The following is a 141,548-nucleotide window of genomic DNA, read 5'->3' as shown; positions in this document are numbered from 1 at the left end:
TCTGCCACGGGGAGGTTCGAAGGGAAGGGGCCACCACGACAAAGATGTTTTGCTTGTTTCCACCACGACGGGGATGTTCTAAAGCTGTGGGGCATGCGCCACGGGGACGTTCTGATGGGTTCCACAACCACGGGCAGGTTTGAAGGCGTGCGGCCACTAGCACGGGGACCTTCTGATGGGTTCCACCACAACAGAGAGGTTATAAGCCACGGGGCCAACACATGGGGACGTTCTGCTTGGTTCCACCACCACGGGGAGGTTCGAAGGAATGGGACCACCACCACGGTGACATTCTGATGGCTTCCACCACCGCAGGGTCATTCTAAGGCATGGGGACACCGCCACGGGGACGTTCTGATGGGTTCCACTGCCACACCAAGGTTCCAAGGCATGGGGCTACGATTGTGGAAATGTTCTGATGGGTTCCACCTCCACGGGGAGGTTCGAAAGCTGGGGTCCACCAGCATGGCGATGTTCTGATGGTTTCCACCACCACGGGGAAGTTCTCAGGGCGCAGGGGAACCGCGACGGTGATTTTTTGATGGGTTCCACCTCCACAGGGAGTTTCGAAAGCAGGGGTCCACCAGCATGGTGATGTTCTGATGGTTTCCACCACCACGGGGAAGTTCTCAGGGCGCAGGGGAACCGCGACGGTGATGTTCTGAGGGGTTCCACCACCACGGGGACGTTCTGATGCCTTCCACCGCCACACGCAGCTTCCTAGGCATGGGGCTATGATCGTGAAAATGTTCTGATGGGTTCCACCGCCACGGGGATGTTCGAAGGCGTGGGGCCACCACCATGGGGACGTTCTCATAGGTTCCACCTTCTCGGGCAGTTTCTAAGGCGCAGGGGAACCGTGACAGTGACCTTCTGATGGGTTCCACCAGCATAGGGAGGTTCTAAGGCAACGGGACACCACCACGGTGACGTTCTCATGGGTTCCACCGAAACAGGGAGAATCGAAGGCATGGGACCACCACCACGGTGACATTCTGATGGGTTCCACCACCGCAGGGTCATTCTAAGGCATGGGGACACCGCCACGGGGACGTTCTCATGGGTTCCACCGCCACACGGAGGTTCCAAGGCATGGGGCTACGATCGTGCAAATGTTCTGATGGGTTCCACTACCACGGGGAGGTTCGAAAGCAGGGGTCCACCAGCATGGCGATGTTCTGATGGTTTCCACCACCACAGGGAAGTTCTCAGGGCGCAGGGGAACCGCGACGGTGATGTTCTGATGCGTTCCAGCACCATAGGGAGGTTATAAGGCAACGGGCCACCACCACAGGGACGTTCTGATGGGTTCCACGTTCTTCGGCAGGTTCTAAGGTGCAGGGGATCCGCGACAGTGATGTTCTGATGGCTTCCACCACCATAGGGAGGTTCTAAGGCAACGGGCCACCACCACAGGGACGTTCTGATGGGTTCCACCAGCACGGGGAGATTTTAAAGGCGCAGGGGAACCGAGATGGTGATGTTCTGATGGTTTCCACCACCACGGGAAGGTTCTAAGGCACGGGGCCACCACGACGGGGACGTTCTGATGGGTTTCACTACCACCAGAAGGTTGTAAGAAGCAAGGGAACCACCACGGGGACGTTCTGATGGGTTCCACCACCACGGGGAAGTTCTAAGGCATGGGGCCGCCACCCTGGGGACGTTCTGATGGGTTCCACGTTCTTCGGCAGGTTCTAAGGTGCAGGGGATCCGCGACAGTGATGTTCTGATGGCTTCCACCACCATAGGGAGGTTCTAAGGCAACGGGCCACCACCACAGGGACGTTCTGATGGGTTCCACCACCACGGGGAGATTCTAAAGGCGCAGGGGACCCGAGACGGTGATGTTCTGATGGGTTCCACCACCACGGGGCGGTTCTAAGGCACGGGGCCATCACGACAGGGACGTTCTGATGGGTTTCACGTTCTTCGGCAGGTTCTAAGGTGCAGGGGATCCATGACAGTGATGTTCTGATGGGTTCCACCACCACAGGGAGGTTCTAAGGCAACGGGCCACCACCACGGGGACGTTCTGATGGGTTCCACCACCAAGGGGAGTTTCTAAGGTGTGGGGCCACCGCCACGGAGATGTTCTGATGTATTTCTCTGCCACGGGGAGGTTCGAAGGGAAGGGGCCACCACGACAAAGACGATTTGCTTGTTTCCACCACGACAGGGATGTTCTAAAGCCGTGGGGCATGCGCCATGGGGACGTTCTGATGGGTTCCAGAACCACGGGGAGGTTCGAAGGCGTGGGGCCACTAGCACGGGGACCTTCTGATGGGTTCCACCACCACAGGGTGGTTCGAAGGCGTGTGGCCACCACATGGGGACGTTCTGCTTGGTTCCACCACCACGGGGAGGTTCGAAGGAATGGGACCACCACCACGGTGACATTCTGATGGGTTCCAACACAACGGGGAGGTTGTAAGGCATGGGACCACCACGACGGTGACGTTCTGATGGGTTCCACCGCTACCGGGAAGTTCTAAGTCACGCGGCCACCACCATGGTCACGTTCTGATAGGTTCCACCGCCACGGGGAAGTTCTAAGGCGTGGGGCCGCCACCCTGGGGACGTTCTGATGGGTTCCACGTTCTTCGGCAGGTTCTAAGGTGCAGGGGATCCGCGACAGTGATGTTCTGATGGGTTCCAGCACCATAGGGAGGTTCTAAGGCAACGGGCCACCACCACAGGGACGTTCTGATGGGTTCCACCACCACGGGGAGATTCTAAAGGCGCAGGGGAACCGAGACGGTGATGTTCTGATGGGTTCCACCACCACGGGGCGGTTCTAAGGCACGGGGCCACCATGACGGGGACGTTCTGATGGGTTTCACGTTCTTCGGCAGGTTCTAAGGTGCAGGGGATGCACGACAGTTATGTTCTGATGGGTTCCAGCACCATAGGGAAGTTCTAAGGCAACGGGCCACCACCACAGGGACGTTCTGATGGGTTCCACCACCACGGGGAGATTCTAAAGGCGCAGGGGAAGCACCACGGTGATGTTCTGATGGGTTCCACCACCACGGGAAGGTTCTAAGTCACGTGGCCACCACCATGGTCACGTTCTGATGGGTTCCACCACCAAGGGGAGGTTCTAAGGCGTGGGGCCGCCACCCTGGGGACTTTCTGATGGGTTCCACGTTCTTTGGCAGGTTCTAAGGTGCAGGGGATCCGCGACAGTGATGTTCTGATGGGTTCCAGCACCATAGGGAGGTTCTAAGGCAACGGGCCACCACCACGGGGACGTTCTGATGGGTTCCACCACCAAGGAGAGGTTCTAAGGTGTGGGACCACCGCCACGGAGATGTTCTGATGTATTTCTCTGCCACGGGGAGGTTCGAAGGGAAGGGGTCACCACGACAAAGACGTTTTGCTTGTTTCCACCACGACAGGGATGTTCTAAAGCCGTGGGGCATGCGCCACGGGGACGTTCTGATGGGTTCCAGAACCACGGGGAGGTTCGAAGGCGTGGGGCCACTAGCACGGGGACCTTCTGATGGGTTCCACCACCACAGGGTGGTTCGAAGGCGTGGGGCCACCACATGGGGACGTTCTCATGGGTTCCACCGCAACAGGGAGGATCGAAGGCATGGGACCACCACCATGGTCACGTTCTGATGGGTTCCACCACCACGGGAAGGTTGTAAGGTATGGGACCACCACGATGGTGACGTTCTGATGGGTTCCACCGCCACCGGGAGGTTCTAAGTCACGCGGCCACCACCATGGTCACGTTCTGATGGGTTCCACCGCCACGGGGAGGTTCTAAGGCACGGGGCCACGACGACGGGGACGTTCTGATGGGTTTCACTACCACCAGGAGGTTGTAAGACACACGGGAACCACCACAGGGACGTTCTGATGGGTTCCACCACCAAGGAGAGGTTCTAAGGCGTGGGGCCACCGCCACGGAGACGTGCTGATGTATTTCTCTGCCACGGGGAGGTTCGAAGGGAAGGGGCCACCACGACAAAGATGTTTTGCTTGTTTCCACCACGACGGGGATGTTCTAAAGCTGTGGGGCATGCGCCACGGGGACGTTCTGATGGTTTCCACAACCACGGGCAGGTTTGAAGGCGTGCGGCCACTAGCACGGGGACCTTCTGATGGGTTCCACCACAACAGAGAGGTTATAAGCCACGGGGCCAACACATGGGGACGTTCTGCTTGGTTCCACCACCACGGGGAGGTTCGAAGGAATGGGACCACCACCACGGTGACATTCTGATGGCTTCCACCACCGCAGGGTCATTCTAAGGCATGGGGACACCGCCACGGGGACGTTCTGATGGGTTCCACTGCCACACCAAGGTTCCAAGGCATGGGGCTACGATTGTGGAAATGTTCTGATGGGTTCCACCTCCACGGGGAGGTTCGAAAGCTGGGGTCCACCAGCATGGCGATGTTCTGATGGTTTCCACCACCACGGGGAAGTTCTCAGGGCGCAGGGGAACCGCGACGGTGATTTTTTGATGGGTTCCACCTCCACAGGGAGTTTCGAAAGCAGGGGTCCACCAGCATGGTGATGTTCTGATGGTTTCCACCACCACGGGGAAGTTCTCAGGGCGCAGGGGAACCGCGACGGTGATGTTCTGAGGGGTTCCACCACCACGGGGACGTTCTGATGCCTTCCACCGCCACACGCAGCTTCCTAGGCATGGGGCTATGATCGTGAAAATGTTCTGATGGGTTCCACCGCCACGGGGATGTTCGAAGGCGTGGGGCCACCACCATGGGGACGTTCTCATAGGTTCCACCTTCTCGGGCAGTTTCTAAGGCGCAGGGGAACCGCGACAGTGACCTTCTGATGGGTTCCACCAGCATAGGGAGGTTCTAAGGCAACGGGACACCACCACGGTGACGTTCTCATGGGTTCCACCGCAACAGGGAGAATCGAAGGCATGGGACCACCACCACGGTGACATTCTGATGGGTTCCACCACCGCAGGGTCATTCTAAGGCATGGGGACACCGCCACGGGGACGTTCTCATGGGTTCCACCGCCACACGGAGGTTCCAAGGCATGGGGCTACAATCGTGCAAATGTTCTGATGGGTTCCACTACCACGGGGAGGTTCGAAAGCAGGGGTCCACCAGCATGGCGATGTTCTGATGGTTTCCACCACCACAGGGAAGTTCTCAGGGCGCAGGGGAACCGCGACGGTGATGTTCTGATGCGTTCCAGCACCATAGGGAGGTTATAAGGCAACGGGCCACCACCACTGGGACGTTCTGATGGGTTCCACGTTCTTCGGCAGGTTCTAAGGTGCAGGGGATCCGCGACAGTGATGTTCTGATGGCTTCCACCACCATAGGGAGGTTCTAAGGCAACGGGCCACCACCACAGGGACGTTCTGATGGGTTCCACCAGCACGGGGAGATTTTAAAGGCGCAGGGGAACCGAGATGGTGATGTTCTGATGGTTTCCACCACCACGGGAAGGTTGTAAGGCACGGGGCCACCACGACGGGGACGTTCTGATGGGTTTCACTACCACCAGAAGGTTGTAAGAAGCAAGGGAACCACCACGGGGACGTTCTGATGGGTTCCACCACCACGGGGAAGTTCTAAGGCATGGGGCCGCCACCCTGGGGACGTTCTGATGGGTTCCACGTTCTTCGGCAGGTTCTAAGGTGCAGGGGATCCGCGACAGTGATGTTCTGATGGCTTCCACCACCATAGGGAGGTTCTAAGGCAACGGGCCACCACCACAGGGACGTTCTGATGGGTTCCACCACCACGGGGAGATTCTAAAGGCGCAGGGGACCCGAGACGGTGATGTTCTGATGGGTTCCACCACCACGGGGCGGTTCTAAGGCACGGGGCCATCACGACAGGGACGTTCTGATGGGTTTCACGTTCTTCAGCAGGTTCTAAGGTGCAGGGGATCCATGACAGTGATGTTCTGATGGGTTCCACCACCACAGGGAGGTTCTAAGGCAACGGGCCACCACCACGGGGACGTTCTAATGGGTTCCACCACCAAGGGGAGGTTCTAAGGTGTGGGGCCACCGCCACGGAGATGTTCTGATGTATTTCTCTGCCACGGGGAGGTTCGAAGGGAAGGGGTCACCACGACAAAGACGATTTGCTTGTTTCCACCACGACAGGGATGTTCTAAAGCCGTGGGGCATGCGCCATGGGGACGTTCTGATGGGTTCCAGAACCACGGGGAGGTTCGAAGGCGTGGGGCCACTAGCACGGGGACCTTCTGATGGGTTCCACCACCGCAGGGTGGTTCGAAGGCGTGTGGCCACCACATGGGGACGTTCTGCTTGGTTCCACCACCACGGGGAGGTTCGAAGGAATGGGACCACCACCACGGTGACATTCTGATGGGTTCCAACACAACGGGGAGGTTGTAAGGCATGGGACCACCACGACGGTGACGTTCTGATGGGTTCCACCACTACCGGGAAGTTCTAAGTCACGCGGCCACCACCATGGTCACGTTCTGATAGGTTCCACCGCCACGGGGAAGTTCTAAGGCGTGGGGCCGCCACCCTGGGGACGTTCTGATGGGTTCCACGTTCTTCGGCAGGTTCTAAGGTGCAGGGGATCCGCGACAGTGATGTTCTGATTGGTTCCAGCACCATAGGGAGGTTCTAAGGCAACGGGCCACCACCACAGGGACGTTCTGATGGGTTCCACCACCACGGGGAGATTCTAAAGGCGCAGGGGAAGCACCACGGTGATGTTCTGATGGGTTCCACCACCACGGGAAGGTTCTAAGGCACGGGGCCACCACCATGGTCACGTTCTGATGGGTTCCACCACCAAGGGGAGGTTCTAAGGCGTGGGGCCGCCACCCTGGGGACTTTCTGATGGGTTCCACGTTCTTTGGCAGGTTCTAAGGTGCAGGGGATCCGCGACAGTGATGTTCTGATGGGTTCCAGCACCATAGGGAGGTTCTAAGGCAACGGGCCACCACCACGGGGACGTTCTGATGGGTTCCACCACCAAGGAGAGGTTCTAAGGTGTGGGACCACCGCCACGGAGATGTTCTGATGTATTTCTCTGCCACGGGGAGGTTCGAAGGGAAGGGGTCACCACGACAAAGACGTTTTGCTTGTTTCCACCACGACAGGGATGTTCTAAAGCCGTGGGGCATGCGCCACGGGGACGTTCTGATGGGTTCCAGAACCACGGGGAGGTTCGAAGGCGTGGGGCCACTAGCACGGGGACCTTCTGATGGGTTCCACCACCACAGGGTGGTTCGAAGGCGTGGGGCCACCACATGGGGACGTTCTCATGGGTTCCACCGCAACAGGGAGGATCGAAGTCATGGGACCACCACCATGGTCACGTTCTGATGGGTTCCACCACCACGGGAAGGTTGTAAGGTATGGGACCACCACGACGGTGACGTTCTGATGGGTTCCACCGCCACCGGGAGGTTCTAAGTCACGCGGCCACCACCATGGTCACGTTCTGATGGGTTCCACCGCCACGGGGAGGTTCTAAGGCACGGGGCCACGATGACGGGGACGTTCTGATGGGTTTCACTACCACCAGGAGGTTGTAAGACACACGGGAACCACCACAGGGACGTTCTGATGGGATCCACCACCAAGGAGAGGTTCTAAGGCGTGGGGCCACCGCCACGGAGACGTGCTGATGTATTTCTCTGCCACGGGGAGGTTCGAAGGGAAGGGGCCACCACGACAAAGATGTTTTGCTTGTTTCCACCACGACGGGGATGTTCTAAAGCTGTGGGGCATGCGCCACGGGGACGTTCTGATGGTTTCCACAACCACGGGCAGGTTTGAAGGCGTGCGGCCACTAGCACGGGGACCTTCTGATGGGTTCCACCACAACAGAGAGGTTATAAGCCACGGGGCCAACACATGGGGACGTTCTGCTTGGTTCCACCACCACGGGGAGGTTCGAAGGAATGGGACCACCACCACGGTGACATTCTGATGGCTTCCACCACCGCAGGGTCATTCTAAGGCATGGGGACACCGCCACGGGGACGTTCTGATGGGTTCCACTGCCACACCAAGGTTCCAAGGCATGGGGCTACGATTGTGGAAATGTTCTGATGGGTTCCACCTCCACGGGGAGGTTCGAAAGCTGGGGTCCACCAGCATGGCGATGTTCTGATGGTTTCCACCACCACGGGGAAGTTCTCAGGGCGCAGGGGAACCGCGACGGTGATGTTCTGATGGGTTCCACCACCACGGGGACGTTCTGATGGCTTCCACCGCCACACGCAGCTTCCTAGGCATGGGGCTATGATCGTGAAAATGTTCTGATGGGTTCCACCGCCACGGGGATGTTCGAAGGCGTGGGGCCACCACCATGGGGACGTTCTCATAGGTTCCACCTTCTCGGGCAGTTTCTAAGGCGCAGGGGAACCGCGACAGTGACCTTCTGATGGGTTCCACCAGCATAGGGAGGTTCTAAGGCAACGGGACACCACCACGGTGACGTTCTCATGGGTTCCACCGCAACAGGGAGAATCGAAGGCATGGGACCACCACCACGGTGACATTCTGATGGGTTCCACCACCGCAGGGTCATTCTAAGGCATGGGGACACCGCCACGGGGACGTTCTCATGGGTTCCACCGCCACACGGAGGTTCCAAGGCATGGGGCTACGATCGTGCAAATGTTCTGATGGGTTCCACTACCACGGGGAGGTTCGAAAGCAGGGGTCCACCAGCATGGCGATGTTCTGATGGTTTCCACCACCACAGGGAAGTTCTCAGGGCGCAGGGGAACCGCGACGGTGATGTTCTGATGCGTTCCAGCACCATAGGGAGGTTATAAGGCAACGGGCCACCACCACAGGGACGTTCTGATGGGTTCCACGTTCTTCGGCAGGTTCTAAGGTGCAGGGGATCCGCGACAGTGATGTTCTGATGGCTTCCACCACCATAGGGAGGTTCTAAGGCAACGGGCCACCACCACAGGGACGTTCTGATGGGTTCCACCAGCACGGGGAGATTTTAAAGGCGCAGGGGAACCGAGATGGTGATGTTCTGATGGTTTCCACCACCACGGGAAGGTTCTAAGGCACGGGGCCACCACGACGGGGACGTTCTGATGGGTTTCACTACCACCAGAAGGTTGTAAGAAGCAAGGGAACCACCACGGGGACGTTCTGATGGGTTCCACCACCACGGGGAAGTTCTAAGGCATGGGGCCGCCACCCTGGGGACGTTCTGATGGGTTCCACGTTCTTCGGCAGGTTCTAAGGTGCAGGGGATCCGCGACAGTGATGTTCTGATGGCTTCCAGCACCATAGGGAGGTTCTAAGGCAACGGGCCACCACCACAGGGACGTTCTGATGGGTTCCACCACCACGGGGAGATTCTAAAGGCGCAGGGGACCCGAGACGGTGATGTTCTGATGGGTTCCACCACCACGGGGCGGTTCTAAGGCACGGGGCCATCACGACAGGGACGTTCTGATGGGTTTCACGTTCTTCGGCAGGTTCTAAGGTGCAGGGGATCCATGACAGTGATGTTCTGATGGGTTCCACCACCACAGGGAGGTTCTAAGGCAACGGGCCACCACCACGGGGACGTTCTGATGGGTTCCACCACCAAGGGGAGTTTCTAAGGTGTGGGGCCACCGCCACGGAGATGTTCTGATGTATTTCTCTGCCACGGGGAGGTTCGAAGGGAAGGGGTCACCACGACAAAGACGATTTGCTTGTTTCCACCACGACAGGGATGTTCTAAAGCCGTGGGGCATGCGCCATGGGGACGTTCTGATGGGTTCCAGAACCACGGGGAGGTTCGAAGGCGTGGGGCCACTAGCACGGGGACCTTCTGATGGGTTCCACCACCACAGGGTGGTTCGAAGGCGTGTGGCCACCACATGGGGACGTTCTGCTTGGTTCCACCACCACGGGGAGGTTCGAAGGAATGGGACCACCACCACGGTGACATTCTGATGGGTTCCAACACAACGGGGAGGTTGTAAGGCATGGGACCACCACGACGGTGACGTTCTGATGGGTTCCACCGCTACCGGGAAGTTCTAAGTCACGCGGCCACCACCATGGTCACGTTCTGATAGGTTCCACCACCACGGGGAAGTTCTAAGGCGTGGGGCCGCCACCCTGGGGACGTTCTGATGGGTTCCACGTTCTTCGGCAGGTTCTAAGGTGCAGGGGATCCGCGACAGTGATGTTCTGATTGGTTCCAGCACCATAGGGAGGTTCTAAGGCAACGGGCCACCACCACAGGGACGTTCTGATGGGTTCCACCACCACGGGGAGATTCTAAAGGCGCAGGGGAACCGAGACGGTGATGTTCTGATGGGTTCCACCACCACGGGGCGGTTCTAAGGCACGGGGCCACCATGACGGGGACGTTCTGATGGGTTTCACGTTCTTCGGCAGGTTCTAAGGTGCAGGGGATGCACGACAGTTATGTTCTGATGGGTTCCAGCACCATAGGGAGGTTCTAAGGCAACGGGCCACCACCACAGGGACGTTCTGATGGGTTCCACCACCACGGGGAGATTCTAAAGGCGCAGGGGAAGCACCACGGTGATGTTCTGATGGGTTCCACCACCACGGGAAGGTTCTAAGTCACGTGGCCACCACCATGGTCACGTTCTGATGGGTTCCACCACCAAGGGGAGGTTCTAAGGCGTGGGGCCGCCACCCTGGGGACTTTCTGATGGGTTCCACGTTCTTTGGCAGGTTCTAAGGTGCAGGGGATCCGCGACAGTGATGTTCTGATGGGTTCCAGCACCATAGGGAGGTTCTAAGGCAACGGGCCACCACCACGGGGACGTTCTGATGGGTTCCACCACCAAGGAGAGGTTCTAAGGTGTGGGGCCACCGCCACGGAGATGTTCTGATGTATTTCTCTGCCACGGGGAGGTTCGAAGGGAAGGGGTCACCACGACAAAGACGTTTTGCTTGTTTCCACCACGACAGGGATGTTCTAAAGCCGTGGGGCATGCTCCACGGGGACGTTCTGATGGGTTCCAGAACCACGGGGAGGTTCGAAGGCGTGGGGCCACTAGCACGGGGACCTTCTGATGGGTTCCACCACCACAGGGTGGTTCGAAGGCGTGGGGCCACCACATGGGGACGTTCTCATGGGTTCCACCGCAACAGGGAGGATCGAAGTCATGGGACCACCACCATGGTCACGTTCTGATGGGTTCCACCACCACGGGAAGGTTGTAAGGTATGGGACCACCACGACGGTGACGTTCTGATGGGTTCCACCGCCACCGGGAGGTTCTAAGTCACGCGGCCACCACCATGGTCACGTTCTGATGGGTTCCACCGCCACGGGGAGGTTCTAAGGCACGGGGCCACGACGACGGGGACGTTCTGATGGGTTTCACTACCACCAGGAGGTTGTAAGACACACGGGAACCACCACAGGGACGTTCTGATGGGTTCCACCACCAAGGAGAGGTTCTAAGGCGTGGGGCCACCGCCACGGAGACGTGCTGATGTATTTCTCTGCCACGGGGAGGTTCGAAGGGAAGGGGCCACCACGACAAAGATGTTTTGCTTGTTTCCACCACGACGGGGATGTTCTAAAGCTGTGGGGCATGCGCCACGGGGACGTTCTGATGGTTTCCACAACCACGGGCAGGTTTGAAGGCGTGCGGCCACTAGCACGGGGACCTTCTGATGGGTTCCACCACAACAGAGAGGTTATAAGCCACGGGGCCAACACATGGGGACGTTCTGCTTGGTTCCACCACCACGGGGAGGTTCGAAGGAATGGGACCACCACCACGGTGACATTCTGATGGCTTCCACCACCGCAGGGTCATTCTAAGGCATGGGGACACCGCCACGGGGACGTTCTGATGGGTTCCACTGCCACACCAAGGTTCCAAGGCATGGGGCTACGATTGTGGAAATGTTCTGATGGGTTCCACCTCCACGGGGAGGTTCAAAAGCTGGGGTCCACCAGCATGGCGATGTTCTGATGGTTTCCACCACCACGGGGAAGTTCTCAGGGCGCAGGGGAACCGCGACGGTGATTTTTTGATGGGTTCCACCTCCACAGGGAGTTTCGAAAGCAGGGGTCCACCAGCATGGTGATGTTCTGATGGTTTCCACCACCACGGGGAAGTTCTCAGGGCGCAGGGGAACCGCGACGGTGATTTTTTGATGGGTTCCACCTCCACAGGGAGTTTCGAAAGCAGGGGTCCACCAGCATGGTGATGTTCTGATGGGTTCCACCACCACGGGGAAGTTCTCAGGGCGCAGGGGAACCGCGACGGTGATGTTCTGATGGGTTCCACCGCCACGGGGATGTTCGAAGGCGTGGGGCCACCACCCTGGGGACGTTCTCATAGGTTCCACCTTCTCGGGCAGTTTCTAAGGCGCAGGGGAACCGCGACAGTGACCTTCTGATGGGTTCCACCAGCATAGGGAGGTTCTAAGGCAACGGGACACCACCACGGTGACGTTCTCATGGGTTCCACCGCAACAGGGAGAATCGAAGGCATGGGACACCACCATGGTCACGTTCTGATGGGTTCCACCACCACAGGGAGGTTGTAAGGCATGGGACCACCACGACGGTGACGTTCTGATGGGTTCCACCACCACGGGGACGTTCGAAGGCGTGGGGCCACCACATGGGGACGTTCTGCTTGGTTCCACCGCAACAGGGAGGCTCGAAGGAATGGGACCACCACCACGGTGACATTCTGATATGTTCCACCACCGCAGGGTCATTCTAAGGCATGGGGACACCGCCACGGGGACGTTCTCATGGGTTCCACCGCCACACGGAGGTTCCAAGGCATGGGGCTACGATCGTGCAAATGTTCTGATGTGTTCCACTACCACGGGGAGGTTCGACAGCAGGGGTCCACCAGCATGGCGATGTTCTGATGGTTTCCACCACCACAGGGAAGTTCTCAGGGCGCAGGGGAACCGCGACGGTGATGTTCTGATGCGTTCCAGCACCATAGGGAGGTTATAAGGCAACGGGCCACCACCACAGGGACGTTCTGATGGGTTCCACCACCACGGGGAGATTTTAAAGGCGCAGGGGAACCGAGACGGTGATGTTTTGATGGTTTCCACCACCACGGGGAGGTTCTAAGGCACGGGGCCACCACGACGGGGACGTTCTGATGGGTTTCACTACCACCAGAAGGTTGTAAGAAGCAAGGGAACCACCACGGGGACGTTCTGATGGGTTCCACCACCACGGGGAAGTTCTAAGGCATGGGGCCGCCACCCTGGGGACGTTCTGATGGGTTCCACGTTCTTCGGCAGGTTCTAAGGTGCAGGGGATCCGCGACAGTGATGTTCTGATGGCTTCCAGCACCATAGGGAGGTTCTAAGGCAACGGGCCACCACCACAGGGACGTTCTGATGGGTTCCACCACCACGGGGAGATTCTAAAGGCGCAGGGGAACCGAGACGGTGATGTTCTGATGGGTTCCACCACCACGGGGCGGTTCTAAGGCATGGGGCCACGACGACGGGGACGTTCTGATGGGTTTCACTACCACCAGGAGGTTGTAAGACACACGGGAACCACCACAGGGACGTTCTGATGGGTTCCACCACCAAGGAGAGGTTCTAAGGCGTGGGGCCACCGCCACGGAGACGTGCTGATGTATTTCTCTGCCACGGGGAGGTTCGAAGGGAAGGGGCCACCACGACAAAGATGTTTTGCTTGTTTCCACCACGACGGGGATGTTCTAAAGCTGTGGGGCATGCGCCACGGGGACGTTCTGATGGTTTCCACAACCACGGGCAGGTTTGAAGGCGTGCGGCCACTAGCACGGGGACCTTCTGATGGGTTCCACCACAACAGAGAGGTTATAAGCCACGGGGCCAACACATGGGGACGTTCTGCTTGGTTCCACCACCACGGGGAGGTTCGAAGGAATGGGACCACCACCACGGTGACATTCTGATGGCTTCCACCACCGCAGGGTCATTCTAAGGCATGGGGACACCGCCACGGGGACGTTCTGATGGGTTCCACTGCCACACCAAGGTTCCAAGGCATAGGGCTACGATTGTGGAAATGTTCTGATGGGTTCCACCTCCACGGGGAGGTTCGAAGCTGGGGTCCACCAGCATGGCGATGTTCTGATGGTTTCCACCACCACGGGGAAGTTCTCAGGGCGCAGGGGAACCGCGACGGTGATTTTTTGATGGGTTCCACCTCCACAGGGAGTTTCGAAAGCAGGGGTCCACCAGCATGGTGATGTTCTGATGGGTTCCACCACCACGGGGAAGTTCTCAGGGCGCAGGGGAACCGCGACGGTGATGTTCTGATGGGTTCCACCGCCACGGGGATGTTCGAAGGCGTGGGGCCACCACCCTGGGGACGTTCTCATAGGTTCCACCTTCTCGGGCAGTTTCTAAGGCGCAGGGGAACCGCGACAGTGACCTTCTGATGGGTTCCACCAGCATAGGGAGGTTCTAAGGCAACGGGACACCACCACGGGGACGTTCTGATGGGTTCCACCACCACGGGGAAGTTCTAAGGCATGGGGCCGCCACCCTGGGGACGTTCTGATGGGTTCCACGTTCTTCGGCAGGTTCTTAGGTGCAGGGGATCCGCGACAGTGATGTTTTGATGGCTTCCAGCACCATAGCGAGGTTCTAAGGCAACGGGCCACCACCACAGGGACGTTCTGATGGGTTCCACCACCACGGGGAGATTCTAAAGGCGCAGGGGACCCGAGACGGTGATGTTCTGATGGGTTCCACCACCACGGGGCGGTTCTAAGGCACGGGGCCACCACGACAGGGACGTTCTGATGGGTTTCACGTTCTTCGGCAGGTTCTAAGGTGCAGGGGATCCATGACAGTGATGTTCTGATGGGTTCCACCACCACAGGGAGGTTCTAAGGCAACTGGCCACCACCACGGGGACGTTCTGATGGGTTCCACCACCAAGGGGAGGTTCTAAGGTGTGGGGCCACTGCCACGGAGATGTTCTGATGTATTTCTCTGCCACGGGGAGGTTCGAAGGGAAGGGGTCACCACGACAAAGACGATTTGCTTGTTTCCACCACGACAGGGATGTTCTAAAGCCGTGGGGCATGCGCCACGGGGACGTTCTGATGGGTTCCAGAACCACGGGGAGGTTCGAAGGCGTGGGGCCACTAGCACGGGGACCTTCTGATGGGTTCCACCACCACAGGGTGGTTCGAAGGCGTGGGGCCACCACATGGGGACGTTCTGCTTGGTTCCACCACCACGGGGAGGTTCGAAGGAATGGGACCACCACCACGGTGACATTCTGATGGGTTCCAACACCACGGGAAGGTTGTAAGGCATGGGACCACCACGACGGTGACGTTCTGATGGGTTCCACCGCTACCGGGAGGTTCTAAGTCACGCGGCCACCACCATGGTCACGTTCTGATGGGTTCCACCGCCACGGGGAAGTTCTAAGGCGTGGGGCCGCCACCCTGGGGACGTTCTGATGGGTTCCACGTTCTTCGGCAGGTTCTAAGGTGCAGGGGATCCGCGACAGTGATGTTCTGATGGGTTCCACCGCCACGGGGACGTTCTAAGGCACGGGAACCACCACAGGGACATTCTGATGGGTTCCAACACAACGGGGAGGTTGTAAGGCATGGGACCACCACGACGGTGATGTTCTGATGGGTTCCACCACCACGGGGAGTTTCCAAAGCAGGGGTCCACCAGCATGGCGATGTTCTGATGGTTTCCACCACCACGGGGAAGTTCTCAGGGCGCAGGGGAACCGCGACGGTGATGTTCTGATGGGTTCCACCGCCACACGCAGCTTCCTAGGCATGGGGCTCTGATCGTGAAAATGTTCTGATGGGTTCCACTGCCACGGGGATGTTCGAAGGTGTGGGGCCACCACCATGGGGACGTTCTCATAGGTTCCACCTTCGATCGAAGGCATGGGAGCACCACCACGGTGACGTTCTGATGGGTTCCACTGAAACCAGGAGGTTCTAAGTCACGCGGCCACCACCATGGTCACGTTCTGATGGGTTCCACCGCCACGGGGAAGTTCTAAGGCGTGGGGCCGCCACCCTGGGGACGTTCTGATGGGTTCCACGTTCTTCAGCAGGTTCTAAGGTGCAGGGGATCCGCGACAGTGATGTTCTGATGGGTTCCACCGCCACGGGGACGTTCTAAGGCACGGGAACCACCACAGGGACGTTCTGATGGGTTCCACCACCACGGGGAGATTCTAAAGGCTCAGGGGAACCACCACGGTGATGTTCTGATGGGTTCCAGCACCACGGGGAGGTTCTAAGGCACGGGGCCACCACGACAGGGACGTTCTGATGGGTTTCACTACCACCAGGAGGTTGTAAGACACACGGGAACCACCACGTGGATGTTCTGATGGGTTCCACCACCAAGGGGAGGTTCTAAGGCGTGGGGCCACCGCCACGGAGACGTGCTGATGTATTTCTCTGCCACGGGGAGGTTCGAATGGAAGGGGCCAGCACGACAAAGACGTTTTGCTTTTTTCCACCACGATGGGGATGTTCTAAAGACAGGGGGCATGCGCCACGGGGACGTTCTGATGGGTTCCAGCACCACGGGGAAGTTCTAAGGCATGGGGCCGCCACCCTGGGGACGTTCTGATGGGTTCCACGTTCTTCGGCAGGTTCTTAGGTGCAGGGGATCCGCGACAGTGATGTTCTGATGGCTTCCACCACCATAGTGAGGTTCTAACGCAACGGGCCGCCACCACAGGGACGTTCTGATGGGTTCCACCACCACGGGGAGATTCTAAAGGCGCAGGGGAACCGAGACGGTGATGTTCTGATGGTTTCCACCACCACGGGGCGGTTCTAAGGCACGGGGCCACCACGACAGGGACGTTCTGATGGGTTTCACGTTCTTCGGCAGGTTCTAAGGTGCAGGGGATCCATGACAGTGATGTTCTGATGGGTTCCACCACCACAGGGAGGTTCTAAGGCAACGGGCCACCACCACGGGGACGTTCTGATGGGTTCCACCACCAAGGGGAGGTTCTAAGGTGTGGGGCCACCGCCACGGAGATGTTCTGATGTATTTCTCTGCCACGGGGAGGTTCGAAGGGAAGGGGTCACCACGACAAAGACGATTTGCTTGTTTCCACCACGACAGGGATGTTCTAAAGCCGTGGGGCATGCGCCACGGGGACGTTCTGATGGGTTCCAGAACCACGGGGAGGTTCGAAGGCGTGGGGCCACTAGCACGGGGACCTTCTGATGGGTTCCACCACCACAGGGTGGTTCGAAGGCGTGGGGCCACCACATGGGGACGTTCTGCTTGGTTCCACCACCACGGGGAGGTTCGAAGGAATGGGACCACCACCACGGTGACATTCTGATGGGTTCCAACACCACGGGAAGGTTGTAAGGCATGGGACCACCACGACGGTGACGTTCTGATGGGTTCCACCGCTACCGGGAAGTTCTAAGTAAGTCACGCGGCCACCACCATGGTCACGTTCTGATAGGTTCCACCGCCACGGGGAAGTTCTAAGGCGTGGGGCCGCCACCCTGGGGACGTTCTGATGGGTTCCACGTTCTTCGGCAGGTTCTAAGGTGCAGGGGATCCGCGACAGTGATGTTCTGATGGCTTCCAGCACCATAGGGAGGTTCTAAGGCAACGGGCCACCACCACAGGGACGTTCTGATGGGTTCCACCACCACGGGGAGATTCTAAAGACGCAGGGGAACCGAGACGGTGATGTTCTGATGGGTTCCACCTCCACGGGGAGTTTCCAAAGCAGGGGTCCACCAGCATGGCGATGTTCTGATGGTTTCCAGCACCACGGGGAAGTTCTCAGGGCGCAGGGGAACCGCGACGGTGATGTTCTGATGGGTTCCACCACCACAGGGAGGTTCTAAAGGCACAGGGGAACCACCACGGTGATATTCTGATGGGTTCCACCACCACGGGGAGGTTCTATGGCACGGGGCCACCACGACGGGGACGTTCTGATGGGTTTCACTACCACCAGGAGGTTGTAAGACGCAGGGGAACCACCACGGGGACGTTCTGATGGGTTCCACCACCAAGGGGAGGTTCTAAGGTGTGGGGCCACCGCCACGGAGACGTGCTGATGTATTTCTCTGCCACGGGGAGGTTCGAAGGGAAGGGGCCACCACGACAAAGACGTTTTGCTTGTTTCCACCACGACGGGGATGTTCTAAAGCTGTGGGGCATGCGCCACGGGGACGTTCTGATGGGTTCCACAACCACAGGCAGGTTTGAAGGCGTGCGGCCACTAGCACGGGGACATTCTGATGGGTTCCACCACAACGGAGAGGTTATAAGCCACGGGGCCAACACATGGGTACGTTCTTCTTGGTTCCACCACCACGGGGAGGTTCGAAGGAATGGGACCACCACCACGGTGACATTCTGATGGCTTCCACCACCGCAGGGTCATTCAAAGGCATGGGGACACCGCCACGGGGACGTTCTGATGGGTTCCACCACCAAGGCGAGGTTCTAAGGCGTGGGGCCACGAGCACGGGGACCTTCTGATGGGTTCCACCCCAACGGAGAGGTTATAAGCCACGGGGCCAACACATGGGGACGTTCTGCTTGGTTCCACCACCACGGGGAGGTTCGAAGGAATGGGACCACCACCACGGTGACATTCTGATGGCTTCCACCACCGCAGGGTCATTCTAAGGCATGGGGACACCGCCACGGGGACGTTCTGATGGGTTCCACCGCCACACGGAGGTTCCAAGGCAACGGGCTACGATCGTGGAAATGTTCTGATGGGTTCCACCGCCACGGGGAGGTTCGAAAGCAGGGGTCCTCCAGCATGGCGATGTTCTGATGGTTTCCACCACCACAGGGAAGTTCTCAGGGCGCAGGGGAACCGCGACGGTGATATTCTGAGGGGTTCCACCACCACGGGGACGTTCTGATGGCTTCCACCGCCACATGCAGCTTCCTAGGCATGGGGCTACGATCGTGGAAATGTTCTGATGGGTTCCAGCACCACGGGGAGGTTCTAAGGCACGGGGCCACCACGACAGGGACGTTCTGATGGGTTTCACTACCACCAGGAGGTTGTAAGACACACGGGAACCACGACGTGGATGTTCTGATGGGTTCCACCACCAAGGAGAGGTTCTAAGGCGTGGGGCCACCGCCACGGAGACGTGCTGATGTATTTCTCTGCCACGGGGAGGTTCGAAGGGAAGGGGCCACCACGACAAAGACGTTTTGCTTGTTTCCGCCACGACGGGGATGTTCTAAAGACGTGGGGCATGCGCCACGGGGACGTTCTGATGGGTTCTACAACCACGGGGAGGTTTGAAGGCGTGCGGCCACTAGCACGGGGACGTTCTGATGGGTTCCACCACAACGGAGAGATTATAAGCCACGCGGCCACAACCATGGTCACGTTCTTATTGGTTCCACCACCATGGGGAGGTTCGAAGGAATGGGACCACCACCACGGTGACATTCTGATGGGTTCCACAACAGCAGGGTCATTCAAAAGCATGGGGACACCGCCACGAGGACGTTCTGATGGGTTCCACAACCAAGGCGAGGTTCTAAGGCGTGGGGCCACGAGCACAGGGACCTTCTGATGGGTTCCACCCCAACGGAGAGGTTATAAGCCACGGGGCCAACACATGGGGACGTTCTGCTTGGTTCCACCACCACGGGGAGGTTCGAAGGAATGGGACCACCACCACGGTGACATTCTGATGGGTTCCACCACCGCAGGGTCATTCTAAGGCATGGGGACACGGCCACGGGGACGTTCTGATGGGTTCCACCGCCACGGGGAGGTTCGAAAGCAGGGGTCCACCAGCATGGCGATGTTCTGATGGTTTCCACCACCACAGGGAAGTTCTCAGGGCGCAGGGGAACCGCGACGGTGATGTTCTGATGGGTTCCAGCACCACGGGGAGGTTCTAAGGCACGGGGCCACCACGACAGGGACGTTCTGATGGGTTCCACCACAACGGAGAGATTATAAGCCACGTGGCCACAACCATGGTCACGTTCTTATTGGTTCCACCACCATGGGGAGGTTCGAAGGAATGGGACCACCACCACTGTGACATTCTGATGGGTTCCACAACAGCAGGGTCATTCAAAAGCATGGGGACACCGCCACGAGGACATTCTGATGGGTTCCACCACCAAGGCGAGGTTCTAAGGCGTGGGGCCACGAGCACAGGGACCTTCTGATGGGTTCCACCACAACGGAGAGGTTATAAGCCACGGGGCCAACACATGGGGACGTTCTGCTTGGTTCCACCACCACGGGGAGGTTCGAAGGAATGGGACCACCACCACGGTGACATTCTGATGGCTTCCACCACCGCAGGGTCATTCTAAGGCATGGGGACACCGCCACGGGGACGTTCTGATGGGTTCCACCGCCACACGGAGGTTCCAAGGCAACGGGCTACGATCGTGGAAATGTTCTGATGGGTTCCACCGCCACGGGGAGGTTCGAAAGCAGGGGTCCACCAGCATGGCGATGTTCTGATGGTTTCCACCACCACAGGGAAGTTCTCAGGGCGCAGGGGAACCGCGACGGTGATGTTCTGAGGGGTTCCACCACCACGGGGACGTTCTGATGGCTTCCACCGCCACATGCAGCTTCCTAGGCATGGGGCTATGATCGTGAAAATGTTCTGATGGGTTCCACCACCACGGGGAGCTTCTAAGGCGTGGGGCCTCCGCCACAGGGACATTCTGATGGGTTTCACTACCACGCAGAGGTTCGAAGGCAACGGGTCACCACCATAGCGATGTTCTGATGGGTTCCACCACCACGGGGATATTGTAAGGACATGCGTCACCACCACGGGGACATTCTGATGGGTTCCACCGCTGCATGGAGGTTTCAAGCCATGGGGCTACAGTCGTGGAAAAGTTCTGATGGGTTCCGTCACCACAGGGATTTTCGAAGGCGTGGGGCCACTACACCGGGATGTTCTGATGGGTTCCACTACCCTAGGGAGGTTCTAAGGCAATGGGCCATCACCACGGGGACATTCTGATTGGTTCCACCACTATGGGGAGGGTCTAAGACATGGGGCCACCACCACAGGGACATTCTGCTTTATTCCACCACCATGGGGAGGTTCGAAGGCATAAATGATGAGTAACTCCCAATTTTCTGGGATCATCACAGGGGAGGGTAATCCTGGCTGTAATGCCCCCATATTTTGCATTACAGCATTCACCGCTCGTAAATCATGCAACAATCGCCATTTTCCAGATTTTTTCGGGATGGTAAAAACGGGTGTGTTCCAAGGGCTTGTGGAAGGCACAATGTGACCTGCTTCTAACTGTTCTTTAACTAAATTTTGTAAAATATGCAGCCTCTCCTGTTTCAGCGGCCACTGGTCTACCCACACTGGCGTTGTCGTAGTCCAGGTGAGTTTTAAGATGGGCTGCTCAACCATGGCCACTCCTAAAAATGCTGGGTTACAAGTTTGGCTCCCATTTGGGATAATATATCCCGACCTATAAGAGCTACAGGCAAGTGCATTACATATGGCCTTGTGGTAACAGTGGCACCGTCTTCAAAATTGAATGCTATCAGTAATTTGCTAATCATCGTGCATTGTGCCCCCCCAACTCCCACAACACTGGTAGCTGCAGGTACCAGTGGCCAATGACGAGGCCATTTTGTGAGAGGGACAATAGTTACATCTGCCCCCGTGTCAATTAACATTGACAGTACTACAGATTGTCCATTAGGATGTCTTAATGTTACCCTTTCTTCAGGTTTTCCCTTGGCAATATCTATTGCTAATAACACATTTGGTACTCCTGTGGATCCAAAACCTCCATGCCCACGTACAATTGAATGCGCTTTAGGGACACACGCATGAAATGGTATTAATTGAGCTATTTTAGACTGTGCTGGTATTGTAAGTGGTGGCGTTAAGGTACATACCATAATCTTTATGGTTCCGCAGAAATCCGCATCGATGAGTCCTGGTACTATAAATATACCTTTTCGTGATATTGAAGAACGGCCTATGAGCAGTGCACTCAACCCATGCCCTAGAGGTCCTTGTTGATCTGAATCAATTAATTTAACCTCAGACGTTGTTAAGGTTATGTCTACTGCTGTTGCCAGGTCCACTCCGGCGCTACCGGCTGTGGCGGCTGCGCAGCGGTCCAAGCACCCTGCACTTCTGTCTTCACGCTTGGGTGTGGCGCGCTCCGCGCCGTGTTTCCCGATTTTCGACACTCTTGGGTGTCGTGATTATCTTTTTTACAATTCGTACACCATTTTTCTTTCCAACCCTCAGTATTAATTGGACTCCTACATTCTTTTTTAAAATGGCCTAGTTTTCCACAATTAAAGCACTTCTTGTCCTTTTTTCCCCCTTGCTTTTTTGATACCAACGGCTTCACTGCTGCACCTACAGCTGCGGCCATAACCGTAGCCTTTTCTTGTTCTAACATTCGCTCAGCAGCCTCTCGCAACTGTCCTGTGCTGGATCCTCTTGGCAACACACTGAGTGCTCTTTTTGTTTTTTCATTAGCATTATCAAAAGCAAGCATATCTAAGAACTTTACTTTCATTCCCTCATCCATATCTGGATGAGCCATAATTGCAGCGTGCAAACGATCAATAAACTTGCCGTACGATTCAGTGGGTCCCTGCCTTACAGCAGTAAAAGCAGGTCTAATTTTCTCATCCTGCATCTTACTAAGAGCTTTATAAGCTAACTCCTGACTCAATTGCAATACCTTGGTAGCAAACTCTGCTTGCCAACCAGGTCGCGTAAAAGGCCCTGCGCCCATTAACATTTGAGCCTGGATTCCGAATAACGGATCGCCTTGTTGTCGAGGTATTGAAGCTGCCCTATCACAGGCAGTTTGCCAATGTTGGAAAAATTGTAGTTGTTGCGATGGTGGTAATAGCATCTGGACAATCATTCTAGAATCATAAGGAGTTAATAACTGTGCTGAAAAAATGTGCTGTAATATAGATTGAGTACATGGTGATTTTAAACCATATTGAGCAACAGCGCTTTTCGCTTCTTTCAGTATTTTCCAGTCCAGTGCTTCCCATACGCCTCTCCCGTTATTACCAACTACAACAGGAAAAGCCATGGGTAAAACCTGTCCCTCTATCATGGCATCTCGGATAACACCTTTCCATCGCATTGACGGATCCCCAACTCCTCCCACCAACATCCCTTGCCCGAATACCCCCCCACCCCCCGATGGTTGTTGCGGTGGCAAAGACGGAAAAGCACCAGTTTCCACCGGTGTCCTAGTTGGAGTAAAAACGTTGGGTGCTGACCGTCCTGGGTATAATGCGGACAGTGACGTTGGTGGGTTTTCTGGCGGGGCCGCCAATCGCGCTTCTAAAGTCTCTAGTCTTTTTATCAATTCCTGTAATTCAGCTTTCTCCTCTAGAACACCATCGTTTTCCTCCTCCTCTTCGCCACCTGGTGGCAAAGGAGGGTAAAGTGAGGTGGTCGCCACCGGTGAGGGAGGTCGATTTGGTGGATCAGCCTCATCGTAACTCGGAGGGCGGTCCGACTGTGGTACATCGGGCGATGGTGGAGTAGCCTCTGCAGCGTTTTCTTCTGGTGACTGCACTTCGGTGGTGGTGGGAGCTGCAGTTGCAGTCCCTGCTAGGATCCGGACCCCTCCTGCAACGCGGGCCGGGGTCGCTGCAGGGATTGTCGGACCCGAAAACAACATACTGGTTGCAGAGGTGGGCCCGCCCCCTGGAGTCAAAGCCGCGAATGCCGATGCAGCGACTTGCCGCTCTTCCCCCATGCTTTTTAAAGTTTCATGAATCAGTCTCCACACAGTGGGGAATTTGCTCGTCTCTTTGGATCCTTTACTTATTTCTTCCCACAGTTCTTCCCCTATTTTCTCCCGTGTCATAGCATCAGAGGCAACTCCAACCATGGGGATCAAATCCTTTCCTTTTGCCCAGAGCAATAACGCTTTCAGAGTAGGCGAGTCATAACTTATACCTCTCGTTGAGAGGATATGTTGGAGGAGCTTAACCACCGCTGACTCTTCTTTTGTCATGGTAGCCCCCATCTCCTCCCCGGCCGCTCACCTGATCAGGGTGAGATTCCACCTTTTGCGCTAGCGTTTCCCGAGTGCTGGGGCAGCACTCACCTTCGGCCGGCTTCCGCCCCCTCCGTTCTCGGTTTCGTCAGAAAATCCAACTCCAATCTGAGGGTCCCTGTTCGGGCGGCACCTGCTGACGCGGAAGTCACGGACACAGCACACGATCAATATGATCAAGCAAAATGTCCCTTTATTACATACACAGCTTAGTTAATATAGTTTCTTGCCTTCCTAATCATGCATAAACTTACCGCTAATTGGTTAACTATGTTTGGCAATATGTTGTTCATGCGCTGCTAGCAATATTCTGATTCGTTCATAACAATAGTTCACACGCACCGCCCGCTTCTCCCATATCTTGTTTTCAACATTGCAAGCCAATAGTTTCTTCCTCTTAATCTGCTTGTTTCATGTCTTCCAAACCACAGTCGACCTTCGCAGCATCCTTGAATTCCTCTTGCGTTAAATGCAGATTAAGTCCACATAGTCTGAGTCTGGGTTCCTCACTACATGTCCTTGGCTTTTCAGATATCCCACACCCTGCCACCTCCTCCCCATTCCTAGATGTGGTGGTTGCCGTTGTCTACTCAGTGGTGCCTCCAGCAGTGAACCCCCTCATCTACAGCCTGAGGAACCAGGCGCTCAAGGACGCACTGAAGAAGATGATTCAATCAGTAGTCTTGCAGCAGCAATAGCTACCCATGTCTCTTCACAAGAGATTTCCAATTCATATCAGGATCCTCCTGTGCTTTGGGCATTTTATCTGTGATAACCATGTTTGTCCAAGAAAGTCTGCAGCCACTCCACTTCTCCGGAGACAAGACACCAGTCTGTCTGACCTAGAGGCCTTTGTACATGCATCTGGCACAACTGTACAGGTGGCCTCCTGTGTCACATCTCTGCAATAAAAGGGAATTTCCTCAGTGCAGATGTCTGGAGGTTGGGCTCTTCTTCCAAACCTGAGGTCAGGAAGAGGCTGAAGAGATTACTCCCACGAGCTCATGCTGCTGTGCTTGGGTCCTCCATGGGCACAGTTCCCTGGGATAAGGCACTCTGGGTGCAGGGACGTCCCTATGGAAGAGCAAAGGAGCAACTCCGTGCTTCCAGGGGGGGATAAATGGCAGAGAGACCGATTTCTGCATGCACCAACTTGGGCAAGCTGCACTGTTAATGGGGCAGCAGGAGCAGCCTGAGGAGCCCCTGGGCCAGGAGTCTTGTGCTGGGGAGAGGGGCTGTCTTAGAGGGGCTTCTGTCAGTTGGCAATAAAGTTCTCTTGGAGACAATAGGAGACACTGGCCTCTGTCTCCTCAGGCTATGGCTGGACCTCAGCCCTGGGGCTAATGGGGAAGGCTGAGAACCCTCTCTGCCCCCCAGGACCTGCTGTGCCCTTCAGAGGGGGGTGGCTGTGGGGTGAGTTCCCAGAGCTCTGCAGCACCCTGTGGTGGACGCTACTGTGGGGTCAGCCCAGACTGGGCTGGGCTGGGGAGGGGGCAGGGGAGGTTCTGGAGAGCTGGGGAGGGGCTGGGCTGGGCTGGGAAGTGCCCGGGAGAGGAAAGCACCAGTGTAGAGCTAAGCTGGGTGGGGGCACCCAGCGGGGTGCTCTCAGTGCAGAGCCAGGCATCACGGTGAAGGAAGCAAGGCACTGAAGGTGCAGAAGAGGGGCTTGGTCTCTGCCATGGTCCCTGGACAGCCCAGAGAAGCTCTCTCATGGAAATCCTCCCACACACCGGCCATTTCCATTGCTGGCCATACACCTCAATCCTGAGAAGGGACCTTTGCTTCATGGTCACCTCTGTCCTCCTCCGGGGCTCTGTGGTTACCCAGCTCCACCACCTTTATTAAGAAAAAGGGAAGCAGTTTCCTACTGACACTTATTACACACAAGTCCCAGGGCTCTTGCCACAGCTGGTCTCTCAGCCAAGCCCTTTCTCAAACAGCTCCAGCTGGTTCAGGTGCTCGTGGCCTTGTCTCAGCAAATGTTGAAATCTCCATTGACTGAGATCCCACCACCTGGCCTGGGTCCTTGCTCCTGTGTTTGACTTGGAGAGATTTCTCAAAAATCCCCAGCTCTCTCAGCCTCTCCTTGTCCAGAGTGGGCTCCAGGCCCCAACCACACTTCTGGCCTCTGCAGGACTCCCTCCAGTCTCTCAGGTTCTTTCTGGTGCTGGAGAGCCCCATACTGGACACAGCATTCCTGATGTGGTCCTGTGGTGGGTTAGCTTTGGCCAGCATCCAGACACCCACCCAGCTACTCACTCACCCACCCTCCTCAAAATGATGGGGCGGGGGGACATGGGAAAATAAGATTAAAAAGGTCATGGGTCCAGATAAAGACAGAGAGATCACTTACCAATTTCCAATTTATTGTCAAAATAAATTTGGATAGTGAGAAACTATGATAAAAACATTGAAGACCATTCCCTACCCAACTTCTGTTTTCCCAGTGTCCTCGTTTTGGCTGGGATAGAGATAATTTTCTTCCTAGTAGCTGGTACAGTGCTGTGTTTTGGATTTACTATGAGAATAATGTTGATAACACACTGATGGTTTAGGTGTTGCTAAGTAGTGCTTACACCAGTCAAGGAGTTTTCAACTTCCCATGCTCTGCCAGGTGCACAAGAAGATGGGAGGGGGCACAGCCAGGACAGCTGACCCAGACTGGCCAAGGGGCTATTCCATACCATTTGACGTCATCGTCAGTACAGAAGCTGGGGGAAGTTGGCCAGGGGTGGGGGACCACTGCTCAGGGATGGGGTGGGGAGCAATTGCATCATGCAACACATGCTTTGTATATTATTATTATTATTATTATTATTATTATTACTACTACTACTACTACTACTACTACTATTTTATTTTATTTTATTTTATTTTATTTTATTTTATTTTATTTCAATTATTAAACTGTCTTTATCTCAACCCATGAGTTTTCTCCCTTTTACTCTTCTGATTCTCTCCCCCATCCCACTGCGGGGGGGAGTGAGCAAGTGGCTGTGTTGTGCTTAGTTGCTGGCTGGGGTTAAACCATGACACCCGGCTCAAATTACTGCTTAATTCCCAGTTCTTCCACTCACTCCAGCACTGAGAGGCACAAGCGGGATCGGAAATGGGGGTTACAGCCAGTACCTAGTGGTTCATCTCTGCTGCTCCTTCCTGATGACAGTTTCCCCCTTCTCAGCATGGGTCCTCTCCACAGGATTCCAAGGTATTTGTTGTCAAGGCTAGGTGTTGTTCCTTTCTTTCTCTCTTACTTTTCTCCTTTATACTTACAGAATAGTTGAGGTTGGAAGGGATCTCTGGAGATCATCTGGTCCAACCCCCCAGCTGAGGCAGGGTGAGCCAGAGCAGGTTGGTCAGCACCGTCTCTAGCTGGGTTTGGAATATCTCCATCAATGGAGACTCCACAGCCTGCTCTAGTGTTTGACCACCCTCACAATCTAAAAGTGCTTTCTTGATTTCAGACGGAAAATGTCCATCACCCCTTGTCTTGTCACTGGGAACTACTGAGAAGAGTTTGGCTCCTCGGTCTTCAGGCCCTCCCATCAGGTATTTATACACATTAACAAGATCCTTTTCTTCTCCAGACTGAACAGTCCCACATCTCTCAGCATTTCCTCCTATGAAAGATGCTGCAGTCCCTTAAAACAGCTTTGTCACCCTTTGCTGGACTTGCTTTCGTAGGTCAACAACTTTATTGTAGTGAGGAGCTCAGCACTGGACACAGCACTCCAGATGGGGCCTCCCCAGTGCTGACTGGAGGGGAAGGGTCACCTCCCTCCATCTGCCAGCAAGGCTTTTCCTAATGCAGCCCAGGAGGCTGTTGGCCTTTGCTGCAAGGGTGCAATGCAAGCTCATGCTCAGCTTGTTGTCCTCCAGGATCTCAAAGTCCTTCTCTGCAGAGCTGGTATCTAGCTGGTCCGCCACCAGCATGATGTCCACAGTGTGGCTGGGTCACAGGCTGCCCTCCCCCAGGGACTTTCTCAGCAGCACTTTGTCCTTCTTGCAACTCCCTCTCCTGCTTCTAACTGAGCCATCCAGTCTTCTGCTCACCTGGACCTGATACGCCCAAAAGAGGAAGGACTCGTCAGGGATGTGAAGAGCAGCGTCAGCCTTGGCTGTAGTGACAAAGAAATGGTTGTCTCCCAGATCCCCAGGGAAATGGGGAAGGAGGAGCAGAGAGCAGACCCTGCACATCAGGGAGTGAGAACTTGTTCTGTTGAGGGCACGGGCAGGTGGGATCCCATAGGATCCCATGTCAGGGTCCTGAGAGCATCCATAGGCCTTCATGGCCATGACCAGCCTCACCCGGGGCCTCTGCCTGCATCTCTGTCCATGGGCCCAGGAGACCACTGAAGCCAGGCCTGAGTTTCAGCCCTAGCTGGATCTATGCTGGAGGTGTACAGGTCTCCAGACACAGCCATAGACACAGCCCTGCCTGTCCATGGACCTTACTGATACAGAATTGCAGACTCACTTCCCAGCTTGATTCTCTATGAGATGTGCAATGGAATGGCACTGTAGCCCTCCAAGTGCCAGCCCCCAGCTGATTCACAGAGGCCTAAGGGCCTTTCTGCTGCCTTACCTCCTGTCGTTTGGTCAGGTTTTGGGAGGAGAGGAAGGCAAAGCAGGTGAGATTTCTGGGTGCCAATGACTGAAGCAGAGCCTTCACAAGTGAAATGATCTAGAGGCTATGCTAGTCCAAAACTGTTGTCTTCACCTCCTTTCTCAGAGGCCTTAAATATTCTGCAGGAAGCTGGAAATGCTGAGATCCCTCCATCTCCCTCTCCCTTAGCAATGAAGTTGATAGTACCCAAGTCAGAGGCTTTGTTTCAATTCTGTTTCCAGCCTAAAGCACCCCATGCTCTGGAGATATGCCAGGACACTTGCCTAAGGAAGCCACTCCTCTGGACAAGAAGGTGGATGTTCCCAGGAATCTCAGGAGGCATGGCGTACTGATGGGAGCTGTTTAGGGAGCTGGCCAAAGATCTCGTCTCTATTTCTGTAATGGTGGCCTAGATGCCAGCTTCATGTCTAAACTCTCCCTCTGGATGCTGACATTTACTGAGGAACCTGGTCTGACCTCAGAGCTGGCCCTGCTTGGAGCTGGGCATTGGACTACAGATCACCTGAGCGCCCTTCCAACCTAAATTGTCCTGTGAGCACATGATGTAGAGGCCCTCACCTCCACCTTAATCTTTTCTCCTAGGGCACATGGTCAGTGCCCAGACTCCTGGAAGAGTTGGTGGGAAAGAGCCTGCAGGGGGACTCTAGTCCAGCCTCCAGGCTGGCTGTGACTTTGTGGAGCAAAGACGACTTCCAAAGGTGGAGATCACAGAAATGCTCATCCTAGTCCATTTTATCTTTCCTATTTTCCTGCCAAGAGGCACTTTGTGGCTGTTGCCTCTTTCATTGGCCACTGCAAAAAGAGAGCTTGGATCTGTCACCTCTCCAGGGGGGTGTAAGCTCTTATTAGGTTGCCCCATGCCTCCACTTCAGCAGGCTAGAGAGGCCCAGCTCCCTCAGACTCTCCTCACACCTCCTGCTTTAGGCTCCTCACTCCATCTTGGCAGACCTCCTCTGGGCCCTCTCCAGTCTCTCCACTTTCCTTTTGAAATGCAAAGCCCACGGGCTCCTATGGCAGCCATCATGACTCGCAGGCCCTTCTCCTCAGGGCACTCCCTAGCTGGTATGGTCACTGCCCATGCTGCTGCATGCAGTTGTTCTCCAGCTTTTCCTTCCAAACCTTCAGGTTTCTGTCAGCCAAATCCTCAGATGTGTCGAGGTTGCTCTGGACTGAACCTCCAGCAGTCAAGCACTGAAAGTACATGTGCTGATGCCCATCCTGAGGCACGGTGCCTTTAACAAGACCATAACTTAAGCAGCTGCAGGACACTACTGATGATAAGAAAAGAGTACTAGTGTAATGGAGTTGCTAATCAAGGGAGAAAGCACTGTGATAACCATCTCAGAAACAGCAAAGGTGGGTACAAAGTGAGGAAAGGCAGCGCCAGTGGGGAAATGGTGAAAAGGGGTTGGCTTTTTGCAGGGGCGGGGCTAAGGCTGGTTCAAGAGTAGCACTTGAGAGGTGGGAAATTAATGAAAAGGAAATGAATGGTGAAGCAAAGGAAGTGACCAGGGCTGTTTGGGGATACCTGTCAAGTAGCCCTGCATCTGAGCCACACAGCCTGGAGCAGGACAAGAAAGCTGCAGCTGCTCTGACTGTACTGACATGCGACTTTCTTCCAGGGTCACAGGAAACCTGAGAGCTTTCCTTACCGTCACCACTGCCTTCCTGAAGTAGGATTTACCCTTGGTAAGTCCATGCTGACTGCTTTTGGGCACCCTCATCTCTTTTAGGTGCCCAGAGAAGTCACCCAAGAGGACTCTAATTGATGGCAGACTCCTCACCCCAGTGAGCTTGTACAGCCTGGGGTTCCCAGGGTCGCACCTTGGGCCCCTTTCAAAGATGGGTGCAACATTGCCTTGTCCTCACTCACAAGAGACCTCTGCCCATCCCAAGTCAAAAGGGAGATTCAAAAGAAATATCGATCTTCCCCTGCAACTTCATTACCACTATTTTGCCTGTGACACAGTCTATTCAGTTTCTCTAATCTTTCATATATTTGCACCTGTCCTGATACAATGGCCATTTCTGAAGTCATCTTTGCAGATGCCGACTGCCTCGGCAAAGGCCCTTGCCATTTTTCTCCAGTTTTCTCCTCCCCTTGTTCTTTGTTCATTCTGATACCTCTCACAGGTTGAGCTTCAGGGAGTAAAAGCTTACTTCTCTTTCAACACTCTAATTGTCTCCCTAGCCAGCTCTTTAATTGTCTTTATGTCTATCTTTTTGTATCCACCTACCTACCCTATGCTGCTGCTTTGAGCTTCAGGGAGTAAATTTGGCCTGTCTTTCAGTAGTCGATTTGTCTCTTTAGCCAACTTTTTAGTTATATCTCTCTTTTTGTATCTACTTATGTAAAACATTTCTCATAAGATTATCCCTGGTAGAAAGGCAACCTCATTAGAGGTAACTTGAATTGACCATACGGGTAGAGTGTGTTTTATTGTTTATGAAACATTATCATGCTTTACTTTTCTTTGCTTGCAAATAGGAAAAATGTGTGCAGCCAGTTCTCGAAGGAGAGCAGGTGGGAGATGCTGCAAAGGACCTGTAGCATCCAGCTGCAGACGTCAGGGCAGAAGTCTGATGCAAGGAACAGTGATGCAAGTCCCAGGGGGCCAATGTCAGAAATGGTGAGGTTTGGGAGGGAAGGAGCAAGGTTGTCCATACAGTGTCAGACCTCAAGGAACTGATTCTTCTACCTGTCCAGACCTTCTGAGGAGACACTCTGGATCATTATCACAGGGAGAATGCTGCTACAACCTCTTCTCTAAAAAATAAAATTAATAAAGTATTCCCTTTAAAATAAAAAATAATTATTATTAGGTGCACTTTGAAATCTTCCTCCTTAACTACACTATGAAACAGCTCCAATTAGTGATACAGAGAGAGGAGAGGTGGCCGGGCACTCAGGAAAGCCTTCTCCTTACCCAGCAGAGCACAGCACCTCCCAGTTAGCAAAAGCCCCGGGCAGTCGCTCGCAGCCCCTTTGCCCTGCAGAGGGAAGCGGCCACGTGTCAGGAGAGATGCCCCTCTGCTGTGCCAGAGCTCTGGCTGCAGAGGAGGCAACTCCTGCCCGGGACCACACAGCCTTGAGGGCAGAGGCTGTGCTGGGTGGGAGACGGGAGCAGGGGTCTTGTGCAGAGGCAGGTGTCTGCATTGGAGGGGATGGCAGGGAGCTTCCCAACTTCTCCCTCCCATGCCATTTGGGGTTGGAGGTTCCTAGAGCTCTCTGCCCATGTCGCTGCTGCCTGGAGCTATCCCTGCCGGGAACTGTTGCTCTGCCCTCCAGTTTTTCCCTGTCAGGGATCACAGACCCCATCACCCACTCCTGTCTGCTCAGCTCTGACCTCAAGAAACCTCCCAGTTCCAGGCACTCTCCAGAGGTACTCCCCGCTTGCAGGCAGGAAGGAGCAGGTCAGAGAAACCCTGCTGAGGACAGCAAAGGAGATGCTGGTGCTCTCTGGAGGTAGAGGAGTGGATGCAAGCAGTTGCCTTGCCTCCTACCAGACCTCCTGATCTCTCAGGGTGGCAGCTCAGGACTCTCAGGCTCCCCCTCCAAACGCAGCAGCGCCTTTTCCCCTTTTCCTGAAACAGCAGGAAACTGAAAGCACAGCCTCAGGAAAGCTCTTTAGCTGTAAGGGATCCCCTGCCTTGCTCTTCCTCTGCAAAAGTCCCCTCTGAAATGCCCTGGGCAGCTCTGGCTGCACACCCTGCCTTCACCCCTTCCCCCTGGTCTGACATGAGCCCCTGGGCTGGGAGGCCTCCTCACAGACCCTGCAGGCTGGAGCCTATGAACGCTTTCGGAGACCCTTCCCGCAACGGCAGCTGCATTGCCCTGCACCAAGAGACTTACCGTGGCAAGGGCTGCAAAGGTTTCTTCCCTTGCAGCTCTCCTCTCTCCTCCCACTCCAGCCTGCCTTTAATCGCGCTCTGCCCTACTCCTTTGCCCAGAGCCCTGCTGCGCTTGGCAGAGGAGTTGCTCCTTGGCAGAGCTGTCTCTCTGCACTGCTGCCTGCTTACCAGGAGCTCCCTCCACCCCAGGAGCCTGTCTCAGCCCCAGAGGAGGGGACCTGCCCAAGATGTCACTGTCTCTGCCCCCCACCCCACTCGGCGCTCCCTCCAGGTGTCCCTGGGGCTCTCCAGGAACCTGCTTGGGAAGAGACTGAAGGAATCACCGCTGTTGACTGTCTCACCTCTGCAGAGATGTTTCTTTGCAGCAGTGGCCTTGCTGCTCTCCGAGACACAGTTAGGTCTGAGAATTCCCCTTCCTTGGCCCATCATGAGACAGGACACCCGGACACTGCCAGGGAGGCATCTCCTTTAGCCATGCTGAGGGAAGGCAATCAGCTGAGTCAGTGGAGGCATCTCATGCTGGATTTGTAGTGCTGGGGCTGGAAGGGACCTCAGCTGCCTCCCATGCCTGCCACAAACCCCCAGGAGGTGGGAATCCTCTTGCTTCAGTCGTGGCATCTGTTAAAAATAGGCACCTGCACTCCTTTCCTACAGTCCCATGGTCATGCCCCTGTCACTCCCGAAACACAGATGGGTTCTGCCCCTTTATAGCTTGATGGCATGAGGGTACACTGTGTACTGGTGTCCATTAGAGCCTTATACTCCTGCTGGTCTCCTGTGCCAGGCCATCGAATCCACACAGTCCAGTAAACCCGGTTTTCCCTTTCTTCCATCTGGCTGGAGGCAGGGCCCCCTCTAATCCTGGTCATAGCATTCATAGAATCATAGAATCGTAGAATCATAGAATGGTTTGGTGCGAAGGGACCTTTAAAGGTCATCTAGTTAAACCCCCCTGCAATGGGCAGGGACTTCTACAACTAGATCAGGTTGCTCAGAGCCCCATCTAGCCTGTCCTTGAATGTTTCCAAGGATGGGTCATCTACCACTACTCTGGGAAAACCATTCAAGTGTTTCACTCCCCTCATTGTGAAAAATTTTTCCTTGTGTTCAATCTAAATCTACCCTCCTACAGCAGCCTTCTCTTCTCCAGGCTGAACACCCCCAGCTCTTTCAGCCTTTCCTCATAGCAGAGGTGTTCCATCCCTCGGATCATTTGTGTGGCCTCCTCTGGACCCGCTCCAACAGGTCCATGTCCTTCCTCTGTGAGGACTCCAGAGCTGGACGCAGTGCTCCAGGTGGGGTCTCACCAGAGCAGAGTAGAGGGGCAGAATCCCCTCCCTTGCCCTGCTGGCCACGCTTCTTTTGATGCAGCCCAGGATACGGTTGGCTTTCTGGGCTGCGAGAGCACATTGCCAGCTCATGTCGAGCTTTTCATCTACCAGTCCCCGCAAGTCTTTCTCCTCAGGGCTGCTCTCAATCCCTTCATCCCCCAGCCTGTACTGATACTGGGGATTGCCCTGAGCCAGGGGCAGGTGTAGAGAACTGCTAATGTAAAACAACAAGATGTCTCAAACAGCCTGGTGCTAAAACCACAATGCAGAGCAACGGTCGCTAGGACCCAGGACCGGACAGTACCCTGGAGTGAGGGTGAGGGAGGGAGCCCTGTGGAGACAGGGCGGCCTTGCCTCGGCCCCATTCCCCATGGTCTGTGAAGCGTCTTATTCCCCCCCACACCCCTACTGCCTGGAGGACAGCCCTGGTATCGCTCCTCTTGGTTTGACTGGGCGCTGATGTAATCTTCCAATTAGCAAAAACTACTAACCACTTGTGCCTTGGGAAAGGAATTTGGGAGGGAGATAAAAGATAACAAACTGTGGAAAACTAACGGCTCTAACCTTGAAGAAGAGCTAACAAGCCGACAAAAGTGAACCTCTTGGCACCAAAGACTGGACAGCGGCCAGAGAAGATACAACTGCAGAAAGTAGGCGAAAGGTAAATGTGGCGAGGGGAGATCACGACCACCGACTCAATTCAGGACCGAAAAGACTTGCCCCCCCCCACCTGAAAGGAGCATGCGTGCTAATTTACATAGCAAGCGAGGCTAATTTAAATACAGTAAACCAATAGTGTACGAAATGTTAATCACTAACCAATAAGTGTAAATTTAGGCGGGTTTATACTAATCATGTAGCCTGATAAATGTGCTGTAGTTTGTGTGTGTGGTGGTGCTCGTGTGTGTACCAGTACTCGTGTTTACGTTCGTGCTCATGCTCGTGCGTGCGTGATTTGTGGAATTATTATCACCGAGCATCCTGCGCAGAATCAACATCTCTATAAGAACCTTCACTTCTCCTCACTCTTTTTCTTCCCTCACCGAATACCCTTGTTGGCAGGACCAATGCTGGATCCAGGACTGGTGATTCTCTTTTCTCTCTCTTTCTCTCTCTCTCTCTCACTCTTTTTCACTTTTCCTAAGGTGGTTAAGTTGTTAAAGTTGTTAAATTGAAGTCAAGTACTGCATAGCCTACCTTGATTTTCTGTAAAACCGCACAGCTGGGGTGAATATAACTGTGAGGGTTGGCGGGTATCGAATATTTGTACTCAATATTTGTCTCTATAGAAGCTTTCTATTAAAGCTGGTGTTTGTGTATGGACCTTGAGTGTTGGCCCACCTTAATCCACACCGAGAGGATTTGCGAATCTTTGTCACTCCTCCCCCCTCCTCCCTAGGTGGGACGTGACAGCAGGACCTTGCACTTGGCCTTCTTCAACCTCATGAGGTTCACACAGGCCCCCTTCTCAAGCTTGTCCAGGTCCCTCTGGATGGCATCCTGTCCCTCGGGAGTGTCACTTGCACCACTCAGCTTGGTGGCATCTCAAAACTTTCACTTGATCGCACTATTCATGTCCTTGCTAAAGACATTAAACACTACTGGTCCCAGTATGGACCCCAGAGGGACACCACTCGTGCATTGGGTATCTATCTCCAGGGGTGGTCTCCACTCCAAGGTGGGCTTTGACTAGATGATCTCCAGCACCTACAACCTCTCTTCTTCCTCTTAGATTTGACCTTGAAACTACCACAGGATTTCTGATGTCTCCATTGGAGTGGTTGTCTTCTCAGTCAACACCCAAGGTTGAGCTTGAGACCTTCTAAAGATCTAATGGCCACCTGGCACTACCTGAGGAGGACAAGCCTTGAGCCCACCCAAGGTCTGGTGAAGACCTGGGCAGAGGCTTCCCTCCAAGGAAGGCTGGATGAGGTGAGGGGAGTCTCAGCCAAGGGCTGAAGGCGCTGGCGCACAGCAAGGTGAAGGTCAAGAAGCGGGGCTGCAGCTGGGGCCAGAGGACACATGGGGCATGGCATAGTGGAGGGAAGGGAGGGAGGGGTATGGCCAATGGACGCACTTAGGGGTGCCAAGGTTGCACTTAGGGGTCCAGGGGGGCCCTTAGGGGTCTGGGGGGCAGTTAGGGTTCTGTACAGGGATGAGACCCAGTCTATAAGGTTAAAGAGATCCAGTTTGTATGGGGACGGGGCCCAATCTCTACTGGGATGGGGCCAGGGGATCCAGTTTGTACTGGGATGGGGCCCAGGCTGTACTGGCAGGAGTTAAAGGGATCCAGGCTGGACTGTGACGGGACACAGCCTGTACTGGGAAGGGATCATGGGATCCATTTTGTACTAGGACGTGCCCAGTCTGTAATGGAAAAGGATAAAAGGATGCAGTTTGTACTGGGACAGGGCCCAGTCTGAGCTGGGCAATGTTAAAGGGATCCAGTTTGTTCTGGGATGAGGCCCAGTCTGTGCTGGGAAGGGGACCAAGGGATCCAGTTTATACTGGGACAGGGAAAGTCTGTGATGGGAGGCGTTAAATGGATCCAGCTTGTACTGGAAGGGGGCTCAGTCTCTACTGGCAGGGGTTAAAAGGAACCAGTTTGGACTCGGACAGGGCCCAGTCTGTACTGGCAGGTATTATATGTGTCCAGTTTGCACTGGGAGAGGCCCCATTCTCTACTGGGAGGTGTTTGAAGGATCCACTTTGTACTGGGAGGGGGCCCAGTCTGTACTGGGAGAGGTAAAGTGACCAGGTTTGTACTGGGACAGGGCCCAGTCTGTACTGGGAGGGGTTAAAGAGAACCAGTTTGGACTCAGACAGGGTCCATTCTGTACCATGAGGGGTTAACAGGATCCAGTTTATAATGTGACAGGGCCCAGTCTTTACTGGGAGTGGTTAAATGGACCCAGGTTCTGCTTGGAGGGGGGTCAGTCTGTACTGAGAGGGTTCCAGTGTGTACTGGGACTGGTCCCAGTCTGTACTGGAAGGAGTTCAGAAAAAGAAATCTATGTAATAGCTGAAAAAGTCTTAATTTCCAGCTTTTCATGATTTTTTAAGAAATTTTGCTGATCCCCGAGGGATGCTGCTAGTATCTGGCTCCTTGGAGGACTTTGTACCACTGACAGATTTGTTCCTGATCATCCAGCCAACTTCCCACCCACCGCATCATCCACTTCTTCAGTCCAGATGTCAACAATCCGCTCTAGGGAGACCACGGGAAACCACATGCAAGGACTTGCAAAAGTCCAGGTACACAGCATGCCCTTCTTTCCCCTCCCACATGGGTTCAGCAATCCTTTTCTTGTCCTTCAAGTGCAAGAGCATTTGCCCTGTCACCTTCCCAGGGGCTGAGGTGAAGCTGACCAACCTGTGACACTCCCGGTCCTCCTGGGCTGTTGCTGCCTCCATGGGTCATTGCTGGAAAGCAGGGCTGACCCTTCAGGAGCCCCTGGGGAGAGGGCATGGCTCTGCACAGCACACTCAGCCAGCACAAACCACAGCTGAAGCCTCCCAGCTGCATAACAGCCCCCCCCAGGAAAGAAAAGCACCCTTAGGTAGTTCACAAAGAATGAATGAAATGTGGCTCCGAGAAGATTCTCTGAATTTTTCTCTTTTCTCTCCTTTGGCAGTTTCCATGCCCAGAAGCAGCAGATGTCCAATCGCAACTCCATGAACGAGTTCCTTCTCCTGGCATTGGCAGACACGCGGGAGCTGCAGCTCTTGCACTTCTGGCTCTTCCTGGCCATCTACCTGGCTGCCTTCCTGGGCAATGGCCTCATCATCACCGCTGTAGCCTGTGACCACCGCCTCCACACCCCCATGTACTTCTTTCTCCTCAACTTCTCCCTCATGGACCTGGCCTCCATCTCCACCACTGTGCCCAAAGCCATGGCCAGTTCCCTCTGAGACACCAGGGCCATCTCCTACTTGGGATGTGCTGCACAGCTCTTTTTCTTTCTCTTCTTCATTGGAGGAGAATTCTGTCTTCTCACTGTTATGGCCTACGACCGTTACGTGGCCATCTGCAAACCCCTGCACTACGGGACCCTGCTGGGCAGCAGAGCTTGTGTCCACATGGCAGCAGCTGCCTGGGGCACTGGGTTTCTCTATGCTCTGCTGCACACGGCTGATACATTTTCCCTCCCCCTCTGCCGAGGCAATGTCCTGGACCAGTTCTTCTGTGAAATCCCCCAGATCCTCAAGCTCTCCTGCTCAGATGCCTACCTCAGGGAAGTTGGGCTTCTTGTGGTTAGTGCCTGGTTTGGATTTGGTTGTTTTGTTTTCCTTGTGGTGTCCTATGTGCAGATCTTCAGGGCCGTGCTGAGGATCCCCTCTGAGCAGGGACAGCACAAAGCCTTTTCCACGTGCCTCCCTCACCTGGCCGTGGTCTCCCTCTTTATCAGCACGGCAGTGTTTGCCTATCTGAAACCCCCCTCCATTTCCTCCCCAGTTCTAAATCTGGTGGTATCATTTCTGTACTCAGTGGTGCCTCCAGCAGTGAACCCCCTCATCTACAGCATGAGGAACGAGGAGCTCAAGGATGCCCTATCTAAACTGGCCCAATGGGCGCTATCTCACAGACAATAACCTGCCTCCCTTTCTATGCACATTTCCCACAGTTTATCTTAGTCCACCAGTCTGCCTTTTCCTCTTGTGATAATCCAAAGTATAGAGAATTTTGTGGGTTTGTACTACTTATCTTGAGGCTTGATGTTATTGTGTCTGGCCCTTGTACCATACTGTATCAGATGTGGCCTGTCAGATAGCAGCTCTTCAGTAAAATGGGATCTCCCAGGTCCAGTGCCTGAAGGCCGGGCTCTTCCTCCAAAGGTATTTCCAAGATAATATCCAAGGAATTTGTCTTTTAAGCTGTCTGTTCTCCTCGTGTTCTCAATGTTTTAGGAGTTAAAGGTCATGTTACTATTTCATTCCACTGAGCCAAATGCTCTGGATTTAAAAGCTCTCTTTTTGGTGTCCAATGGGAGAGGAGATGGCCCATGAGCTCCCATTCTCTCCTCAGGTTTCTTCATGTATGACAGGAGTGATGGCATATACCAGACTCTCTGGAAATGAGTTTGGAGGGGTGAGGAGAGGAGAGGATGGGGACTCACCATGTGCCCTGGGGCTGGAATGAATGGAGGCTCAGAAGGTGAAACACCCTCAATGGTGAAGTCCCGAAAAGTAAAGCACTAAATAAATGTATCCATGAACAAGGTCTCTGCAATGCCATGGGAGTCAGTGGAGACCCAGGAGGAACAGGGAGGGGAGCCTGGAGAGATGCAGGAGCTGCCTGAGGAGGCCCAGGGCCAGGACTGTCACATTGTCCTGGGCAGTGGGGCTGATGGAGGCAGAGAAGGGGGCAAATGCAATCAGGTATGGGCATCACCTACAACATGTATTCAGGAGATCCAGAGTGTTCCTGGCCCCTATTTACTCATGCCCTTGGGGCCAGCACCATCCCTGGAGCTGATGGTGAGCCTGAACTGAGCCTCTCTGCACTCTGAACAGTGCCTCTCTGCCCCCCAGGAGCTGCTGTGCCCTTCAGAGGGGCTGGGGCTGTGGGGTGAGTGCCCAGAGCTCTGCAGCACCCTGCGGTGGGCACTGCCATGGGGCCAGCCCAGGCTGGGCTGCTCTGCTGGGCTGGGCTGGGGAGAGGGCAGGGGAGGTGGGGAGAGCTGGAGAGGGGCTGGGCTGGGAAAATGCCTGGGAAAGGAAAGCAGCAGTGTAGAGCTAAGCTGTGCGAGTGTGCAGGGTGGGGGCACCCAGCACTGCTCACAGTGCAGTCAGGCATCGTGGTGAAGGAAGCAAGGCACCAAAGGTGCATAAGTAAGAAGCCCAGTCCTTGCCATGTCCCCTGGCCACCTCGGGAAAGCTGCCCTGGGAAAACTGTCCCAGATCAGTGCCACACACCGGCCATTTCCATCTCTGGCCATACACCCCAACCCTGAGAAGTGATCTTTGCTGCATGGTCACTTCCCTCCTCCTCCGGGGCTCTGTGATATATCCAACTCCACCACCGGGATTAAGAAAAAGGGAACCAGTTTCTTAGAGACACTTATTACACACCAAGTCCCAGAGCTCTTGCCACAGCTGGTCTCTCTCAGTCAAGCCAGTTCTCAGACAGCTCCAGCTAGATCAGGTGCCCATGACCTTGTCTCAACAAATGTTGAAAAATCCATTGATTGACATCCCACCAACTGGCCTGCATCCTTGCTCCAGTGTTTCACTCTGAGGGATTTCGCTAAAACCCAGCTCTCTCAGCCTCTCCTTCTCCATAATGTGCTCCAGGCCCCAACCAGTCTATCCTAGGCACAGGATCTGGCCTTTGTCCTCCTTCTATTTCATGAAGGTCCCCACAGGACAGTCCTCCTGCCTCTCAGGTTTCCCCTGAAAGGCATCCCTAAGGCACAGGAATGGTCCTCCCATGCTAGTAACATTGAAAAATGTGGTGAGAGTTGCCTCCTCCAGGTCATGGGTACAGGTGTTAAACTGTGCAGGGCTCAGGAGAGTCCCCTGTGCCACCTCACCAAACCCCAGTATGGCCCCTGGCCTCCAGGTAGAGTCTGGCCCCTTCACCACTGCTCTCTCAGCCTCATCATCCAAGCGGTGTTTTGCCCATCTGTTTGTCTGTCCATCCAGACTGTAATGGCCTAACTTGGGTACAAGAACATTGAGGGAGACCTTGCCAAAAGGCTTGCTGAAGTGGAGGTAAATGACATCACCTGATGTCCCCTCATGCACAAAGGAAGCTACTTCCTCATGAAGGCAACCAGGTTGGTGAGGCATGATTCACCCTTGGGAAGTGCATGACGATGCTCTTCTCTTTTGGGTGCCCAGGAATGTCACCCAAGAGCACCCATTCAATGGCCCAGTCCTCACCAAAGTGAGCTTGTACAGCCTGGGATTCCCTGGCTTGTACTTCTGGCCTCTTTCAAAGATGGGTGCACCATTTGCTTGTCCTCACTCACAAGAGACCTCTTACCAATCCCATGACCTTTCAGAAGGGATATTCAAAAGAAATATTGATCTTCACCTGTACCTTCTTCATCACTCCTCTGCCTGTTAGATGGTGTCTTTAGTTTCTCTAATCTCTCAAACAGTTTCACCTGTCCCCATACAATGACCATTTCTAACGCCATCTTTGCAGATGCAGACTCTCTAGGCAAAGGCCAGTTCCATTAGTCTCTAATTTTCTCCTCCCATTATTCTTTGTTCATTCGATAAGTCTCACCTACCCAGCTGCTGCTTTGAGCTTCACAGAGTTCAAAGCTTGCCTGTCTTTCAGTAGTCGAATTGTCTCTTTAGCCAACACTTGAGTTGTTTTCAAATCTATCTGTTTGTACCTATCTATCTAAAACATTTCTCATAAGATTATCCCTTGTAGAAAGGCAACCTCATTAGAGACAGCTTGTACTTAGCCTGTGGTTACAGAGTGTGTTTTATTGTTTGTGAAAACTGATCATGCTTTGCTTTGCTTTGCTTGCAAATAGGAAAAATCCTTATGTGGCCTGTGTGCAGCCAGTTGCGATGGATGCCCTCGACCTCTTAACCAAACGAGCAGTAGTTTGGTACAGGCTTCAGAAGAGGTAAAGGCGTGAGCCGTAGCCAGGCCATGAACTCCTCTAGTTTCTATCTGTTCTCTGAAAACCCACAAAGGAGCCGAGGGGTACATGATGTCTATGAGCTTGGAACACCAATCATGCGACTGACACGGGAATAGTGGGTGGCTATTCCAAGACTCAATTATCAAGGAACAAAGAAACTCGGGGGTACAAGGAGCCTCCTGCATACCTTTCCTATCGCATGTAATTTGACCGCAAGCCAACCACTTTATCCTATAAATACAACAGCCTCAGTGAGCCTTCTTTGAGCTCTCCCTGCTAGGCAGCGTGGGTGCCTGGCGGTGATCCCCCCTTGAGCTGGGACACCTCTCAAGGCTGCTCCTCAAGGCAGAGAGACCTTTTAACAACGACAGATCTTTGGTAGGAGACTGATATCGTGCAGAACGTTGTAGCATGGTAACTTTGATTTTGTCTTGGCAACTTTGATTGCATGCTGAATTGACAAATTTTGCCTATATAATCTCTTAGACATAAATCGTTGTCCAAGTCTGAGACTAAGATTGGACCTAGCCACAGCTAAGCTCCATCAGGAGTTTAGAAAGCAAGGAGGTCTACTCTGAACCTTGTGACTCAACGGGAGGGTCCTCCTTACCCTTTTGTATCCCTGGTCTCCCCGTGAATCATGTGAACTTGAGTGTAACTCAATTTTCCTTTGTATGTTTCTTCCATGCAGTAATTAATAGAGTAAACATCATCATCAAACTTATTGAACCTTGAGCAACCACTCTTAAACTTTGTTAAATTCCATCGAATTCATTGAACTCTGTCAAAATTATTATTCTACCTGAATAAAACTTATGCCATAGGAGCCAGTGGGGTTCCCATTTTGAAAGGAGGATGGAGAAACCGGAGAAGGTCCAGAGGAAGTCGGTCATGATGGGCTTTGGGGCCTAAAGCACATGAGCTGTGTGGAGAGGTGGAGGCACCTGGGCCTCTTTAGTCTGCTGAAGGAGAGGCACAGGGCAGTCTAAAAGCAGGTGACACCGACCTGGAGAGGTGGTGGAGCCAAACTCTTCTGCGGTGTCAGATGGTATGGCAGAGGCAACAGCCACCAAGTTCCTCCTGGGAGCTTCACACTGGGCCTTAGGAAACCCTGACAAGGCAGGTGGTGCTGCCCTGCAGCAGGACGTCCAGAGAGGATCTTTCATTTCCATGTTTGGAGGGTTTCAGGTTTCAGCTCCACAAAGCCACAGCCAGCTTGACCCTGGGGTTGGTGATACCCCACCCTTTGGTGGGAGGCCACCATTGCAGACATGGAGACAAGGCACCTGACCAGCTCCTTGCACCCAGGAATCGGTATGCCATGCCACCTGAGACTCCTGGGAACAGCTACGCTTTTGTCCACAGAAGCGTGATTCCTCTTCGTGTGTCCTGGCCAATCTCCTGACCCATGCGGTGCTTTAGGCTCTGAAGACAATCAAAACCAACTTGATGACTAGGTTAGTCTCATTTTACATGCTGACATGCAGGGCAGATGCAGGGAGCTCAGAGCTTCCAGGCTCCCTGCTGCACAGTTAGGACTTCAGAGACTGGAAAGGCAGGTAACGGTGTCGTGGCGGTGTGCTCCACATCAAGGTTTTGCCTTCCTTTGTGCCTTTTCACTAACCTGGGATCTGTCCCTTGGCCGCCTTTGGCTAAAAACAGAACAACTCCCCTATTCCACCTCCCTGTCCTGATGAAAACTGTGAGAAACAGATGGAGCAGAGATGATTTAAGGGCAATTCTGTCTAAGAGCTGTAAGCATTAAATAATAACAGAGAGTTAGCAGTGAGAGAAAAAGCACTGTTCTAAGAATTGCATGCCAGAGGCTAATCACGGAGAACTTGTAGCTATTTTGTCAAGTAAAGATGAAATGGAAGAGCTTCAGTTCATCATCGCGAATACGAAGGAGTTCCCTTACCGCACTGTCCTGTTACTGCCATTAGGGACAGTACCACTAATTCCAAAACATCCTTGAGAGCTTCTTTATTTTTCCTCGTCTCCAAAGCTCAGGCTGCTCAGACCTGGAAAGTACTACCTCAACTCTCTGCAAACCAAGTCTCTCCAGCCTTCTCTCCTCCACACTCTTTTACCCCAGGACACTTCTCCCCATCACGTCAGCACACTGCCTGGTCTTTATTTTTGATCTGGGTGAAGCCAGGGTACTGCCTCGGTAAGCCTTCCCTACAGAAGTCCTCTCTCCCTGCTGATCCCACTTGTGTCACCGGACGCTAGGTACAGCTCCATTTTCCTGCTGCAGAGCTCCATGGCATGGACAGTTTTCCTGTTTCTTTCATGAGAAAAGGTGACAAGCAGGAGAGACTCCGTGCCAGGGAGTCCCAGCCTTGGGTGTTGCTCACCTGGTTCTTACTGGCATCTCTGTTGGTGTACCTGGTACTTTTCTGTGGCTACTCTTTCTGCACAGAAGATCTTAAAAAGACAAAGATTTCATAGCAGATGGTCGTAAAAGCCCTGTTATAGACAACAAAGTTTGCCATGGGCTCTGGAGGGAGCCAGGAAGATAGTTAACAAGCACCAGGAAGATCCAGGAAGCTTAAGGCCACTTCTGAAGAGTGAGTGGCTGTAAGCAACGCTGACTGGCTGTGTGTAGGTCTCAGAGAGAGGGTCGAGGGGTGTCAGTGAGAAACAAGGAGGTGGCTGATGGCTTTATCCTTTATCCTTAAGCATATCTGAGCCCAGAAATGGAAAGCAACTGATGTGTGTGGATGGGGAAGAGGAGGAGGTTTGTCCTGGGAAGATGTCAGGAGGGAAGACCCCTCTTCTGCAAATCAGGGATGACAGACATTTCCATGTGATGTGCATCCCCTAGGAGAAGGGGAACGCCCGCTGCTGAGGATGGCTGTGCTCAGTCATGCACCGTGAGCTGACCATGCTCCCTTTACCTCCTTCACTTCCCACACTTGGATGGACCTCAGGAAACATCGATGAGCGTGGAGGATGCACAGACCTCCTGGGCTGAGGTCCTGCCACTGCAGGGGAAGAGGGAAGGGTTTGTGAGACACATGGTAGTGCAGGGAGAGAGCAGAGCATGTGAGGATTCAAGCAAGTCTGGGGCTAGGACATCTTGGGTGCTAGAGGAACGTGAACAGGGCTTTGAAAGAAGCCAGATGGGTTGTGGGGAACTCAGAGACATTGGCAAATCCTCAGAAAACCACACCTTTGTGTTTGAAGAACAGTGAGGACACAGAGTTATCAGTAAACCTTGGGATATCATGGGGGCAGAGTGAGCTGGGGAAGCAGGGGTGGTGGTTAAAATCTGCAGAGAAACGGGCACAGACAGAGGACAGTGTAGGACAGCCTGTGGTGGGGAAAGCCAAGGGCTTTGGTAGGGCTGGGACCCAGAACTGAGGTCCTTATTCTCTTGGCTACGGCTGCTGGCTCTTGGGCTGAGGCCTATGTGAGGACACCAGTTCCTTGCAGCCCCCATACTTTGTTGCCTCCTCACCCCTGAGAGAGCCTGGGAGGTGTCTTAGCACTGACCAGCACTCAGCATCACAAACCCTCACATCTCTCTGCCCCTAGCAAGAGCCCTGAGACACCCAGGAAGGAAAGGATCCCCATTCCTAGGGTCCTGGGGTCAGGGCTTGGCCATCCTCCTTAATGAAACACGTCAAGGGCTTTCACAGCCCCCTCCACTTGGCTTTCTGCATGTGCCACTCTCACTAGTTACCATGCTGTCATGCGCAGGTGTTGCAGGCTGTGAGGAGGGTCCAGTCTGAACATGACGTCATTCACAATTGAACTTGGAACCTAGCATGTTTCAGGCCTAAGAGGCAGTATCACACCACGAGGAGAGGCTGGCTCTGGGGATGCCATGCTTGGTGCTAACCCACATGCAGAGAGGGAATTCATGACTGCAAGAATCGCGGTAGCTATCATCAGAGACAACAGAATCACCGAACCATTCAGGTTGGAAGGGACCTTGGGAGGTCTTTAGACTAACCTCCTGCTCACATTGGGATGAGCAATGAATTCCCATTAACTTCCTAAGGGCTTTTGTCCAAGAGTGTCCTGAAAATGACTAAGATCTTTGGTGGGCTCCTGGAGACCCTCTGAGGAAGCTGAGGGTGCCTTTTGCTGCCAGGTAAGGACGGCTACAGGATTCCTTGACTCCAACAAGCTGCTACTAACCTCGAGCATCTTCTAACGAACACTGTCCACTGTCCTTGATCAAAAGGTGCAGTGTTGAGAGGCTGCTAAAGTTTTTCCAAACCTTGGACTGTTACCCCGTGCTGCTCTTCCCTGTAGGCACCAATGACACAGCCAAACCTGCACAGGATTGAGTGTGACTGCATGGCTCTGGGGATGATGGGCATGGTGGCACAGGCAGTGTTCTCCTCAGTCCTGCTGGTGAGGGGGAGAGGCTTGGGGACTGGACAGATCCTGTGGGTCAGCAATTGGTTGCACAGCTAGTACCAGCAACAGGGGTTTAGTTTCTATGACCAGGAGACCCTCTCTGAGGACCACTGACTGCTGTCAGTGGTGTCTACGCTGTTCCTGAGGCTGTTTGGCAGAGGTGAAGCTGATCTCCAGCAAGAACAAGGTGCTGCTGACAGGCACACTGTGAACATTGCTGCTCTGTTCCTTGCCTGTATCATCAAGGGGGTGAGTAAAGGGTGGCGGAGAGAAAAACCAGCAGCTTGAGAGTGTAGGCACACGAGTGCAGACCCCAGTGTGATGTGCTTCCTATTCCTGCACTGTCCTGCATCTACTGGCTAGAGCAGGGACAGACCTTGCTGCAGGGCAGTGGTGGCAATCGGTGGCTTGCACAAAGGCAGTGCTGTCTGGGCTGTGTGTCACACACAGGCTTTGAAGGGGGGCAGCTTTCCTGTGCAGGACCAGTGCTGTCCCTGCCAGCTGCACGCAGCTGTCTGTGAAAGCCTTGGCACCTCACATAACACTACAGGCCTTTCTTTGGCCATTCCATTGAGTAACTGTCCTGAAATCTGTTAGGCCATGTGGGGATGAAACGAGACAGCTCTCATGATAGTCAGGAGAGATCTGTGAAGTACAGCTGATGGAGATCAGAAAGCGAGAGACTTAGCTCTCCCTGTGGTCCATGAGTCCATTTGATCAGCTGAATCCCTGTGTAGGCTGCCCAGAAAATAACAACTAGAGAAAGATTCTCTTGTCCTAAACGTGTGCATCTGCTGTCATCTCAGTTGTCCAAAGGAAATCATCCTCCTGCTCAGAAATGATGCCCCAGATACCACCCTGTCTCTCAGAGCAGGTACATTAGAACATGTAGTTACCTCCATGTCTCTTGGACCAGCTCTGGCACCTCAAATGTCACCAGGTGTTTGCATCTGAACACCTCACTCCTGGGCTTCATCTCCAGTAATTAGCATGGGAGCTGCCTGCAGGCAGCGAGGGGAGAGGAGTGAGACAGAGAGAGGTGTTAAAGGCAGTCAGCAGTGGGAGGATGCTGAGAGCTCACTAAGGGAGAAATCCTCACAGCCCTTGACACGGTAAGTCTCTGGCTGCAGGAATCTCCTGAAGCTGGTACATCCCACAGTTGACAGGATCTGTCAGGATGACTCTCACAGTATCCCTGTTGGAGAGGAGAGGAACATGCTCCAGAGCAGGGCTTCCCTGCTGCACGGTCAGAGGGACAGGGCACGATCGCTGCCTTCTCCTGGGGATAACTGCAGGGGTGTGAAGCTGGGTGTGCCCAGGGCCGTCCTTCCGAGCAGGGTCTGTGTGCTGGGGCTGTGTGCTGGGGCAGGGACTCTGCCGCCTGCCAGGGTCAGCACTGAGCCTGCCCGGGGAGCTGCCCACGATGCTGCAGGGAGAAGCTGTGAGTGGAAGGCAACCTCTGGCAGGGCAGGACAGGATCCTTCTTCTGCAGAGAGGCTGCTGCGTGGGTCAAGGCTGCTCACAGCTCCAGATCACCGCTACGAAACTTCCAAGGGGATGTTTCAAGGGAAAGTTCAAGGCAGGGTTTACAATAAAGATAAGGAGATTTCCCGAGTCTGTGTTTTCAGTTTCGTACTGTGAGGGCAGGGGAGAGAAGAGGTGCAGTGGGGGAGGGAAAGAGAAAGAGAAAAGGACCTGTCAAGTTTGAGCAAGTCATTGAGACTCCTGAGCTGCAACTTGGAGTGGCCAGTAGGTCTGCTAATAGCCTCCTAAAGTGCCTTCGACTGCTCTTCTGCCTATGGACGGCACCAGCATCACCTCTGCTGGACCCATCAGGGTTGTTCTGAACTTTTGCCACTCCCAACAGGAACATGTGCCCAGCCAGTCCCTGCAAACAGAAGGGTTTCTGTAGGGCCAAGGTGAGTGCCCAGAGGTTCACATGGGGTTTGTTAGCAGGGAAAAGACATGGAACAGGGAAACACCTCCCAGGGAAAAAAAAAATCTCTAGGCAGCAGATAGATGATCAGGAAATGAGAGGAAACTAAAACCAGAAATGTTGTGGGAGGGAGAATGAGCAAGCCTCCTCTCCCACCCAGCAAACCCCATGCCCTCAGGGCCGCGGGGTCCAAGGCGTGAACCACCTCCTCTGCAGCCAGAGCTCCAGCAGAGCCGTGGTGCAGCTCTGCAGCCACGGGCCCTTCTCTCTCTGCAGAGCACAGGGGCTGAGAGCAGCTGCCCGGCAATGTTGGTGTCCGGGAGGCGGTGTGCACAGCTGGGTAAGGGTAACGCTGTCCTGAGTCAGTGCCTGAGTGCTTCTAACCTGGCGTCTCTCAGCCAGACCCTCACCTTATTTTAACTTGTTTCTCCACTGGTCTAGGTTATTCTTATTTTATTTTGTTCTTGCTGTCAGGCTCTCTGGGGATGGGAGTTTCAGCTGCAGAGTCACACACTGATCTTGTGTGTCATCCCATGCAGGTGTGTCCATGGGAACAGGTGTCCCAGGTTTCCTCTCACCTGTGGAGATCTCATCCATACAGTCTGTGGGGCTGGGGAATGAGCTGACTCTTACTGAGATGCCATCTTTAGGGCACTTGGCTGTCTATTTGAGTTGTTCTTCCAAGCCTTGAACTGCCCTCAAGGATGCAAAGCTGTCCCATAGCACCTCTCTTTTCTCTGAAAGCCCCACGGAGAACGCAGAGACTCTACGACCGAGGAAATGCTGTCGGGTTGGTGAAATGAGGCATGTGTGTCCTTGGCTAGAAGTGGGGTTCTGAGACCTTGAGAACGAGTGAGACATTTAGTGGTCTGCAGTGAATCCCTCTGCTCTCAGCAGTGTCTGGTGGTCTTCAGGGCACCATGGGAGTGTGATCACCCTCCGTCTCAGAAAGGTGCAAGCCCAGGGCAGCTGGGAACAAGGCGGAGGGACAGACCAGCTCCCTTCACTCTGCTCTAAGCCACAGGCAATCCTCCTGCCTCTCAGGACTCCCTCTGTTCTCCCTGAGGGCAGCAGAAATTCTGAGGTTTCTGACATCCAAGAACACTCCCCAGGGGAAACGGAGGGAAACTTTAAGAATAAACTCTGAAATTGCCCTCTGCCATTCTGCTTCCTCACCACAGGGAGTGCAGGTGCTGACAGGCCCTTCTGCGTTAGGAGCAGTTTCACCTGACAAAGTCCAACACCAGGACTGGGTCCTTCCCCCACCTTTCCCATGAACCCACTCCTGCAGAGTAGGCTGACTCCTTGGCAGGCAGCAGGCAGAGCCCGTATTTCTCATGGCACATTCAGCCAGCACCAAGCAGGGTTTCAGAAATGGAGCTGAAGGAAGTTCTCATAGAAAAGTAAAAAGGGGGTGGGTGTAGAAAGGGGAGCATCTAGGAGAAATGGCTTTTGTTTTGTTTAGAGAAGTCTCCCCTAACTTCTCACTGCATTTTCCTCCTTGGACAGTCACTCATGACCAGAGGCAGCAGATGTCCAACGCCAGCTTCATTACCGAGTTCCTCCTCCTGGCATTCGCAGACACGCGGGAGCTGCAGCTCTTGCACTTCTGGCTCTTCCTGGGCATCTACCTGGCTGCCCTCCTGGGCAACGGCCTCATCATCACCGCTGTAGCCTGCAACCACCACCTCCACACCCCCATGTACTTCTTCCTCTTCAACCTCTCCCTCCTCGACCTGGCCTCCATCTCCACCACTCTCCCCAAAGCCATGGCCAATTCCCTGTGGGACACCAGGGCCATCTCCTACTCGGGATGTGCTGCACAGGTCTTTTTCTTTCTCTTCTTCGTTGGAGGAGAGTATTCTCTTCTCACTGTCATGGCCTATGACCGCTATGTGGCCATTTGCAAACCCCTGCACTACGGGGCCCTGCTGGGCAGCAGAGCTTGTGTCCACATGGCAGCAGCTGCCTGGGGCAGTGGGTTTCTCTATGCTGTGCTGCACACTCCCCATATATTTTCCCTACCCCTCTGCCAAGGCAAAGTCCTGGACCAGTTCTTCTGTGAAATCCCCCAGATCCTCAAGCTCTCCTGCTCAGATGCCTACCTCAGGGAGGTTGGACTTCTTGTGGTTAGTGCCTCTTTTGGATTTGGGTGTTTTGTTTTCATTGTGGTGTCTTATGTGGAGATCTTCAGGGCCGTGCTGAGGATCCCCTCTGAGCAGGGACGCCACAAAGCCTTTTCCACGTGCCTCCCTCACCTGGCTGTGTTCTCCCTGTTTCTCAGCACCTCATTTTTTGCCTACCTGAAGCCCCCCTCCATCTCTTCCCCATCCCTGGATCTGGTGGTGGCAGTGCTGTACTCAGTGTTTCCTCCAGCAGTGAACCCCCTCATCTACAGCCTGAGGAACCAGGAGCTCAAAGACCCACTGAAGAAGCTGAAGAAACTATGTAGCTGCTGCTTCCAGCTTCACGGAGTTAAAAACTTTCCTATCTTCCAGTAGTATCTCTCAATAGCTCTTTAGCCCACTCTTCAATTGTGTTTATGTCTATTCTTTTTTATCTCTAGGTCTCAAAGAGCTCTTGTATGAATGGTCCTTGAGAAAGGCGGACTGCGTCAGATGCAGTTTGCACTTAGCATAAGGTTGACGAGAGTAGTTTATGGTTTCCTGAATTACATCATGTTTAAATTTGTTTGTTAGCAAGGAAGTTAAACATGCTGTGTCCGCGTGCAGCCAGTTCACTGAGGAACTCAATGAACTGAGAAAATGAACTGAGTTCATTGAGTCAGTGCCGCTCAGTTGGCGGCCGGTCACAAGTGGTGTTCCCCAGGGCTCAGTACTGGGGCCCGTTCTGTTTAATATCTTTATCAATGATTTGGAGGAGGGGATCCACTGCACCCTCAGTAAGTTTGGAGACGACACTTAGCTGGGCAGCAGTATTGATCTGCTGGAGGGTAGGAAGGCTCTGCAGAGAGATCTGGACAGGCTGGATTGATGGGCCAAGGCCAATTTTATGAGAGTCAAGAAGGCCAAGTGCTGGGTCCTGCACTTGGGTCAAGCCCACACACCACTACAGGCACGCAGGGAAGAGTGATTGGAAAGCTGCCTGGTGGAAAAGAACACGGGGGTGTTGGTGGACAGCCAGCTGAATGAGCTGGCAGTGTGCCCTGGTGGCCAAGAACAGCATCTTGCCTTGCATCAGGAATAGCGTGGCTTTGGCCTGACCTGCTTGGAAGAATCCCATGGGATACAGCCCTGCAGAGAAGAGGGGTGCAGAGAGCTGTTTGATGGTCAAGGGTCTCTTCTTTCAGCTCCAAAATGGTCCACCCTGGCAGGCAGGAGGTCCTGCAGAGGTGGCAGGAGGAAGGCCTGGATGAGAAAGGAGCTCCTGACTGGAACCAAGCATGAAGAGGAAACACAGAAAAGGTGGAAGCTGGATGACTCAATAGTTCTGTGGTTGTGTGCTGGAGAGAACTCTTTGCATGTGTGTGTTCTTGTCTGGGCATAGGGGGACGAGGGGATCCCAGGGCCAGGTTCTGGAGAGACAGAGTGTCTAAGACAGCTTCCTGGAGGGATCCGTACTGTCTGCGTTTCTATATAGGTATACATTTTACACTAACATCGTATAGCATACAAACAGCCCAACCCGTGTTTCCCTTTTTCCACTGACCACGGTTTTACTTGGCCGACAGACCTCCCAAGGTCCCTTCCAGGATGAGTGATCGTGCATTTCCTTCCACCATGGGTCTTCCCTTGATGATACAGCATTGGTGGGGCAGCAGGGCCGGGTCAGTGCAGGGACAGGGCTGGCTCTGACAGGGGCCATGAAGCAGCTGCTGGGACGTGACAGCAAGGACAGTTTACAAGGGAGAAATGTATTTCTATATTAACTTCAGTGTTTTTAGGAAGGCAAAGCTTTTTAAGCTTTTTTAAGCTCTGGCAAAGCTCAAGCTGTCGCTGGCAGAGGTCCCACAAAGTCAATCTGCACTTGTGCCCGTGGGCCTTCAATATGTTGTTGCTGGACTGGGGCTTTTACTCCAGTGTAATCTGCATTGGTCATGGCACGAGACAGACGGTTCCTACACTAAGAATTTTGCTGCTCCAACTGGCTAATAAGGAGTTTTAAATGTGTTTTCTGTAAGCAGCAATTCCAGATTTACTTTTCTTCAGAGCTCTTTTGGTTCCGAGCATCCAGAGAGCCAGACCAAAAGATGTATCGCTCGTCATTTCAGTTACCACCCTCACCCATGAACCTTCCACTTTTGCTGCAGGGCTTGTCCCTCAGTTTACAGAATGAAGTTGGCATGAGGCTGCTTCTTAGGAGAGCTTCCCAGACAAAATGCTCTTTGAGTCCAGCCAAGGGTGTGTTGGGGACAATACCTGAAGTCAGCCAACCCAATATTAAATGAACAAAGAGTTATTTGTTGAGGGAATTCTGTGTGCAGGAGTAAGGCCTGCCTTCCGTCCAAGAGTGCAGTTTTTTATACTATACGGGTAGGGCACCTTAAAAGGGGAATGCCACATTGCTGATTTGCTGCAATCCATCTGGGAGCTAAAAAACAGCCAATGACCCAGACCCTTGGCCCGGGATTTCCAAAGGCCAGCCAATGCAGTTTGGAATGGGTCCTGAGGACACCAGAAGGGGAAGGGTTAAGACAAATACTCAAAAACACAGACCTAGCACAGTAACGGCCAGTTTTCCTGGTGCATAAATATTGTCTGAGACATATATCCAACACTCTGGCCAACCCTGATCAATCTAGACCAACGTACAAGAAGAAAACGTTTTCTATCTGTCAAGCAAGTGGCAGTATGAAAATTCTCAATAAAGGCAAAGAGAATTTTGACTCCAGCACTGCTAGACTGTACGCAGGTGTGGTGGGCTGACCCCAGGCAGCAACTAAGAACCCACCCATTGCAAGCTCACACTCCACCAGCAGAATGGGAAAGAGAATCAGAAGAGCAAATGTGGGAGAACTTGTGGTTCAAGATAAAAAACCTATTTATTGGTCTATTAAGTGAAGCAAAGCTGCGCACGCAACCAAAGCAAAATAAGGAATTCATTCACTACTTCCCATCAGCACACAGATGTTTAGCTATTTCCAGGAAACCAGGGCCTCAGCTCACGTAACAGTTGCTTGGGAAGACAAATGACATAAGCACCCACATCCTCCCCTTCTTCATCCTTTTCCTCATTTTTTATTGCTGAACATGACATCATATGGTATGCAATATCCCCTTGGTCAGCTCAGGTCAGCTGTCCTGGCTGTGTCCCCTCCCAGCCTCTTGCTCATCCCCAGCCTACTGGCTGTGGGGACAGAGCAGGAAAAGGAAAAAACCTTGCTGATGTGTGAGCAATATTCAGCAACAGTCAAAATACTGGATTGTTATCAACACTCGTTTGGTTACAAGGCCAACGCACAGCACTGCACTGGCTGCTGTGAAGGAAATTAATGCCATCCCAGCCAGCCCCAGTACAATCTCCACCACTTATTCCTGCTATTTGCGTTATGCTCAGGACCTGTACTATCCAAGACATCCTTATTAACACCCGCTGCCCTCCTGTCCTTTGATATGCACACAGGCATCTGGAAGCCCCATGGTCACAAGTCTTGCTGCTCATGGTGTAGTTTAATAAGCCCCAAATCACTGGACGGCCAGTAGGGCTGGGCACCAGCAGCCCAGGAGCATCCCAGAGGGTGCTGAAGAGAATCTGTTGTCACAGACATTAATGAGCTGACTTGGGCTGGACTCTGTTACTCATAACAAAGGCAAAACTGGATGGGTATATCAGTGCTGAGGATAGCCACAGCTGCAATGACCGTGAGCTGGTGGAGAAGTAAGAGAAAGAGCAGAATCATTGCCCAGAATTGCCCAAAAGCAGATTCCAGCTGGTTCAGGAGCAGATTGATCTGACCTACGTAAACTGAGTGGCTCTTCAGAACAAAGTTTCTCTGCTAGCAGTGTTGGTGGGAAATGTGGTTTTATGAATGACTACACATAAATATGTTCCTAGAGTGAGAGAGCAACAACTGTGGTGTGCACGCTTGACGCTGTCAGTAAAATGAAAGAAGAAAATCATTGGAATTGATACCAAAACATCATTAGAGCTGGCAAAAAAATTTGAAGTTTAGAGAAAGATGACTTTTCTTCAGTTATTGCCTAGATTTATTTTTGAGCTAGGTTTCACCTCATGACAAAATCCACATTCGGGTCTTGAATAATTTGGCCACGTAGAGAGTCTGTTGCTGCCTGAGATTCCCTGGGGCAGCTTGGAAACATGACACAGGACCTCCAGGGTCCCTTCCGGAGCATTAGCTGGTAACCGCCAGAAAAGCACCTCTGGACATATCAGTTGAAATAGGTTCTTGCTCTCCACTGACTACAGAGGGAAGTCTAGACAACCTGATTAGTCATAGACATCTGCGCTGAATTGTTTAATACCGAGTGAGACCACTCTCATCTATTTCATCACCTAAAACAGTGTCACGCATCACACACCTTGTAGGGGATGAAAAGGAAACGTGGTTTGATGTCTGAGAACTCCTTTAGGAAGCCACTGTAACAGAAATGTAAGACGAGCGCAAATGTCGTCATGCAAACCCAAGGTGTTTCAATGCGACTGGTCACTCTGCTCCCCTGTAGCAGGTGAGAAAGCTGGGCACCTGAATGTGACTTGCTGTGTGCAAAGAGTGAGGAGGGATATGCACAGTCCTGGGCAGGGACTCTTTTGAGGGGGGCACTGGGCTTTCTGCAAGACAGAAAATGATCTCTTTGAATGCTGTAGGCCTGACTAGCATCAGAAAATGTGAAAAAAAAAAACCAAACCAAAAAACAAACAAACAAAAAACCAAAGCAAAACAAAAAACCACCCCACACAAAACCAAAAAATAAAACCAACAGAGAAAATAAGAAAATGATCTAGAATGAAGAAAATGCTAAGCCTCTCGGATTCTTTGTGTTCCTATCTTCCTGGATTTGGTTTGGTTTGTAGCAATCTACTCGTCTTTGGTGATTTCATGTGCTGGGGAGGATGCAGTTCCAGGGACACAGATGCCTGGTGCCAGTGTCGATGCCCTGGCATCCTCTGCCCAGGCTCCATCTGCAGCTCCCGAGGGGCTCTGGTCTCTGATAACTGCCAGTCCCAGGCAAGCACCTCAGATGCACTGGGGCCTCTAGAGGTGGCACTGGGTGCTTATGGTCAGACAGAGGAACTCAGCCTGAAAACCTAAGAAAATTTTTCAATATTAAAAAAAAAAGAGAGCACCTTTTAATCAGCTGAAATGGTTCAATACTTTCAATAAAATGTCAGTGTAATTTCTCTCATGCCAAAATGCGAATTTTCAGGATGTGTCTTAATCGTGTGAGAAGACACATAGCTTTCCCCCTGTACTTGCCTTGCTACTACTCTCTGTATTATATTCTGCATTGCATCTCACTAATCTTTCAGGTATTTCCACCTGGCCTGACTACACTGATCATGTCTGAAGTCACCTTTCCAGCAGACTAACTGGACTCATGCACTTTCCATTGGTCTCCAGATTCCCCTTCCTCTGCCTCTGTGACCATTCAGATACCTCTCACCATTCCAGTTGCTACTTTGAACTTTTCGTTCAGCAGTCTGCCTAGCTGTCTCTATGGCTAGCTCTTGAATTCTATTTATCATTTCCTGTCTGTCTAAAACATCTCTTGTCTGGTTACCCCTTGTGAAAAGCAAACCTCTTTGGAGGCAGCTTGGATGTACCACACAGTGAAGGTGTGATTTATTGTTTATCATGTCGTACTTTTGGTTGTTTGGGGTTTTTTTAACAATTAGGAAAAACCCTTCTGTGCCTGTTTGCAGCCAGTTCTCTTCTGGACAAGTCTGATGTAAGGAAAAGTGACCTAAGTCCCAGGCGGTGAAGGAGAGAAACGGTGGGGTTGGGGAGATGAGGAGCACAGAGGCCCATACAGTGTTGGACCTCAAGGGACTGCTTTTCGTCCTGGTCGAGACCTCCTTAGGAGACCCTGGATCAATATCAACTGGAGAATGCTGCTATCATGTCTTCAAAGTTGTCATTGAAATCTTTCTCTTTAACTCCACTCCTGAAACCCCTCTAATTAGCTGGAGAAGACTTGATGAAGATGATGGAAGAGACATGACTCCTTAGGCCTTTCTTCATTTTAATGAGCCCCATGGTGTATTTGGTGCTCTGAGTCCATGAACGTCCTCCACTGAGAGAAGACAGAAGTAATCTCTCAAGAAGTCAAAGTCAGAAGCAAAACCCAAGGTGTCTTGAAGCATTAATGTGCCCCACTGAGGGCCATTACTGACAAAGCCTCCTCATGGACTTGTCAGAGCAGATAACTGGAGGCTGTGATTGCAGGTAGGCAAAGGCACTGTGCAGGTGGCTCTGATGTGAGTCAAGCCTTGGCTGACTTTATGAAGCAGAAAGGCCAAGTGCTGACCTGCAGCCTGTGGGAAGGGAGATCCTGTCCCTCACAGAGCTCAGGGCTCTTCCTGGGGCAGGGTGATGTGGGATGTGCAATGCTTAGTGAAGGACAAGAGTATGGCAGTGGCCGGCCTTCCCAGGGGCTGCAAGGAGACAATAAGGCCCCAGTGCCATGAGAGCAACCTGTCTCCTCGTAGACATCGGTAGCACAGACAGCTGCCATGGCCAAGGGGACAAAGACCTCAAGCACATGCAGGCAGGATCCAAGCTTTTTGGGAAGGAAAGGAGAGGGAGCTGCCCTTTATCGGAGAGGTCAGCAGGAACGCATGGAGCTCTGCCTTGGGATGGGTAATGAGCTAGCTGGGAGCTTATGGGTCAGGATTAGCAGGCAGACCAGCATCGCTGATGTTGTAGAGGGTGCCCGGTACAGAGCACCTGAGCAGGAAGCACCAGAGGAGGCCTTCTTCAGGCAACAGGCAGAAACCCCACATTCACAGGCCCTGGTCCTCATGAGGACTTGAACCACCCTGATATTTGCCGGAAGGACAACAGGGCAGGACACATGCAATCCAGGCGGTTTCTGCAGACCATCAACGATAACTTCCCAAGAATGCAGAGAATGGGCTTGGAAAGCCAAAGCGCACCTGAAGTTGCATCTGTGGAGGGATTTGAAGAACAAGAGCAGCTTCTACAGTGACATCAGCAGCAAAAGGAAGGCTGGGAAAAAACACGGGCCTGCTGCTAAATGGGGCTGGGGCTGTAATGACAGAGGATGCAGAAAGGGCCAAGGCACCCAGTGCCTTCTTGGTGAGACCGGCCTTCAGGAATCTCAGGCCCCTGAGACCAGAGGGCAAGTCTGGTGGAGGAGGATCAGGTTAGGGAACCTTTAGACAAACCAGATATAAACAAGGCCATGGGAGCTGACAAGATGTGCTCGTGAGGGCTGAGGGACCTGGCCAATGTCATTGTGAAGCCACTCTTGGTCACCTCTGAAAGGTCCCATGGCTTTTGGGTGAGACTTCTGAGGACTGGAAGAAAGCGTATGTCAGTCCTGTCTTCAAGGAGGACGAGCAGGAGGAGCTGTGGAGCTGCTCAGCCAGGCTCCCATAACACCCTCCTAGACCAAGAATGGACTAGAGAAGGGGAAAGTGAGGGCAATGGCAAACTGGCTGACTTGCTGGGCTCACAGCTTTTGTGACCTGCAACACAAACTCCAGCGGGAGGCAAGTCACTAATGGTGTTCCCCTGGGTCCAATATTAGGGCCGATACTGTTTAATCTCTTACTGGTCTGGAGGATGAGAGCGAGGGCGCCCTCAGGGAGTTAACAGATGACAGGATACTGGGAGGAGTGGCTGATAAACCAGAGGGTTGCACTGGGATTCCGAGGGACCTCAACAGGCTGGAGAAGTGGTTCAGAGGAGACCCTCATGAAGTTCCACAAAGGGAAATGCAAGGTCCTTTACGGAAAAGGACCTGCAGGTCCCGGTGGACAGGTGCAACATCAGCCAGCAATGTGCCCTCATGGTGTAGAAGGCAATCAGCATCCCTGGCTGCGTTAGGAAGGGCAGCAGGCAGAGGCAGGTGATCCTTCCCCCTCTCCTCAGCACTGGTGAGGCAATACCTGGAGTGCTGGGTCCAGTTCTGGGCTCCTCAGTGCGATGACATTGAGAACTTGCAGAAACGAGGCTGGCTCTGGGCCATGAAGATGACTGAGGACCAGAGCATCTTTCACATGAAGAGAGGCTGAGAGAGCTGGGACCGTTCAGCCTAGAGAAGAGAAGGCTCGGGGGGAATCTCATTAAAGTGTAAAAAAACCTGATGGGAGGGAGTGAAGAAGAGGGATCCAGACTCTTCTCAGTGGTACCCAGTGACAGAAAAAAAGATTAAACCCCATGAAATTCCATCTGAACACAAGACAACACTTGTTAAATGTGAGGGAGGTCAAACACTGGATCAGGTTTCCCAGAGAGTCTCCATCCTTGGAAATACTCACAACCCAGCTGGACCCAATGGCTTTTGGCAACCTGCCCCAGCTGACCCTGCTTTGAGCAAGTGCGTTGGACTAGGTGACCTCCAGAGATCCTTTCCAACCCCAACTCTTTTGTGATTCTCTGGGTCTGTAATGCCTGGCAGGGTTTCTGAGAACTTTTCTGTAGGATCCCCACACCAACTGGACTCCTGGTGTCCCTTGGAGCACAGCCTCCTCCTGAGGGTGATCTCCCTCACCTTGTAACCCTGAGGACAGGGTGAAACAGTGATTATAAATGGCAGCAATACCTCAACATGCAGCAGTGTCCCCTCCTCCTGAGTCCATGTCCAGCCCCTTCTTCCTTCAGGATTTGAGTCAGAAGGGACATCTGAAGGTCTGCTCTGAGCAGGGAGAAGTTTATGGTTAGATCAGGGACATCAGTGCTTTCTCCAGACGAGTTTTGAAAACCTCTGTACCCCTGACCCACTGCTTGTCAGCTATCGTGGTGATATATGTGTATATAGGTGTTTAAAAAACTCTCTCTCTGTGTGTGTGTATGAGTATATATATGTTTTGTTTTTCTTCTTCTTCACTTAACCTGATAAGAAATTCCCCTTACTGCTGCTTATCTTTATGGTCTCTTGTCCCTTCCTTCCCTTCATGATCCCCAGCCAGATCACTGCACCTACTCAGACCAAGGAGAATCACAACCTCTTCTCCAAGCACAGCCTCGCTGGGACCCTCTGGAACCATGCAGGCAGGCTGGGGTGGCCAAATCCAAGCAGAGAAAAGCCCTGCAGAAGGACTGTGGTAGTGAATGGGAGCTGGTGCTGGGGCAGAGCCAGGGGCCATGGAGGACATCAGAGACGACCTCCAGCAGCTCCCCTTCAACCAAGGCAGGGAGTAATGCACCCAGTGGTGCTCCTGAGAGAGGATGGTGACGCAGGGAAGGAGGCACCAGGGGCTGCGGTGCAGGGAACCAACGCTTGCCTCCGTGTCTTGGGCCTCCTGGAAGTGGTGCCAGGGGCTGCACCCCCAAGGCACCCCCAAGCCTGTGAGCAGCTGTGAGTCCTCTCCTGACTGTGGGGAGCTGCTCTGGCTTCAGCGAGTCTGCTGGCAGAGCTGGAGCTGTTGGAGCTCAGCCTGCCCCTCCAGTACTATGACTGGGGTGACAGCCCTGCCTGTTTGAGGGTCATTTTGAGGGTCATTTGGAGTCCTGGCAGTGTGGGAGCTTCCTGGAGCATCATGGCTCTTGTTCTCATTCCCATCCCTGCACCAGCGCAGCTCTGCTGCCACACAGCCCAGCTGTGCAGGCATCAATGGGGCAGGCTGCATTCAGGGGTGGGAAAACGTCCCCCTGGGACGGTCTGCCCAATGGACCTCAGTGCCACATCCCTCGGCAGCCCTCCTGCTTTGGCAGCCCTCCCCAGCACCGGTCCCTGCCCAGACTTGGCTGTGTCCCGGGCAGGAGTTCGTAGACAGGGGACTGCCAGGGTCTGGGCATGTGGGAGTTGGGGAAGGGCTGGATGTTCTCCCAGCGTAGGTGGAGCTGGTCACATTTAAATGATCAGCCCACACCTGGACCATGGTGAATGGCCAGGGCTGGAAAACACAAAGGGTCAGGACTGGGGGTGACTTTGGGGCCAGCATATGGGCTGGGGGAGACTGTCTCTAGGGCATGTGCTGGGCACAGGGACTGAGGGACAACAGCAAACTCACGGGGTCATGCTTCCTTCATCGCTAGCCCTGACAAAGGTTCCCAGCCTCCCTTTCAATGCCACGCTTCAGGAGGAACCATGGCACTAAGGGGTGGGGAGTGAGGGATGCCGATTCTGCTTCATCCACTTCCCAGACCTCAGGGAGCACCAGGACAGAAAGGACTTGTGGCTCTGCACCGTGAGCCTGCTTTAGGGTAACCACAGTCTGGGCACTACTGCTGATGAGCGCAATGCCAGAATTTGTCTCCCCCAGGCAATTTCCAGCCCACATCAGCTGCCACCTGAATTTTCCCCACCCCTCCTCTGATGCAGCTGGAGGTTTCCTGGCCCCCTCCCCATGCTCCCTGCAGGGCCTTGACCTGGATGGGGATCACTACCACTAATCCGCCTCCCTGGGGGTCTCTGGATGTGGCAGGTGCTTGAAGGGACTGTGGTGCTTTCCCAAGGACAGTAGGTGTGTTCATTTGGGCCTGAGGGTGACAAGAATCACTCTCCGGTCTTCCTTTTTTGTACCTGCTTGGTGCCCACTGCCTCCCCTGGGACTGCAGAGTCCTCGTTTCCCTACAGATCCCTGCGTTTAGCACTTTCCCTTTGGGTGACTCCATTGTGGGGGACCTCTCACTTTGTGGGGATCATGTCACTGCCCACCCCAAGCACACGCTGTCCATGGGGATGCCCCAGGCTCCCCAGGCAACTCCAGACTCCCATCCTTAAGGACATCACCTGCCATATCTGGAAGCCCTGGGATGTGTCCCCCATGTGGGACAGCCCTGCATATGTGCCTCAGTGACCATTCACCATCTCCACTGTAACTAGAAACTTGAATGCAAACCTTGCTCTCTAACAGGTCACAACATGACATTGAGCTCTTTGCTCCTGAGTCCAGGGAGCAACAGGCCCTTTTGGGGTGCAGCTGCTCATGACCACGCTTGGCAACAGCTTTGGAAGACAAGTCGAGGCTTCGGGCACTGCACTGGGGAGAAGGCATTTATTAAAGAGCTGCTATGAGAGAGTCAGCACTGACCCAGTGTTAGACATACATAAATACATGCTACAGGCAAGACAGAGAAAGCTCAATGAAGCCATAATGATAGTGATAATAATAATGGTGATAATGATGATTATACTTATAAACATAGTGATGCTAATGACGATAGAACACCTCACAAAGTAAAGTCCTGGAATGGTTTACCGTGGGAGTTATTTGTGGATACAGATAGGAAGTTTATGCCTCCTGAAAGAAGCCCTTGAAATCACTTTCCTCAAGATGCCTTTGAGCTCCTCGTTCCTCATGCTGTAGATGAGGGGGTTCACTGCTGGAGACACCACCGAGTACAGAACTGCCATCGACAGATCCAGGGATCTGGAGGAGATGGAGGGGGGCTTCAAGTAGGCAAACATTACAGTGCTGACAAACAGGGAGACCACGGCCAGGTGAGGGAGGCACATGGAAAAGGCTTTGTGCCGACCCTGCTCAGAGGGGATCCTCAGCACGGCCCTGAAGATCTGCACATAGGACACCACAAGGAAAACAAAGCAACCAAAGATTAAAGAGGCACTAACAACAAGAAGGCCCATTTCCCTGAGGTAGGAGTCTGAGCAGGAGAGCTTGAGGATCTGAGGGATCTCACAAAAGAAAAGGTCCAGTACATTGCCTTGGCAGAGGGGTAGGGAAAATGTATTGAATGTGTTCAAGAGAGCATTGAGAAACCCAGTGCCCCAGGCAGCTGCTGCCATGTGGACACAAGCTCTGCTGCCCAGCAGGGTCCCATAGTGCAGGGGTTTGCAGATGGCCACGTAGCGGTCATAAGACATGACAGTTAGGAGACAATACTCTGCTGAGATAAAGAAGATTAAAAAAAAGAGCTGTGCAGCACATCCCAAGTAGGAGATTTCCCTGTTGTCCCACAGGGAATTGGCCATGACTTTGGGGAGAGTAGTGGAGACGGAGGCCAGGTCAAGGAGGGAGAGGTTGAGGAGGAAGAAGTACATGGGGGTGTGGAGGTGGTGGTCACAGGCAATGGCGGTGATGATGAGGCCGTTGCCCAGGAGGGCAGCCAGGTAGATTCCCAGGAAGAGGCAGAAGTGCAAGAGCTGCAATTCCCGTTTGTCTGCCAATGCCAGGAGGAGGAACTGGGTGATGGAGCTGCCATTGGACATTTGCTTCCTCTGGGCATTGGGCACTGTCCAAAAAGGAATAGACAGCAACAAGTTAGGAGAATCTTCTCTCGAAAATCCTCTGCCATTTCTCATTGCAATCCCCCCTCCCTGAGCTGAATGAGGAACGAGTCAGCTCAGTCCCCAGCCCTGTCAACTGAATGACATGGTGCCTCACAGTTGTAAATACAGCTTGGGCACCTAGTTCCCATGAGGAGACCTCCATTGAAGGATCCCCAGTCATAGTTAGGAGAGAAGCTGACCTGCACCACCACCCCAACCCCAGAGACGAAGAGCATCACTGACAGGGAGGGAATCAAGGAAGGATACTGCTACGCTCAAAAAAAAAAAAAAACAAAAACGAAGCAAGGAGAGGAAGGCAGAGAGGCATGCAGGGAAGCCTTCTCCATACGCAGCTGTGCTCTCCACCTCACAGACACAAGCACACATAAATATTAATTGTAGGACCCATGTGCTTCTTTTCTGGAGGTCCAGCTGTGCAGGAGGTAACTCATGACCTGGACCCTGGGGCCATGGGGACAGAGGCTCTTCTGGGTGGGAGAGGAGAGCAGGGAGTTGCTCCAGGGAAGGCGTCTGCAGTGCAGGGGATGGCAGAGAGCTGCCTGAATCCCCACCTTCCCATGGTGCTTCTGGGAGCAGATCCCTTTGCCTCCCTGCCCACGTCTCTGGTGCCTGGAGCTGCCTCTGCCAGGGGCTGGTTCTCTGTCCCCACATCTCCTCCCCGTCCCTGCTCAAACAGTCAGTCCCCCCCACTGTGTGCTCAGCTCTGCCCTGCAGACCCCTCCTGGCAGCAGGGCACTGCCCGCGGATATTTCTGTGTCTGCAGGCACTGACGAGCAGCTCAGACAAGTGCTAAGGAGAACTGGGGTCTCCCTGCCTTTTCCACAAGGCAGAAGGAAATTCCCATCTCCCACTGCCCACCCAGCCATCTTCTCCTTCGGGTAAATGCTGCCTCAATGGCCTTCTTCAAAAGGACCCTCTGCAAATATCCTGGGGATGATCTGCAGCTGTGAGCAGCCCTGGCCCATGCAGCACCCTCTCAACAGCAGAACCTGCCGAGGGTTGCTGCTTCCACCCACAGCTTCTCCCTAGATTGCCATGGGGAGCTCCCTGGGCAGGCTGAGAGCTGACCCTGGCAGGCGGCAGGGTCCCTGCCCCAGCACAGAACCACTGCTCTGGAGCACGCCCCTCTCCACTGCACCAACCATGGGATGTGCCAGCTCTAGGAGATCCCTCCAGAATACTCCAGTGCATTGCCCTGCAGCCAGAGCCTTACCGTGTCAAGGGCTGTGAAGATGTCTGCTCCAGTGAGCTCTATGCACCTTCCCACTCACGTCTGCCTTTAACCTCTCTCTGCCTTGCTCCTCTCCCCTCGGTGCCTGCAGGCAGTGCCCTCAGCCCTGCTGCGCTTTGCAGAGGAGCTGCTCCTGGGCAGAGCTGTCTCTCTGCAGGGCTGCCCGCTTGCCAGGAGCTCCCTCCATCCCAGGAGCCCAGCCCAGCTCAGCAGCAGAGGCCCAGCCCAAGGCAGCACTTTCTCTGCCCCTCTGGGCTCCCTCCAGGTGTCCCTGGGGCTCCAGGGGAACCTGCTGTGAAACAGAATGATGGAATCACTCATGTTCCCCCTCTCAGCTGGGGAGAGACACTTCTTTCCAGCTGTGTCATTTCTGTCAGAGTTAGGTCTAAGAATCGCCTTCTTTTGTTCCGGTATGAGACCAGTCACCCAGACAGGGACAGGGCAGCTGCTCAATTTAATGGCCAAATACCGGCCTGTAGTGCTATCTCAGATGCCAAAGCTGCCCAGCACAAGGGCATCTGACGAGGGCGTCTTAGGACCTATCGCACAGCAATCCCCATTCAGAGCTGGTCACTAACAGACACCTCTAATGGCATCTCAGAGAGGTTTGGGGCTTAGGCGCAAGTTACTGAATGCCACTGCTGCAGGGAGGCAGTGTCTGTCCCACGTCTAGCCATTACATGCATGGGGCAGTGCATGAGTACGAGGCACACCACAGCAGGGTCTCCACTCATGTGCCAACACTTTCAAAGGATTCTTCTTCCCCCCATCCTTTATTCACCTCCTTGATGATACAATCAAGGGACAGGTGAATGATTTTCACAGCGTGCCTGGATAACAGGATGTCCACAGTCAAGGATATTTTCAGCAGCAACCTGTCCTGCTTGGAGATCAGCTTCACCTCCACCACAGCCTCTCTGGGCTGCAGTGACATTGCAGACAGCAAAGCCCTCTCCTGCCAGGGCCGCCCAGTCCAAACCTGTTTGTCTCTTGCCTTGGGGAGCACAGGGTTTGCTCACCTTGTGGGCCCCTCATTTCAGCCTCACATTGCCATCTGCCATCCACGCCAGCATGTCTCCGCTCTGAAGCAAAGCCTTGGCTTGCACAGGATCTTGGGTGCAAGAGCTGTGACAAGTCTGAGGTTGGCCCTGGTGGCACCAAGCTGAGGGGCTGCAGCCCAAATGTGCACCAATGGCCTCAGCCTGGGGCACAGACAGGAGGGGATGGAGCCCTGTGTGCTGTCACAGAGCTGTGACATTGATGTAAATACCTGCTGAGGTGTGTGGGACAGGTCAGAAACCTTAAGGTTCTGTGATGCGTGGATACAGGCTGTTCAGAGGAGAGAGGTGGGGAACATCAGGAGGGGGATGCCCTCAGGGGGAGGGAGCTGCCTGGATGTATGGAGGTCCTCTATGGGATGGGCAGCAGATTGGGTGAGCTCTTGTGGGTGGGGGGTCACAGGAGAGACCAGTTAGGGAGACATTGTGGTAGGAGCTAAATACCTGGAATGAGGTGAGGAAGAGGACACAGTCTTATTTAAGCAATGGGAGGAAGTCCATTGACTCCACATCACCCCTGGGGACTCTAATCACCCTGATGCTCATGAGAAGGGGAAACCGCAGGGTGCAAACAGCCCCGCAGGTTTCTTCTGGTTCCTGGGGCCAGCTTCTTAGCCCAGCTGCCAGATGTGCCAACAGAGGTGATGCTCACCTGGATCTGGTACTTGCAAACAGGGAAAAGTGGATCAGGGATGTGAAATCCAGTGTCAGTCTGACCTGAGCTACGCTGTGGGCATACTGCTCGCCAGCCACAGCCATGGGCACAGCCATGCCTGGCCATGGACCTCGTTGGGTCTGACTCGCAGACTCACTTCCCAGCTTGAGCCGTTATGGATGCCCAATGGCACAACACCCTGTCCCTCCAAGTGCCAGGCTCCGGCCGATACACAAAGGCCCAGCACAGCCATGGCACTGCAGCGCTTGTAGAGCCAGGCCCTGGAGGTGCTCACCAGGCCAGGGCCAAAGGTGGGCGGCTGGAGGGGAGTCCCTTGAACGCTTTCAAACTCTCAAGGTTTGTACCAAAATTAACCTGAATTATACCTGTGAAATTCAGCCGTATACAGACTGAAAAAGTGGTAGTGACCTCCTCTCTCCTTCTTCTTCCTTTCTTCCCATCACTTGGCCGTATTTCAGAGGAGAGCAAATTGAAGATGGTGATGCTTCTGGGTGCCAATGAGTGAAAGCGGGGAAGTGAGGCAACACACGCAAAATGATGGAAAAGTTTTGCTAGTTCAAAGCTCTTCTCTTCAGATCCTATCTCTGAAGCCTGAAATCTGCAGCAGAGAACCTTCCTTTCAGCAATTAAGTGGAGATTCCCCCAGCTGTCTTGGCTGTGTCCCCTCCCAACTTCTTGCCCACTCCCAGCCTACTCACTGGCAGGGCAGCCTGGGAAACAGAAAAGGCCTTGACCCTGTGTCAGCACAGTTCAGCAATCGCTAAAACAGCGTTGTGTTATCACGGCTGTTTTCATCACAGATCCAAAACATACAACCATACGAGCTACTATGATTAAAATCAACTCTATCCCAACCAAAACCAGTAGAGGACCAAAAGGTGAGGTGTTCCCAATACTGGTCTTCAGGGAGCTGGTCAAATGTCTTGTCTCTGGTTCTCTAACCGTGGCTTAGATGCCTGGCTCCTCTTTAGAGCCTTTTCATGAATACCAACATTTCGGGAGCAACCTGGTCTGACCTCAGAGCTGGCCTTGCTTTGAGCTGCACAATGGACTAGAGATCGCTTGAGCTGCTTTCTTCTCTGAATCTTCCCATGAGCCTGATAGAGACACCCTCACCTTCAACTGAGTCCCTTCTTCTAGGACGTACTGCAAGCCACAGGCTGCTGGTGGAAGCGTGGGTGGGAAAGGGACTGCTGGGGGTCTCCAGCCTGGCCTCCTGCCCAAAGGGTAACTACCACCAACCCCGTGGTCAGGATGGTGGCACTTTTGGGAGCTGAGACCTGAAAACCTCCCAGGGTGGGGATCACAGAGACACTCTGGGTGTCCTGCTGCAGTGCAGCACCACACTCCTAGGGTTTTTGTTACTTTTCCTGTTGCCCTGTGTGAATCTCCCAAGAGGCAGTTTGGGGCTGTTGCCCATGCCATACCATTTCTGACAGCACAAGAGAGGGTTTTTCCATCATCTCTCCAGGCAGACGTAGGATGGTGCTGGGTGTTCCTCAGCATGCCCTTCAGCAGCAGGCTAAAGAGGCTCCGTTCCCTCACTGTCTCCACACAGCTCATGTAATTAGGCCCCTAACACCATCCTTGTTGCCCTTGTCTCGATCCTCTCCAGCTTCTGCCCATTCCTCCAGAACTGGGAGACCACTGGCTTGTATGGCATCCATGCTCATGCCCAGGCCCTTTCGCTCAGGGCCACTCCTCACCCAGTCAGGTTGCAGCCCACACTGCTGCAGGATTATTCCGTCCCTGGTGCAGGGCTTGTCTCTTCTCCTTGTGGATCTTTGGGAGGGTTTTGGGGTTTTTTTTGGCGAAATCCCCAAGTGTGCCTGGGTCCCTCTGGACTGGAGCCCTCTTGTGCCAGCATTTATGGTATGTTTGCAGATGGCCCATCCTCATTTGTGCTTCTACCAGGATATCAGCACGAGGCATTGCAGGACACTACAGGTAAAGAAAAAGCAGTACTTGTTTGCTGGAATTGCTGCCCAAGGTAGAAAGCCTCACAAAACCCACATCAGAAACAACAAAGGAGGGCACAAACCCAGAAGAGGCTAGCCAGTGCAGAAAGGGCTAACAGGGTAGGCGGTTCTTTACAGGGAGTATGAGGATGGTAAAAAAGATGACCTTGAGAGGAGGGCAAGAGGGAACCAGGACATGAAAGGTGAAGCAAAGGATGGGATCAGGGCTGTCTGGGGGTACCTGGGAGGCAGCCCTGTCCCGGATGGGAATGACTTCCACAGTCAGGGAGACCCTGAGTGCAGTCCTTAACATTGACAACATGAAGGAGAAGGAAAACCAGCATCGTTCAGGCTGGAAGGGAATTTGGGTGGTGTCCAGACCAACTTGCTGCTCCAAGCAGGGTCACACCAGGTTACCGAGGGGTTTGGTCCATTTGGGTGTTGAGAAGTTGCAGGGATGGAGCCAGAGCACAGCCTGGGAAACAACTTCCAGTGCTTGACTGTCTGCCTGTTGGAAAAGTTTCTCCCCAGAGCTAACCTGTCTCTCTCTTGTCTCAGCCCATTGCCTCTTGTCCTCCTGTCTTACACCCCAGTGATCAGCCTGACTGTCTTCTTGGAAACATCCCTGGATCACCATGGGCAGTGCCTCTCTTGCATTGTGTGGGGCCAAACCCTGAGAAAGTATTCTGCATGTGGCCTAACAAGTGCTGAGCAGAGGCGGAGAACCACTTCCCCTGCCTGTGCTCCTGCTCACACAGCCCAGGAGGCTCTTGGCCTTCCTTGCCGATAGCTCTTCTTTGGCCTAACGTAACCCAAGGACCACCAGAGCATTGAACACAGAGCTGCAACCCAGCCAGCAGCCCCTCGCCTATGCCACTGCAGGGGCCTAGTCCACTCCAGGACAGGCCTTTGGATCTGTCCTTGCTGGACCTCATGAGGTTCCCGTTGGTCCATCCCTCCCGCCTGTCTGTATCCTTTGGGATGGCAGCCCTGCCCTCCAGTGTCTCAGCTACTCCCCTCGCTTTGGTGCCATCTGCAAACTCTATGAGAAAGCATTCTTTCATCTCCTCCAGACCAGGAAAGCCATGTGAAAGAGGGCAGGTTGCAGGACAGACCCCTGCAGGACTCTGCAGTGAGAGGCCTTCAGGCAGAGTAGCACCCATTTACCGCATCCCTCTGAGCCCAAACAGGCAATCAGTTTGTGATCCATCTACTTACCCACCCAGACAGACCATGATATCATAACACAGATGAAAGCATATCGTGGGGCAGAGTGTTAAAAACCTTGCTTAAGTCCAGGTAAATGACATGCACTGCTCTCCCCTCACCCAGAAGTACAACCCTTTCATCTCAGAGAGCAGCGCAGATGGTCAGGCATGATCTACCTGAGTAAATCCAGTCACCTTCTCTTTCAGAAACCCAGAAATGGGATCCAAGAGGACACGCTCTGGGACACACGCCTCAACCAAAAGGAGGGTGAACAGCCTGGAGTTCCCCAGCTCATCCTTGGGGCCTTTTTGAAAGATGCATGCAATGTTTGCTTTTTGCAAGTCCTCGGGGAGTTCCCCTGATGACCTGCCCAAAGTGACACAGAGCAGTGTCACTGTGACTTTCTGCCTGCTCTCTCAGCACCCTTGGATGGAGTCCCTCCGCTCCCATGGACTGGTAAAGAGTTGAGTTTGCTCAGGTGACCCCCGACTTGATCCCCACCCACTGCTGCTTGTTCTCCATGGGTCCTGCCTCAAGGCAAAAAGGCCTGGGAGACCTTGCTGACGAAGACTGAGCCAAAGGCCACATATTGTATCTCAGACCTGTCTACACCTGCTCTTGCTAAATTCTGCAGTGGCCCCACAGAGTCGGGTTTTCCCTCTTTAGCTGTAACTTCAGCAGTAACAGCTCATCTTGGTGCCACTGAAGTCCCTTATGAGAGTCCACTGAACATCCGCATGGACCACTGCTGTGCTTGCAGGAGGTTGTCCTTAAAGACCAGCTGTGCTGAGCTCTGCTGCCTATCCGTCCTCCTGCTCATGAGATCCCTCCTGAAGGTCCCCAGGACAGGCCACAGTCTGCCCCTCTGAGGTCCCAAGAGCCCATATACGCGATGGCTTTTCTTCACAGCAGAGATGTGCTTGGAGTATATGCTAGATGGATCATATGGGAAATAATGATAGGAGATGCAGATGTAGATGCTGAGGTCGCTGACATGAGGTGCCTGCAGAGTGAGCAAAGCCTGCTCTCACCAGCGCCAGAGATAAGCAGAGCAGGGCTGTGCAGCTCTGAAAGGAGACCACAAGACATTACAGTCAGTGTAGATCTAGGACATACAGCTGAGGGAGAAGAGAAGGAGAGAGACTTAGCCTTGGCTGTGGCAGATGCCTCAGTTTGGTCAGAGGAATATCTCTGTGGGCTGCCCTGAACATACTGATCATGGACAGGATTCTTTGTACTAAATGTCAGCATCTGCTGCCATTTCAGTTGGCCAAAGGAATTCCCCAGCCGCCTCCAAGATGTTGCCCCCAGACACCACCCTGTCCCTCACAATTATTCCATTACAGCTTGCAGTCACCTGCACATGCCTTGGACCATCTGTGGCACCTCAAATGGCACCAGGTGTCTCCACCTGAGCAACCCACTCCTGGCCCCCATCTCCATTAACTAGCATGGCAGCTTAAACAAAGAGCTCCCACCTCTTTTGTCCATTCTGAGCTGAGCCAAGGGGAATCCCAGCTCATGTGGGTCTGTGGGGTGCATGGGACAAGCTGAATGCCCCTCCAGCTTCAGGGCTACTGCTGAGAGCCGAGATGCCTGCACTGACCCCGTGTCGTGGTTTAACCCCAGGCAGCAACTAAGCACCACACAGCCGCTCGCTCACTCCCCCCCAGCAGGATGGGGGAGAGAATTGGAAGAGCAAAAATGAGAAAACTCATGGGTTGAGATAAAGACAGTTTAATAAAGCAAGAGCTGTGCACGCAAGCAAAGCAAAGCAAGGAATTCATTCACTCCTTCCCATTGGCAGGCAGGTGTTCAGCCATCTCCAGGAAAGCAGGGCTCCATCACACGTAACGGTTACTTGGGAAGACAAACGCCATCACTCCATACATCCCCCCGTTTCTTCTTCTTCCCCCAGGTTTATAGGCTGAGCACGATGTCATATGGTGTGGAAGAGCCCTTTGGCCAGTTGGGGTCAGCTGTCCCGGCTGTGTCCCCTCCCAGATTCTCGTGCACCCCCAGCCTACTGACTGGTGGGGTGGTGGGAGAAGCAGAAAAGGCCTTGACTCTGTGTAAGCACTGCTCAGCAGTAACGAAAACATCCCTGTATTATCAACACTGCTGCCAGCACAAACCCAAAACGTTGCCCCATCCCAGCTACTATGAAGAAAATTAACTCTGCCCCAGCCAAAACCAGCACACTGAGCTGAATCCCTGCCCCACACAGGTGGAAATGATCCCCTGCCGTCACTGCCACCCTCTCCTGCCTGACAATGGGACAGGGATGTAAGTGTCCAGAGGGGAACATTGACACCTCCCATAGACCCGTGCACCCTGGTAGAGCAATTCCCACTGCAGGAATCGGTCTGCCCAGTGTTTGGAGAGGGACAGATGGTGATTACTTCAGTCTGCTTCAAATTGTGTTCCCCATGCAGGACCCTGCTGCCTTTCAGGAGCTGTCAGCCCTGGAGCCCCAGGGACACCTGGAGGGAGCCCAGAGGGGCAGAGAAAGTGCTGCCTTGGGCTGGGCCTCTGCTGCTGAGCTGGGCTGGGCTCCTGGGATGGAGGGAGCTCCTGGCAAGTGGGCAGCCCTGCAGAGAGACAGCTCTGCCCAGGAGCAGCTCCTCTGCAAAGCGCAGCAGGGCTGAGGGCACTGCCTGCAGGCACCGAGGGGAGAGGATTGAGACAGAGAGAGGTTAAAGAGAGCCAGGAGTGGGAAATTGCGTAGAGTGAAGGAGGAGAAATCTTCCCAGCCCTTAACACAGTAAGTCTTTGGCTGCAGGGCCCATCCTGGAGGGATCTCCTAGAACTGGCACATCAACATGGCAGGAATGGAGGAGAAGGATGTGCTCCAGAGCAGGGCTTCCTTGCTGCACCATCGGAGGGACAGGGCATGATGGCTGCCTTCTCCCAGGGACAACTGCAGGGTGTGAAGGTGGGTGTGCAGCCAGGGCTGCCCAGGGCCGTCCTTCAGAGCAGGGTCCCTGCACCCCAGGGGCTGAGTGCTGGGGCAGGGACTCTGCCACGTGCCAGGGTCTGCACGCAGCCTGCCCAGGGAGCTGCGCACAGTGATGTGGGGAGAAGCTGTGGGTGGAAGGAGCAGCCATTGGCAAGGTAGGTCAGGATCTTCCTGCTGTCAACAGGTTGCTGTGTGGCTGAGGGCTGCTCACAGCTCCAGATCACCCCCAGGACATTTGCAGAGGGTCCGTTTGAAGAAGAACATTGAGGCAACATTTACCTGAATGGGACGGAGTCTGTGCTTTGAGTTTTCTCCTCGTGGTTGACTGGGTGGGCTGTGGCAGATGGGAATTTCTGTCTCCCTTGTGGAAAAGGCACGGCGACTCCAGTTCTCCTTAGCACTTGTCTGAGCTGCTCCTTAGCTGCTGCAGACACAGAGATGCCAGGAGGGCTCTGCAGGTCAGAGCTGAGCACACAGCGAGGGGGGATGGGGTCTGTGAGTGATTACATGAAAGAGACCTGGGGACAGAGAACCAGCTCCTGGCAGGGACAGCTTCTGGCAGCAGAGACAGAGGCTTGGGCAGGGAGTGAGCAGGAGCTGCTCCCAGAAACGCCATGGGAGGGGGATTTGTGCACCTCCCTGCCATCCCCTGCAGTGCAGACACCTTCTCTGGAGCAACCCCCCTGGTCTTCTCTCCCACCCAGCAAAGCCTGTTCCCCCAAGGCCATGGGATCCAGGGCATGAGTCACATCCTTGGCAGCTGGACCTCCAGTCTGGGAGAAGTGCATGTGTCCTACAATTAACACAGAACAACACAGACAAATGCCCTACAGTGTCACTGTCAGTGAGGTGGAGAGCAAAGCTGGGTAAGGAGAAGGCTCCACAGCATGCCCATCTGCCTTTCTCTTCTTGCTTCATTTTTTTGGAGCATTGCAGTTTTCTTCCCTGTTTCCCCACATTTCTGTTGTGCTCTTCCTCTGTGGGGTTGAGGTGGGGCTGCAGGTCAGCTTCTGTTCTGACACCAGCTCTCAGGGTCCTGCCCTGGAGGTGTCTTCATGGGAACTAGGTGCCCAAGCTGTGAGGCACCATGTCATTCAGTTGGTAGCGTTGAAAAATTTCCTGAAACATGCCTCATTCAGCTCAGGGAGGGGGATTGCAATGAGAAATGGTGTGGGCTTTACCTCTGAGAAGTCTCCCCTGACTTGTCATTGTGCTTTCCTTTTTGGACAGGTCCCTGGGACCAAAGGGAAAAATGTCCACTGGAAGCTCCATCACCCAGTTCCTCCTCCTGGCATTGGCAGACACACGGGAGCTGCAGCTCTTGCACTTCTGGCTCTTCCTGGCCATCTACCTGGCTGCCCTCCTGGGCAACGGCCTCATCATCACTGCCATAGCCTGTGACCACCACCTCCACACCCCCATGTACTTCTTCCTCTTCAACCTCTCCCTCCTCGACCTGGCCTCCATCTCCACCACTCTCCCCACAGCCATGGCCAATTCCCTGTGGGACACCAGGGACATCTCCTACTCGGGATGTGCTGCTCAAGCCTTTGTGTTTGTCTTTTTCATTTCAGCAGAGTTTTATCTTCTAACCACCATGGCCTACGACCGCTATGTGGCCATCTGCAAACCTCTGCACTACAGGACCCTCCTGGGCAGCAGAGCTTGTGTCCACATGGCAGCAGCTGCCTGGGGCACTGGGTTTCTCTATGCTGTGCTGCACACTGCCAATACATTTTCCCTCCCCCTCTGCCAAGGCAATGTCCTGGAGCAGTTCTTCTGTGAAATCCCCCAGATCCTCAAGCTCTCCTGCTCAGATGCCTACCTCAGGGAAGTGGGACTTCTTCTGGTTAGTGCCTGTTTAGTCTTTGGTTGCTTTGTTTTCATTGTGGTGTCCTATGTGCAGATCTTCAGGGCCGTGCTGAGGATCCCCTCTGAGCAGGGACGGCACAAAGCCTTTTCCACGTGCCTCCCTCACCTGGCTGTGGTCTCCCTGTTTCTCAGCATGGCAGTGTTTGCCTACCTGAAGCCCCCCTCCTTCTCCTCTCCATCCCTGGATCTGGTGGTGGCAGTGCTGTACTCGGTGGTGCCTCCAGCAGTGAACCCCCTCATCTACAGCATGAGGAACCAGGAGCTCAAGGATGCAGTGTGGAAGCTGATGACTGGATGGTTTTATGCAGCAACAAACTGCCCATCTTATTCTGTATATCACTCACAGTGTAAAGCACTATAGTACCAGCCTGACTTTGGTAGTTTGATTGGTTTAGTTTTTAGCTTTTCTTAGCTGCAATAATGTTGTCCACAAAGCAATGCCATTACTCATACCATTCCTAAGTCAGTATCTACCTGTCCTGTGTGACCCAGAGACTGTGTAATGACGAGCTGTGCTCTCTGTGATTTAAAACAAAATAAATGACCCTGCAGTGACTTGTTTGTCCCAGGTCCTTTACTGAGACCTTCTCTGGAGCTGCAGGGGCAGTGCCTGTGTGCAGAGGTGGAGGGGAAGAGAGTCCTGGCACAGCAGCACTGCCAGGCAGCACCAGCACTTGGTCTTTCCGAGCTGCTCACTTTCCTCTTCCACTCGCTCCTTCTGAGCCCTTCTGTTGGTGTAAGGCCTGAGAGCACTGGCAGCTTGATATAGTCCTGGTGTGTGGCAGTTTGTGCCAGCAGGAGGGGACAAGCAGTGGGTGCTTCTGTGGCAGAGCTGACGTCCATAACAGCATTGCCATCATGAAAGGGCAGTTGCTGAAGGCTTAGGTCTCACCCACTGTGGACAGCTTCATTGCAAATGCTCCATCACGCTTCCTTGGCTTTCTGGCCTGTCCCTTTCATTGCATGCTGTCAAAGGAGGTGGCCTGCAGAGCATCTCCCCTGGGCAGTCAGAAGGGGTTCTGCAAGCATCAGTGACATTGCCCTCGAGAAGAAGGCGGCATTTTTCACCTTTCACAAGGCACAGAGCACATCTCGGGAACATGAATGCACTCGGTGGCACACACACGCAGCATCCAACTGGCGTTTTGCCCCTCTGTTTGTCTGTCCATCCAGGCTGCAATGGCCTAACTTGAGTAGAAGACTATTGAGGGAGACCACGCCAAGAGCCCTGCTGAAGCCGAGGTAAACGACAGCCACTCTTCTCCCCTCATGCACCAGCACAGTTACTTCACCACGAAGGCAATCAGGCTGGCGAGGCATGATTTACCCTTGGGGAGTCCATGCTGACTGCTGTTGGACATGTTCTTCTCTTTTAGCTGTCCAGAAATGTCAGCCATGAGGAGGCATTCAGTGGCTCCCTCCTCACCAAAGGGAGCTTGTACAGCCTGCGCTTCCCTGCCTTGCACTTTTGGCTGCCTTCCAAGATGGGTGCAACACTTGCTTGGCCTCACTCACATAAGACCTTCACCAGTCCCATGACCTTTCAAAAGGGATACTCAAAGAAATGCCAGTCTTCCCCTGTAACTCCATTACCACTATTCTGCCTGTTATACAGTGTATTTAGTTTCTCTAGTCTTTCATATACTTTCACCTATCCTGATAGAGTGGCCATTTCTAAAATCATCTTTGTGGATGCAGACTGCCTAGGCAAAGGCCCTTGCCATTTTTCTCCAGTTTTCTCCTCCCCTTAGTCTTTGTTCCTTCAGATACCTCTCACCTATGCAGCTGCTTTAAGCCCCAGGGAGTTCAAAGCTTGCCTGTCTTTCAGTAGTCTAATTGTCTCTTTAACCAACACTTTAGTTGTTTTCCTATCTATCTGTTTGCACCTATCTATCTCTAAGCATTTCTCATAAGGTTATCCCTTGTAGAAAGGCAACCTCCTTAGAGGCAGCTTGGACTGAGCATATGGTTACAGAGTGTGTTTTATTGTTTGTGGAACTTTATCCTGCTTTTCTTTTCTTTAATGGCAAATAGGAAAAAATCTTCTGTGCCTGTGTGCAGCCAGTTCTCGAAGGAGAGCAGGTGGGAGATGGTGCAATGGAGCTGTGACATCCAGCTGCAGACTCCAGGGCAGAAGTCTGATGCAAGGAACAGTGATGTAAGTCCCAGGGGGCCAATGTCAGAAATGGGGAGCTCTGGGAGGTGAGGAGCAAAGTTGTCCATACAGTGTTCAGACCTCAAGGGGCTGCTTTTCCTACCTGTCCAGACCTCCTGAGCAGACACTCTGGATCATTAACACCTGGAGAATGCTTCTATCACCTCTTCTTTAACCTCAGAATTAATACAAAATATCCTTTAAAATAAAAAATCATTTTTATTAGATGCACTTTGAAATCTTTCTCCTTAACTCCACTATGAAACCTCTCTAATTAGCTGTACAAGTCGTGAAGACCTGAAGAAAATCACAGGAAGAGACAGGGCTTGTTAGGGCTTTCTGTATTTTAATGAGCCCCAGGGTGTATTTGGGGCTGAGGCCTTGAACCTCAGATACGGAGAGGAGACTGAACAAACTGCTCAAGAAGTCCAAGTCAGAAGCAAACCCAAAGTACCCTGAAGCATTAATGAGTCCCATGAGGACCATTACTGACAAAGCCTCCCCAGGGACTCCTTAGAGCAGGTAATTGGAGGCCATGATTGCAGGCAGGCAAAGGCTCTGTGCAGGCAGCTGTAATGCTGAGCAAAGCCTTTGGTTTCTTTTGTGAAGCAGAAAGGCCAAGCCCTTATCCGCAGGCCCCGGGAAGGCAGATCCTGTCCCTCCCGCATGGCTCAGGGCTCTTCCTGGGGGCAGTGGGGTGTGAGGGTGAGCAATGCCAAGTGTAGGAAAACTGTACAACACCTCCCGGCCTCCCCAGGCAGGGCTTAGGAAGAAACAAAGGCCAGAGCCTCAAAACAACTTTTGCCTGGTAGGCCTCGGTGCCAGAGGCAGTTGCCAGAGCCAAGAGGACAAAGACCTCGGTCCTCTTGGGCCTTTCAGCCTTGCTAGAGCCCTTGGCCACATCTGCTGCAGGCTGTCCTACGCTGTCCCATGCCTGCACCTCTTTCCCTTCAGGCTCTTGACATCCATCTTGCCTTCCCGCCTAGCTCTCAGCCCGGCATTTCTATATCTTCACTGATGTCTCTGCACCCTTGCTGGATTTCCCTTGACACACAAAGCCATGGGCTGATCCAGACTCCCTCTGGGTCACCTCTTGCACCACAAGGCTACCCTTTCAGTGACATTTCTTCTTCCTCACATCCAGTCTGAACCTTCCAAGCTGCACTTTGTGGAGGCTTCCTTCTCTTCCCACTGCCAGGAAAAGCTCCATCACCTCTGAGGCCACCCTTCAAGCAGTTGCACGCTACTACTAGAGTGCCCTGAGCCTCCACTTCACCAGGCGAAAGAAGCCCAGGTCCCTCAGCCTCTGCACAGACACCCAGACCCCCATCCTGAGATGCTGGTGGGCAGAGGCTGTTGGGGGGGTGACCCGGAGGGCAGGGGCACCAGGAGGAGCGCGAGCCTGCTGCTGTACCTGCCATGGCAGTTGGGCGGTGTGGGGTTGGTTTGGGGCAAACAGCATTCTGAGGGGTCCGTCCCCATGGCGATCATTCCGCCAGCACCTGCTTCAGCCCGCCTTGCGATGCTTTGATTTTTCATACCACAACAACTTCCCACCTCCATGATTTTCCATCCTGCTGATGATTTCCTGCCCTCAGTGTGGGTTTCCCAGCCCCACCATGGTTCCCCGTCCCAGTGATGATTTCCCATCCCAATGATGGTTTGCTATCCCAATGGTCTCCCATCCCAAACATGATGTTTTGGGGGAGGTGAATTTCCTGTCCAAGGGGAAGGGATGGGGCCAGCCCCAGTGGCCCTGTGATGCCAACATGCCTGTGCTGCCCCATCCTGCCCTGGTGGCTGGGACTGGGGGGTGGGGGGTGGGGGCACTTCTGGGTTGTTTTTGTCCTCCCCTCTGTGCCCTGGGGGGCAGCTGCTGCTCCCAACTGTGGTGGAACCGGTGCCGGTACCGGTACTGTGTGGCCATGATGGGGAGCTGTCCTGAAAATTTGGCAAATGGGCTATGCTGACCGAGGAGAGAAGCTGGGACGCAGAGTCTAGCATTACAAGAGGAATTCTTGCATTCATGCGCATGAGATGTCCCATTCAAACTGGGGCACCACAAATGCGGTTTTACACACGCTTCTTATGCCTTTCAAGTGTTCAGGTCCAATGCAATTTAACCAGTCCCTGCTTAACACACACACAGGCTGCTGTTCTGCAAAGCAACTCTAATTCTGTGGCGTCGTCATCCATCTGCTTCTTTCTTGATCTTGACGTCCCTGGAGTGGGTCTGGCTGCAGATCCTGGTCTCTGATGGCAGATAAGGGGAGGGTTTCACAGAGGTGTCGGAGGGGCTGGGATGCTGGCGTGAGCTGGGTCGTCCAGGGGCATCCTTTCTTCTTCAGGGTGGGGGCTGTCCTTCTCCTCCTTGCAGTGAGCTGGGGCCCTTTGGTCATGCTGACTGAACCATGACTGTGCAGTATACAATGTCAACTAGATGTTTATCTGTCTGTCTTCAGGAACTTGGTCCAATTTCATACTCTCAAGACTAATTGCTGCAATAGTTAGGGCATGAGATTTTCCTAAGAGAGCCCCTGGGGTGTCCCTCTGTGGGGGTCCCCGGGAGGTACTTGTGGGGGTTGCTCGTAGATGGGTGGGAGCTGCAGGTACTGGGGGCGATGGTAGCAGCGTGGGGTGGGGATGCTGTTCCTGGGGATATTGGTTCCAGCCTGCGGTGGGGATGCCGGTGGTGGGGCTGTCAGCAGAAGGACGGGACAGAGATACCAGGGGTGTTGGTACCAGGCCGGGGAGGGGATGCCGGTTCCGGGGCAGTGGTTCCCGTTGGGAACCGCAAGGTGGTGCCGCCTTTCATAGGAGTGGCCACCTTTCACCAGGGAATGAATCGGAGGGACAAGGAGCACTAGCTGAGAGTCAGCCTGTGGCTGTATCTTGGGGGCAGATAAAATTCATTGGAAATGAACCTGTAAGAGACCAGGTGCTTTGCTCCACGAGTCTCACGGACACAGTCCTGTACCTGGGAAGAGTGGAAAAGAAACCCTCAGCAACCCAAATGTGCCAGCCAAAGCTGGGAACAGGCACGCTTACAGCCCTGGGCAGGATTTTCTTTATCCGGCTGGTGCAGCTCAGGGAGGAGGTGGGAGCTCTGCCGGCAGATGAGCAGCCCTTCGCCAGCAGGGCATGGGGAAGCCCAGGGGCTGATGGCTGCGGGAGGTGCCTGGGCTGTGGCAGCTCTGTGGCCTCCAGGGGACATGTCCCCGTGTGGGCGCCCATGTCACAAAGGGGCGGTGATGCGGCACCCACCTGGCGCTTGTGACCTCACCTGGCCAGGGCTTGGAATCCTGAAGAGCAGGCCAGTGAAAGCCAGTTGGGCTGAGCTGCCCTTCGGGATAACTCGGCTCCTTCCATTGCTACTTGCGTGCCCACTTTTTTCCAACCATTTATCGTTTCCTGCCCACTTCTCCTCAGCTTCCATCCTCGGTCAAAGGTAATTATGATTTGACTTTCAGGACACATCATAGGGTAGGTAGATAGAGGAGAAAAGTATAGGCTGCTCTGTGCCTTCTGAGCTCTAGGCTGAGCTATTACACCTTTCTAGGCTGGCCAGATATGGGCTATCGGTAGAGCTCCTGTTTGCTAATTCTTATATTTCTTTACCATAGCCTAGGATAGGTAAGTAGGGGGGTGGCAGTGTAGTCTGAGGCGTTGGGCTCAGCCTGGAATGACAAGAAGCCCACCCTGACTGATGGGGTAGGAAGGGAGACAGAAAAGGAGGACGGCAAAGGCAGCCGTTAAAGTAGTGGCCGAAAGCCGGTCACTCCTGCGTACAAGGTGGGAAAGTGTGGGCTGGAGACCAGAGGGCTCTGCTGCTAACGCTGGCCACAGGTAAGCAGCAGGTCCCCTTCAGAGAAGGTGACACGCAATGCAGTCTGTCAAAAGGGCCTTGGTAATTGCTGTCAATTGGAGTCCTGTGACAGGGACAGCAGGGCCGTCAGCCTGCAGCTCTGCAGCACTTACAAGTACCACTGAAACACTCCTGATGGCAGACGTTGATCTGTGGGTTTCATTTGGAATTTGGAATTTTGGAATTTTTTTCAATCGTTTTGTTGAACTACAATTATTTGTTTGCAATCAGCCAGGCTCACCCAGGTGTTTTCAATTAGACACGGGAAAACACATTTTGTCCCTCCTCTGCCACGATGGACAAGACTTTGGAAGAGGATGTTGCTCGTAGAAAGCTCTGACATCAGTAGGGTTACCTTCTGGGCTAGGGACTTGCTTGTTTTCATCAAGTTACAATCAGGAAAAGGGAAGACTTGACCTGATAATCCAGTTCAGGAGTCTAGAGGGAAAGGAAGGTAGCCCGAGGCACAGAAATCAGAGCGTGGGTTTCATGGTGTTTTGGCAAAGTAAGCAGGGCAACAGACTCTTTTCCAAAACTGTTTCTTGACCACTCATTGTCAATGGCAGTGTTAGGCTTCCCCCAGTGGTTCTGTGTCGGAGGGTAGAGCTGCGTGTCCTGGGGGCTCCTGTACAGAACTTGACTTTTAAAAGATGCTTTCGTGCAACCACATCGTCTCATCTCTTTTCAAATGTCGTCTCCCTGCAGCCATTGCCGAGGGAATGGCTCTGCCACAGAGGATCCTCTTTCCCCCGGAGAAGCTTTGCATGGCCTGGCAGCAAAGACAGGGAGCTGGAGCAGGCCTCCACAACCTGGGCAATACGTGCTACCTCAACTCCGTCCTGCAGTGCCTGACGTACACACCCCCTCTCGCCAACTACCTGCTCTCGCGTGAGCACAGCCGCTCGTGTCAGTACTTTTATGAACAGCTCCTTGCAAATCTGGTGGGCTCTTCCCAAGGATTCCCAGCACCTGGAATTTGACTGAGGACAAAAGCAGCCCTCCTCTGTCAATCCCCCGAGTTGGTGTGCTTTGAACACTCAAGCCTAGAAGCCCCTTGTCCTATCTCGCTGTGTTCATCTTCAGAAAGGCACCTCTTTCGAGGCCCCGCTCTCGGTCCCTATGCCTGCAAGTTAAACTCTCTTTGCTTCTTGCACAGAAACCTTTTGTCAGTTCAGCATCCCTCTGAAGAAAGTTTTCTGTGCACGACAATGTCCCAGGCTCGGTGGGCCATTGGCACCTTGGGAGAAGAGGGGTGGGGGCTGTCCTTGTAACTTCAAGGTCTCCATTAGGTTTCCCACCGCTCTGGATATCTTGCTAACCTGAGAAGCTTCCCTCCCTCCCTTCCTCTTCAGGTCGCCAGCAAGTCTTCTGCATGATGTGCGTAATGGAAGCGCATGTTAACAAGGTCCTGCATTCCTCAGCCAGTGCCATCCAGCCTTGGACTGTAGTCAATGTCCTCCCACGTGAGTCATTCCAGGTGCTTTTACAGGTTTCCTTCCCTTCTTGTCCTCGGGGGACAACTACTAACTTCTTCTTTCTTAGGAATAGGAGAACATTTCCAGCATGGCAGGCAGGGAGACGCCCACGAGTTCTTACGCTGCACTGTCGATGCCATGCAGAGAGCTTGTCTGAGTGGAAGCAGCAAGTAAGCACAAGCAAATTCCCATTTCAACATGCCCAAGCCCTTTGGACTCCTTGATGTACTCCCATCAAGGAAACCCTACAGCCAGGGTTTTCAGACAAAGCAAAACTCTTGGAGGAGATAACTCTCTGCCCTACTTCTGAGCTCCAGTTACCGTTTCTTTCCAGCCTGGATGTCTCTTCTCAAGCAACTACCGTCATCCACCAAATATTTGGGGGTGTGCTGAGATCCAGAGGTACTTTTCCATGACTATTGCTCTCCTTGGAACTGTCTGTGTCCTTCTCTCTGCCTGTGATAAACAGCTCATTGTGTGACTGGCGTAGCAGGTATGGAGGCCGTAAACCGGCACAGTCAGTCGACTTCCCCTGTCGCTGAGCATTTTGATTTGCCTTGCAGTCACGTGCTTGAGCTGCAAAGCTGTTTCCGATTCTTATGAGGCCTTCCCGGATATTCCTTTGGATATAAAAGTAAGAGGGTTTATTACTGTGATTCAAGACATCCCAAGGCCACTGTAGCTGGTGTAAAAACAAATACTGCAACCCCAAGAGAAGAGAGCTTGGTGGTGGGTGGGAAGTGGAATGGACTGTGTCCTTCTGGGGAGGCCATGGCAGTGGTCTCCCTCTAGGTGCTGGCTTTAAGCTGGACAAGCAGGCATTATCCTCCCTGCACCCTTGAGGGACTCCCATCCTTCTTCCCTTTGCCCTCCCTCAACACCCGTCTGGCTCCCAGGCTGATGGGTTCTGTTGTTTTCATTACGATGAGCCTGCACCCCATCGGTAGCTGAACTGAGTGGTGCCACAGAGAGGGCACTCTTGATAGCCCTGGGCATTCCTGGGAAATGAGGGAAATGGTCACCATAATACCCTCTTTCTGCCTCCTTCTGGACACTGCTTGTGGGTTCACAGTGGGTCTCCTCAGCCTCAGCTACCTGGGCCTTCTTGGCAGCTCTTAGCTAAGTGTTTGGGCAAGGGCGTTTCCCCGAGCTCAGTGCTCCCCTTTCTCCCTCCTCCAGGCAGCCTCATCTGTCACCGCAGCTCTGGAGGACTTTGTCAAACCCGAGCAGCTGGATGGTGAAAACTGCTTTAAATGCAGCAAGTAAGATGATTACTAACGACATATTAATGCTAGATCCTTCATGAAGGTGCTGCATGTCATCGTGCATAAGTCATCTTTTCATGGAGGTTTAATGCACAATAATGGGTCGCAGCTGTTGTTTAATCTGGTACTTATGGTTCTGAATAGCCTTAAAACAGCGTCAGGATGTGTGAGACAGGAAAGCTTGTCTTGCCTTCTGGCGGGGAAAAAGGCTGCCCTTCAGCATCTGGCCCTGTGCTTGGTTTCAAGGTGTGACAAGATGGTTGCCGCCTCCAGGAGGTTTACAATCCATCGCGTGCCCAACGTTCTCACCGTGTGTCTGAAAATGTGTGTTGAACCTTTCACCGGCAGAAAGATCAGCAAGGTGCGTACGCAATTGGAGTGCAACTTTCTCTTCCTGGAGCAGGAGATTTCCCAGAGCAGTATGCTCTTTCACAAGCCGTTCATGTTGGGTTTTCCGTGTTCCCTTCTGGGGAGACGAGAGTGCCCATGGGAAGACAAGCATGGACTCTGCTCCGACAGAGCTGCTTTGGCCAGGAACAGTTTCCTGCCACCCAAACCATTACATGTTGAAGGCTATTCCATGTACTATCTCAGGATCATTTCTGAGCCCTCTTGGTCTCTCCGTAGGTGGTGGAGTATCCCGAGTACTTGGATCTTCGGCCATACACATCCCAGACAGCAGGAGAACCGCTCCTCTACGCCTTATATGCTGTCCTGGTACATCGCGGTGTTACCTGTCATGCAGGACACTATTTCTGCTACACCAAGGTCAAGAGCAACTTCCTTCCTAGCAGGGGAACAATGTGTGCTGGGGAAGGCAAACTTCCACAGCAGGGTTACTGGCAGCCAAGGTTCTGGGGGAGAAGGTCTCCTTCCCGGCTGCGTTGGATTTCTTTTGGCGTCCTCTTGGTTCTGTAGTTTTCTGCCTGGGTTATCCCTGAGAAACCAGGCAGTTCATCTCCAGCTATCGATGCCTTTCTTTGCAGGCCAGCGATGGACTGTGGTACAAGATGAACGATGCGTCTGTGGATGGCTCTGACATCAACACAGTTCTCAGGCAGCAAGCCTATCTACTGTTCTATGTCAGGTAATAACCAGTATTCAAATGGGTTCCGAATACGTTTCCTTCTCCTGGCTTTGCTCTTTTTCTTCGCATCCTCCTGAGTGTTTCTCTTTTGGTCCTAGGAGACAGTTCCTACCTGCATCATTCAGTGCTGTCAAGTCTGAACTACCCCACCTCCGTCCTTACCTTTCCTTGCCGGGCTTTCGGCTCCTGCCCTGCTGTAAACTGCTCCTTGTCTGCTCTCTGAAGCTGGCTAATGTAGAGAAGAGTACTTAAAGGGGGCCTGCAGGAAAGATGGGGAGGGACTCTTTATCAGGGAGTGTAGTGATAGGACAAGGGGTAATGGTTTTAAACTGAACGAGGGAAGATGTAAATTAGGTATTAGGGAGAAGTTTTTTACGGTGAGGGTGGTGAGACACTGGAAGAGGTTGCCCAGAGAAGCTGTGGATTCCCCCTCCCTGGAAGCATTCAAGGCCAGCTTGGATGGGACATGGAGCAGCCTGATCGAGTGGAAGGTATCCCTGCCCATGGCAGGGGACTTGGAACTAGATGATCTTTAAGGTCCCTTCCAACCCAAACCGTTCTGTGATTCTGTGACTCTATGAAATGGAGGCTGCAAGGGGTTATAAAGATGAGGACTTGCTCTGACAGGTGTAGACCTGGTGGGAAGACCCCAGTCGAATTTCTCATTTGTAGTCTCGGTTACGTCTTCTCTCTGTCGTAGAAACTGCTCCAAGAAAATGACTGAACCCCAGGGGAGGCTGCAAGAACAGACCTAAATGGAGATCACTCTTTGTTTCCAGGTGCTCTGATTTGAAAACTGGAGAAAGGGCTTCTTCCTCACCAGCACCATCATATGCCCGTCCCTTCCTCAGTCAGCGGGGGGCCGACAGCAAACAGGCGTGCTCTGTGGGACCACAGGATCTGCCTTGTAGGACTAAGGTAACTGTGGGGAGGTGGGTCAGGGCAGCAGGGTGACAGTGGATTTCTTTCTGGGCTCTTGGCATTGCTCTCTTTTCCCTCCCACACTGCAGCTTTCTTCACAGCCCCAACGCTGCTCCCTCTTAAAGCATCCCACCAAGATCCATCCCATTTGTCTGCCTTTGGCCCTTTGGCCTTTGCAGCCCTGCAGGAGAGCCTTTGGGAGGCCCTTAGCTGTCCCCTCCCACAGCTTCTGGGCTTTCCTCACTCTTCAGGTCCTTTCAGGAGGAAAGGGCAGGACCTTTTCACAGCTCTCTTTGCAGGACGTGGCGCTGGGCATGGAGGACTCTGCAGAGGACAGCAGCTCCTCTGCAACAGCCAGCAAGAGCCAGCTCACCTCGGCAGCTGCACGGGAGGCATCTGCAGGCTGGCCGCGCTTCATCTGGCCAGGCAGGCTCAGCATCGCCTCCTACGTTGGCTCCTGCCTGCATCGCTTTTTCAGTGGCTGTGTAAGGCTGGTGTCCAGAAGGAAAGCTGCGTGCCCGCTCTGCTCTCAACCATGTGAACGTGTGCTGCACACCACGCAAGAAGACATCAGCAAAGAGGAGCATGGATTCAGCCCTTGTTCCCACTGCCAGAAGAGTGGTGCCAAGGAGAGGGCGCGGAGCAGATCCCCACAGTGGGGAAAAGATCTCCGCAGCTGGTGCGTGGACACCACGGACTATGACCACTCAGCAGGGAGGAGGAGGAGGAGAACTGGTCCTCCGAGGCGTGATCACGCTCCCAGGGATGATGCAGCTGCAGGGCCCTCCAACGGCAGCTCCCAGTCGGCTCCTGCACCCAGTGCTGCTCAGGAGCAAACCCTGCCAATGCAGAGAGAGCGGAGCAGATCCCCACAGCAGGGCTATGATCTCCGCAGCCGGTTTGTGGAGATCACGGACTACCACCGCCCAGCAAGGGGGAGGATGAGGTGGAGAACAAGTCCTTCACATCGTGACCGAGCCCCGAGGGATGACACAGGTCCAGGGCCCTCCAATGCCAGCTCCAAGTGGGCTCCCGCACCCAGGGCTGCTCAGGAGCAGCTGAGGCAGAGAGAGCGGAGCAGATCCCTGCAGCAGGGCTATGATCTCCGCAGCCGGTTTGTGGAGATCACGGACTACCACCACCCAGCAAGGGGGAGGATGAGGTGGAGAACAAGTCCTCCACGATGTGACCGAGCTCCAAGGGATGACACAGCTCCAGGGCCCTCCAATGTCAGCTCCAAGTGGGCTCCTGCACCCAGGGCTGCTCGGGAGCAAACCCTGCTGAGGCAGAGAGAGCGGAGCAGATCCCCGCAGCGGGGCTATGATGTCTGCAGCTGGTTTCTGGAAACCACAGACTATGACCCCTCAGCAGGGAAGAGCAGGAGGAGGCGGGTTTCAGCGCCCCAGAGACGCACGCCAGACAAAGGCTCGGGGCGCTGCGGTGGTGACAGGGACAGATTGTGACCATGGCTGAAGAAGGAGCACAGCATCTTTCTGCTGCTGTGCCACAGAGGAGCAGCAGAAGAAAAAAGAGGAAGAGAAAACGAGGAAGCACCAAAACTGCCCCCAGCAGGGACCAAGCTGCACAAAGGGCACCAGCAGCCCACCCTGTCCCCCCTCCCAGTGCTGCCTCTGGCCAGGAAGAGCTCAGAGAGACCTTCCAGAGACTCGGACAGCTCTGCCGGCGAGCCCGCCTGCCCACAGGTCCCGCGAGGAAGAGCTTTAAGCCCTGGTCAGCTCTTGGGATCGCCTTGCAAAAACAACACTCACTTCGTACCAACAGTCAGAAAAGCCAAAGCCAGAATTAAAAACACTCGTTGGCCTTGCATATGTAGTTCCTGGGGTGTTTTCTTCTCTGTAGGTTTTGGGGCAATTGGAGGAAATGCCCAGTGTGGGAGGTTTATGTCTTGGGATTTTGAAAGCTGTGTGCTTGCATGTGCCCATCTTGCAATCTCTTCTTGTCAAATATGGAGATCAAGTCACTCAAACAGAAATGGGCTGGCTGAGATGACAGCGAGTGGGACTGAAACGGGCTGAACGGCCGGGCCCTGAGGGTGCTGCTCAGTGGCACCAAGCCTAGTGCGAGGCCAGTAAGCAGGGCTGTCTCCCAGGGGTCAAGACTGGGTCTGATCCTGTTTAACATCATCCTTAATTAATGTTCTGGAGGATGGGGCAGAGTGCACCCTCAGCAAGCTGGCCGATGACACCAGACTGGCAGCAGTGGCGCTTAGGCCAGGGGGTCGTGCTGCCGTCCCGAGGGACCTGGGCAGGCTGCAGAGATGGGCTGACAGGGCCCTCATGCCCAGACCAGAAAGGGGACGTGCAAAGGGTGCTGTGCGGGTGACGAGCAGCGGCACAGGCTGCCCAGGGAGACTGTGGAGTCTCCATCCCTGGAGATGTTCCACAGCCCTCTGGACGTGGTCATGGGCAAGCGTCTGCAGGAGGCCCTGCTTGAGCAGGGGGGTTGGACCAGGTGACTTTGTCCTCCAGCTGACCTCCCGGCCAGCCTCAAGCAGCCGCTGATTCTGGGAAATGGACGCTTGGAAGAGGACCCAGCCACCAACGCTGTCACCCTCAGGCGGCCATCGACAGCTCCACCAGCAAGCTGCAGCCGTGGAGAGGAGCCCAGGGCGGAGCAGGCTCCTGGCAGGACCTGCGGCCCCGGGAGAGGAGCCCAGGCAGCAGCAGGTTCTCTGGGCGGAGCTGCGGCCCGTGGGGCCCAGGCAGGAGCAGGGGAATGGCGTGAGGAGGAAGGGGCGGCAGAGCCGAGGCGCTGTGGGCTGCCCGCAGCCCCATTCCCCGTCCCCCTGCAGCGCTGGGAGGGGAGAGGGGCCCGAGGAGCCGGGAAGGAGGAGTGAGGCTGAGCCTGGGAAGGGCGGGGCTGGGGGAAGCCGTCTGGGGTGGGGTTTGGTGCTGCTCTCCTGCTCCCTTTTCCCTTGGCCCCAAACCGCATCAGCCTGGCCCCGCTCAGGCCCCGCTCGCCCCTGAGGGGGCGCAGGCGGCTCTGGGAGGAGAGGCCCAGGCTGCTCCCGCCCACCCAGCCAGAGCCGCGCCATTGGCCACAGCTGAGCCAATCGGCAGAGCCGGTGTTGGCCTGTCAGTGCCAGGCGGCCTGGGGCGGGGCCGGAGGGGCCAGAGGCCCAGCGGCCTGAGGAGAATGGGGGCAGAGAGGGGCCGGGGGCAGGCGGGGGGCCCCGCTCAGCAGCCGAAACCAGTTCCCACCAGTGCAGCCCTGGCTGAGGACAGCCCTGGGGAGAGCAGCACAAACCCATTTCCCTTTTCCCAGCCTCCCTGGCTGCCGGCTGCAGCCGAGGCAGAGGCCGCGCAGGGGAGGGCTCCTCCTGCCAGCGCTGCTGATGGCGGCAGAGGAGAGAGCGGCCTGGTCCTGCTGAGCGCAGGGCCGCTCTCCCGCCTGGGCTGCCCCTCGGCCCGGCGCTGCATCTCAGCACCAAGGGTCTGTGTGGTTGTTGGTGGTGTTTTCCGGAAGGGTTGTTCCCCCATCCCATCCTCCCTTCCCCCTCCCTGCCCCGGCCAATATTCACCGGAACCGTGCTGGCAGAAGCTCCCGGTTCCTGTTAAGGTCATTTACAGGGAATAATTTAAAGGCAATTTGATGAGGCTGCAATTCAAACTGCTCCAGGCACACAGGAGCTTTAAATGGGCAGCTGCCTGCTGGTGACCTTTCATATGCCTTTCTTCCTAGGTTCATTCATTGCATTCCCACCAAACCCAAAGCCCCGGCTTACACATGGAAAGGGGCAAAACCCGCCGTGGGAGACAGCTGCTCTCCAGTCCTCATTGCTGTCTGGAGCCCTCCGTGACCAGGAATGGGCAGTAGGTGCCTGCAGTGTATCCCATCTCTGGATGTGCCAGGGCAAACACCAAGCTCACAGCTGGCCCAAGTGAGTAACAGCTCTCCAGCCGTTCGTGCAGACAAGACAAACAGCCTTTCTTTTTTGCCCCGTGTCAGTGCAGTACAAAACAATCAGCTCCTCGGACTGAGGAGCCTCGGGCTGAGGCAAAGGCGGCATTAAGTACCTCAGCCTTTTCCTCGTCCCTTGTCCCTGTTTCCCCCCGCCTCCAATAAAGGATGGAGATTCTCCCTAGCCCTCCTTCTGTTGCTAATGCATTTCCAGAAACAGTTTTTATTGTCTTTGAGGGCAGCAGCCAGATTCAGTTCCAGCTGGGCAGTCTCCTTCTCCCTCCCCTGCGGGAGCCCCTCCCTCCCGAGGTGAGAAGTGGGGGCGTGGCGTTCCTGGGGGAGGGGCGAAACTGCGGGGGCGTGGCTGCGGTGGGGAGGCCGGGCTGTGAGGTCACAGACCCCCGTTGTGCGTCACCTTGATGTGCTCTGCTGTGTCACGGGCACCGCTCTGGCAGTGCCAGCAGCAGCAGCAGCAGCAGCAGCAGCAGCAGCATGGTGCAGGCATGGGGGGCTGTGGCCCCCACCCGCCTCCTTCTTCTCCTCCTCCTGGTGGCCCTGCAAGCCCAGGATGCACGGGCTGCTCCGTGGCGAGCGCGGGGATTAGGTAGGCAGGCGGGCAAGGGACGGCACCCAGCCCTGGGCAGCGTGGAGCGGAGCCCACCGCACCTCCGGGTGACAGCAGGGCCAGGGCTGTAGTGGGGCAGGGCCGGGAGAGCAGCGGGGCTGGGCTGAGACGGGTGAGCTGTTGCCAGCTCCTCGGGCCAGCGGGAGGCAGACGCCCTGCAGTGAGGCACAGGGGCTGCGGCCGCTGCAGGGGGCTTTTGCAGGTGAACGGTGGTGCCAGGAGTGGTGCCTGGCCCTGCCGTACAGCTCTGGCCCTGCCGTGCAGGCCAGGGGAAGGCTGCCTGAGCAGGGTGTCGCAGGGCCAGCTCTCGTGATGGTGCCAGGGGCAACAGACCACAGGAGCACTTCTCTCCCAGGCTGCTCACAGCTGTGCCTGGGGCCGTGGCTCTGCCGCTCCCCAGCTGGGTCCCAGCTTTCAGCCTCGGGGACGTCTGTCCTCAGGAGGTGTGCGCTCAGGAAGACGGGAGCATTCCTGCTCTAGCCCTGCAGTGCTCTCCTTGGGCAAACACAGGTCCCCCACACACAGCCCCAGCCCACAGCCCAGGGGAACAGACAGGGCAGCACTTGTGCAGCCTCTCGCTGCCCAGCGGGCTCTTCTCCACGAGACGTGTGAACGATCATTTTATTCCTCCCGTGCTTTCATGTGGGCTTCTTTTGTGCACAGCAGAGATCTCCCAGTAAGAAATCCCCGAGGGGCCGTATGTTTGTCCAGCCGGTCCTTGAGGGGAGTTGCACACGGCCTGGAGACGGTATTTTGAGAGCTGCCAGGTGCCAGCCAACAGGTCACCCGGGCCCCTCTGCAGCTTTGGAAATCTCCCCCCCCACGTCTGGGTGCCACGTCATTCCCTGACTCCCCTCCAGTCACTGCAGGTCACTGGGAAAGAAGTAGCTCACAACATCTAATGGAAACGTGCTTGATTACAGCTGTGCCTGTAGGCGACGGCCACCAGACGTCTCAGCCTGATCTTGCCTGGGAGCCTCAGGGCGACCCCACAGGTATGGCACTTGAATGCATGAGCATTTAGGGTTTCATAGTCTGTTCCTATGAATTTTTACTTAATCATTTCTTGGCCAATGCTCAGACGTGCAGAAGAGCAGAGAGGGAATGGGTCGGGCTGAGTGATGTCCCCTGGGGCGCTCTGCCTTGGGAAGCTGTCTTTGCCAGCCTCTGCCAGCCTGCGCTGCTTCCAGTGCCTGCTGCAAAGCCAGCGGGCTTGTTGGGGTTGAGTTTAGAGCTGGTGGGAGCTCCAGGGAGTCCTTTCTCCCGACAGCTCCGTGCACGGGTTGTTTTGGATCAGCATGGTCCAGGCACCCAGGAACTGTCTGCACGATGCTCCGGAGTGGCAGGGAGAGCGGAGTGCCATGGAGCAATCCCGCGTTTGAACGGCATTCCCTGCCGTTCAGCCCTGAGGAAGTATACGGAACTATTTCACGGGAGCTGCTCTCTTCTGTTGGTTTCCAGACGTGGCGGGAGGCGATGGATATCCAGCTTCCCCGCTGGCTCCCAGGGCTGACGCGCAGGGAGATCGCATGGGTACGTCATGGCTTTTTACTGCCTTTGAGAGCTGCCAGCTCCAAGCCCAAATGCGTGCGGGTGTGAGAATATAGACCTGCGCTGTGTGTGCCGTGACATTCCGTGATCCCCATGTATGTTCTGCTGTTCAGTTATGATGGTGTATATCACAGTGTAGGATGGAAACGTGTCACGGGTGTTTGGTTGCAGATGTGGCTCCAGCTCCTCAGCTGGATCCTGCGCTGGAGCTCAGCTGGCATCCCAGGGGTGAGTAGTCAGTCTTGGCTGACTTCACAGGCTAAGCACTCCTTTTCAGTATTTTAGTAGTGAGAAATTTAACTGGATCCTTTCTGTTAAGGTCCTCAAAGAGCAAAGTATAAAGCCAGACTAGGGAAATCTTCCCAGCAGCCATCAGAAGTCCTAAAGGAAATCCTGGGACAACTGGAGAAAGCGGCACATGGTGGGTGGATAGCACTCTTAACCAGAAGGCTTAGGAAGCTGAGGTTTTAGACAGCTGTATGGACAAGCCATAGGCAGCCCAAGCAGAAAGGGCTCGAGGAGAGCCTCGCTGCACTGACACGCGATTGCACACCTCGCAGGTGCTGGTGAGCTGCAGAGATGGTGCAGAGTCTCTGCTGCCAGTTGTGGTTCCGGCTGAGTCCCAGGCACAGCTGCTGCCCCAGTTATCCCATCGCTGGCCAGAGCTGTTCTGGGCAGACGCTGGTATCCAGCTGGCAGGAACTGGTGGTGCTCACACCTTGCTGCCAGTGGCCGGAGGGGAGAGAGCCCTTGGGCGGCAGAGAGGATGCGCAGGCAGCTTGGGGTCACTGAGAGCGGCAGACTTTGCCGGGGCTGCAGGCATGCCCTGGCCAGGGTCGGAGCAGCCCCGACTTCACCGCCTGGTCCAGCCCCGTTGTTCTCCTTGATGTTTGAGGACTCTGTGAGACCTCGGGGTCAGGGACAGGTGAAAGCCGGACACCCAGCTTGAGGCCGGACACTGAACCTGAAGGCAGCTGAAATGAAAGGCTGTGCATTCAGTCTCGGGTGGTTTAGCTGTCTGTGTGTAGCTGTGTTTTAGATACCTTGGTTGTGGCTTTCCTCTTGTTTTTGGGGACTGTGGGCTCTTCACTGCCGCTTGTGAAAGTGCCCAGACCATGGTTGCAAGAGCTTGGGGTTCATTCCACTGTGTGGGGCTGTTACCCTTAGTGTGTGATGGAGTTGGCATGATGGGACGTGCTTCTCCGAAGGGCTCTTTCCCCAGCTGAGTTGGCTGCAGCGTCCTCCTGTCCTCTCCGAGGGAAGTAATTTACCGTCATCTTGCAGTTTGCCCAAAATGAACTGAGTGCAATGTGAACAGGAAGATGACCTGCAATCTCCCAGTCTCTCAGCAGGTCAGGTTTTGCCGTCTACTGGTAAACTGGAAAGTGTCCTGTGCTTAATTTTTTTCCGTGACTGACACATTGTTTGGACCAGTGATGAGGTGCACCCCCAAACGCCCAGGCTTTGTTTCTGAGTGTAATTAATGTATTTTGCCTCCTGAAGATACCGTGTTCCTGAGGAGGAACGGTTACTTCTACTTCAACTGACCCACTTTCTTTCTGAAGAGATGGACGGTGAGACCGTGGAGAAGGAGGCGCTTGAGGAAGGAGGCAGTCCCTCAGTGCCAGTCTCTGACGGAAAAACGGGGGCAATCCAACCAAGCGGCGTGCCAGGTAATTGCTGTCCCTCGGTCATCCAGTGTCACATCTCAAAATCCCTGGGTGTCTGCAGGCTCTTCCCCTGGTCCCCGCTACTGCACGTGGTGTCAGCAGCCGAACTATTAGTACAGAGCAAGTGTTCTGAAGGGAGCCAGGAGCGGCTCCCTGAGGATGGCTGTCGTCTCGGGGGTGTGGAGGTTCTTGCCAGCAGTGTGCCAGAGAGACACCGGTAACCCTCTGTGGATGTGGTGAAGTGCTCGCCTCCCACCGCCCCCCTTTCCCAGGAATTTCAGAACTCTGCCATTTTGGGAACGAGGCCATCTGAACCACGTGCAGTAGATGATGGGAAATGTGACTCTTGATCGAATGTGCCTCCCTCAGTACCTGCATCCCAGAGCTTGCCGTGCATCCCTAGAGGCCCTAGGCCCAACAGAGGGGGATCCCTGCTGTGAGCCGAGATGCAAAGGGATTCACTGGCAGATCAGGCACAGGCTCAGAGGGCACCTGCACCGTCCTTCTGCACCCCCTGTGCCTGCGCCATGCTGAGGCTTTACCTTCCTCTGCTTCTTGGCAGTGCTGCCCAGCCCCGGGGAAAGCCACCCCACCAGAATATATGAATTTTTTCAAAAGACTCCATGTTCTGGGCAGTCTTGAAGGGGGGCATAAGTGGGAGAGAAGTGCTGAAAACTGGAGGCATGCAAGCGGTGTGCCCATGGTGGAGAAAAGGCAAAGGGGGAGAGCAATGTGGAGGTGTCTCGTGAGAGGGCCTGACTCCGTCCCCTCGGGGTGTGGGTGCTGGGCTGGGGAGGGAGAGCTGCGGGTGGCACTCCCTGATGCAGGGATGCAGAAAGAGAGGCTCCAGAGTGCATTGGTTTGCAATGGCTTTGGGAGTTTCCTTTGTTTCTACTGCAATGCTGCAGCCCCAGGATGGTCACTCCTTCGGAGATGCTAACAAAGTGAGAGAGACCATTTCCTGGCAATGTCAGACCTCCTGGGAGATTGCCAGTCGTGCGCAGGACACGCTAACGTGCAGAATTGTTCCTCCAGGTGTGGATAGCAGGAGAAACTCAAATGCTGTGGATCCCAATGATTTCCAGAAATACTGCATAGAAGGCGCCGTGGCAGTCTTGGGCTCCGTGCTGTTTGGGATGGCACTGTGTGGTGTGATCTGTCTGTGGAGGAAGAGGAAACAGTGAGTTGTTGGCAGGTTTTTTTTGCCAAACTTCTGTATGAGATGGCTGCTGTTGGTCATGAAGCATTTCGAGTATTCTGGAGTGGTGAGTTACTTATAGGCTAGACTCGACTGAGGTTTCTGCTGTAAGATGCTTTAAGTGGCCTCTCCATTCATGGGCATTCTTTTCTGAAACCCCTTCTTACTGTGGCAAGTGTTGGTTACAAGTGACCCTGCCTCAACAAGAGCCGACCCAGCGAGAGACGTAGGCAGAGCAAGGTCAGAAAGTAAAAACAACAGGGGATGCTGTTGCCATAGAAAGTGAGAACTGCAATAGTGACATCTCCCTGCCAGTGAACCCCGCAGCAGAAATCACTCTGTTAGGTGATGCCATAAATCCCAGATGTTCACCGCAGCCAAGGTGTCCCAGCAACGCAGACCGTGGTGCCGAACCTTCCCAGCTCTGTGCCTTGCTTTGGAGAAAGAGTCAGTCTGTCCCACCTGCAGCCCAACACCGCCAGCGTGCGCATTCCCAGCACAGGCAGGGCTTTTGTCTGTGCAGGGTACGTATCCCTTTGGATAGGTCTTGTGAAGAGAGGATGGAGAGCACCTCAGCGAGCAGTGAGCCGAGGCTGTCCCCTTGCCTGGTCAGGGATGGGCATGGAGGCGAGCGCTGGTCCCTGCCAGGCACGCTGAGAAAGGCGACCAGGAGGCTCTGCTGGCCCTGCAGTGCCGTGCCTGGCTTTGGTCCCCTCGGCCTGCCGGGGTCAGGTCTCCTTCCCGGCACATGCAGAGCAGGCAGGTCAGGATGGTCAGGGCCGAGAGGAGACGAGCCATGGGCAGGCGAGCAGAGCCCCAGCCGAGGGGTGCGGGGCGCCCCGTTTTCTGCACAAAGCTCTCCGTGCCCACAGCTGCCACGTGCAGCCAGGTGCCAAAACCCCACAGGGCGCCCAGCGCTGCCCCGCACCCTGGCACCCACGTGGCACCGCAGCTGCAGCGGGGCCTCAGCAGCCTCCTCTCTTCACAGGCGCCTCTCTGCAGCTTCGTGAGCCCGGCCTGACACCAGCAGCCGCCCCACGCGCCCAGAGAGCTGTCCCGCATGCCCCAGAACCCCTGAGAGCTGGACCCGATGCCAGCAGCCACCGCCTGTGCGTGGAAATCCAGCCCACCTGCCACGGAGCACCAAGGATCCGACCCCCGCCTGCCCAAAGAGTGTGTGTCCTGAAAAAAGGGTGTTGTTAATAAAAGACAGGTTTGGACCCTTTAAATCAGGCTTTGGACTCTAGAAATGAGGCTTTGGACCTTCAAGGTCAGAATTGGTGTCTTAAAAATGATGCTCTGCGCCCTTTAAGTGAGTCCTTGAACCTTGAAAGTGAGGCTTGGAAATATTGCAAATGAGGGTGTGGACCCTGAAAATGAGGGTTTGGACCTTAAAAAGGAGGCTTTCAATCTTAGAATCAAAGCTTTGTACTCCAAAAATGAAGCTTTGGGCCCTAAAAATGAAGCTGTGAGCCCTAAAAGAGGGCTTTGGACTCTAAAAATGAGGGTTTGGACACTCAGCATGTGGCTTGGGCCCTCAAAACGACTGGCTGGATCCTCCAAATGCCACCTTGCAGCCTGAAAGTGAGGCTCTCGAAATCCAAAATGAAGCTTTGAAGTCTATAAAGGAGACTACGCAAACTACAATGGAGCCTTTGGACCACTAACACGAAGCTTTGAAGTCAAAAATGACGCTCTGGGAGCAAAACTAAGAGTTTAGAAAGTAAAAATGAGGCCTTGGACCCTCTAAATGTAGCTTTGGACCCTGAAAAGAGGCTTGCTGCCCTAAAAGTGATGGTGTAAACCGTAAAGAGGAAACTGTGGGCCCCCCAAAAAGGCTATGGATAATAAAAGACAGGTTTGGAACAAAAAAAATGAGGATTTTGGCCCTCAAAGGGACTCTTTGGGCAGTAAAAAGAATGGGCCAGATGCTACAAATGACACTCGGGACCCTGCAAACGAGGGGAACACGTTATGTTCCTCTCTGGCCCCAAGAGCTGAAGCTTTGATCCTGAATATAGGGCTTTGGGCACCCCAGTGAAGGCTTTGAGCTGTCAAAGGGGGCTTTGGAGCCTATAAATGAGAGTTTGGACCCTCCAAAGGAGGATTTGGGCCTTCAAAATGGGGCTTGGGAAAGGAAATGGAGGTTTTGAACCCTGAAATCAGGTTTGGTGCCCTAAAATGATGCTTTGGTACCAAAACCTATGGCTTTGCACCCTAAAAATGGGGTTTTGGAGGCTCAAAATGAGGCTTTGGACATGAAACAAAGGAGGCTTTGTAGCCTAAATGAGGAGTTTGGACCCTCAAATGAGGCTTTGGGCCCACCAAATGAGTATTTGGGCTGTCAAAATGAGGCTTTGGTCCGTCCAAATTGCAGACTGGATCCTACAAATGAGGCTATGGTTCCTGAAAGCGAGGCTTTGGTCCCTGAAAAGGAGGCTTTAGAAGCTAAAACTGAGGGTTTGAGCCCAAAAATGAGCCTTTGGACCCTCTAAATAAGGGTTTGGACTCTAAGAATGAGGCTTTGGACCTTCAAAATCAGAACTGGGGACTTGAAAATGACACTGTGGGCCCTTGAAATGAGTCCTTGAATCTTAAAAGCGAGGCTTGGAAATATTGCAAATGAGGGTGTGGACCCTGAAAATGAGGGCTTGGACCATCAAAAGGAGGCTTTCAGCCCTGGAATCAAAGCTTTGCACTCTAAAACTGAATCTTTGAGCCCTAAAACAGGCAGTCGGCCCTAAAAACGAGGGTTTGGAAACTCAAGATGCAACTTGGGCCCTCAAAACAGCTGGTGGCATCCTAAAACTGAGCCTTTGGAGCCTGAAATTGATGCTTTGGAAAATCAAAATTCGGCCTTGGAGTCTAAAAAGGAGATTTGCAAACTGAAAGGGAGCCTTTGACCTATGAAAATGAAGCTTTGGAGCCTAAAAAAGAGACTTTGGACCCTAAAATGAGCCTTTGATCCCTAAAAGTGAGGCTTTGGGCCATAGAAATGAGGCTTTGGATTCTAAGATGAGGGTTTGGACCTTAAAATGATCATTTGGACCATAAATGAGTATTTGGATCCTGAAAAGGAGGCTTTGGGCCCTGAAAAGGAGACTTTGGGCTCTGTAATCAGTTTTGGACCTTAAAACTGTCCCTGCTCATGAAGTTCAGGGCTGTTTATGGAGTTATTCATCTGAATGATTCGAGTCATGTGCCATAGGGAGAACTCCGTCTCTCTCTTCTCCTTCTGCTGTGTTGACGAGATCTCCACTGACATGGAGATATTGGCCGTTGCCTCATGTTCAGCCCCACGTTGCCTTACAGCATTCAGGGAATCTGCTCACTTTCATGTTCAAATCCAGGCCCACGGAGCTCCATGAGGTGCCAGGGCTACAGGAGGTGCCAGGAAACAACGTTCTTTATCCTTTGTGCAGTCCAACAGAAACAACGTTCTCATGAGAACTTGTTGCTGCGCTGTTAGGTGCAGGCAAAGCCAGGCAGGTGGCCTAATGGCCAGTGGAGAGTGGGAGCTGCCTGCAGGCTCCTCGGTGGCAATGAGCTGCTGAGGTTGTCCTGCGGCGCAGGGACCTGTGCAGCACAGCACAGGCGTGAAGACCACACTGTCCATGCAGCACAGCCCAGCCCAGCAGGAGCTGCTCAGGTTCCCCGTGAGAAGGCTGTCCTCCAGCCTGGTGCCCCAGCTGAGGTGCTGCGGCCCACACGTGCACTGCCAGGAAGAGCTGTAGGTCCATGGCTTGTCACACAACTGTCGCCTTTTTTGATTAAATGTACCCATAGCATAGCATAGCATAGCATAGCATAGCATAAACCAGAGCAGAGCAGAATAGTTTAGTTTGAGGGGACCTACAATGATCATCTAGTCTGATTGCCTGACCAAGTCATAGCAAGTTATTAAGGGCATTGTCCAAATGCCTCTTAAGCACTGACAGGCTTGGGGCATCGACCACCTCTCTAGGAAGCCTGTTGCAGGGTTTGACCACCCTCTTGGTAAAGACATGTTTCCTGATATCCAGTTTACACCTCCTCTGGTGCAGCTTTAAGCCATTCCCATTCATCCTATCACTGGATGCCAGGGAGAAGAGATCAGCACCTCCCTCTCCACGTCCCCTCCTCAGGCAGCTGGAGAGAGCCATGAGGTCGCCCCTCAGCCTCCTTCTCTCCAAACTAGACAAGCCCAAAGCCCTTAGCTGCTCCTCAGAGGACATGCCTTCCCGCCCTGTCACCAGCTTTGGTGCCCTCCTCTGGATGCATTCCAGGACCTGAACATCCTTCTCCAATGGCGGGGCCCAGCACCGCACACAGTATTCCAGGTGAGGCCGCACCAACGCTGAATACAGCGGGATAATCCCCTCTCCGGACCGGCTGGTTTTGCTGTGTTTGATGCACCCCAGAACACGGTTTGCCCTCCTGGCTGCCAGGGCACACTGCTGACTGCTGTTGAGCCTGCTGTCCACCAGCACCCCCAGATCCCTTTCTGCAGGGCTGCTCTCCAGCCACTCCTCTCCCAATTTATACTCGTGCCCGCTGTTACTCCATCCTGGGTGCAGAATCTGGCATTTTGACTTGTCGAATTTCATCCCATTAATCATAGCCCAATGCTCCAATCTCTCTAGATCCCTCTGCAAGGCCTCTTGTCCTTTGAAAGAGTCGACAGCACCTCCCAGTTTGGTATCATCAGCAAACTTGCTAATGGTGCATTCGACTCCTGCATGCGGATCATCGATAAGCATATTGAACAGAACTGGCGCTAAGATTGAGCCCTGAGGAAGACCACTGGGGACCGGTCGCCAGCCAGATGCAGCCCCATTCACTATGACCCTTTGAGCTCTGCCCTTCAGCCAGTTCTTCACCCAGCGCACCGTGAACCCACTCATCCCACAGTTGGACAACTTGTCCAGAAGGATGCTGTGAGGGACAGTACCAAAAGCCTTACTAAAATGCAGGAAAACTACACCCACCAACTTCCCTTCATCCACTGGGATGGTGACCTTATCCCAGAAGGATATCAAATGAGTTAAGCAGGACTTGTATTTAACATGGGTTCATGAAGGGGAAGGGAAAGTCCAGAGGTCCCTTCCAACCTCAACATTTCTGTGATTCTGTGAGTAGAAAGGAGAAAACTCCTGTGCATTTGTGGCAGGCATGGGAGGGAGCTGAGGTCCCTTCCAGCCCCAGCACTACAAATCCAGCATGAGATGCCTCCACTGACTCAGCTGATTGCCTTCCCTCAGCATGGCTAAAGGAGATGCCTCCCTGGCAGTGTCCAGGTGTCCTGGCTCATGATGGGCCAAGGAAGGGGGATTCTCAGACCTAACTGTGTCTCGGAGAGCAGCAAGGGCACTGCTGCAAAGAAACGTCTCTGCAGAGGTGAGACAGGCAACAGCGGTGATTCCTTCAGTCTCTTCCCAAGCAGGTTCCTGGAGAGCCCCAGGGACACCTGGAGGGAGCGCCCAGTGGGGTGGGGGCAGAGAAAGTGACGTCTTGGGCAGGTCCCCTCCTCCGGGGCTGAGACAGGCTCCTGGGGTGGAGGGAGCTCCTGGTAAGCAGGCAGCAGTGCAGAGAGACAGCTCTGCCGAGGAGCAACTCCTCTGCCAAGCGCAGCAGGGCTCTGGGCAAAGGAGTAGGGCAGAGCGCGATTAAAGGCAGGCTGGAGTGGGAGGAGAGAGGGGAGCTGCAAGGGAAGAAACCTTTGCAGCCCTTGCCACGGTAAGTCTCTTGGTGCAGGGCAATGCAGCTGCCGTTGCGGGAAGGGTCTCCGAAAGCGTTCATAGGCTCCAGCCTGCAGGGTCTGTGAGGAGGCCTCCCAGCCCAGGGGCTCATGTTAGACCAGGGGGAAGGGGTGAAGGCAGGGTGTGCAGCCAGAGCTGCCCAGGGCATTTCAGAGGGGGCTTTTGCAGAGGAAGAGCAAGGCAGGGGATCCCTGAAAGCTAAAGAGCTTTCCTGAGGCTGTGCTTTCAGTTTCCTGCTGTTTCAGGACAAAGGGAAAAGGCACTGCTGCGTTTGGAGAGGGAGCCTGAGAGACCTGAGCTGCCACCCTGAGAGATCAGGAGGTCTGGTAGGAGGCAAGGCAACTGCTTGCATCCACTCCTCTCCCTCCAGAGAGCACCAGCATCTCCTTTGCTGGCCTCAGCAGGGTTTCTCTGACCTGCTCCTTCCTGCCTGCAAGCGGGGAGTACCTCTGGAGAGTGCCTGGAACTGGGAGGGTTCTTCAGGTCAGAGCTGAGCAGACAGGAGTGGGTGATGGGGTCTGTGATCCCTGACAGGGAAAAACTGGAGGGCAGAGCAACAGTTCCCGGCAGGGATAGCTCCAGGCAGCAGAGACATGGGCAGAGAGCTCTAGGAACCTCCAACCCCAAATGGCATGGGAGGGAGAAGTTGGGAAGCTCCCTGTCATCCCCTCCAATGCAGACACCTGCCTCTGCGCAAGACCCCTGCTCTCGTCTCCCACCCAGCACAGCCTCTGCCCTCAAGGCTGTGTGGTCCCGGGCAGGAGTTGCCTCATCTGCAGCCAGAGCTCTGGCACAGCAGAGGGGCATCTCTCCTGACACGTGGCCGCTTCCCTCTTCAGGGCAAAGGGGCTGCGAGCGACTGCCCTGGGCTTTTGCTGACTGGGAGGTGCTGTGCTCTGCTGGGTAAGGAGAAGGCTTTCCTGAGTGCCCGGCCGCCTCTCCTCTCCTTGCTTCCCTTAGGAGGAGAGTCACAGAGTTCTGCTTTGGTCCTCCACCTGCTTGTGCTGCTCTTCTTCCTGCTCGTGGGGTCCCTGGCAGGAACGGTGGTGGTGTGGGGCAAGGGGTGGGGGTGTGGAGTGCCTGCTCTGGCCCTGACCTGGAGGGCGCTGCCCTGGAGGTGTTTGCATGGGACCAAGGTGCCCACGCCCTCTCTTCATTTGCCAGGCTCGAGACACTGCACTCAGTGCTTGGGCAATGAGACACTGCTTCCCTTAGCAGACAGCACCTTAAGACACCGGATTCTGCTGGACAGGGAGTCCTGCGGGGCTGTCAGCATCCCTCCAGAAGGGCACAGCTCTCCTGCAGGACCTTGGAGATGTCTGAGAGCACCCAATCTGCCCATGCCAATCAGCATCCTTGCCCTGTCCTCTTCCTCATGCTCTGCAGAGCTGTACTGGAAAGGAGAAGTGTTTTGAACTCTGCACCTGGCACAGCACCCCTCTGCTCCCAGGACAGGCCAGTGTCTTTTGCAGAGCAACCTCTGGGTGCAGTCCTCCTGCAGCTGAGAGCGGTGCAAGCCCAGAGCAGCTGGGCACCAGGCTGATGGACAGAGCAGCCCTCCTGCATGGGAGCACTGACGGAGGTTTGCACTGAGGCAATGGGGCAATGGAGGAATGTGACCCTTTCCAAGACCATTTCCCAAGTGGGATGGGGGTGTCTGAATACTAAAACACAGTGTAACGGGACCCATTTGCTGCACCTCGTCCCCCATCTTCCTCTGGGGAAGAAAGCATCCTGGGCTTTTTGCCCTCTGCTCTAGTGCAGCACAGGGAACTCCTCCCCAGAAGCCTCCCTCCAAACACCCTGGGCTGTTGCTGCCTCCAGGGGTCATTGCTGGAAAGCAGGGCTGACCCTTCAGGAGCCCCTGGGGAGAGGGCACGGCTCTGCACAGCACACTCAGCCAGCACAAACCACAGCTGAAGCCTCCGAGCTGCGTAACAGCCCCCCAGGAAAGAAAAGGACCCTTAGGTATTGCACAATGAATGAATGAAATTTTGCTCAGAGAAGCTTCTCTGAATTTTTCTCTTTTCTCTCCTTTGGCAGTTTCCATGCCCAGAAGCAGCAGATGTCCAATGGTAGCTCCACAAATGAGTTCCTCCTCCTGGCATTTGCAGACATGCGGGAGCTTCAGCTCTTGCACTTCTGGCTCTTCCTGGCCATCTACCTGGCTGCCCTCCTGGGCAACGGCCTCATCATCACCTCTGTAGCCTGTGACCACCGCCTCCACACCCCCATGTACTTCTTCCTCCTCAGCCTCTCCCTCCTTGACCAGGGCTTAATCTCCACCACTGTCCCGAAGTCCATGGCCAATTCCCTGTGGGACACCAGGGCCATCTCCTACTTGGGATGTGCTGCACAGGTCTTTTTTTTCTTTTTCTGTGTTACAGCAGAGTTTTGTCTTCTCACCATCATGGCCTATGACCGCTACGTGGCCATCTGCAAACCCCTGCACTATGGGACCCTGCTGGGCAGCAGAGCTTGTGTCCACATGGCAGCCGCTGCCTGGGGCACTGGGTTTCTCAACTCTCTCTTGCACACTGCCAATACATTTTCCCTACCCCTCTGCCGAGGCAATGTCCTGGAGCAATTCTTCTGTGAAATCCCACAGGTCCTCAAGCTCTCCTGCTCACATGCCTACCTCAGGGAAGTTGGGCTAATTGTGGTTAGTGCCTGTTTATTCTTTGGGTGTTTTGTTTTCCTTGTGGTGTCCTATGTGCAGATCTTCAGGGCCGTGCTGAGGATCCCCTCTGAGCAGGGACGCCACAAAGCCTTTTCCACGTGCCTCCCTCACCTGGCTGTGGTCTCCCTGTTTATCAGCACCTCGTTTTTTGCCTACCTGAAGCCCCCCTCCATTTCTTCCCCATGTCTGGACCTGATTGTTGCAGTGCTGTACTCAGTGGTGCCTCCAGTGTTGAACCCCGTCACCTACAGCATGAGGAACAAGGAGCTCAAGGATGCCCTATGGAAAGTGGGTCAACGGACACTTTTTCACCAACAATAACCTGCCTTCCCTTCTCATCACATTTCCCAGAGTTTAGCATCTTAGGCCCTGCGTCTGCTTTATTCTCTTGTTATAATCCTGCTCATAGATTATTTGCTGGGCTTCTACTACTTCTCTTGAGGTTTCATCCTGTTGTCTCTGACTCTTGCACAACACTGTGTCAGATGTGGCATGCCCAATAGCAGCTCTTCAATACAACAGAATCTCCCAGGTCCAGTTCCTGAAGGCTGGGCTCTTCCTCCCAAGCTGCTGCCAAGAAAATGACCAAGGAATTGGTGTTTTCAAGAGTCTGTTCTCCTTGTGTTCTCAATGTTTTCGGAGTTAAGCTCATGGTACTCTTCAGTTCCACTGAACAAAATGCTCTTGATTTAAGAGCTCTCTTGGTGTCCAGTGTCAGGGGAGATGGTCCATGAGCTCCCCATTCTCTCCTCAGGTTTCTTCATGTATGAGAGGAGTGATGGCATATACCAGACTCTCTGGAAATGAATTTGGAGGGGTGAGGAGAGGGGAGGATGGGGACTCACCACATGCCCTGGGGCTGGAATGAATGGAGGCTCAGAAGGTGAAACACCCTCAATGGTGATGTCCCCCAAAAGCAAAGCAGTAAATCAGCGTATCCACGAACAAGGACTCTGCAGTGCCATGGGAGTCAGTGGGGACCCAGCAGGAACAGGGAGGGGAGCCTGGAGAGATGCAGGAGTTGCCTGAGGCCAGGACTGTGATGTTGTCCTGGGCAGTGGGGCTGGTGGGAGCGGAGGAGGGGCAAATTCAGTCAGCATTAGGCATCACCTACAATATGAATTCAGCAGAGCCAGAGAGTGCCTTGCCTCGCCTCATGCCCTTGGGGCCAGCACCATCCCTGGGGCTCATGGGGAGCCTGAACCCCCTCCACTCTGCCCCCAGGAGCTGCTGTGCCCTTCAGAGGGGCTGGGGCTGTGGGGTGAGTGCCCAGAGCTCTGCAGCACCCTGCGGTGGGCACTGCCATGGGGCCAGCCCAGGCTGGGCTGCTCTTCTGGGCTGGGCTGGGGAGGGGGCAGGGGATGTGTGGAAAGGTGGGAAGGGGCTGGGCTGGGCTGGGAAGTTCTCGGGAGAGGAAAGCCCCAGTGCAGAGCTAAGCTGTGTGAGTGTGCAAGGTGGGGGCACGCAGCAGGGTGCTCTCAGTGCAGAGTCAGGCATCATGGTGAAGGAGGCAAGGCACCAAAGGTGCAGAAGAGAGAGGCCCAGTCTGTGTCATGTTCCCTGGAAACCCCAGAGAAGCTTTCCTGGGACAACTGTCCCAGATCCGTCCCCCACACTGGCTATTTCCATGTCTGGTCGTAAACCCCAGCCCTGACAAGGGACCTTTGCTACATGGTCAGCCCCATCCTCCTCCGGGGCTCTGTGATACCCAACCCCACCACCAGTATTAAGAAAAAGGGAACCAGTTTCCTACTGACTCTTATAGTCCCATAGCTCTTGCTATAGCTGGTCCCTCAGCCAAGCCACTTCTCAGACAGCTCCAGCTAGATCAGGTGCCCATGACCTTGTCTCAACAAATGTTGAAAATCTCCATTGATTGACATCCCACCAACTGGCCTGCATCCTTGCTCCAGGGTTTCACTCTGAGGGATTTCGCTAAAACCCAGCTCTCTCAGCCTCTCCTTGTCCATAATGTGCTCCAGGCCCCAACCAGTCTATCCCAGGCACAGGATCTGGCCTTTGTCCTCCTTCTATTTCATGAAGGTCCCCACAGGACAGTCCTCCCGCCTCTCAGGTTTCCCCTGAAAGGCATCCCTAAGGCACAGGAATGGTCCTCCCATGCTAGTAACATTGAAAAATGTGGTGAGAGTTGCCTCCTCCAGGTCATGGATACAGGTGTTAAACTGCACAGGGCTCAGGAGAGTCCCCTGTGCCACCTCACCAAACCCCAGTATGGCCCCTGGCCTCCAGGTAGAGTCTGGCCCCTTCACCACTGCTCTCTCAGCCTCGTCATCCAAGCGGCGTTTTGCCCATCTGTTTGTCTGTCCATCCAGACTGTAATGGCCTAACTTGGGTACAAGAACATTGAGGGAGACCTTGCCAAAAGGCTTGCTGAAGTGGAGGTAAATGACATCACCTGATGTCCCCTCATGCACAAAGGAAGCTACTTCCTCATGAAGGCAACCAGGTTGGTGAGGCATGATTTACCTTTGGGAAGTGCATGACGATGCTCTTCTCTTTTGGGTGCCCAGGAATGTCATCCAAGAGCACTCATTCAATGGTTTACTCCTCACCAAAGTGAGCTTGTCAGCCTGGGGTTCCCTGGGTTGCACTTTTGGCCTCTTTCAAAGATGGGTGCACCATTTGCTTGTCCTCACTCACAAGAGACCTCTACCAATCCCATGACCTTTCTGAAGGGATATTCAAAAGAAATATTGATCTTCACCTGTACCTTCTTCATCACTCCTCTGCCTGTTAGATGGTGTCTTTAGTTTCTCTAATCTCTCAAATGGTTTCACCTGTCCCCATACAATGACCATTTCTAACGCCATCTTTGCAGATGCAGACTCTCTAGGCAAAGGCCAGTTCCATTAGTCTCTAATTTTCTCCTCCCATTATTCTTTGTTCATTCGATAAGTCTCACCTACCCAGCTGCTGCTTTGAGCTTCACAGAGTTCAAAGCTTGCCTGTCTTTCAGTAGTCGAATTGTCTCTTTAGCCAACACTTGAGTTGTTTTCAAATCTATCTGTTTGTACCTATCTATCTAAAACATTTCTCATAAGATTATCCCTTGTAGAAAGGCAACCTCATTAGAGACAGCTTGTACTTAGCCTGTGGTTACAGAGTGTGTTTTATTGTTTGTGAAAACTGATCATGCTTTGCTTTGCTTTGCTTGCAAATAGGAAAAATCCTTATGTGGCCTGTGTGCAGCCAGTTGCGATGGATGCCCTCGACCTCTTAACCAAACGAGCAGTAGTTTGGTACAGGCTTCAGAAGAGGTAAAGGCGTGAGCCGTAGCCAGGCCATGAACTCCTCTAGTTTCTATCTGTTCTCTGAAAACCCACAAAGGAGCCGAGGGGTACATGATGTCTATGAGCTTGGAACACCAATCATGCGATTGACACGGGAATAGTGGGTGGCTATTCCAAGACTCAATTATCAAGGAACAAAGAAACTCGGGGGTACAAGGAGCCTCCTGCATACCTTTCCTATCGCATGTAATTTGACCGCAAGCCAACCACTTTATCCTATAAATACGACAGCCTCAGTGAGCCTTCTTTGAGCTCTCCCTGCTAGGCAGCGTGGGTGCCTGGCGGTGATCTCCCCTTGAGCTGGGACACCTCTCAAGGTTGCTCCTCGAGGCAGAGAGACCTTTTAACAACGACAGATCTTTGGTAGGAGACTGATATCGTGCAGAACGTTGTAGCATGGTAACTTTGATTTTGTCTTGGCAACTTTGATTGCATGCTGAATTGACAAATTTTGCCTATATAATCTCTTAGACATAAATCGTTGTCCAAGTCTGAGACTAAGATTGGACCTAGCCACACCTAAGCTCCATCAGGAGTTTAGAAAGCAAGGAGGTCTACTCTGAACCTTGTGACTCAACGGGAGGGTCCTCCTTACCCTTTTGTATCCCTGGTCTCCCCGTGAATCATGTGAACTTGAGTGTAACTCAATTTTCCTTTGTATGTTTCTTCCATGCAGTAATTAATAGAGTAAACATCATCATCTAACTTACTGAACCTTGAGCAACCACTCTTAAACTTTGTTAAATTCCATCGAATTCATTGAACTCTGTCAAAATTATTATTCTACCTGAATAAAACTTACGCCATAGGAGCCAGTGGGGTTCCCATTTTGAAAGGAGGATGGAGAAACCGGAGAAGGTCCAGAGGAAGTCGGTCATGATGGGCTTCAGGGCCTAAAGCACATGAGCTGTGTGGAGAGGTGGAGGCACCTGGGCCTCTTTAGTCTGCTGAAGGAGAGGCACAGGGCAGTCTAGAAGCAGGTGACACCGACCTGGCGAGGTGGTGGAGCCAAACTCTTCTGCGGTGTCAGATGGTATGGCAGAGGCAACAGCCACCAAGTTCCTCCCGGGAGCTTCACACTGGGCCTTAGGAAACCCTGACAAGGCAGGTGGTGCTGCCCTGCAGCAGGACATCCAGAGAGGATCTTTCATTTCCATGTTTGGAGGTTTTCAGCTTTCAGCTCCACAAAGCCACAGCCAGCTTGACCCTGGGGTTGGTGATACCCCACCCTTTGGTGGGAGGCCACCATTGCAGACATGGAGACAAGGCACCTGACCAGCTCCTTGCACCCAGGAATCGGTATGCCATGCCACCTGAGACTCCTGGGAACAGCTACGCTTTTGTCCACAGAAGCGTGATTCCTCTTCATGTGTCCTGGCCAATCTCCTGACCCATGCGGTGCTTTAGGCTCTGAAGACAATCAAAACCAACTTGATGACTAGGTTAGTCTCATTTTACGTGCTGACATGCAGGGCAGATGCAGGGAGCTCAGAGCTTCCAGGCTCCCTGCTGCACAGTTAGGACTTCAGAGACTGGAAAGGCAGGTAACGGTGTCATGGCGGTGTGCTCCACATCAAGGTTTTGCCTTCCTTTGTGCCTTTTCACTAACCTGGGATCTGTCCCTTGGCCGCCTTTGGCTAAAAAGAGAACAACTCCCCTATTCCACCTCCCTGTCCTGATGAAAACTGTGAGAAACAGATGGAGCAGAGATGATTTAAGGGCAATTCTGTCTAAGAGCTGTAAGCATTAAATAATAACAGAGAGTTAGCAGTGAGAGAAAAAGCACTGTTCTAAGAATTGCATGCCAGAGGCTAATCACGGAGAACTTGTAGCTATTTTGTCAAGTAAAGATGAAATGGAAGAGCTTCAGTTCATCATCGCGAATACGAAGGAGTTCCCTTACCGCACTGTCCTGTTACTGCCATTAGGGACAGTACCACTAATTCCAAAACATCCTTGAGAGCTTCTTTATTTTTCCTCGTCTCCAAAGCTCAGGCTGCTCAGACCTGGAAAGTACTACCTCAACTCTCTGCAAACCAAGTCTCTCCAGCCTTCTCTCCTCCACACTCTTTTACCCCAGGACACTTCTCCCCATCACGTCAGCACGCTGCCTGGTCTCTATTTTTGATCTGGGTGAAGCCAGGGTACTGCCTTGGTAAGCCTTCCCTACAGAAGTCCTCTCTCCCTGCTGATCCCACTTGTGTCACCGGACGCTAGGTACAGCTCCATTTTCCTTCTGCAGAGCTCCATGGCATGGACAGTTTTCCTGTTTCTTTCATGAGAAAAGGTGACAAGCAGGAGAGACTCCGTGCCAGGGAGTCCCAGCCTTGGGTGTTGCTCACCTCGTTCTTACTGGCATCTCTGTTGGTGTACCTGGTACTTTTCTGTGGTTACTCTTTCTGCACAGAAGATCTTAAAAAGACAAAGATTTCATAGCAGATGGTCGTAAAAGCCCTGTTATAGACAACAAAGTTTGCCATGGGCTCTGGCGGGAGCCAGGAAGATAGTTAACAAGCACCAGGAAGATCCAGGAAGCTTAAGGCCACTTCTGAAGAGTGAGTGGCTGTAAGCAACACTGACTGGCTGTGCGTAGGTCTCAGAGAGAGGGTCGAGGGGTGTCAGTGGGAAACAAGGAGGTGGCTGATGGCTTTAGCAAATCCTTCAGCATATCTGAGCCCAGAAATGGAAAGCAACTGATGTGTGTGGATGGGGAAGAGGAGGAGGTTTGTCCTGGGAAGATGTCAGGAGGGAAGACCCCTCTTCTGCAAATCAGGGATGACAGACATTTCCATGTGATGTGCATCCCCTAGGAGAAGGGGAACGCCCGCTGCTGAGGATGGCTGTGCTCAGTCATGCACCGTGAGTTGACCATGCTCCCTTTACCTCCTTCACTTCCCACACTTGGATGGACCTCAGGAAACATCGATGAGCGTGGAGGATGCACAGACCTCCTGGGCTGAGGTCCTGCCACTGCAGGGGAAGAGGGAAGGGTTTGTGAGACACATGGTAGTGCAGGGAGAGAGCAGAGCATGTGAGGATTCAAGCAAGTCTGGGGCTAGGACATCTTGGGTGCTAGAGGAACGTGAACAGGGCTTTGAAAGAAGCCAGATGGGTTGTGGGGAACTCAGAGACATTGGCAAATCCTCAGAAAACCACACCTTTGTGTTTGAAGAACAGTGAGGACACAGAGTTATCAGTAAGCCTTGGGATATCATGGGGGCAGAGTGAGCTGGGGAAGCAGGGGTGGTGGTTAAAATCTGCAGAGAAACGGGCACAGACAGAGGACAGTGTAGGACAGCCTGTGGTGGGGAAAGCCAAGGGCTTTGGTAGGGCTGGGACCCAGAACTGAGGTCCTTGTTCTCTTGGCTAGGGCTGCTGGCTCTTGGGCTGAGGCCCACGTGAGGACACCAGTTCCTTGCAGCCCCCATACTTTGTTGCCTCCTCACCCCTGAGAGAGCCTGGGAGGTGTCTTAGCACTGACCTGCACTCAGCATCACAAACCCTCACATCTCTCTGCCCCTAGCAAGAGCCCTGAGACACCCAGGAAGGAAAGGATCCCCATTCCTAGGGTCCTGGGGTCAGGGCTTGGCCATCCTCCTTAATGAAACACGTCAAGGGCTTTCACAGCCCCCTCCACTTGGCTTTCTGCATGTGCCACTCTCACTAGTTACCATGCTGTCATGCGCAGGTGTTGCAGGCTGTGAGGAGGGTCCAGTCTGAACATGACGTCATTCACAATTGAACTTGGAACCTAGCATGTTTCAGGCCTAAGAGGCAATATCGCACCACGAGGAGAGGCTGGCTCTGGGGATGCCATGCTTGGTGCTAACCCACATGCAGAGAGGGAATTCATGACTGCAAGAATCGCGGTAGCTATCATCAGAGACAACAGAATCACCGAACCATTCAGGTTGGAAGGGACCTTGGGAGGTCTTTAGACTAACCTCCTGCTCACATTGGGATGAGCAATGAATTCCCATTAACTTCCTAAGGGCTTTTGTCCAAGAGTGTCCTGAAAATGTCTAAGATCTTTGGTGGACTCCTAGAGACCCTCTGAGGAAGCTGAGGGTGCCTTTTGCTGCCAGGTAAGGACGGCTACAGGATTCCCTGACTCCAACAAGCTGCTACTAACCTCGAGCATCTTCTAACGAACACTGTCCACTGTCCTTGATCAAAAGGTGCAGTGTTGAGAGGCTGCTAAAGTTTTTCCAAACCTTGGACTGTTACCCCGTGCTGCTCTTCCCTGTAGGCACCAATGACACAGCCAAACCTGCAAAGGATTGAGTGTGACTGCATGGCTCTGGGGATGATGGGCATGGTGGCACAGGCAGTGTTCTCCTCAGTCCTGCTGGTGAGGGGGAGAGGCTTGGGGACTGGACAGATCCTGTGGGTCAGCAATTGGTTGCACAGCTAGTACCAGCAACAGGGGTTTAGTTTCTATGACCAGGAGACCCTCTCTGAGGACCACTGACTGCTGTCAGTGGTGTCTACGCTGTTCCTGAGGCTGTTTGGCAGAGGTGAAGCTGATCTCCAGCAAGAACAAGGTGCTGCTGACAGGCACACTGTGAACATTGCTGCTCTGTTCCTTGCCTGTATCATCAAGGGGGTGAGTAAAGGGTGGCGGAGAGAAAAACCAGCAGCTTGAGAGTGTAGGCACACGAGTGCAGACCCCAGTGTGATGTGCTTCCTATTCCTGCACTGTCCTGCATCTACTGGCTAGAGCAGGGACAGACCTTGCTGCAGGGCAGTGGTGGCAATCGGTGGCTTGCACAAAGGCAGTGCTGTCTGGGCTGTGTGTCACACACACGCTTTGAAGGGGGGCAGCTTTCCTGTGCAGGACCAGTGCTGTCCCTGCCAGCTGCACGCAGCTGTCTGTGAAAGCCTTGGCACCTCACATAACTCTACAGGCCTTTCTTTGGCCATTCCATTGAGTAACTGTCCTGAAATCTGTTAGGCCATGTGGGGATGAAACGAGACAGCTCTCATGATAGTCAGGAGAGATCTGTGAAGTACAGCTGATGGAGATCAGAAAGCGAGAGACTTAGCTCTCCCTGTGGTCCATGAGTCCATTTGATCAGCTGAATCCCTGTGTAGGCTGCCCAGAAAATAACAACTAGAGAAAGATTCTCTTGTCCTAAACGTGTGCATCTGCTGTCATCTCAGTTGTCCAAAGGAAATCATCCTCCTGCTCAGAAATGATGCCCCAGATACCACCCTGTCTCTCAGAGCAGATACATTAGAACATGTAGTTACCTCCATGTCTCTTGGACCAGCTCTGGCACCTCAAATGTCACCAGGTGTTTGCATCTGAACACCTCACTCCTGGGCTTCATCTCCAGTAATTAGCATGGGAGCTGCCTGCAGGCAGCGAGGGGAGAGGAGTGAGACAGAGAGAGGTGTTAAAGGCAGTCAGCAGTGGGAGGATGCTGAGAGCTCACTAAGGGAGAAATCCTCACAGCCCTTGACACGGTAAGTCTCTGGCTGCAGGAATCTCCTGAAGCTGGTACATCCCACAGTTGACAGGATCTGTCAGGATGACTCTCACAGTATCCCTGTTGGAGAGGAGAGGAACATGCTCCAGAGCAGGGCTTCCCTGCTGCACGGTCAGAGGGACAGGGCACGATCGCTGCCTTCTCCTGGGGACAACTGCAGGGGTGTGAAGCTGGGTGTGCAGCCAGGGGTGCCCAGGGCCGTCCTTCCAAGCAGGGTCCCTGAACACCCCAGGGGCTGTGTGCTGGGGCAGGGACTGTTCTGCCTGCCAGGGTCAGCACTCAGCCTGTCCGGGGAGCTGCCCATGATGCTGCAGGGAGAAGCTGTGAGTGGAAGGCAACCTCTGGCAGGGCAGGACAGGATCCTTCTTCTGCAGAGAGGCTGCTGCGTGGGTCAAGGCTGCTCACAGCTCCAGATCACCACTACGAAACTTCCAAGGGGATGTTTCAAGGGAAAGTTCAAGGCAGGGTTTACAATAAAGATAAGGAGATTTCCCGAGTCTGTGTTTTCAGTTTCGTACTGTGAGGGCAGGGGAGAGAAGAGGGGCAGTGGGGGAGGGAAAGAGAAAGAGAAAAGGACCTGTCAAGTTTGAACAAGTCATTGAGACTCCTGAGCTGCAACTTGGAGTGGCCAGTAGGTCTGCTAATAGCCTCCTAAAGTGCCTTCGACTGCTCTTCTGCCTATGGACAGCACCAGCATCACCTCTGCTGGACCCATCAGGGTTGCTCTGAACTTTTGCCACTCCCAACAGGAACATGTGCCCAGCCAGTCCCTGCAAACAGAAGGGTTTCTGTAGGGCCAAGGTGAGTGCCCAGAGGTTCACATGGGGTTTGTTAGCAGGGAAAAGACATGGAACAGGGAAACACCTCCCAGGGAAAAAAAAAATCTCTAGGCAGCAGACAGATGATCAGGAAATGAGAGGAAACTAAAACCAGAAATGTTGTGGGAGGGAGAATGAGCAAGCCTCCTCTCCCACCCAGCAAACCCCATGTCCTCAGGGCCGCGGGGTCCAAGGCGTGAACCACCTCCTCTGCAGCCAGAGCTCCAGCAGAGCCGTGGTGCAGCTCTCCAGCCACGGGCCCTTCTCCCTCTGCAGAGCACAGGGGCTGAGAGCAGCTGCCCGGCAATGTTGGTGTCCGGGAGGTGGTGTGTACAGCTGGGTAAGGGTAACGCTGTCCTGAGTCAGTGCCTGAGTGCTTCTAACCTGGCGTCTCTCAGCCAGACCCTCACCTTATTTTAACTTGTTTCTCCACTGGTCTAGGTTATTCTTATTTTATTTTGTTCTTGCTGTCAGGCTCTCTGGGGATGGGAGTTTCAGCTGCAGAGTCACACACTGATCTTGTGTGTCATCCCATGCAGGTGTGTCCATGGGAACAGGTGTCCCAGCTTTCCTCTCACCTATGGAGATCTCATCCATACAGTCTGTGGGGCTGGGGAATGAGCTGACTCTTACTGAGATGCCATCTTTAGGGCACCTGGCTGTCTATTTGAGTTGTTCTTCCAAGCCTTGAACTGCCCTCAAGGATGCAAAGCTGTCCCATAGCACCTCTCTTTTCTCTGAAAGCCCCATGGAGAACGCAGAGACTCTACGACCGAGGAAATGCTGTCGGGTTGGTGAAATGAGGCATGTGTGTCCTTGGCTAGAAGTGGGGTTCTGAGACCTTGAGAACGAGTGAGACATTTAGTGGTCTGCAGTGAATCCCTCTGCTCTCAGCAGTGTCTGGTGGTCTTCAGGGCACCATGGGAGTGTGATCACCCTCCATCTCTGAAAGGTGCAAGCCCAGGGCAGCTGGGAACAAGGCGGAGGGACAGACCAGCTCCCTTCATTCTGCTCTAAGCCACAGGCAATCCTCCTGCCTCTCAGGACTCCCTCTGTTCTCCCTGAGGACAGCAGAAATTCTGAGGTTTCTGACATCCAAGAACACTCCCCAGGGGAAACGGAGGGAAACTTTAAGAATAAACTCTGAAATTGCCCTCTGCCATTCTGCTTCCTCACCACAGGGAGTGCAGGTGCTGACCGGCCCTTCTGCGTTAGGAGCAGTTTCATCTGACAAAGTCCAACACCAGGACTGGGTCCTTCCCCCACCTTTCCCATGAACCCACTCCTGCAGAGTAGGGCTGACTCCTTGGCAGGCAGCAGGCAGAGCCCGTATTTCTCATGGCACATTCAGCCAGCACCAAGCAGAGTTTCAGAAATGGAGCTGAAGGAAGTTCTCATAGAAAAGTAAAAAGGGGGTGGGTGTAGAAAGGGGAGCATCTAGGAGAAATGGCTTTTGTTTTGTTTAGAGAAGTCTCCCCTAACTTCTCACTGCATTTTCCTCCTTGGACAGTCACTCATGACCAGAAGCAGCAGATGTCCAACATAAGCTTCATTACCGAGTTCCTCCTCTGGGTTTTCGCAGACACGCGGGAGCTGCAGCTCTTGCACTTCTGCCTCTTCCTGGCCATCTACCTGGCTGCCCTCCTGGGCAACGGCCTCATCATCACTGCCGTAGCCTGTGACCACCGCCTCCACACCCCCATGTACTTCTTCCTCCTCAACCTCTCCCTCACAGACCTGGCCTCCATCTCCACCACTCTCCCCAAAGCCATGGCCAATTCCCTGTGGGACACCAGGGCCATTTCCTACTTGGGATGTGCTGCACAGGTCTTTTTTTTCTTTTTCTGTGCTACAGCAGCGTTTTATCTCCTCACCATCATGGCCTATGACCGCTACGTGGCCATCTGCAAACCCCTGCACTATGGGACCCTGCTGGGCAGCAGAGCTTGTGTCCACATGGCAGCAGCTGCCTGGGGCACTGGGTTTCTCAACTCTCTCTTGCACACTGCCAATACATTTTCCCTACCCCTCTGCCAAGGCAATGCTGTGGACCAGTTCTTCTGTGAAATCCCCCAGATCCTCAAGCTCTCCTGCTCAGATGCCTACCTCAGGGAAGTGGGGCTTCTTGTGATTAGCATCTGTTTATTCTGTGTGTGTTTTGTTTTCCTTGTGGTGTCCTATGTGCAGATCTTCAGGGCCGTGCTGAGGATCCCCTCTGAGCAGGGATGGCACAAAGCCTTTTCCACGTGCCTCCCTCACCTGGCCGTGGTCTCCCTGTTTCTCAGCACGGCAGTGTTTGCCTACCTGAAGCCGCCCTCCTCTTCCTCTCAATCCCTTGATCTGGTGGTTGCTGCTCTGTACTCGGTGGTTCCTCCAGCAGTGAACCCCCTCATCTACAGCCTGAGGAACCAGGAGCTCAAAGACCCACTGAAGAAGCTGAAGAAACTATGTAGCTGCTGCTTCCAGCTTCAGGGAGTTAAAAACTTTCCTATCTTCCAGTAGTATGTCTCAATATCTCTTTAGCCCACTCTTCAATTGTGTTTATGTCTATTCTTTTTTATCTCTAGGTCTCAAAGAGCTCTTGTATGAATGGTCCTTGAGAAAGGCGGACTGCGTCAGATGCAGTTTGCACTTAGCATAAGGTTGAGGAGAGTAGTTTATGGTTTCCTGAATTACATCATGTTTAAATTTGTTTGTTAGCAAGGAAGTTAAACATGCTGTGTCCGCGTGCAGCCAGTTCACTGAGGAACTCAATGAACTGAGAAAAATGAACTGAGTTCATTGAGTCAGGGCTGCTCAGTTGGCGGCCAGTCACAAGTGGTGTTCCCCAGGGCTCAGTACTGGGGCCCGTTCTGTTTAATATCTTTATCAATGATTTGGAGGAGGGGATCCATTGCACCCTCAGTAAATTTGCAGATGATACCAAATTGGACAGGAGTGTTGATCTGCTGGAGGGTAGGAAGGCTCTACAGAGGGATCTGGACAGGCTGGATTGATGGGCCAAGGCCAATTGTATGAGGGTCAAGAAGGCCAAGTGCTGGGTCCTGCACTTGGGTCAAGCCCACACACCACTACAGGCACGCAGGGAAGAGTGATTGGAAAGCTGCCTGGTGGAAAAGAACATGGGGACGTTGGTGGACAGCCAGCTGAATGAGCTGGCAGTGTGCCCTGGTGGCCAAGAACAGCATCTTGCCTTGCATCAGGAATAGCGTGGCCAGCAGGACCAGGGAAGTGATCGTGCCCCTGTACTCGGCCCTGGTGAGGCTGCACCTCAAATACTGTGGTCAGTTTTGGGCCTCTCATTACAAGAATGACACTGAGGTGCTGAGAGTGTCCAAAGAAGGGCAACGAAGCTGGTGAAGGGTCTAGAGCACAAGTCTTATGAGGAGCTGCTGAGGGAGCTGGGGTTGTTTAGCATGCAGAAGAGGAGGCTGAGGGGAGACCTTCTCACTCTCTACAACTACCTGAAAGGAGGTTGTAGCGAGGTGGGGGTCGGTCTCTTTTCCCAAGTAACAAGTGATAGGACAAGAGGAAACAGCTTCAGGTTGTGCCAGGGGAGCTTTAGATTGCATATTAAGAAAAATTTCTTCACTGAATGCGTTATCAAGCATTGGAACAGATGCCCAGGGAAGTGGTTGAGTCGCCATCCTGGAGGTATTTAAAAGACGGGTAGATGTAGTGCTTAGGGACATGGTTTAGTGGTGGACTTGGCAGTGTTAGGTTTATGGTTGGACTTGATGATCTTAGAGGTCTTTTCCAACCTCAATGCTTCTATGCTTCTACGATTCTATGATCTTCCTGACAAGGGTGACTGAGGAGGCAGTGAGGTGAGGCACCCTGTAGGACTTCCTACTTACAAACAATGAAGAGCTGGTCAGGGATGAGAAGGCAGAGTGGAGGCTCCTGAGAGAGGGGAACAAGGCAAAGAGCAGGACTTGAGGAGAGCAGGCTTTGGCCTGACCTGCTTGGAAGACTCCCATGGGATACAGCCCTGCAGAGAAGAGGGGTGCAGAGAGCTGTTTGATGGTCAAGGGTCTCTTCTTTCAGCTCCAAAATGGTCCACCCTGGCAGGCAGGAGGTCCTGCAGAGGTGGCAGGAGGAAGGCCTGGATGAGAAAGGAGCTCCTGACTGGAACCAAGCATGAAGAGGAAACACAGAAAAGGTGGAAGCTGGATGACTCAATAGTTCTGTGGTTGTGTGCTGGAGAGAACTCTTTGCATGTGTGTGTTCTTGTCTGGGCATAGGGGGACGAGGGGATCCCAGGGCCAGGTTCTGGAGAGACAGAGTGTCTAAGACAGCTTCCTGGAGGGATCCGTACTGTCTGCGTTTCTATATAGGTATACATTTTACACTAACATCATATAGCATACAAACAGCCCAACCCGTGTTTCCCTTTTTCCACTGACCATGGTTTTGCTTGGCCGACAGACCTCCCAAGGTCCCTTCCAGGATGAGTGATCGTGCATTTCCTTCCACCATGGGTCTTCCCTTGACAATACAGCATGGGTGGGGCAGCAGGGCCGGGTCAGTGCAGGGACAGGGCTGGCTCTGACAGGGGCCATGAAGCAGCTGCTGGGAGGTGACAGCAAGGACAGTTTACAAGGGAGAAATGTATATCTATATTAACTTCAGTGTTTTTAGGAAGGCAAAGCTTTTTAAGCTTTTTTAAGCTCTGGCAAAGCTCAAGCTGTCACTGGCAGAGGTCTCACAAAGTCAGTCTGCACTTGTGCCCGTGGTCCTTCAATATGTTGTTGCTGGACTGGGGCTTTTACTCCAGTGTAATCTGCATTCGTCATGGCATGAGACAGTCAGTTCCTACACCAACAATCTACACCCTTCTTCGTGTTAGGCCACCACTCACTGTCCTTCACTCTGCTCAGAGTGTTTGCCTTAGCTCATGGATGAGCTTGATTAGATCTCCTTGAGTATTCTGAGGCACAATCCAAAGCTTATTGCCTTCTGCATCTACAGCACAATAAATATTACTTTGCCTTACTATGCGGATTGACCTGATGGGTCTTTTCACGTTACTCCCTTTAACGTCCCTCGTCAGAAGGTGACATTTTCCCAGATTGGGTCAAGATGATGGGCTCTGTCACAGCCACTTGAAGTGACTTGCTCTTGAGTTATTCAGCCTGAGTTCACCATAGATGACCCAGGAGCATTCAGGGATGCTCGTGTGCCTATTAATAATAGGGCCAGGTTTCTCAGGCTCCCAATGGCCACTTCAACTGTGGGTCATCCCCAAGAATCTGCTGGCAAGGGTACCAGGATCCATGGTGCCAGCCCACAGGAACCTGGGCCTTCCCAGTAGAACCTGTGCATCTTGTCCAAGACTTACTCTTGAGTTCCCAGACTGCAGTGATTGCGTTGCATTGATTGTGACTTATGTTAGTGACTATATGTTGCTCCGCTAGAAACAGAGCTGCTGTTCCAGCTTTCTCTAGCTCATTTTCTAAAACTTTTAGGTCTGTTCCTAAATCTTGTACTCATTCAAATTCTAACTCCAGCTATTTAATTTGTAACCAGAGTCTATGTCTGTGAACCCTAAGATCTTCCTCTCTTTTGATTAAGACGGTTCTCTTAATTTGGGAAATTCCTCTTCCTTCAATTTCTGAATGTCTTTTTGCACGTTCTTCACCTTCTCATCTGTTTCTCTCAGGAGATCCTGTCAATCACATCAGGTACACCGCCGGGTGCCAACAGCACAAGCTTCGTTTTTTACTGCCTTTTAAGTTTTCCTGTTTGCAGTGACTCAAGTGTGCTTCACAGGCTGCAGAGGTGGGATCTGCTACCTTAAAACAATGGAACCTCCAAGGGCATTCCCCTTGTTTAGTCACCCACTGATGGAGTTTTGTAACACCCTTCTGCTCCTTAACATATATTTTAGCTCAAGCTGCGTCATCTATTTGATTCTGTGCACTTCCCATGCTGCCTTCACACAAGCAAACACTAACAAGAATTTTGCTGCTCCAACTGGCTAATAAGGAGTTTTAAATGTGTTTTCTGTAAGCAGCAATTCCAGATCTACTTTTCTTCAGAGTTCTTTTGGTTCTGAGCATCCAGAGAGCCAGACCAAAAGATGTATCGCTCGTCATTTCAGTTACCACCCTCACCCATGAACCTTCCACTTTTGCTGCAGGGCTTTCCCTCAGTTTACAGAATGAAGTTGGCATGAGGCTGCTTCTTAGGATAGCTTCCCAGACAAAATGCTCTTTGAGTCCAGCCAAGGGTGTGTTGGGGACAATACCTGAAGTCAGCCAACCCAATATTAAATGAACAAAGAGTTATTTGTTGAGGGAATTCTGTGTGCAGGAGTAAGGCCTGCCTTCCGTCCAAGAGTGCAGGTTTTTATACTATACGGGTAGGGCACCTTAAAAGGGGAATGCCACATTGCTGATTTGCTGCAATCCATCTGGGAGCTAGAAAACAGCCAATGACCCAGACCCTTGGCCCGGGATTTCCAAAGGCCAGCCAATGCAGTTTGGAATGGGTCCTGAGGACACCAGAAGGGGAAGGGTTAGGACAAATACTCAAAAACACAGACCTAGCACAGTAATGGCCAGTTTTCCTGGTGCATAAATATTGTCTGAGACATATATCCAACACTCTGGCCAACCCTGATCAATCTAGACCAACGTACAAGAAGAAAACGTTTTCTATCTATCTGTCAAGCAAGTGGCAGTATGAAAGTTCTCAATAAAGGCAAAGAGAATTTTGACTCCAGCACTGCTAGACTGTACGCAGGTGTGGTGGGCTGACCCCAGGCAGCAACTAAGAACCCACCCATTGCAAGCTCACACTCCACCAGCAGAATGGGAAAGAGAAGCAGAAGAGCAAATGTGGGAGAACTTGTGGTTCAAGATAAAAAAACTATTTATTGGTCTATTAAGTGAAGCAAAGCTGCGCGCGCAACCAAAGCAAAATAAGGAATTCATTCACTACTTCCCATCAGCACACAGATGTTTAGCCATTTCCAGGAAACCAGGGCCTCAGCTCACGTAACAGTTACTTGGGAAGACAAATGACATAAGCACCCACATCCTCCCCTTCTTCATCCTTTTCCTCATTTTTTATTGCTGAACATGACATCATATGGTATGCAATATCCCCTTGGTCAGCTCAGGTCAGCTGTCCTGGCTGTGTCCCCTCCCAGCCTCTTGCTCATCCCCAGCCTACTGGCTGTGGGGACAGAGTAGGAAAAGGAAAGAAACCTTGCTGATGTGTGAGCAATATTCAGCAACAGTCAAAATACTGGATTGTTATCAACACTCGTTTGGTTACAAGGCCAACGCACAGCACTGCACTGGCTGCTGTGAAGGAAATTAATGCCATCCCAGCCAGCCCCAGTACAATCTCCACCACTTATTCCTGCTATTTGCGTTATGCTCAGGACCTGTACTATCCAAGACATCCTTATTAACACCCGCTGCCCTCCTGTCCTTTGATATGCACACAGGCATCTGGAAGCCCCATGGTCACAAGTCTTGCTTCTCATGGTGTAGTTTAATAAGCCCCAAATCACTGGACGGCCAGTAGGGCTGGGCACCAGCAGCCCAGGAGCATCCCAGAGGATGCTGAAGAGAATCTGTTGTCACAGACATCAATGAGCTGACTTGGGCTGGACTCTGTTACTCATAACAAAGGCAAAACTGGATGGGTATATCAGTGCTGAGGATAGCCACAGCTGCAATGACCGTGAGCTGGTGGAGAAGTAAGAGAAAGAGCAGAATCATTGCCCAGAATTGCCCAAAAGCAGATTCCAGCTGGTTCAGGAGCAGATTGATCTGACCTACGTAAACTGAGTGGCTCTACAGAACAAAGTTTCTCTGCTAGCAGTGTTGGTGGGAAATGTGGTTTTATGAATGACTACACATAAATATGTTCCTAGAGCGAGAGAGCAACAACTGTGGTGTGCACGCTTGACGCTGTCAGTAAAATGAAAGAAGAAAATCATTGGAATTGATACCAAAACATCATTAGAGCTGGCAAAAAAATTTGAAGTTTAGAGAAAGATGACTTTTCTTCAGTTATTGCCTAGATTTATTTTTGAGCTAGGTTTCAACTCATGACAAAATCCACATTTGGGTCTTGAATAATTTGGCCACGTAGAGAGTCTGTTGCTGCCTGGGATTCCCTGGGGTACCTTGGAACCATGACACGGGACCTCCAGGGTCCCTTCCGGAGCATTAGCTGGTAACCGCCAGAAAAGCACCTCTGGACATATCAGTTGAAATAGCTTCTTGCTCTCCACTGACTACAGAGGGAAGTCTAGACAACCTGATTAGTCATAGACATCTGCGCTGAATTGTTTAATACCGAGTGAGACCACTCTCATCTATTTCACCACCTAAAACAGTGTCACGCATCACACACCTTGTAGGGGATGAAAAGGAAACGTGGTTTGATGTCTGAGAACTCCTTTAGGAAGCCACTGTAACAGATATGTAAGACGAGCGCAAATGTAGTCATGCAAACCCAAGGTGTTTCAAAGCTACTGGTCACTCTGCTCCCCTGTAGCAGGTGAGAAAGCTGGGCACCTGAATGTGACTTGCTGTGTGCAAAGAGTGAGGAGGGATATGCACAGTCCTGGGCAGGGACTCTTTTGAGGGGGGCACTGGGCTTTCTGCAAGACAGAAAATGATCTCTGCCTGACTAGCATCAGAAAATGTAAAAAACAAAACAAAACAAAAAACAAACAAAAAAAACCCAAACCAAACCAACCAACCAAACAAACAAAAAACCAAACCAAAACAAAAAAACACCCCACACAAAACCAAAAAATAAAACCAACAGAGAAAATAAGAAAATGATCTAGAATGAAGAAAATGCTAAGCCTCTCGGATTCTTTGTGTTCTTATCCTCCTGGATTTGGTTTGGTTTGTAGTAATCTACTCGTCTTTGGTGACTTCATGTGCTGGGGAGGATGCAGTTCCAGGGACACAGATGCCTGGTGCCAGTGTCGATGCCCTGGCATCCTCTGCCCAGGCTCCATCTGCAGCTCCCAAGGGGCTCTGGTCTCTGATAACTGCCAGTCCCAGGCAAGCACCTCAGATGCACTGGGGCCTCTAGAGGTGGCATTGGGTGCTTATGGTCAGACAGAGGAACTCAGCCTGAAAACCTAAGAAAATTTTTCAATATTAAAAAAAAAAAAAAAAGAGCACCTTTTAATCAGCTGAAATGGTTCAATACTTTCAATAAAATGTCAGTGTAATTTCTCTCATGCCAAAATGTGAATTTTCAGGATGTGTCTTAATCGTGTGAGAAGACACATAGCTTTCACCCTGTACTTGCCTTGCTACTACTCTCTGTATTATATTCTGCATTTCATCTCACTAATCTTTCAGGTATTTCCACCTGGCCTGACTAAACCGATCATGTCTGAAGTCACCTTTCCAGCAGACTAACTGGACTCATGCACTTTCCATTGTTCTCCAGATTCCCCTTCCTCTGCCTCTGTGACCATTCAGATACCTCTCACCATTCCAGCTGCTACTTTGAACTTTTCTTTCAGTAGTCTGCCTAGCTGTCTCTATAGCTAGCTCTTGAATTCTATTTATCATTTCCTCTCTGTCTAAAACATCTCTTGTCTGGTTATCCCTTGTGAAAAGCAAACCTCTTTGGAGGCAGCTTGGATGTACCATACAGTGAAGGTGTGATTTATTGTTTATCATGTCGTACTTTTGGTTGTTTGGGTTTTTTTAACAATTAGGAAAAACCCTTCTGTGCCTGTTTGCAGCCAGTTCTCTTCTGGAGAAGTCTGCTGTAAGGAAAAGTGACCTAAGTCCCAGGCGGTGAAGGAGAGAAACGGTGGGGTTGGGGAGATGAGGAGCACAGAGGCCCATACAGTGTTGGACCTCAAGGGACTGCTTTTCGTCCTGGTCGAGACCTCCTTAGGAGACCCTGGATCAATATCAACTGGAGAATGCTGCTATCACGTCTTCAAAGTTGTCATTGAAATCTTTCTCTTTAACTCCACTCCTGAAACCCCTCTAATTAGCTGGAGAAGACTTGATGAAGATGATGGAAGAGACATGACTCCTTAGGCCTTTCTTCATTTTAATGAGCCCCATGGTGTATTTGGTGCTCTGAGTCCATGAACGTCCTCCACTGAGAGAAGACAGAAGTAATCTCTCAAGAAGTCAAAGTCAGAAGCAAAACCCAAGCTGTCCTGAAGCATTAATGGGCCCCACTGAGGGCCATTACTGACAAAGCCTCCTCATGGACTTGTCAGAGCAGATAGCTGGAGGCTGTGATTCCAGGTAGGCAAAGGCACTGTGCAGGTGGCTCTGATGTGAGTCAAGCCTTGGCTGACTTTATGAAGCAGAAAGGCCAAGTGCTGACCTGCAGCCTGTGGGAAGGGAGATCCTGTCCCTCACAGAGCTCAGGGCTCTTCCTGGGGCAGGGTGATGTGGGATGTGCAATGCTTAGTGAAGGACAAGAGTATGGCAGTGGCCGTCCTTCCCAGGGGCTGCAAGGAGACAATAAGGCCCCGGTGCCATGACAGCAACCTGTCTCCTCGTAGACATCGGTAGCACAGACAGCTGCCATGGCCAAGGGGACAAAGACCTCAAGCACATGCAGGCAGGATCCAAGCTTTTGGGGAAGGAAAGGAGAGGGAGCTGCCCTTATATCCAAGAGGTCAGCAGGAACGCATGGAGCTCTGCCTTGGGATGGGTAATGAGCTAGCTGGGAGCTTATGGGTCAGGATTAGCAGGCAGACCAGCATCACTGATGTTGTAGAGGGTGCCTGGTCCAGAGCACCTGAGCAGGAAGCACCAGAGGAGGCCTTCTTCAGGCAACAGGCAGAAACCCCACATTCACAGGCCCTGGTCCTCATGAGGACTTGAACCACCCTGATATTTGCTGGAAGGACAACAGGGCAGGACACATGCAATCCAGGCGGTTTCTGGAGACCATCAACGATAACTTCCCAAGAATGCAGAGAATGGGCTTGGAAAGCCAAAGCGCACCTGAAGTTGCATCTGTGGAGGGATTTGAAGAACAAGAGCAGCTTCTACAGTGACATCAGCAGCAAAAGGAAGGCTGGGAAAAAACACGGGCCTGCTGCTAAATGGGGCTGGGGCTGTAGTGACAGAGGATGCAGAAAGGGCCAAGGCACCCAGTGCCTTCTTGGTGAGACTGGCCTTCAGGAATCCCAGGCCCCTGAGACCAGAGGGCAAGTCTGGTGGAGGAGGATCAGGTTAGGGAACCTTTAGAGAAACCAGATATAAACAAGGCCATGGGACCTGACAAGATGTGCTCGTGAGGGCTTAGCAACGTGGCCAATGTCATTGTGAAGCCACTCTTGGTCACCTTTGAAGGGTCCCATGGCTTTTGGGTGAGACTTCTGAGGACTGGAAGAAAGCGTGTGTCAGTCCTGTCTTCAAGGAGGACGAGCAGGAGGAGCTGTGGAGCTGCTCAGCCAGGCTCCCATAACACCCTCCTAGACCAAGAATGGACTAGAGAAGGGGAAAGTGAGGGCAATGGCAAACTGGCTGACTTGCTGGGCTCACAGCTTTTGTGACCTGCAACACAAACTCCAGCGGGAGGCAAGTCACTAATGGTGTTCCCCTGGGTCCAATATTAGGGCCGATACTGTTTAATCTCTTACTGGTCTGGAGGATGAGAGCGAGGGCACCCTCAGGGAGTTAACAGATGACAGGATACTGGGAGGAGTGGCTGATAAACCAGAGGGTTGCACTGGGATTCCAAGGGACCTCAACAGGCTGGAGAAGTGGTTCAGAGGAGATCCTCATGAAGTTCCACAAAGGGAAATGCAAGGTCCTTTACAGAATAGGACCTGCAGGTCCTGGTGGACAACAAGTGCGACATCAGCCAGCAATGTGCCCTCATGGTATAGAAGGCAATCAGCATCCCTGGCTGCGTTAGGAAGGGCAGCAGGCAGAGGCAGGTGATCCTTCCCCCTCTCCTCAGCACTGGTGAGGCAATACCTGGAGTGCTGGGTCCAGTTCTGGGCTCCTCAGTGCAACGAAATTGAGAACTTGCAGACACGAGGCTGTCTCTGGGCCATGAAGATGACTGAGGACCAGAGCATCTTTCACATGAAGAGAGGCTGAGAGAGCTGGGACCGTTCAGCCTAGAGAAGAGAAGGCTCGGGGGGAATCTCATTAAAGTGTAAAAAAAAACCTGATGGGAGGGAGTGAAGAAGAGGGATCCAGACTCTTCTCAGTGGTACCCAGTGACAGAAAAAAAGATTAAACCCCATGAAATTCCATCTGAACACAAGACAACACTTGTTAAATGTGAGGGAGGTCAAACACTGGGTCAGGTTTCCCAGAGAGTCTCCATCCTTGGAAATATTCACAGCCCAGCTGGACCCAATGGCTTTTAGCAACCTGCCCTAGCTGCCCCTGCTTTGAGCAAGGGCGTTGGACTAGGTGATCTCCAGAGATCCTTTCCAACCCCAACTCTTTTGTGATTCTCTGGGTCTGTAATGCCTGGCAGGCTTTCTGAGAACTTTTCTGTAGGATCCCCACACCAACTGGACTCCTGGTGTCCCTTGGAGCAGAGCCTCCTCCTGAGGATGATCTCCCTCACCTTGTAACCCTGAGGACAGGGTGAAACAGTGATTATAAATGGCAGCAATGCCTCAACATACAGCAGTGTCCCCTCCTCTTGAGTCCATGTCCAGCCCCTTCTTCCTTGAGGATCTGAGTCAGAAGGGACATCCGAAGGTCTGCTCTGAGCAGGGAGAAGTTTATGGTTAGATCAGGCAGGTCAGTGCTTTCTCCAGCCGAGTTTTGAAAACCTCTGTGCCCCTGACCCACTGCTTATCAACTATCGTGGTGATATATGTGTACATAGATGTGTAAACAACTCTCTCTCTCTCTCTGTGTGCATGAGTATATATATGGGTTTTTTTTATTTCGCTTAACCTGATAAGAAATTCCCCTTACTGCTGCTTGTCTCTATGGTCTCCTGTCCCTTCCTTCCCTTCATGATCCCCAGCCAGATCATCACACCTACTCAGACCAAGGAGAATCACAACCTCCTCTCCAAGCACAGCCTCGCTGGGACCCTCTGGAACCATGCAGGCAGGCTGGGGTGGCCAGATCCAAGCAGAGACAAGCCCTACAAAAGGACTGTGGTAGTGAATGGGAGCTGGTGCTGGGGCAGAGCAAGGGGCCATGGAGGACATCAGAGACGACCTCCAGCAGCTCCCCTTCAACCAAGGCAGGGAGTAATGCACCCAGTGGTGCTCCTGAGAGAGGATGGTGACGCAGGGAAGGAGGCACCAGGGGCTGTGGTGCAGGGAACCGATGCTTGCCTCTGTGTCTTGGGCCTCCTGGAAGCGGTGCCAGGGGCTGCACCCCCAAGGCACCCCCAAGCCTGCGAGTAGCCCTGAGTCCTCTCCTGACTGTGGGGAGCTGCTCTGGCTTCAGAGAGTCTGCTGGCAGAGCTGGAGCTGTTGGAGCTCACCCTGCCCCTCCAGTACTATGACTGGGGTGACAGCCCTGCCTGTTTGAGGGTCATTTTGAGGGTCCTTTGGGGTCCTGGCAGTGTGGGAGCTTCCTGGAGCATCATGGCTCTTGTTCTCATTCCCATCCCTGCAGCAGCGCAGCTCTGCTGCCACACAGCCCAGCTGTGCAGGCATCAATGGGGCAGGCTGCATTTGGGGGAGGGAAAACATCCCCCTGGGACGGTCTGCCCAATGGACCTCAGTGCCACATCCCTCGGCAGCCCTCCTGCTTTGGCAGCCCTCCCCAGCACCAGTCCCTGCCCAGACTTGGCTGTGTCCCGGGCAGGGGTTTGTAGACAGGGGACTGCCAGGGTCTGGGCATGTGGGAGTTGGGGAAGGGCTGGATGTTCTCCCAGTGTAGGTGGAGCTGGTCACATTTAAATGATCAGCCCACACCTGGACCATGGTGAATGGCCAGGGCTGGAAAACACAAAGGGTCAGGATTGGGGGTGACTTTGGGGCCAGCATATGGGCTGGGGGAGACTGTCTCTAGGGCATGTGCTGGGCACAGGGACTGAGGGACAACAGCAAACTCACGGGGTCATGCTTCCTTCAGTGCAAGCCCTGACAAAGGTTCCCAGCCTCCCTTTCAATGCCACGCTTCAGGAGGAACCATGGCACTAAGGGGTGGGGAGTGAGGGATGCCGATTCTGCTTCATCCACTTCCCAGACCTCAGGGAGCACCAGGACAGAAAGGACTTGTGGCTCTGCACTGTGAGCCTGGTTTAGGGTAACCACAGTCTGGGCACTACTGCTGACGAGCGCAATGCCAGAATTTGTCTCCCCCAGGCAATTTCCAGCCCACATCAGCTGCCACCTGAATTTTCCCCACCCCTCCTCTGATGCAGCTGGATGTTTCCTGGCCCCCTCCCCATGCTCCCTGCAGGGCCTTGACCTGGATGGGGATCACAACCGCTAATCCGCCTCCCTGGGGGTCTCTGGATGTGGCAGGTGCTTGAAGGGACTGTGGTGCTTTCCCAAGGACAGTAGGTGTCTTCATTTGGGCCTGAGGGTGACAAGAATCACTCTCCAGTCTTCCTTTTTTGTACCTGCTTGGTGCCCACTGCCTCCCCTGGGACTGCAGAGTCCTCGTTTCCCTACAGATCCCTGCGTTTAGCACTTTCCCTTTGGGTGACTCCATTGTGGGGGACCTCTCACTTTGTGGGGATCATGTCACTGCCCACCCCAAGCACACGCTGTCCATGGGGATGCCCCAGGCTCCCCAGGCAACTCCAGACTCCCATCCTTAAGGACATCACCTGCCATATCTGGAAGCCCTGGGATATGTCCCCCATGTGGGACAGCCCTGCATATGTACCTCAGTGACCATTCACCATCTCCACTGTAACTAGAAACTTGAATGCAAACCTTGCTCTCTAACAGGTCACAACATGACATTGAGCTCTTTGCTCCTGAGTCCAGGGAGCAACAGGCCCTTTTGGGGTGCAGCTGCTCATGACCACGCTTGGCAACAGCTTTGGAAGACAAGTCGAGGCTTCGGGCACTGCACCGGGGAGAAGGCATTTATTAAAGAGCTGCTACGAGAGAGTCAGCACTGACCCAGTGTCAGACAGACATAAATACATGCTACAGGCAAGACAGAGAAAGCTCAATGAAGCCATAATGATAGTGATAATAATAATGATGATAATTATACTTATAAACATAGTGATGCTAATGATGATAGAACACCTCACAAAGTAAAGTCCTGGAATGGTTTACCGTGGGAGTTATTTGTGGATACAGATAGGAAGTTTATGCCTCCTGAAAGAAGCCCTTGAAATCACTTTCCTCAAGATGCCTTTGAGCTCCTGATTCCTCATGCTGTAGATGAGGGGGTTCACTGCTGGAGACACCACTGAGTACAGCACTGCCACCACCAGATCCAGGGATCTGGAGGAGATGGAGGGGGGCTTCAGGTGGGCAAACATTACAGTGCTGAGGAAAAGGGAAACCACAGCCAGGTGAGGGAGGCACGTGGAAAAGGCTTTGTGCCGTCCCTGCTCAGAAGGGATCCTCAGCACAGCCCTGAAGATCTCCACATAGGACACTACAATGAATACAAAACACCCAAATGCTAAAGACGCGCTAACCACAAGGACCCCAACCTCCCTGAGGTAGGCATGTGAGCAGGAGAGCTTGAGGATCTGGGGGATTTCACAGAAGAACTGGTGCAGGACATTGCCTTGGCAGAGGGGTAGTGAAAATGTATTGGCAGTGTGCAAGAGAGCATAGAGAAACGCACTGCCCCAGGCAGCTGCTGCCATGTGGACACAAGCTCTGCTGCCCAGGAGGGTCCCGTAGTGCAGGGGTTTGCAGATGGCCACGTAGCGGTCATAAGACATGACAGTTAGGAGACAATACTCTGCTGAGATAAAGAAGATTAAAAAAAAGAGCTGTGCAGCACATCCCAAGTAGGAGATTTCCCTGTTGTCCCACAGGGAATTGGCCATGACTTTGGGTAGAGTAGTGGAGATGGAGGCCAGGTCAAGGAGGGAGAGGTTGAGGAGGAAGAAGTACATGGGGGTGTGGAGGTGGTGGTCACAGGCAATGGCGGTGATGATGAGGCCGTTGCCCAGGAGGGCAGCCAGGTAGATGCCCATGAAGAGGCAGAAGTGCAAGAGCTGCAATTCCCGTTTGTCTGCCAATGCCAGGAGGAGGAACTGGGTGATGGAGCTGCCATTGGACATTTGCTTCCTCTGGGCATTGGGCACTGTCCAAAAAGGAATAGACAGTGACAAGTTAGGAGAATCTTCTCTCGAAAATCCTCTGCCATTTCTCATTGAAATCCCGCCTCCCTGAGCTGAATGAGGAACGAGTCAGCTCAGTCCCCAACCCTGTCAACTGAATGACATGGTGCCTCACAGTTGTAAATACAGCTTGGGCACCTAGTTCCCATGAGGAGACCTCCATTGAAGGACCCCTAGTCATAGTTAGGAGAGAAGCTGACCTGCACCACCACCCCAACCCCAGAGACCAAGAGCATCACTGACAGGGAGGGAATCAAGAAAGGATACTGCTACGCTCAAAAAAAAAAAAAAACAAAAATGAAGCAAGGAGAGGAAGGCAGAGAGGCATGCAGGGAAGCCTTCTCCATACGCAGCTGTGCTCTCCACCTCACAGACACAAGCACACATAAATATTAATTGTAGGACCCATGTGCTTCTTTTCCGGAGGTCCAGCTGTGCAGGAGGTAACTCATGCCCTCGACCCTGGGGCCATGGGGACAGAGGCTCTTCTGGGTGGGAGAGGAGAGCAGGGAGTTGCTCCAGGGAAGGCATCTGCAGTGCAGGGGATGGCAGAGAGGTGCCTGAATCCCCCGCTTCCCATGGCGCTTCTGGGAGCAGATCCCTTTGCCTCCCTGCCCACATCTCTGGTGCCTGGAGCTGCCTCTGCCAGGGGCTGGTTCTCTGTCCCCACATCTCCTCCTCGTCCCTGCTCAAACAGTCAGTCCCCCCCACTGTGTGCTCAGCTCTGCCCTGCAGACCCCTCCTGGCAGCAGGGCACTGCCCGCGGATATTTCTGTGTCTGCAGGGGCTGAGGAGCAGCTCAGACAAGTGCTAATGAGAACTGGGGTCTCCCTGCCTTTTCCACAAGGCAGAAGGAAATTCCCATCTTCCACTGCCCACCCAGCCATCTTCTCCTTCGGGTAAATGCTGCCTCAATGGCCTTCTTCAAAAGGACCCTCTGCAAATATCCTGGGGATGATCTGGAGCTGTGAGCAGCCCTGGCCCATGCAGCACCCTCTCAAAAGCAGAACCTGACGAGGGTTCCTGCTTCCACCCACAGCTTCTCCCTAGATTGCTGTGGGGAGCTCCCTGGGCAGGCTGAGAGCTGACCCTGGCAGGCGGCAGGGTCCCTGCCCCAGCACAGAACCACTGCTCTGGAGCACGCCCCTCTCCACTGCACCAACCATGGGATGTGCCAGCTCTAGGAGATCCCTCCAGAATACTCCAGTGCATTGCCCTGCAGCCAGAGCCTTACCGTGTCAAGGGCTGTGAAGATGTCTGCTCCAGTGAGCTCTATGCACCTTCCCACTCACGTCTGCCTTTACCCTCTCTCTGCCTGGCTCCTCTCCCCTCGGTGCCTGCAGGCAGTGCCCTCAGCCCTGCTGCACTTTGCAGAGGAGCTGCTCCTGGGCAGAGCTGTCTCTCTGCAGGGCTGCCCGCTTGCCAGGAGCTCCCTCCATCCCAGGAGCCCAGCCCAGCTCAGCAGCAGAGGCCCAGCCCAAGGCAGCACTTTCTCTGCCCCTCTGGGCTCCCTCCAGGTGTCCCTGGGGCTCCAGGGGAACCTGCTGTGAAACAGGCTGGAGCAATCACTCATGTTCCCCCTCTCAGCTGGGGAGAGACACTTCTTTCCAGCTGTGTCATTTCTGTCAGAGTTAGGTCTAGGAATTGCCTTTTTTTGTTCTGGTATGAGACCAGTCACCCAGACAGCGACAGGGCAGCTGCTCAATTTAATGGCCAAATACCGGCCTGTAGTGCTATCTCAGATGCCAAAGCTGCCCAGCACAAGGGCATCTGATGGGGGCGTCTTAGGACCTATCGCACAGCAATCCCCATTCAGAGCTGGTCACTAACAGACACCTCTAATGGCATCTCAGACAGGTTTGGGGCTTAGGAGCAAGTTACTGAATGCCACTGCTGCAGGGAGGCAGTGTCTGTCCCACGTCTAGCCATTAGATGCATGGGGCAGTGCATGAGTACGAGGCACACCACAGCAGGGTCTCCACTCATGTGCCAACACTTTCAAAGGATTCTTCTTACCCCCATCCTTTATTCACCTCCTTGATGATACAATCAAGGCACAGGTGAATGATTCTCACAGCGTGCCTGGATAACAGGATGTCCACAGTCAAGGATATTTTCAGCAGCAACCTGTCCTGCTTGGAGATCAGCTTCACCTCCACCACAGCCTCTCTGGGCTGCAGTGACATTGCAGACAGCAAAGCCCTCTCCTGCCAGGGCCGCCCAGTCCAAACCTGTTTCTCTCTGGCATTGGGGAGCACAGGGTTTGCTCACCTTGTGGGCCCCTCATTTCAGCCTCACATTGCCATCTGCCATCCACGCCAGCATGTCTCCGCTCTGAAGCAAAGCCTTGGCTTGCACAGGATCTTGGGTGCAAGAGCTGTGACAAGTCTGAGGTTGGCCCTGGTGGCACCAAGCTGAGGGGCTGCAGCCCAAATGGGCACCAATGGCCTCAGCCTGGGGCACAGACAGGAGGGGATGGAGCCCTGTGTGCTGTCACAGAGCTGTGACATTGATGTAAATACCTGCTGAGGTGTGGTGGGACAGGTCAGAAACCTTAAGGTTCTGTGATGCGTGGATACAGGCTGTTCAGAGGAGAGAGGTGGGGAATATCAGGAGGGGGATGCCCTCAGTGGGAGGGAGCTGCCTGGATGTATGGAGGTCCTCTATGGGATGGGCAGCAGGTTGGGTGAGCTCTTGTGGGTGGGGGTCACAGGAGAGACCAGTTAGGGAGACATTGTGGTAGGAGCTAAATACCTGGGATCAGGTGAGGAAGAGGACACAGTCTTATTTAAGCAATGGGAGGAAGTCCATTGACCCCACATCACCCCTGGGGACTCTCATCACCCTGATGCTCACGAGAAGGGGAAACCGCAGGGTGCAAACAGCCCCGCAGGTTTCTTCTGGTTCCTGGGGCCAGCTTCTTAGCCCAGCTGCCAGATGTGCCAACAGAGGTGATGCTCTCCTGGATCTGATACTTGCAAACAGGGAAAAGTGGATCAGGGATGTGAAATCCAGTGTCAGTCTGACCAGAGCTACGCTGTGGGCATACTGCTCGCCAGCCACAGCCATGGGCACAGCCATGCCTGGCCATGGACCTCGTTGGGTCTGACTCGCAGACTCACTTCCCAGCTTGAGCCATCAGGGATGCCCAATGGCACAACACCCTGTCCCTCCAAGTGCCAGGCTCCGGCCGATACACAAAGGCCCAGCACAGCCATGGCACTGCAGCGCTTGTAGAACCAGGCCCTGGAGGTGCTCACCAGGCCAGGGCCAAAGGTGGGCGGCTGGAGGGGAGTCCCTTGAACGCTTTCAAACTCTCAAGGTTTGTACCAAAATTAACCTGAATTATACCTGTGAAATTCAGCCGTATACGGACTGAAAAAGTGGTAGTGACCTCCTCCCTCCTTCTTCTTCCTTTCTTCCCATCACTTGGCCATATTTCAGAGGAGAGCAAATTGAAGATGGTGATGCTTCTGGGTGCCAATGAGTGAAAGCAGGGAAGTGAGGCAACACATGCAAAATGATGGAAAAGTTTTGCTAGTTCAAAGCTCTTCTCTTCAGATCCGATCTCTGAAGCCTGAAATCTGCAGCAGAGAACCTTCCTTTCAGCAATTAAGTGGAGATTCCCCCAGCAGTCTTGGCTGTGTCCCCTCCCAACTTCTTGCCCACTCCCAGCCTACTCACTGGCAGGGCAGCCTGGGAAACAGAAAAAGCCTTGACCCTGTGTCAGCACAGTTTAGCAATCGCTAAAACATCGTTGTGTTATCATGGCTGTTTTCATCACAGATCCAAAACATATAACCATATGAGCTACTATGATTAAAATCAACTCTATCCCAACCAAAACCAGCAGAGGACCAAAAGGTGAGGTGTTCCCAATACCGGTCTCCAGGGAGCTGGTCAAATGCCTTGTCTCTGATTCTCTAACCGTGGCTTAGATGCCTGGCTCCTCTTTCGAGCCTTTTCATGAATACCAACATTTCAGGAGCAACCTGGTCTGACCTCAGAGCTGGCCTTGCTTTGAGCTGCACAATGGGCTAGAGATCGCTTGAGCTGCTTTCTTCTCTGAATCTTCCCATGATCCTGACAGAGACACCCTCACCTTCAACTGAGTCCCTTCTTCTAGGGCATACTGCAAGCCACAGGCTGCTTGTATGGCATCCATGGTCATGCCCAGGCCCTTTCGCTCAGGGCCACTCCTCACCCCGTCAGGTTGCAGCCCACACTGCTGCACAGGGTTATTCCATCCCTGGTGCAGGGCTTGTCCCTTCTCCTTGATCTTCGGGAGGGTTTGGGGGGTTTTCTTGGCCAAATCCCCAAGTGTGCCTGGGTCCCTCTGGACTGGAGCTTTCTTGTGCCAGCATTTATGGTATGTTTGCAGATGGCTCATCATCATTTGTGCTTCTACCAGGATAACAGCACGAGGAATTGCAGGACACTACAGGTAAAGAAAAAGCAGTACTTGTTTGCTGGAATTGCTGCCCAAGGTAGAAAGCCTCACAAAACCCACATCAGAAACAACAAAGGAGGGCACAAACCCAGAAGAGGCTAGCCAGTGCAGAAAGGGCTAACAGGGTAGGCGGTTCTTTCTGGAGAGGGGTTTGGTCCATTTGGGTGTTGAGAAGTTGCAGGGATGGAGCCAGAGCACAGCCTGGGAAACAACTTCCAACGCTTGACTGTCCGCCTGTTGCAAAAGTTTCTCCCCAGAGCTAACCTGACTCTCTCTTGTCTCAGCCCATTGCCTCTTGTCCTCCTGTCTTGCACCCCAGTGATGAGCCTGACTGTCTTCTGGAAACATCCCTGGATCACCATAGGCAGTGCCTCTCTTGCATTGTGTGGGGTCAAACCCTGAGAAAGTATTCTGCATGTGGCCTAACAAGTGCTGAGCAGAGGCGGAGAACCACTTCCCCTGCCTGTGATCCTGCTCATACAGCCCAGGAGGCTCTTGGCCTTCCTTGCCGATAGCTCTTCTTTGGCCTAATGTAACCCAAGGACCACCAGAGCATTGAACACAGAGCTGCAACCCAGCCAGCAGCCCCTCGCCTATGCCACTGCAGGGGCCTAGTCCACTCCAGGACAGGCCTTTGGATCTGTCCTTGCTGGACCTCATGAGGTTCCCGTTGGTCCATCCCTCCCGCCTGTCTGTATCCTTTGGGATGGCAGCCCTGCCCTCCAGTGTCTCAGCTACTCCCCTCGCTTTGGTGTCATCTGCAAACTCTATGAGAAAGCATTCTTTCATCTCCTCCAGACCAGGAAAACCATGTGAAAGAGGGCAGGTTGCAGGACAGACCCCTGCAGGACTCTGCAGTGAGAGGCCTTCAGGCAGAGTAGCACCCATTTACTGCGTCCCTCTGAGCCCAAACAGGCAATCAGTTTGTGATCCATCTACTTACCCACCCAGACTGACCATAATATCATAACACAGATGAAAGCATATCGTGGGGCAGAGTGTTAAAACCCTTGCTTAAGTCCAGGTAAATGACATGCACTGCTCTCCCCTCACCCAGAAATACAACCCTTTCATCTCAGAGAGCAGCGCAGATGGTCAGGCATGATCTACCTGAGTAAATCCAGTCACCTTCTCTTTCAGAAACCCAGAAATGGGATCCAAGAGGACACGCTCTGGGACACACGCCTCAGCCAAAAGGAGGGTGAACAGCCTGTAGTTCCCCAGCTCATCCTTGGGGCCTTTTTGAAAGATGCATGCAATGTTTGATTTTTGCAAGTCCTCGGGGAGTTCCCCTGATGACCTGCCCAAAGTGACACAGAGCAGTGTCACTGTGACTTTCTGCCTGCTCTCTCAGCACCCTTGGATGGAGTCCCTCCACTCCCATGGACTGGTAAAGAGTTGAGTTTGCTCAGGTGACCCCCGACTTGATCCCCACCCACTGCTGCTTGTTCTCCATGGGCCCTGCCTCAAGGCAAAAAGGCCTGGGAGACCTTGCTGACGAAGACTGAGCCAAAGGCCACATATTGTATCTCAGACTTGTCTACACCTGCTCTTGCTAAATTCTGCAGTGGCCCCACAGAGTCTGGTTTTCCCTCTTTAGCTGTAACTTCAGCAGTAACAGCTCATCTTGGTGCCACTCAAGTCCCTTATGAGAGTCCACTGAAATCCGCATGGACCACTGCTGTGCTTGCAGGAGGTTGTCCTTAAAGACCAGCTGTGCTGAGCTCTGCTGCCTATCAGTCCTCCTGCTCATGAGATCCCTCCTGAAGGTCCCCAGGACAGGCCACAGTCTGCCCCTCTGAGGTCCCAAGAGCCCATATACGCGATGGCTTTTCTTCACAGCAGAGATGTGCTTGGAGTATATGCTAGATGGATCATATGGGAAATAATGATAGGAGATGCAGATGTAGATGCTGAGGTAGCTGACATGAGGTGCCTGCAGAGTGAGCAAAGCCTGCTCTCACCAGCGCCAGAGATAAGCAGAGCAGGGCTGTGCAGCTCTGAAAGGAGACCACAAGACATTACAGTCAGTGTAGATCTAGGAAATACAGCTGAGGGAGAAGAGAAGGAGAGAGACTTAGCCTTTGCTATGGCAGATGCCTCAATTTGGTCAGAGGAATATCTCTGTGGGCTGCCCTGAACATACTGATCACGGACAGGATTCTTTGAACTAAATGTCAGCATCTGCTGCCATTTCAGTTGGCCAAAAGAATTCCCCAATGGCCTCCAAGATGATGCCCCCAGACACCACCCTGTCCCTCACACTTGTTCCATTACAGCTTGCAGTCACCTGCACATGCCTTGGACCACCTGTGGCACCTCAAATGGCACCAGGTGTTTCCACCTGAGCAACCCACTCCTGGCCTCCATCTCCATTAACTAGCATGGCAGCTTAAACAAAGAGCCACACCTCTTTTGTCCATTCTGAGCTGAGCCAAGAGGAATCCCAGCTCATGTGGGTCTGTGGGGTGCATGGGACAAGCTGAATGCCCCTCCAGCTTCAGGGCTACTGCTGAGAGCCGAGATGCCTGCACTGACCCCGTGTCGTGGTTTAACCCCAGGCAGCAACTAAGCACCACACAGCCGCTCACTCACTCCCCTCCAGCAGGATGGGGGAGAGAATTGGAAGAGCAAAAATGAGAAAACTCGTGGGTTAAGATAAAGACAGTTGAATAGGGAAAGCAAGAGCTGTGCGCGCAAGCAAAGCAAAGCAAGGAATTCATTCACTCCTTCCCATTGGCAGGCAGGTGTTCAGCCATCTCCAGGAAAGCAGAGCTCCATCACACGTAACGGTTACTTGGGAAGACAAACGCCATAACTCCATACATCCCCCCATTTCTTCTTCTTCCCCCAGCTTTATAGGCTGAGCATGACGTTATATGGTGTGGAATAGCCCTTTGGCCAGTTGGGGTCAGCTGTCCCGGCTGTGTCCCCTCCCAGATTCTCGTGCACCCCCAGCCTACTGACTGGTGGGGTGGGCTGAGAAGCAGAAAAGGCCTTGACTCTGTGTAAGCACTGCTCAGCAGTAACGAAAACATCCCTGTATTATCAACACTGTTGCCAGCACAAACCCAAAACATTGCCCCATCCCAGCTACTCTGAAAAAAACTAACTCTGCCCCAGCCAAAACCAGCACACTGAGCTGAATCCCTGCCCCACACAGGTGGAAATGATCCCCTGCCCATCACTGCCAACCTCTCCTGCCTGACAATGGGACAGGGATGTAAGTGTCCAGAGGGGATCATTGACACCTCCCATAGACCCGTGCACCCCGGTAGAGCAATTCCCACTGCAGGAATCGGTCTGCCCAGTGTTTGGAGAGGGACAGTTGGCGATTACTTCAGTCTGCTTCAAATTGTGTTCCCCAGGCAGGACCCTGCTGCCTTTCAGGAGCTGTCAGCCCTGGAGCCCCAGGGACACCTGGAGGGAGCCCAGAGGGGCAGAGAAAGTGCTGCCTTGGGCTGGGCCTCTGCTGCTGAGCTGGGCTGGGCTCCTGGGATGGAGGGAGCTGCTGGCAAGTGGGCAGCCCTGCAGAGAGACAGCTGTGCCCAGGAGCAGCTCCTCTGCAAAGCGCAGCAGGGCTGAGGGCACTGCCTGCAGGCACCAAGGGGAGAGGAGTGAGACAGAGAGGTTACAGAGAGCCAGGAGTGGGAAATTGCATAGAGTGAAGGAGGAGAAATCTTCCCAGCCCTTAACACAGTAAGTCTTTGGCTGCAGGGCACAGCCTGGAGCTGTGGGCTGGGAGCTGTGTGCTGGGGCAGGGACTCTGCTGCCTGCCAGGGTCAGCACTCAGCCTGCCCAGGGAGCTGCCCATGGCAATGTGGGGAGAAGCTGTGGGTGGAAGGAGCAGCCATTGGCAAGGTAGGTCAGGATCTTCCTGCTGTCAACAGGTTGCTGTGTGGCTGAGGGCTGCTCACAGCTCCAGATCACCCCCAGGACATTTGCAGAGGGTCCTTTTGAAGAAGAACATTGAGGCAACATTTACCTGAATGGGAAGGTGTCTGTGCTTTGAGTTTTCTCCTCGTGGTTGACTGGGTGGGCTGTGGCAGATGGGAATTTCTGTCTCCCTTGTGGAAAAGGCCCAGAGACCCCAGTTCTCCTTAGCACTTGTCTGAGCTGCTCCTTAGCTGCTGCAGACACAGAGATGCCAGGAGGGCTCTGCAGGTCAGAGCTGAGCACACAGCGAGGGGGGATGGGGTCTGTGAGTGATTACATGAAAGAGACCTGGGGACAGAGAACCAGCTCCTGGCAGGGACAGCTTCTGGCAGCAGAGACAGAGGCTTGGGCAGGGAGTGAGCAGGAGCTGCTCCCAGAAACGCCATGGGAGGGGGGATTTGGGCTCCTCCCTGCAACCCCCTGCAGTGCAGACACCTTCTCTGGAGCAACCCCCCTGGTCTTCTCTCCCACCCAGCAAAGCCTGTTCCCCCAAGGCCATGGGATCCAGGGCATGAGTCACATCCTTGGCAGCTGGACCTCCAGTCTGGGAGAAGTGCATGTGTCCTACAATTAACACAGAACAACACAGAAAAAGCAACTGCCCTACAGTGTCACTGTCAGTGAGGTGGAGAGCAAAGCTGGGTAAGGAAAAGGCTCCACAGCATGCCCATCTGCCTTTCTCTTCTTGCTTCATTTTTTTGGAGCATTGCAGTTTTCTTGCCTGTTTCCCCACATTTCTGTTGTGCTCTTCCTCTGTGGGGTTGAGGTGGGGCTGCAGGTCAGCTTCTGTTCTGACACCAGCTCTCAGGGTCCTGCCCTGGAGGTGTCTTCATGGGAACTAGGTGCCCAAGCTGTGAGGCACCATGTCATTCAGTTCATATGGCTGAAAAATTATCTGGAACATTCCTCATTCAGCTCAGGGAGGGGGATTGCAATGAGAAATGGTGTGGGCTTTACCTCTAAGAAGTCTCCCCTAACTTGTCATTGTGCTTTCCTTTTTGGACAGGTCCCTGGGACCAAAGGGAAAAATGTCCACTGGAAGCTCCATCACCCAGTTCCTCCTCCTGGCATTGGCAGACACGCGGGAGCTGCAGCTCTTGCACTTCTGGCTCTTCCTGGCCATCTACCTGGCTGCCCTCCTGGGCAACGGACTCATCATCACCGCCATCGCCTGTGACCACCACCTCCACACCCCCATGTACTTCTTCCTCCTCAACCTCTCCCTTCTCGACCTGGCCTCCATCTCCACCACTCTCCCCAAAGCCCTAGACAATTCCCTGTGGGACACCAGGGACATCTCCTACTTGGGATGTGCTGCTCAAGCCTTTGTGTTTGTATTTTTCATTTCAGCAGAGTTTTATCTTCTAACCGTCATGGCCTACGACCGCTACGTGGCCATCTGCAAACCCTTGCACAACGGGACCCTCCTGGGCAGCAGAGCTTGTGTCCACATGGCAGCAGCTGCCTGGGGCACTGGGTTTCTCACTGGTGTGCTGCACACTGCCAATACATTTTCCCTACCCCCTCTGCCAAGGCAATGCCCTGGACCAGTTCTTCTGTGAAATCCCCCAGATCCTCAAGCTCTCCTGCTCAGATGCCTACCTCAGGGAAGTGGGACTTCTTCTGGTTAGTGCCTGTGTAGTCTTTGGGTGTTTTGTTTTCCTTGTGGTGTCCTATGTGCAGATCTTCAGGGCCGTGCTGAGGATCCCCTCTGAGCAGGGACACCACAAAGCCTTTTCCACGTACCTCCCTCACCTGGCCGTGGTCTCCCTGTTAATCACCACGGCAGTGTTTGCCTATCTGGAACCCCCCTCAATTTCCTTCCCAGTTCTAAATCTGGTGGTATCATTTCTGTACTCAGTCAAGCTCTGCTGCTCATTTTCCTACCACAGGGAGGTTGGACTTCTTGTTTTTACTGCCTCTTTTGGATTTGGGTGTTTTGTTTTCCTTGTGGTGTCCTATGTGCAGATCTTCAGGGCCGTGCTGAGGATCCCCTCTGAGCAGGGACACCACAAAGCCTTTTCCACGTGCCTCTCTCACCTGGCCGTCGTCTCCCTGTTTATCAGCACGGCAGTGTTTGCCTACCTGAAGCCCCACTCCTTCTCCTCTCCATCCCTGGATCTGGTGGTTGCAGTGCTGTACTCAGTCGTGCCTCCAGCAGTGAACCCCCTCATCTACAGCCTGAGGAACCAGGAGCTCAAGGATGCAGTGTGGAAGCTGATGACTGGATGGTTTTAAGCAGCAATAAACTGCCCATCTTCTTCTGTATATCACTCACAATAGAAAGCACTATAGGCCCAGCCTGACTTTGGTAGTTTGATTGGTTTAGTTTTTAGCTTTTCTTAGCTGCGATAATGTTGTCCACAAAGCAATGCCATTACTCATACCATTCCTAAGTCAGTATCTACCTGTCCTGTGTGACCCAGAGACTGTGTAGTGACGAGCCGTGCTCTCTGTGTTTTAAAACAAAATAAACGACCCTGCAGTGACTTGTTTGTCCCAGGTCCTTTATTGAGACCTTCTCTGGAGCTGCAGGGGCAGTGCCTGTGTGCAGAGGTGGAGGGGAAGAGAGCCCTGGCACAGCAGCACTGCCAGGCAGCACCAGCACTTGGTCTTTCCGAGCTGCTCACTTTCCTCTTCCACTCTCTCCTTCTGAGCCCTTCTGTTGGTGTAAGGCCTGAGAGCACTGGCAGCTTGATATAGCCCTGGTGTGTGGCAGTTTGTGCCAGCAGGAGGGGACAAGCAGTGGGTGCTTCTGTGACAGAGCTGATGTCCATAACAGCATTGCCATCATGAAGGGGCAGTTGCTGAAGGCTTAGGTCTCACCCACTGTGGACAGCTTCATTACAAATGCTCCATCACGCTTCCTTGGCTTTCTGGCCTGTCCCTTTCATTGCATGCTATCAAAGGAGGTGGCCTGCAGAGCATCTCCCCTGTGCAGTCAGAAGCGGTTCTGCAAGCATCAGTGACATTGCCCTCGAGAAGAAGGCGGCATTTTTCACCTTTCACAAGGCACAGAGCACATCTCGGGAACATGAATGCACTCGGCGGCACACACACCTCCAAGTTTCTTCTTTCTGAACTTCCTTCACAATCACCACTGCTCTCTCAGCCTCAGCATCCAACTGGCGTTTTGCCCATCTGTTTGTCTGTCCATCCAGGCTGCAATGGCCTAACTTGAGTAGAAGGCTATTCAGGGAGACCACGCCAAGAGCCCTGCTGAAGCTCAGGTAAACGACAGCCACTCTTCTCCCCTCATGCACCAGCACAGTTACTTCACCACAAAGGCAATCAGGCTGGCGAGGCATGATTTACCCTTGGGGAGTCCATGCTGACTGCTGGTGGACATGTTCTTCTCTTTTAGCTGTCCAGAAATGTCAGCCATGAGGAGGCATTCAGTGGCTCCCTCCTCACCAAAGGGAGCTTGTACAGCCTGCGCTTCCATGCCTTGCACTTTTGGCTGCCTTCCAAGATGGGTGCACCACTTGCTTGTCCTCACTCGCATAAGACCTTCACCAGTCCCATGACCTTTCAAAAGGGATACTCAAAGAAATGCCAGTCTTCCCCTGTAACTCCATTACCACTATTCTGCCTGTTATACAGTGTACCTAGTTTCACTAGTCTTTCATACACTTTCACCTATCCTGATAGAGTGGCCATTTCTAAAATCATCTTTGTGGATGCAGACTGCCTAGGCAAAGGCCCTTGCCATTTTTCTCCAGTTTTCTCCTCCCCTTAGTCTTTGTTCCTTCAGATACCTCTCACCTATGCAGCTGCTTTAAGCCCCAGGGAGTTCAAAGCTTGCCTGTCTTTCAGTAGTCTAATTGCCTCTTTAACCAACACTTTAGTTGTTTTCCTATCTATCTGTTTGCACCTATCTATCTCTAAGCATTTCTCATAAGGTTATCCCTTGTAGAAAGGCAACCTCCTTAGAGGCAGCTTGGACTGAGCATATGGTTACAGAGTGTGTTTTATTGTTTGTGGAACTTTATCATGTTTTTCTTTTCTTTAATTGCAAATAGGAAAAATTCTTCTGTGCCTGTGTGCAGCCAGTTCTCGAAGGAGAGCAGGTGGGAGATGGTGCAATAGAGCTGTGACATCCAGCTGCAGAGATCAGTGCAGAAGTCTGATGCAAGGAACAGTGATGTAAGTCCCAGGGGGCCAATGTCAGAAATGGTGAGGTCTGGGAGGTGAGGAGAAAAGTTGGCCATACAGTGGCAGACCTCAAGGGACCTGTCCAGACCTCCTGAGCGGACACTCTGGATCATTATCACCTGGAGAATGCTTCTATCACCTCTTCTTTAACCTCAGAGTTAATACAAAATATTGTTTAAAATAAAAAATCATTTTTATTAGATGCACTTTGAAATCTTTCTCCTTAACTCCACTATGAAACCCCTCTAATTAGCTGTACAAGTCGTGAAGACTTGGAGAAAATCACAGGAAGAGACATTTTGGGGCTGAGGCCTTGAACCTCAGATACTGAGAGGAGATTGAACAAACTGCTCGAGAAGTCCAAGTCAGAAGCTAAACCCAAAGTACCTTGAAGTATTAATGAGTCCCATGAGGACCATTACTGACAAAGCCTCCCCAGGGACTCCTTAGAGCAGGTAATTGGAGGCCATGATTGCAGGCAGGCAAAGGCTCTGTGCAGGCAGCTGTAATGCTGAGCAAAGCCTTTGGTTTCTTTTGTGAAGCAGAAAGGCCAAGCCCTTATCCGCAGGCCCCGGGAAGGCAGATCCTGTCCCTCCCGCATGGCTCGGGGCTCTTCCTGGGGGCAGTGGGGAGTGAGGGTGAGCAATGCCAAGTGTAGGAAAACTGTACAACACCTCCCGGCCTCCCCAGGCAGGGCTGAGGAAGAAACAAAGGCCAGAGCCTCAAAACAACTTTTGCCTGGTAGGCCTCGGTGCCGGAGGCAGCTGCCATAGCCAGGAGGACAAAGACCTCGGTCCTCTTGGGCCTTTCAGCCTTGCTAGAGCCCTTGGCCACATCTGCTGCAGGCTGTCCTACACTGTCCCATGCCTGCACCTCTTTCCCTTCAGGCTCTTGACATCCATCTTGCCTTCCCGCCTAGCTCTCAGCCCAGCATTTCTGTATCTTCACTGATGTCTCTCCACTCTTGCTGGATTTCCCTTGAAACACAAAGCCATGGGCTGATCCAGACTCCCTCTGGGTCACCTCTTGCACCACAAGGCTACCCTTTCAGTGACATTTCTTTTTCCTCACATGTAGTCTGAACCTTCCAAGCTGCACTTTGTGGAGGCTTCCTTCTCTTCCCACTACCAGGAAAAGCTCCATCACCTCTGAGGCCACCCTTCAAGCAGTTGCACGCTACTGCTAGAGTGCCCTGAGCCTCCACTTCACCAGGATAAAGAAGCCCAGGTCCCTCAGCCTCTGCACAGAGACCCAGACCCCCATCCTGAGATGCTGGTGGGCAGAGGCTGTTGGGGGAGTTACCCAGAGGGCAGGAGCACCAGGAGGAGCGCGAGCCTGCTGCTGTACCTGCCATGGCAGTTGGGCAGTGTGGGGTTGGTTTGGGGCAAACAGCATTCTGAGGGGTCCGTCCCCATGGCGGTCATTCCGCCAGCACCTGCTTCAGCCAGCCTTGCAATGGTTTGATTTTTCAAACCACAACAACTTCCCACCTCCATGATTTTCCATCCTGCTGATGATTTCCTGCCCTCAGTGTGGGTTTCCCAGCCCCACGATGGTTCCCCGTCCCAGTGATGATTTCCCATCCCAATGATGGTTTGCTATCCCAGTGGTCTCCCATCCCAAACATGATGTTTTGGGGGAGGCGAATTTCCTGTCCAAGGGGAAGGGATGGGGCCAGCCCCAGTGGCCCTGTGATGCCAACATGCCTGTGCTGCGCCATCCTGCCCTGGTGGCTGGGATTGGGGGGTGGGGGGTGGGGGCACTTCTGGGTTGTTTTCGTCCTCCCCTCTGTGCCCTGGGGGGCAACTGCTGCTCCCAACTGTGGTGGAACCGGTGCCGGTACCGGTACTGTGTGGCCATGATGGGGAGCTGTCCTGAAAATTTGGCAAGTGGGCTATGCTGACCGAGGAGAGAAGCTGGGACGCAGAG

General features: G+C 53.5%; 6 protein-coding genes and 2 pseudogenes across 8 annotated transcripts; 6 read left to right on the top strand and 2 right to left on the bottom strand.

Annotated features, from left to right (window-relative positions):
- The first annotated feature begins 37,487 nt into the window (after positions 1-37,487).
- LOC309603327 (olfactory receptor 14C36-like) lies at positions 37,488-38,423 on the top strand (annotated as a pseudogene). The gene has a single exon. The product of its transcript is annotated as an olfactory receptor 14C36-like (transcript).
- A 10,859-nt stretch (positions 38,424-49,282) lies between these two features.
- LOC309603325 (olfactory receptor 14C36-like) lies at positions 49,283-50,251 on the top strand (the record flags this gene model as incomplete). Its single annotated transcript, XM_082338202.1, has 1 exon — positions 49,283-50,251. One exon carries the CDS (start codon positions 49,283-49,285, stop codon positions 50,249-50,251), a length of 969 nt encoding a protein of 322 aa, XP_082194328.1.
- Positions 50,252-61,069: 10,818 nt separating this feature from the next.
- Positions 61,070-62,029, bottom strand: LOC309603324 (olfactory receptor 14J1-like; the record flags this gene model as incomplete). The annotated part of the gene is made up of 1 exon (XM_082338201.1): positions 61,070-62,029. The coding sequence occupies one exon, from the start codon at positions 62,027-62,029 to the stop codon at positions 61,070-61,072; it is 960 nt and encodes a 319-aa protein (XP_082194327.1).
- Positions 62,030-72,453: 10,424 nt separating this feature from the next.
- Positions 72,454-73,434, top strand: LOC309603323 (olfactory receptor 14C36-like; the record flags this gene model as incomplete). The annotated part of the gene is made up of 1 exon (XM_082338200.1): positions 72,454-73,434. One exon carries the CDS (start codon positions 72,454-72,456, stop codon positions 73,432-73,434), a length of 981 nt encoding a protein of 326 aa, XP_082194326.1.
- A 27,175-nt stretch (positions 73,435-100,609) lies between these two features.
- Positions 100,610-101,545, top strand: LOC309603322 (olfactory receptor 14A16-like; the record flags this gene model as incomplete). Its single annotated transcript, XM_082338199.1, has 1 exon — positions 100,610-101,545. One exon carries the CDS (start codon positions 100,610-100,612, stop codon positions 101,543-101,545), a length of 936 nt encoding a protein of 311 aa, XP_082194325.1.
- Positions 101,546-112,378: 10,833 nt separating this feature from the next.
- Positions 112,379-113,347, top strand: LOC309603321 (olfactory receptor 14A16-like; the record flags this gene model as incomplete). Its single annotated transcript, XM_082338198.1, has 1 exon — positions 112,379-113,347. One exon carries the CDS (start codon positions 112,379-112,381, stop codon positions 113,345-113,347), a length of 969 nt encoding a protein of 322 aa, XP_082194324.1.
- A 12,711-nt stretch (positions 113,348-126,058) lies between these two features.
- LOC309603320 (olfactory receptor 14J1-like) lies at positions 126,059-127,042 on the bottom strand (the record flags this gene model as incomplete). The annotated part of the gene is made up of 1 exon (XM_082338197.1): positions 126,059-127,042. Exon 1 carries the CDS (start codon positions 127,016-127,018, stop codon positions 126,059-126,061), a length of 960 nt encoding a protein of 319 aa, XP_082194323.1. The 5' UTR covers positions 127,019-127,042.
- Positions 127,043-136,492: 9,450 nt separating this feature from the next.
- On the top strand, positions 136,493-137,702 carry LOC309603330 (olfactory receptor 14A16-like; annotated as a pseudogene). The gene is made up of 2 exons: positions 136,493-137,147; positions 137,433-137,702. The product of its transcript is annotated as an olfactory receptor 14A16-like (transcript).
- The last annotated feature ends 3,846 nt before the right edge of the window (positions 137,703-141,548 follow it).

The sequence above is a fragment of the Platalea leucorodia genome, assembly GCF_965183815.1.
Source record: "Platalea leucorodia genome assembly, contig: HAP1_HAP1_SCAFFOLD_54, whole genome shotgun sequence".
Taxonomy (NCBI): Eukaryota; Metazoa; Chordata; class Aves; order Pelecaniformes; family Threskiornithidae; genus Platalea; species Platalea leucorodia.
Note: the sequence above shows the minus strand (reverse complement) of the source record. Positions and strands in the feature narration are given on the sequence as shown.